The 144,179-nt window shown below is 29.5% G+C and overlaps 13 protein-coding genes and 2 long non-coding RNA genes across 21 annotated transcripts in view; 5 read left to right on the top strand and 10 right to left on the bottom strand.

Annotated features, from left to right (window-relative positions):
- Positions 1–17,581, top strand: part of LOC109363599 (chromo domain-containing protein LHP1-like) — a 35,052-nt gene extending 17,471 nt beyond the window's left edge. Inside the window, exons 1-4 of one of the 2 annotated variants that reach the window (XM_019609856.1) lie at positions 15,504–15,905; positions 16,102–16,127; positions 16,671–16,757; positions 16,933–17,581. In XM_019609856.1, coding sequence (XP_019465401.1) covers positions 15,609–15,905; positions 16,102–16,127; positions 16,671–16,757; positions 16,933–17,521 — 999 coding nt within the window. In that variant the 5' untranslated portion in view covers positions 15,504–15,608 and the 3' untranslated portion in view covers positions 17,522–17,581. Of the gene's footprint in view, positions 1–15,503; positions 15,906–16,101; positions 16,128–16,670; positions 16,758–16,932 lie in introns of those variants that run through there. The other variant, XM_019609854.1, reaches the window with a different exon arrangement.
- Positions 9,827–10,437, top strand: LOC109363607. The gene is made up of 2 exons (XR_002109496.1): positions 9,827–10,013; positions 10,222–10,437. It is a non-coding gene; the product is annotated as an uncharacterized LOC109363607 (long non-coding RNA).
- Positions 40,622–55,559, bottom strand: LOC109363597. Its single transcript, XR_002109495.1, has 3 exons — positions 55,549–55,559; positions 54,485–54,491; positions 40,622–40,738 (listed from the first exon to the last, which is right to left on the bottom strand). It is a non-coding gene; the product is annotated as an uncharacterized LOC109363597 (long non-coding RNA).
- LOC109363590 (feruloyl CoA ortho-hydroxylase 1-like) lies at positions 41,165–43,907 on the bottom strand. The gene is made up of 2 exons (XM_019609848.1): positions 43,349–43,907; positions 41,165–41,832 (listed from the first exon to the last, which is right to left on the bottom strand). Exons 1-2 carry the CDS (start codon positions 43,843–43,845, stop codon positions 41,256–41,258), a joined length of 1,074 nt encoding a protein of 357 aa, XP_019465393.1. The 5' UTR covers positions 43,846–43,907; the 3' UTR covers positions 41,165–41,255.
- On the bottom strand, positions 47,639–52,617 carry LOC109363580 (FRIGIDA-like protein 3). Of its 2 annotated transcripts, none has more exons than XM_019609838.1 (4): positions 52,440–52,617; positions 50,324–51,382; positions 49,589–49,758; positions 47,639–48,270 (listed from the first exon to the last, which is right to left on the bottom strand). In XM_019609838.1, exons 2-4 carry the CDS (start codon positions 51,369–51,371, stop codon positions 47,851–47,853), a joined length of 1,638 nt encoding a protein of 545 aa, XP_019465383.1. In that variant the 5' UTR covers positions 51,372–51,382; positions 52,440–52,617; the 3' UTR covers positions 47,639–47,850. The 2 variants fall into 2 exon arrangements, with proteins under 2 accessions (XP_019465383.1, XP_019465388.1); XM_019609843.1 differs by having other exon boundaries at positions 50,324–51,385; positions 52,442–52,597.
- On the top strand, positions 58,721–67,582 carry LOC109363574. The gene is made up of 20 exons (XM_019609833.1): positions 58,721–58,836; positions 59,602–59,712; positions 60,203–60,284; positions 60,419–60,496; positions 60,576–60,635; positions 60,710–60,814; positions 61,556–61,666; positions 62,126–62,167; positions 62,616–62,702; positions 62,805–62,959; positions 63,440–63,573; positions 63,647–63,753; positions 63,865–63,907; positions 64,007–64,098; positions 64,197–64,245; positions 64,434–64,504; positions 65,746–65,865; positions 66,964–67,049; positions 67,173–67,218; positions 67,477–67,582. Exons 2-20 carry the CDS (start codon positions 59,636–59,638, stop codon positions 67,507–67,509), a joined length of 1,578 nt encoding a protein of 525 aa, XP_019465378.1. The 5' UTR covers positions 58,721–58,836; positions 59,602–59,635; the 3' UTR covers positions 67,510–67,582.
- LOC109363568 (metallothionein-like protein 2) lies at positions 69,810–71,319 on the top strand. Its single transcript, XM_019609830.1, has 2 exons — positions 69,810–69,944; positions 70,882–71,319. The coding sequence occupies exons 1-2, from the start codon at positions 69,880–69,882 to the stop codon at positions 71,042–71,044; spliced, it is 228 nt and encodes a 75-aa protein (XP_019465375.1). The 5' UTR covers positions 69,810–69,879; the 3' UTR covers positions 71,045–71,319.
- On the top strand, positions 72,415–75,163 carry LOC109363561 (heavy metal-associated isoprenylated plant protein 4). Its single transcript, XM_019609823.1, has 6 exons — positions 72,415–72,657; positions 73,348–73,538; positions 74,081–74,168; positions 74,274–74,530; positions 74,636–74,717; positions 75,059–75,163. The coding sequence occupies exons 1-5, from the start codon at positions 72,498–72,500 to the stop codon at positions 74,714–74,716; spliced, it is 777 nt and encodes a 258-aa protein (XP_019465368.1). The 5' UTR covers positions 72,415–72,497; the 3' UTR covers position 74,717; positions 75,059–75,163.
- On the bottom strand, positions 78,084–82,289 carry LOC109363550 (chromo domain-containing protein LHP1-like). Of its 2 annotated transcripts, XM_019609817.1 has the most exons (7): positions 81,969–82,289; positions 81,771–81,796; positions 81,005–81,091; positions 80,505–80,767; positions 80,018–80,468; positions 78,425–78,485; positions 78,084–78,338 (listed from the first exon to the last, which is right to left on the bottom strand). In XM_019609817.1, exons 1-7 carry the CDS (start codon positions 82,230–82,232, stop codon positions 78,297–78,299), a joined length of 1,194 nt encoding a protein of 397 aa, XP_019465362.1. In that variant the 5' UTR covers positions 82,233–82,289; the 3' UTR covers positions 78,084–78,296. The 2 variants fall into 2 exon arrangements, with proteins under 2 accessions (XP_019465362.1, XP_019465358.1); XM_019609813.1 differs by having other exon boundaries at positions 80,018–80,767.
- Positions 101,738–102,040, bottom strand: LOC109340404. The gene has a single exon (XM_019578121.1). The coding sequence runs from the start codon at positions 102,038–102,040 to the stop codon at positions 101,738–101,740; it is 303 nt and encodes a 100-aa protein (XP_019433666.1).
- LOC109363543 (G-type lectin S-receptor-like serine/threonine-protein kinase LECRK3) lies at positions 103,899–107,525 on the bottom strand. 2 transcript variants are annotated; one of them, XM_019609805.1, is made up of 3 exons: positions 106,586–107,525; positions 104,214–105,763; positions 103,899–104,030 (listed from the first exon to the last, which is right to left on the bottom strand). In XM_019609805.1, exons 1-2 carry the CDS (start codon positions 107,490–107,492, stop codon positions 104,235–104,237), a joined length of 2,436 nt encoding a protein of 811 aa, XP_019465350.1. In that variant the 5' UTR covers positions 107,493–107,525; the 3' UTR covers positions 103,899–104,030; positions 104,214–104,234. The 2 variants fall into 2 exon arrangements, with proteins under 2 accessions (XP_019465350.1, XP_019465353.1); XM_019609808.1 differs by having other exon boundaries at positions 103,899–104,033; positions 104,217–105,763.
- On the bottom strand, positions 110,211–114,375 carry LOC109363534 (acid phosphatase 1-like). Of its 2 annotated transcripts, XM_019609802.1 has the most exons (4): positions 114,263–114,375; positions 112,040–112,440; positions 111,141–111,353; positions 110,211–110,449 (listed from the first exon to the last, which is right to left on the bottom strand). In XM_019609802.1, the coding sequence occupies exons 2-4, from the start codon at positions 112,417–112,419 to the stop codon at positions 110,272–110,274; spliced, it is 771 nt and encodes a 256-aa protein (XP_019465347.1). In that variant the 5' UTR covers positions 112,420–112,440; positions 114,263–114,375; the 3' UTR covers positions 110,211–110,271. The 2 variants fall into 2 exon arrangements, with proteins under 2 accessions (XP_019465347.1, XP_019465345.1); XM_019609800.1 differs by lacking the exon at positions 114,263–114,375 and having other exon boundaries at positions 112,040–112,600.
- On the bottom strand, positions 117,417–121,376 carry LOC109363530 (asparagine--tRNA ligase, cytoplasmic 2). Its single transcript, XM_019609796.1, has 8 exons — positions 120,782–121,376; positions 119,689–119,925; positions 118,771–119,355; positions 118,405–118,590; positions 118,201–118,265; positions 117,963–118,092; positions 117,791–117,849; positions 117,417–117,685 (listed from the first exon to the last, which is right to left on the bottom strand). The coding sequence occupies exons 1-8, from the start codon at positions 121,205–121,207 to the stop codon at positions 117,502–117,504; spliced, it is 1,872 nt and encodes a 623-aa protein (XP_019465341.1). The 5' UTR covers positions 121,208–121,376; the 3' UTR covers positions 117,417–117,501.
- Positions 123,154–134,785, bottom strand: LOC109363520. Of its 2 annotated transcripts, XM_019609792.1 has the most exons (15): positions 134,608–134,785; positions 134,344–134,565; positions 133,318–133,427; positions 131,341–131,403; positions 131,047–131,236; positions 130,434–130,538; positions 130,212–130,342; positions 129,524–130,091; positions 127,813–127,878; positions 127,584–127,660; positions 127,016–127,297; positions 125,593–125,917; positions 125,359–125,508; positions 124,296–124,835; positions 123,154–123,655 (listed from the first exon to the last, which is right to left on the bottom strand). In XM_019609792.1, the coding sequence occupies exons 1-15, from the start codon at positions 134,641–134,643 to the stop codon at positions 123,467–123,469; spliced, it is 3,054 nt and encodes a 1,017-aa protein (XP_019465337.1). In that variant the 5' UTR covers positions 134,644–134,785; the 3' UTR covers positions 123,154–123,466. The 2 variants fall into 2 exon arrangements, with proteins under 2 accessions (XP_019465337.1, XP_019465333.1); XM_019609788.1 differs by having other exon boundaries at positions 134,344–134,785.
- On the bottom strand, positions 139,520–140,432 carry LOC109363511 (auxin-induced in root cultures protein 12). The gene has a single exon (XM_019609779.1). The coding sequence runs from the start codon at positions 140,368–140,370 to the stop codon at positions 139,660–139,662; it is 711 nt and encodes a 236-aa protein (XP_019465324.1). The 5' UTR covers positions 140,371–140,432; the 3' UTR covers positions 139,520–139,659.

Raw genomic sequence — 144,179 nt, 5'->3', positions numbered from 1 at the left:
ATTTACAATTTGAGAAAATCCACTTCTTATGTATGTTTAGGATGTTGTTAACTACATAAGAAGTACATTTTCTCAAATTGTAAATAAATATAGGCCGAGTTTATGATAAAGGAAGTGATGATGAAGATAATCAATAATATTTTTAAGCTTCTGAACTTTAGCATCAAAACGTTGGTGTATGAAGTCTCTAAACTTAAGATTGAAAAATCAACTCCACTTGAGACGAATCTGTGTGGGTTGGACATGTTCAGCATGTTTCATATTTTTTGGTTGTGTAACATGATCTTCCTCATGATCTAAACCTTAGACCTATGGAACACGTTTTGGTTGTAACTCACCTTAATAATTTTCTACATAGTGGCCAATGATTCCAGAGTGGTGAGAACAATATAGGACGAAAATATAATAATAGAATTACATGAAATTGGTAAACATATGTTATTGTAAGAATTTCAAAGGAAGTAGAAAAAAATTTAATTTATTTTGCATCATTGTTTCCACTAGGAAAGTGATATTATCATGACAATGAAGTCTTCTTTACTTCTTTTTCCTTACAATTTTACTCTACCCCCTATTTTTATTGTAAGTATACTGAAGTAGTGAGGGCAATTAATAGTTCAATTTTACTCTACAATGGAAAAGTTCATCCTAGCACTCCAATATTCTTGGGGTAAACTCATAATTTTAATCTAACATTTAAAGTCGGTTAGCTTTTGAAGGCTTGGGTTGAAGTTTGGAGTCTAGAGAGAGAAACGCAAAAACCCAAGTTTGAGGTTCCAGGATCCTACCACGCACACACTTCTCATATCATCAATAGATAAGAATGAAAAGTCATAGAAACCTCTACCCAAAGATATCATACTCCATTTCCCGATCATGCTCCAAAGAGTTGTAAGCTTGATTTTTAGAACGACAAACTTGATAGGGTTGTCCCTTTTAGAAATGATGAGCATGTCATGTAGGTTATTCTTACATCTTTGTAGACCAGTTTGATGGTCAACTTCTAGTATTTTTATAGCTATAGCATCACCCTTTATACAAGGTTGTGGTAACTGAGAAACATCAATGTCAAAAGTGTTCTTGAGAGCTTGAGCAAAAGATTTTTCCTAATAGATTCTAGTACCTATTGAGGAGTTGCGTGTTTGTTATTAATTGTAGAAGCTTCCAATCCACTAAGTAAGTTCCAAGGAATAAGGGGTTTATTGGTGCTCATGATGACAAGCCTTTAGATCATATCTTTGGAGTGAGTTTCATTGTTCAAACATGGATCAAAATCTAGTATTTTAATGACCATAAATAATAAAAATAAATTTTTCATGATCAATTGATTTGATTAGATTCGAGAACTTTTTGTATTTAGATTACCTTTTAAAACACAAATTCTAAAATGATATAAAAGATAAACATGAATGAACTTTTATTTGAAAAGAATTTGTTTATTTTTCTTTCTATGTAAAGTTGTATACTAATTATAATCAACAAAGTATTAGTCTAGTAGAATAAGACTTCATTAGATTCCCAGGAATCATATTAAACCAAATATCAAAGATTTGATTCGTGAGAGTAATATTTGTTATGAGAGACAATCATACATTCCAAAAAGAGTTAGTTCCTTGCATATAAGAATGAATACCTTTATATAAAAAAAAAGTTGTACTAATTATAAAAAGATTATTAATTGGATAAAACTTTCAATTATTTGTTGGCCTGTTTCAATAATAGGCAGATTTTTATTTCTATTTTAAAACACATTCACGTTTCCCATAAATTTTAAAAATATATGTTTCAACAAATTCTAAATTTTTTTGTTGAAAGTGAAACTAACATGTATTGAGAAACATAATCCAAGTCAATGATACTCTAGTAGGAAAATTTTCATTTTTCCTAAAATGGCTTAGCCAATTCGTAATTATATATTAATTAAATTTAACAATAGAGAAATAAAGGAAATGATAATTAGGTTTTAATGAACTATATACCCCGTATAATTAAGAATACTAAATAATTTTTATTAGTTACTATATAACTAATTTAAAAGAAAAGAAAAAGTAAAACAGTAACTTGATTTTTCATTGCGATAATGCATGTATATATGGCGAATTTGTTTTATAGTCAAATTAATTAAATTTTGATACGTGTAGATAATTTTACATTTATTTTAAAAGATATATAGAATTTACTGCAAGTTTATATAGTATTAAGATTTTGACTTTCCATAAATGAGGTAGAATTTAACATTGGAAAGTTGTGTCCCATGGATACATATGATTCAAAAAATTATGTTGAATAGAATTATTACTTCATTATTAAAGAAAAAAACATTTATTAATATGAGTAAAAATGTATGTAATGACAAGTTTTTTACGTTGTAATTCCATCACTCACCATTAATATTTAATTATTATTGATTCTTTAAAAAGTAATTAAAAATAAATAGTGTATGATATATGACTAATTTCAAATCTTTATATTGACACTACATAAATATTACACTCTATTATTATATATTTAGTATCATGTATTAATAAGGTGTTGGTCTAATGATACAAGGGTATGCTAGATCATCAGAAAGACCAAAATGTCTATAGTTTAATTCTTGAAAACAACACTTAATGATAAGGGTAACAACATATCACAAAAGAAATTAATTTCTTACTCATATAATAGGGGATTCCGTTGATAGTAAAACATTGGAATATATATATATATATATATATATATATATATTATAAGTTGCAAGATAGCTAAGGCCAAGCATTTAAACAACGAGGTATATGATTGGTTGACCATGAGTTTGCATTGGGTTTGAAAAACCAAACAATAATAATTGTAGACAGCAATAAATAAATATAAATATATATATATATACTTTTTATATATACTAGTGTGTATAGGCACTTCGTGCCTACCGGCGAATATTGTATGATATTACATATTCAATTTTTATATATTTGATGTTTTTGAATTAAAATGTATTTGTTGTGTTCGGTGTACTTTATATTATATTTTTGTGTGTTTATGATAGTATTTAATTTAAGGTGAGATATGTGGTTAATTAATGTATTGGTGGTAGTTGCTTAGGATAATATAGTTTTTTTGTAAAAACTAAATAATGTTAAGGGCAATATAGGAAATGGAAATTAACCATAAGGAATTTTATTTCAAGTTTTATTTATATATATATATACTTTATATATATATTGACTTTTATATCATTAATAGTTTTATAAAATATAAATTATGTCAATACATCTGTTAATTAATCATTATATAGCATCTAGATATTTTTTCTTTAATTTGAAAATATTTAAACATCAATAGTTATATAATCCAATAGCTTACATTTCATACATTTCAAATGTATATAGTATATATATATATATATATAAATAAATTACTAGACAATATTTAATTTTATGAAATTTCATATTCAATGGATTTAACAGGGTGTATACAGATCTCTTGATCAAGAGATATATTGAATAATATGAAGGTGGCATATACCAGATTAAATTGACAATACATGTGCAAGCAAATGTAAATTACCTATAACTTAGCCAAGTAATTTAATTTTTCCCTCACATAAATGCACCATATATACCTGCACAATCATAAATGAAAAAACAAATTGCTAAATTTCTATTTTATTAGTCTTTGATTGTTTTTTTGGAAATTTTCTCTTTCCTTTTTATAGGAAGTTTTCTTTTGATAATTGATAAAAATTAACTAATATGCTTAGTTATAAGGAATGTTGTTCAATACTTAATAATCATTTCCTTTATTTTTACATCTTTTTGACTTTCTTAAGAAAAAATTATATCTTAATATAAATCCTTTTATATTATAAGAAAAATAATGTGTGACAAAATAATATTTTATATATTAATAATTGGTTATGATACGTGTCTATTATATATATTGTAGAAAAATATATCATTACTCAAAGAAAAATTTAATCAATGTCATATTAGTGTTTTTTTCATTTGATAAATTAATTGACGTGAATACTTTTTAATATACTTTTTTAAATTACGAAAATCCTCAATTGAGAGAATTGATTATTATATATGACTAAACTCTTTCTCTCTGGTATTTAAAGCTTATGCATTTTAAGGGAGTGAGTCAATAAAAAATTAAGAAGGTATTATCATGAAAATTAGTGGGTTGTGTATTTTTCAATGTAATTAAATTATAAAAAAAGAAGTTACAATAGCTATATTTTAAGTAAGTGAGATTTAAAATTACTAATTTATTGGTATAAATGCGCAAATATTTATTATTATTAATTCTTTTTTATTATGGGTATCAAATTTTAAATATGGAAGTTTATTAGTATTATAAAATCTGTATAGAAAATAATATCATTACTGAGATTCTATATTCAGTAATTATTAAAATATTATTATTATTTTAAAAAACAATAAGTATCCAATAAGATCAACATGAAGACCAGAGGCTGATCATTAGTGAGTCAGGTGGAGGAAGTTGCCCCCTCATTTTTTTTAAGTTTGTTAAAATACTTTTCACCTTTTTACCTGATTATATTTGTTGTCACACAAAGTGTGTTACATTATGTACCACTTACTGTGGTAGATTAAAAAAATACTTAATTATTAAATTATAAAATGTGTTACATAGAGTGATACACTTTTTGAAATAGCAGGTGTGCTCACTTTGTCTAAACTCAAATAACGTCTTTATGATATTTAGTGGCAAATGTGTGATCCATCTAAAAGTTATACATAATAGATCAAGTTAGCTAGCTTATACGTATAGATGTTGATGTTGCTTATAATAATATAATTTCATTTAAGTTAATAATGATTTTACACTTGATGGACTTCAATGAACAACAAAATATTAGTTTGAGATGTCAATGTGAACATTTTATTCTTGGTGTCGTTAGCCATTCAAGTTTGAAAAATTCTCAATCATAAGTCATTAGTCATATCTTACTTTACTAAGTTATTCATCTTATCTTAGCTATTGTGATTCAGCTACTATATAAATATCATTTTAAAAAATACAGACAACTAAACAAAATTATATAGTAAGATAGAAAATGAATTTCTTATGTACAACATAATGACTTATATTGAAAAAGAAATAACTGAAAAATTTTATCCATGATCTAATCATGTATATTTCTTTATATTTATCTATACTCACTTAATTTTATTTAAAATTGTAATTAAATATGGTTGTTCCCTTGAAATTTATATAAAGATCCATCACTGATAATTGAATTTCTTAAACATGATCTCACGTGTTTTGTTCTTTTCGTATGTACTAATTTTTTTTTATCTCTACATTCTTGCTTCAAGCAGGAAGTCAGCCTATGACTCACGTCGCCTTTAAGCTATTAATTTCATTTAATAATAATAATATGTTCTAACCACCAAATTAATTTACCGGATTTTGATAGTAAGGTCATGAGATCCATCATCTCTACCTTTTTGCTTGAAGCAAGAAGTCTGTCTATGACCCATGCCATTTCAAAACTATTAATTACACTTAATAATAATTAAATATTTTTATCATCTAATTAATTTACGGATTTTTTTGTAGTAAGGTCATGATCGCGTTATCTCTACCTTCTTGCTCAAAGTAGGTAGCAAATCTATGATCCACATCATTTTTACACTATTAATTCCATTCAACTGAAGTGAAATAATTATATTTTAAATATTTTCTATATCAACAAATATAAAATCAATCAATTAATATTATGCGCATGGCTACTTAGTCTTAATATCCTTATTGCACTTATAAATATGTAGGAGCAATATAATCTTTTGTCAAACACAAATAGAAATATTTTATTTTATTATACTAAATATATTTTTAATATATAAATAAATGATATAATAAAATTTAAGCATTAGCGAGGGTATATTTTGGTATAGACAGATAAAGAGCTAATAACTCCTAATTCATAATCGACTATCGAAGTCTGACCCGGTTCTCCATCTTTTCAAATTATTTTCTTTTCTATTTTATACGAGTCTGAAAAAATTAGGGATTCACATTATATTATATTGTTGGATTGTTAGAATATACTTGAACAATCAGAGAATGACTTATTAGAAAGCAGGAAGAAAAGGTTATGATGTATTTCAAGAAAACAAAGAATAAAATTCTCACGTATAGGAGATTTGACAATTCAATGATTATTGGATATTAATACTTTGATTTTGTGGGATGAAATATAGTAGAAAATCCACTTTAAGCTATATCTCTATGTTGGCTGGTGGTGTAATTTTTTGTATAGTTCCAAGAAAACTTTTATTGCTTCGTCCACCATGAACCAAAGTTTAGAGTATGAGGCATAAAACAACATAATTTGGTTGAGCAATTATTTCATTGGTATGCAAATTATGGAGGAAATTGAAAAACCTTGCTTAAACCTGCCATAAGCTACTAGTGGTGGGGGATCAGCCTATTACCACCCAACTCTTATTTACCTTCATTTAATATATAAAAATAAGAACAAAAAGGTATACATTCAGAGTTTTTTACAATATATTCATTGTTGATCTCATATTTAATTATCATCAATTTTTAAATATAAATAGCATATATGAATGATAATTTATGTAACGATTGTGTATTAATTTTTATTAGAGGTGGCAAAACAGGTCGCTTATAGCCGCAAATAACCGCAAAATTTAAGTGGACACCATATCGTCTTAAAATGGGCTAACGAACGTGCAAATCGCCCACAGACATTGATAAATAATAAAAAATTAAAAATTCATACAATAAAATAAAAAGAAATTAAATAAAGTAATTCAAAGAATATTTTTTTATATTTTATATGAAATTGAACAAATCAATACCACATTACAATTTTTTTGAGACATTAAACTACATCATATCATAATTTATTTGATTTGTTTTTTATTTTTCTCTTACATCATGCTCACAGGCCGCCCGCATTGCCCAATAAAAATGTCTGTAAGCATAGCGGGCAAATGGACAGAACTAAACGAGTAAATGAACAAAATTTATATGCTCAACCTTCAAAGTTTTGCGGGCTATATACCCATTTTATCATGTATAGTTTTTATAATTACGATGCATAGATATTATCTTTATAAAAATATATTTATTAAATACGTTTTAAACAAAACATATAATCCTTGCTTAAACATGCCATAAATTAGACCTGTTGGCTGGACCGGCCTATTCTCATCTAACCCTTATTTACCTTATTTGTATTCAATAATCATTCTTGTCCATAATCTTTCTAGTCAATTGTTATTCCTGTCCATTTATATCTAACATTGAATCTTGATCTCCATTTGGTAGAATTTTTATATTTACTGCTTTGAAATTCAGAATGAATGACATAATGGTATTAGACATTAGACATTAGACATTTAAATATGATTCTCATTATTTGCTGGATTAAAGGAAAAGAGAATAAATTTCCTTGTCTAAAACATTCAATTACTATGAAGGTATACAATCTAATCATATTAGATTGCATTGGGACGACATCAAATTTCAGACCATATTTTTAATCACAAAACATTTTTCCTTACCATGATCACAATCTTAATCGCAACAGCTGCAATGACTATAACAAAATAACAGTATGACAACCTAAGATACTGTCTGAGATTTTTTCACAGTAAATTCATATCACTTTGAGACATATCTTCCAGAAAATTATAGCATTCCAAACATTCAGCTTTTTTATTTTGCTAATATGCTTCTCTAAGATAGAATAAGATTACTCAAATTGTTTTTGAAATTCGGCAATTCTAGTTTAGACAAGGTCTTCTGCTATATCAATACTTTGATCATGTATCATTCAGTGTGTTATTTTGCGTTAGCAATCCTATATAAATTACATTAAAACCATTATATTAAAACATGATTAATTGACCAACTTTTATAGATTAATTTGAAGCTAACAATGCAAGAGGAAAACTAACATAATTTTTTTTTAGCAGAGATATAAAGAAAACTGGATATTCATCATTGATCTTGATTCCAAATTCTCAACACAGTTTATTTTTTTCTGCAACTAAGTAATTTATATTGCGGACAGCATTATATGATGAGGATGCAATATTGTTGTTGCGATGATTGCCTCAACTCATCACACCGAATCACAATGACGTAGTCGCATCGACACAACCACATTGGACCATATTTGGACAGTATTAGATTGCATTAGACTGCATCATATTACATTTGACTTCAAAATTATTTTTTTAATCATAAAATAATTTCCACTGCATTTGTCACAATTTGCATTGCACAGCCGCAATTGCTGTAACCACAATTGTTATCATAATCGCGACTATAACCGCATTTAAAACACTCCTTATAGTAAAAGCAGTATTATTATGGCAGGTGAGAAGCCTATATAAATTACATTGCCACACTGTGATTAATATGAGAGAACTAGCACAGACACTTCAAAAAGGGAAGAGTAACAAGACTTGATAAACCTTGCTGATACACACCAATGAAAGTTCTATAAGTTATGTTATTATTTTAGACCCAACACTTTCATATTAAAAGGAAAAAATAAAATGTTTAAGTTACAAAGCGATCATTATAGAAGTTTAAGTTACGTTACAAAGCAATCGATATGATTCAGATTATAAATTGTGCTTAATAGAAGTGATCTTGTGCCAATTTGTTCTTTCAAGTACTTCTGCAATCACCTAGATCACATTATTACTATGGCAGGTGAGAAAACCAAATCAATTATGAAGATGAAGGAATTTAATTTGCCCTATTGACTAAAAAACATATACAAAACCATAGTATTATGCTAACTTGTTGTAATAATTTGTTGATTACCATGTTTTTTTCATGAGAAAAAGATGTATGCACTGTTTTATACACTGTCATTGTATCATCACTATTGATTTTTTATTATTGTTGACTTTTCAAAAAAGTTAATCTAAATGAACGGTGAATGATGAAGTACATGCGTATAAATCTTTACACTGTCAGTGCCCATGTGACTAGGAAATAAGTAGCTAGGTATTTGGCTGTAATTGATGATAGAATTGCTAAGTTCACTATAATAGATTTCCTAATAGATCTAGCCATTTGTATTTGAACCTATGCAGCTAATACTCAAAATTAAGAGACAACCCTTTCTCTTGGTTTTCTTCCTTTTTCTCTCCTCTTCACATAACATGTAACCCATTGTTTTTCTTTCTGTGAGGTGACCTAATGTTTAAGATTGGCTTGGTATTTTGGTTTTTCAATTTGAGGGTTGGGTTTTGAGTTCTCTTCGTTTATTGTCTATGATGTTTAGTGATTATGGTGAAGGTGGATGTATAATAAATATTCTTATGGGGTTTCATCTTGGTAGTACAAATTTTGAAACTCTAGATTACATCTTTTATCTCCACGCGTGACTTCTTGCTTTGATTTTAAATCTTAATTATTATAGTGTAGGGTCAAAGGAGAAATTATAAAAAAATGATTTGAACAGAAGAGAAAAAAATGTTTTTTTTTCGATAAATAAATATATTAAAAAAACATAAGGGATAACAACCCAATTATATTTTACAAAATAGTTCAATATAATTAAATGGATAAGTACACGATTGTGCATTCTAAGTGCTTCCCCAATTTAATTCGTCATACTTTATTAAATATGCAAAATGTAATATCATACTTTATAGACAGATACATTATTTATTATTAATTTGTATTATATTTTTTGAGGAGTTAATAATAATTAAGTATAAATGTAATATCATACAATAATAGTGTATAAAATTCTCACATTATGACTACATATTTTTTTATCAAATGAAAATGGTAAAGGTTCACCAACCCTAACTACTTAGAATTACCAAAATACCCATAGTGTGTGTATATAATAGGATTTTACCTCTCACTATCACATGTATCAATTCTTATTTCTTCTTTCTCCTCTCTAACAAATGTAGGGTTTGTCCCTAACTACCCGAGGGAGCAAGAGACATGATAATCTCTTGTTATTCTTTGTTGTTCTCCTCTTCAAATTGCAGGTAATCATTATCTTTCCTCTCTATATATTATTCTCTAAGTTTTTTTAATGATTTCAATTAATAATAGAGGAGATGAGACTTAGAAATTGTATGAATTGTATTTTTCTCTAATTTTCGGATTTCAGGTAAATATACAAGGTTATGTTAGACTTTTGGATTTCTGATTTGGGTGTTTATGTTCTCTCTATTTACTGTTTATGTTATATAGTGATTGTGGAGGAGGAGCAAATGAAACTTTTCTTGTGGGTGATGCGTTTTTTCCAACAACTTCAGCTAATATATTTTCACCAAGGTGAGTGCTTCTTACTTTGATTCTAATTTTAATCACGTAGAATGTTAAATCAAAAAGAAATTGTTATGCAAAAATGATTCATTAACAAAAAGAAGTTGTTCTCAATCATTAGTCTCAACTCCATTGTTTTTATTTTTATTTTCTCTAATCAACTAAGCTTCAATTCATATCGTAAAATGTGATAGAGCTTAGGTTGTGCTATGTGTTGATTAAAGTGGCATGGTTACTAGTCTTAGATGAGTGCTTATTCACTCATCAAATATGACCTAGACCATGTTTTCTTCATCAATTACATAGGGAGGCCATGGCTTCTCTAATACAATCTTTGATTATAAAAAAAAAAGAGTAGTATTTTCTTATATTATCTCAGGAAAAAAACCATGCAAAGCTTTCCAGGGTTAGCAATCTTTGTGTCAATGTTAAAACTTTCATTGTGAGTAATGATTTTTTAAGTAATAATATAAATTAAAAAATGTAATAAAATGAGAAAGAATCATTGTAGAGGAATGGTAAAATCTTATCAAAATAATAATTAGATGTGTGCTTTATGACAAGACCTTACAATAAAAGAGTGGTTATAACAAAATTAATTAAACAATCTAACTATTTTACTGATAATTAAATTTCAGCACAAGCACTGGATCAAAATCTAGTTTTTTAATGACCATAAATAATAAAAATAAAGTTTTCAAGATTAATTTACTTACCTAGATTTGTGTACTTTCTGTATTTTAGATTAACTTTTATTCCATTGCATATAGGATGACTAGATACCTTTATGTAAAAAGAAGTTGTACTAATTATAAAAATATTGTTATACTGGATAAGACTTTCAATTATTTGTTGGTCTGTTTCAATAATAGGCAGATTTTTATTTCTATTTAAAAACACATTCACATTTCCCATCAAAATAAAAATTTTAAAAATGTTTCAACAAATTCTATTTTTTTTCTTCTTGAAAGTGAAAACATTTAGTGAGAAACATAATCCAAATCAATGATACTCTAGAAGTAAAATGTTCATTTTTTCCTAAAAAGGCTTAGCCAATTCGTAATTAAATATTAATAACATTTAACAGTAGAAAAATAAAGGAAATGATAATTAGGTTTTAATGGACTATTTACCCCTTATAATTTTTATTAGTTACTATATAATTAATTTAAAATATAAAAAAAGAAAACGGTAACTTGATTTTTCATTGCGATAATGCATGTATATGTGGTGGATTTGTTTTATAGTCAAATTAATTAAATATTGATAGGTATAGATAATTTTACATTTATTTTAAAACATATATATAATTTGATGCAAGTTTATATTGTATTAAGAATTAGGACTTTCATTAAAAGAGGTAGAATTTAATATCGGAAAATTCTCTCCCATAGATAGGTATGGTTCAAAAAATTATGTTGAATAGAAATTATTACTTTATTATCAAAGAAAATAAAAAAAACATTTATTAATATAAAAAAAATGTATATAATGATAAGTTTTATGCATTGTCACTTGTCATTTGATGTTCATATTTATCATTATCGACTATTCAAAAAAGTAATTCAAATGATGATGGATGATATAGTGAATGAGTTTGACATACACTCTATTATTATATATTAAGTATCAAGTATTAAGTGATTTACTAACAATACGTTAGTTTAGTAACATAAGACTATATTAAATATCAAGAAGACTAAAAGACGAAAAAATTGATTCTTGGAAACGATATTTGTTGAGAGGGATAACCCTATATTCCAAGGAGATTAATTTCTTATATATAGGATAGGAGATTTATCGGTAGTGCAAAAAATTGATGTCAATTTTTTAAAATGAAAACATTTTAATAATATATATATATATATATATATATATATATATGTGTGTGTGATATTATAAGTTTTAAGATTTTTTATATAATATTATAAGTTGAAAAATAGCTAACATCAAGCAATTAAACAAGCAGGTAAATGACTTGTTGACCATGAGTTTCAGTTGGATTTGAAAAACCAAATAATAATAATTGTAGACAGCATATATATATATTGTTTTTCTAGGTATGATATTTCTTGGGAGGAGAGATTCATTAATACTATATTAAATTATATTGACTTTTCTATTATTAATAATTTTTATAAAATATCAATTATGCCAATATATCTGTTAATTGATAATTATATATAAACATTAATAGATATAATGGTATAGAGAGTATATTATATGGTTTTTATCAATAAAGTAATATTATATTTCTTTTCATTTAAGTCCCATGGAAAAAAATCGTTTCACTTTATATATTATATATATAAACATAAATAAATTAGTTATCCTATTTATATATATATATATATATATATAATATTATATGACATCCATTTTATGTGTGTCCTATGCATATGACATTTAACTAAAATATTATTTTATTCAATATGTAATGTGTATTATATCTTATATTTTTTAAAAGATAAAAAAGTCATTATTGATTAGTTTAGAAATATTTAAATACGACATACTATTAAAATATATTTTTTAACATTTTTCAAATGAGTATAAAATCTATGAATTGTCAGTATAAAGATTTATACACATGCACTTTATCGTCCACCATTCCTTTATATTATTTTATTTTGAAAAGTCAATAACAATTAAATATCAATAATGAATGATACTATAACACTGTATAAAACTAATACACTGATCTGGGTCTGGAAGATTTTGTGAAATCTTAGGTATCATACAAGGCTAAACGCTAATGATTCAATCTCTCCTAACAATGCTTAGGAAAAATGATAGTACACAGTCTATAAAGAATTTTTGTGCCTTACCACTACTAGAGAGTATTGATTATGACCAAAACTCTTTCTATCTAGTATTAAAAGCTTATGCTTTTCAAGGGACTGAGTCAATAAAATATTATGAAGATATTATTATTTAAATTAGTCGGTTGTGTATTTTTTTAATATAATTAAATTACAAAAAAAGAATTTACAATAGCTATATTTTAAGTAAGTGAAATATACAATTATTAATTTATTGGTATAAATGCACAAATATTTATTATTATTAATTATTTTTTATTATGGTGTCAAATTTTAAATATGGAAAATTCCTAATATTACTAAATCTATATAGACACTAATATAATTATTGATATTCTATATTCAGTAATTATTAAAATATTATTATTATTATTTAAAAAAATATATATATCCTAATAAGATGAATATGACCACTAGATAATTGAATTTTGTAAACATGATGTCATAAGTTCTATTCTTTTAGTATGTACTAAAACAACTTTGTTGATAGAGATAAATCCTACTTTCATTATCTCAATGTCCGTCAAGGGGTTAATCTTCCTTTGCGAACTTTAATGAAATCTAAAAGGTTATAAATGATTCCAATTTTGTATTATATTGTGTTTTAAATGGATATCCACCACATAGATATGAGATTTGTATTGTGAGACTATATATTTCTATTAAACATTTTTTTATCAAGGTGTCTACTCAACTTTTTAGTTAAAGAATTAATTTTTTTCGGGGTTCATGATTGTTTTTCTCAACAAGTATCGCTCTCAAGAATTAAATTTTGACCTTTAAAATTTAGTAAGACCTTACACTGCTAAACCAACGTCTTTGTTGGTATATTGCTCTTGAATGATGACTAATTTTGAGATTCTAATTTTTTTCTCTACTTTTGTACAACTAATTTTTTTAAAAACTATTAAAATACGTTTTATTACAATTATTCAAGTCCAACTAATCTATATTATTTTACTGTTATATTTTTATACTAAATTTATGATTTTCTCTATTTAAAACTTTTACACTTAACAAATTTCATATCCCCTCCCATTTAAAATTATAAATTACTATTAAAATTTATGTACACATTTTTATTAATATAAGGATACATAATTATTTGACAATGTTTATTACAATTAAATCCTAATTTTATGACCAATATAAGACTGATATGGTTAGTAAATAGTCAAATTCCGTAAACAATATTAATTGTTCCATGTTTTTAGACAAAACTCACAATGACAATTTCGACCTATATGTCAAAAGTTCCAACATATTCCTACTCATCCTATTGCTAATGTGTTAGAACTAATAAACAAGTTTAATTCTACTGATTTAAGTTTTAAACTAGTGTCTTAGTTGGTTTGATAAGTCGAGTTAATCAATTTATTTATCTTTGCAAAAGACTCTAAATAATATTGTTTGACAAGAAATAATCTCATTCTTTCAACTTATTTGTATTTAATTTATTATTTGTTAGTTGATATTATAATAGAATTTTGTTTGTTTAATTAAGTTTAAATTTATTTGTTCACTTTTGTTGTGAATAAAGCATAAAATATATGTTGTTTCATGATATTTTCAACTTATAGATCTTTTAATATAAGAAAACATTATTTGCTGGTTGTTTAATTAAATATTTGTATGATGATATATCTAAATTTGAAGTTTATTATTAAATAATATTAGTAATTACTATGAATTTAAAAAACGTTAATATTACTCGGTCTAACCAGTAACTCATTGGTTCGACTAGTGATTAGGGATGACAAAAAATCCGATCCCTGGATACCTATGGAAATATCCGTAATGGGTACACATAATAATAGCTTATGAGCAGGAGTGAGTTTTGTGATACCCGCGGGTACCGCAAATTTATATATTTAATTTTTAGTTAAATTTTTATATATTTTTATTATTATTTTAAGATTATATATCATATACTTTATTATTATTTCACAATAAATTACACATATTTGACTATTATCATAAGTTTATCATATAAATACCATATTATTCATATAACAATTATTTTTATATATTAATTATTATAAATTATATAAATTTATAATTAAAATTAAAAATCTATTGGGTAACCGCAAATACACGTTACTCTTACGGTTACCCGCAAATATTGCGGGTTTGGGCACGAGAAAACACTACCCACGCCCGCTCGTACCCGTTGCTATCCCTACTAGTGATTCATTGACTCAACATCCTAACTGAGTCAATAACAGGTCAGCTTTGAATGTTGATCTGAGAAATAATTTGGAAAATGGTGTGATTGGAGTGAAAAATCCTTAACATGAAAATTCTATAAAAGGTGGCAGAAGATAAACATAAATACACACTTCTTTGTTGTGAGGATTATCAGCTCAATTAAGTGGACACGTCAATTTGTAGTTGTTGTTCCTCATACAAAAGTTCTTGTTTTTCATCTCACTTTTTCTTTCATCATCAATCCCAAAAACTAAATTTTTATTTTGTTGTTATAGCATTACAATGAAAGGTGGTAGGAAAATGAAGACAACTCCCCAAGCATCAAATAATGTTGTTTATAATACAATAGTTCATGAAGCAATAAATGATGATATTGTGGAAAACAAGGATACACAATTAGAGAAAAATGAAATGGAGGAACCTCATTTAGAGAATTCAGAGGAAGTAGATTCAGAAGAAGAAAAACAAAAAGATTTGGAGGAGGAAGATGAAGATGTAGTGGTTGGAAATGGGTCTGAATCTACTTCTCCTGATATACTATATCCTGTGGAAGCTATTCGCCATAAGAGGGTTAGGAAGGTAAATCACTAGTTTCTTATTTACTCTTATCAATAAATTTTCTCCATTTTCTTCACTTGTTATACTTTATTTTACTATTTATTTATATTTAATTTGTAAAATGTTTATGTTAACTTTGTCCAATTTCTTCATTTCCCTGACTAAGTTTTCTATTTTTTCTACATAACAATGTCACCTTCAAATGCTGAAAATATAGGGTCAAGTCCAGTACTTGATTAAATGGTAAGTGCTCATTTTGTTCCTTCATTTCTGTAGTTAATATTTAACAATAATATTAACATATTTCTAAATTGTTGTAGTTGCTAATGTGGTATGTTGTATTTTTTTTGTAAATGCGAAAATTGTAAAAAATATAATCTATGCAACTACAATTGTAGTCATGAAATCTTTGTAGAGAATCATAAAATCGTATTATGACCAAAATTGTAGTTGTAAACCCTGACTTGTGATATTTACTCTACAAATTGTGTATCAAATCAAAAGTTATTATTAACCAATCACAACAGTAATATGGATTTTAAAAATTATGATCTGGCTAAGTGAAATATGAATAGAGATTTGAGAGTGATAATAGCTCCATGGAAAAATCAAATGTGGTTTTAGATTTATGGATTTCAATAACATGAAAAGGATGAAAATGTGAATCTTTTTATTGACAAAATTTTAAATTATGTACATAAATACAAAAGTTTAATAAGTACTAAAATCATCATTTTTTTACCATTTTTCTCGTATTGTTACTAATTTATTTACTTATTACTGAAGGCTTGGATGGCCCGAATCAGCCAACACATGGGAGCCTCTAGAAAATCTTGAATATATTTCTACAATCATTGAAGATTTTGAGCATAGGTATTCTCTTTTTCTTCCATGTAACATTGATACTTAGGATGAAAGACATGTTCCAATTATGTTCTACATAGGTATATAACATTGTAAGAGAATAAATTTCACGTACTTAATGACTACATTAGTACATTGTATAACTTTTTAGTTTATAAATCATTTTTTGTTCTTGATTTTGAAGCTTGGGACAAGGAAAACATCGCAAGCGTAAACGCAATAAGAATGTTGCTAGTAGCAGTATACATGTTCCCAATACATCTGATTCTCAAGATGTTCCCCAACCTATGGTTTCTGCTGATAAAGTTGATTCTACCAAGATGTTGAACCAAGATTATTCATATTCTGGTGAAGCCGATGAGCCTCTTAATGCAAAAAAAAGACATGGTTCATGTGAAACAACAAGCATGGAGAGAGCTGAAGTTAGAACACTTGATCAGAATATGCAAATGTTGGTCTTAGCAGCTGGGTTAATAGGAGCAAGAGAAGAATCTGAAGCTGGGACACAACCACAACATGCTCCACAGGTCCATGTTTTAGATCATGAGGAAGATCATGTTACACAACCAGATAATGTGCAACATGCAGTTGATGAACATGTTCAACCCCATACAGATTCATCTCAAATGGAGTTGATTCTTCAATGCTTAACTGAGATGGTTCACAATCATCAACAGTTTAGAGACTATGTGTGTCAACATCTTGATGCTCAAGATCAGAAACTTAAAGATATCATTGAATATCTTCATCATCACTTTCCCCCTACACATTGAATTTATCATATATTATGGTCTATATTTATTTACAATTTAAGAAAATGCATTTCTTATGTAGTTCATGATGTTTCTTATTTGTATAACCTTTTGTTTTTTATAAGTAGATGATTTTACTAAATAAAATAATAAAGGTAGAGACAAAATAAACTAATATACATGATAACGAAAAGAGAGAGGTATACAAAACTAAGTCAAAGCTAAAAGACAACAAACTCAAAGCCCATTAAAAAGAAAATGTTAACAATATCATTGCAAAGATAAGACAGGATTTGAAGTTCATTCAAATTAAACGTAGATATGTTCACTGACTTTTCTCTTCCCTTGATCCATAACCATGAATTGAATTCGATATCATCCAAGACTTCTTCCAAGCATGCTCCCTTCTTACCAAAAACCACAATGTTTCTATAATTCCATAGTGAGCAAAATTCCAGCCATTGAAATAACCGAATAGAATGCTTTCAAGATCCAACCTTTAAATGGAGGAAGTGTTGTAAAAGATGATCCTTAACACTTGTGGGTAAAATCACGACAATACCCAACAACTGATAGAGAAGTTGCCATACACAATAAGAAAAGTGGCTAGAAAAAACAAATGGTCTATAAATTCCTTTTGGACCTTACACCAAACATACATGAGATCGTTACCACTAAAAATGACACTTATGTTAGCTAAATAAACTAACAGGGGATTATATCCAATAAAATCTTCCATGCAAGAAACATAGTCTTCAAAGGTGCCAAAGAATTCCAAACAAAAGCCAACTCTCCCAACCCTCCGATCTAGTGAAATCGGTTTTGATTTACCTGTATAAGCCTTTGACGCATCATAAGTCCAAATCCAATTGTCACCAACCTTTGCTTTAAAATTGATAGGACTAATAAGTTTCAAAAGCTCCTTAATCAATGGTTTTCCCAAATAAAAGATTTTCTCCTCCAAGGGATATTCCAATCTTCCATGACCCATGCACCCATCTCCCCGAATGACCCACCAAAGCATCTCTATCCGTACTCAAGTTTAAAAGTCTCTCAAAAGAATCATTTACAACTCTTTCACCCACCCAAAATTCCAACCAGAATCTAGTGTTGTTTCCATTGACCACCACTCTTTTAAAACCATCATTCAACATCCCATGAATATTGTTAAAACCATTCAAATCTTCTTCATATCTCTCCGGACACCCACTAGAATCCATGACACCAATCTCAGAAATACAATGAGCTCCATACTTAGACTTAGGACTTTCACTCAAAGAGACTCTCCCTCAGTATAGAATCACCATCTTCATTTCCCTAGGAGAGCTAAGATAAAGTATTCTAAGTCCTAAATTCCCAAGCCTCCATTCACATGATCTAGATACATTATATCCCAGTTCACCTAAGGAATCCTTCTTTTGGCATCTATGTAACGCCCCATTCCTTTTTTTTGGAAAATCTTTTAGAAAATTGAGTAAACTTTTTTTTATGTAATATATAAATTACAAATTATTTTCCTTATATCCATTCCTTTTTCAAGACGACGCATTTTTATAAACTGCAGAAAGTAAATAACTGATACCTAATGATAATTAAAAATGGTACAACACTTTTCTGAATACTTCTTCATTAATAATTAGACTTGACCCTACAACACATATAACGAGGTGTTGATTGGTCAAGTAAAATGCTAGTATGGAATACAAGGCAAAATCTACTCATCACACAACTAAAATTATACAAAATAGGCTAGGTTATTCAGCACTACAAAAGTACCCTACACAGATACCCTAACCCCAAAAGGCAAAACAGAAAAGAAAATAACTCATAATGGCTAGCTCGAGCACTAACGAGGGCACTAGAACCCTCACTCGGGTCCTCCTCCATCTCAAGGTCCAAATAGATATCTATCACCTCGATAGAGTCCTCTATGCAGACCAACTCTACACAATCATCATCTTCAAATTTTATCTCCTATATGGTATCATAGGCAGAACCCCGCGACCTAATCCATGTTCTAGCATCCACCTACGGTTATGGCATTGTACGCCGAGAAACTCTCCTTGGGAGTGAAGAATGGGTCACATCATTCCAACTCCTTCACCTCATTGATGGTCCTACAACAACTAGCCCACAAGGAGTCGAAAAATGGATGGATGACATGGTAGGTACCGTCCTCCGGTATGGTAGAGTGAAAGAAGTCTCTATGTCAGCATGGTGAGATGGAAAGCGTATAGAGTTTCCATTGCACGCCATCTCCAGCTCCAAGTCCCAAGGGCATGTGTATGTATAGCGGTCTCCGTCAATCCTCCATGCCCCCCTCCTAGGACATCGAGAATCAGTAGCTCTGAATCCATGCTGATTTTCCATCTGCACAACGATGTGTACCGAAATACAAGCAAAAAAAACGGAGTAAGATATCTAATGAATATTTTTCATCAACATTGTGGAATTATACATAATATCACACCAAGACAGAACAACAGATACATATATAACATGTTATCACATACATAAGTGCAGATGATGAATGATGTTTGTAACTCTTAAATGCTTATATATGATTATATGTGTGCTTCATTATGTCTATTTCATGTCTCCTTAAACTTAAATGTGTTTATTTATGTTTAACATATTTCAATTTTTGGGTAAAAATCATTTTCATAACTTAATTTTGCCTAAAAATAATTTTTTCTGGGATCAGTAATCGATTACACTGGAGAGTAACCGATTACAAGGTTGAATAGCGTGTTTCAGTAACTGAATACTCTAATTACTTACCATGGTATCCCTCAAACCTTGGTTTGCTTACTATCATATAAGCAACCAGTAAAGTGGGGTAGATGTGAACATCTTTTTTTATCCGACCCATTAAAAGCCCAACATCTTTTTTTAAATATAATTACTTTTTCAACATAATTAATTAAACAAATGAGTTTCTGAAAATAAATTAATAAATATTATCTAGAAACTTACATTTTTTTTCTCAAAAGAAATTTAATCAAACTCAAAACAAAAAAATTAAAGTAGAAATGGACTTCTGGAAGCCCATACAATTTTCTCATAAAATGAAATCATTAATAAAAATATTTATTTACTTTTTATTAGAGTTTCTCGAAATTATAACTTTAAATAAATAAATTATAATTAAAACTACTTTTTATTAATTTTTATGACTTATTTTTAATTTAAATAATTAAAATAGGATATTCTAGGTATCTAACTTGAATTTCAAATAAACAATAAAATGATTTTAGTTTAGTTTTTTTGGAATTATAATTTTAAATAATTAAAAATATATTCAAATTTATTTTTATTATTTTTGTGTTTTATTTCGAATTTATAAAAAATAGTAAAAGTCAATGTGAATATTCTTTGGATTGTGCCCTTGGTTTATTAAAAATAAATAATAATAGTAAAAATATCAAATCAAATCTGATTTGGTGGGAGGTTTAAGATCCCACAAAAAAAGGTGGTGGGTTTATCTCATAAAAATTTATTTAGCAACTTTTTAGGTGTTAAGTTAGCTTAATTTTTCTATAAAAAGGCTAGTTTAGGAAGCATTTATGGGTTCAAAAAAAAAAAGAATCTAATATAAATTTTTTCGGATTCGGTTATGCTTCTAATTGAGGACATGAATCTAATATAATTTTCTTGAGTATTTCTCTTAATGAGTATTAGACAATCTTATATATTTCGTACTCTTAAGTCAAATTCTTATTCCAATTATACATCAGCTATATAATAGTATAAAACAATAATCATTGCCATCAACATAATATGAGATGTCAAATTTATGCATAGAGTAATAATAAATGATAACATAAAAAATTTTATAAAGAGTAAAAATAATAACATAATTGTTATATAGAGATAAAATTAGTTGTATAAGTAAAAAAATATTTGGAGCCTCATTAATTATGGATCATGTGTAGCACACTTGTCGTTAGGGGTGGCAATGTGGGCCGACCCGGCCCAGCCCGCCTTTGGTCCGCCAAAATAAGGGCTGGCCCGGCCCGTATTGTTAAAAGGTCTCAAAATGCCAGCCCGACCCATATTTTGTAGGGCTGGTAAGCTGACGGACTGGCTCCTTTCCCCCTCCAAAATGTATATAATTAAAACTTTTAGACAAAAAATAATCAACAAACTTGATAAATGTCTTTTAAAAAAAACACAAACATAAGTCTACAATATTACAATAACAACATAACATCTTAGCTTAAAACTTGTAAATTCTAAAGAAGAAACCAACATAGTCTTAAACTAAGAGAGTCTGCCAGTTGTCATACCCCACGCACAGGACAATGTCACACACTTTAGTTTTTTTATTTTTTAACAATGGCCCGCCGGGCCAGCCCGGCCCGGCCCTCCTTGGCCCGTCTAAAAAACGGGCTACTAAAACGGGCTGAATATGGGTTTTTGGGCTAAAATCCTCAGTCCAGCCTGCTAAAAATAGCTATCTGAACGGACTGGCCCGTCGGGCCAAGCCCATATTGCCACCCCTACTTATCATACACATATAAGAGTGACCTTGTTCACATACATAACAATGTCAATAATATCTCTGAACACACTAGTATTAATAAAATAAAAAAGAATAGCAGAAACTTTAAATGAAATCCAATAAACATAGCATATTATTAATGACTTCAAGCAAATTATCCTACTTCACTATCCGTGCATTTGCTAATAGCACTAATTTTTAAACTCATAATTAATTTGATTTAGTTTTTAATGACAAAAAGTCATCATAAAATAATTTATTGATTCAAAATAGATATTGCTAATAGCACTAATTATTTATATTTTTCTCAATAATTTAAATGCATTTTCAACAAATTTAAACATAAATAGTCTTAAAATTATGTTATTTCATTTATCACCTTTGGTATACGTGCATATATGTATTAACTAATTTAATGTTTAAATACGTGTATATATGAAAAATATATGTATTAACTAATTTATATATAAATTATAAGTTATATTAATAAATTTAATATATTACTATAAATACATTATATAGCAGTTAATATAATGGCCTTATGAGTGATACATTTGTAATTTTTAGGAGGTATTGATATGTTGCATATTTTTCATTTTGTAACATTAAAACCATTTAATTCTTTTGAATGGTACAAATTTAATTACATTATTAATTAAATTTTCCTTCTACTAATATTTTTTGGTATTACTAATGGTATCTCTTTCCCTTTGGGTAAGAAACTAATCCCTTTTGAGGTACATGTTATTCATTCTAACAAGTGTCGTTCTCAGAAATCAACTCTTTGACCTTTTGATCATCCTGAGACCTAGTATAACCTTATACTGCTAAACCAACATTTTGTTGATATTATTTTCAACATTTATTAATACTTTCTATCAATTTATTTCTATTAATTTGGATGGCAGTTACATATTATATTATTTTTTAGTTTATTAGTTAGTCTTAAGTAGGCAGGTTATATGTTAGGTCATTAATTAAATCCTTCAATGTCACCACCGAGTATACAATCAATTCCAAATCTAAATAATAAGAATATGGATTGATAAACACAGTTTACATGTTAACACACTAATATTAGTAAATAAAAAGAATAGCACAAGCTTTAAATAAAATCTCTTATTAATCCATCAAATCAACATAGGATATTATTCTGCATTTAAATTACATTATCTTCACCTATAAAAGTTCATAGTTTGACGAGGACCATAGATATCATTGATATAGCCAAAAAAAATGTATACACATTTGGTCAAGTTAGCTTTCTTTGTTGTCCTCATAATATCTGCTTCAGGTAAATTTTCTTATTTGCAACAAAATATTTTATCATCTATATCACAATAGTTACATTATTCCCGGAATATAATTATATCTATACTTCACCGTATTCCTATGTTATTCTTATTCTATGATTCTTGTATAGATGAGAAATATTTTTCTAACAATTTTCTATTAAATATGAATAGATATGACGCAGTTGTTATCAGCCTCCCTAACAATATTTAGTACATAAATGTTACATTGTTAGGGGATAACAGTCTTATCTTAATGTATATTTATATTAATTATATGAATATATAATACTTAATTTAATAAAAATTTGAATGCATTTTCATTTTTCAGGTATGATGCATGAAGATGTACAATTTGGTCAGCCATGCAAAAACAATGCAGAGTGTGGTGGATGTGTTTGCGATCCTTGTATATGTTGTATTTGCATTCATTTTAAATGTGTATGTAGTGGGCGTTCAAGAGATAAACTTTTTGTATCTGATGCAAATATCCAAAAACAACTTCCTCAACAACATCGTTCCTAATTCGATGTTCAATTTATGTAACAAATAGAGAAAGTTGGATTCGGGAATAAACTCATCATGTATGCTCATTAATAATAAAATATTTAATGGGGTTGATATTTAACATGATATTTTAATGGGAGGATTTCAAACGCTTTTGATTTTTTTTGTATTATTAAAGGTATTTTTTACTCTTATAGGTAAAGAATTAATCTCTTTCTTGGTACATGATTGTCTCTCCCAATAAGTATTGCTCCTAGGAGTTAAATTATTGACATTTTGGACATCTGAAAATTTAGCGGAGTTTTATATCACTAAAACAACAATTGTTGGTAAAATTTGATTATGTTAAATAAATGATTGAGTTGTTGACAAAACATTATAATATTTAGATTAAATATATAAGAATATAATATTCATCTATTATTAATGTAAAAATTTATAAATTTAATATGTATATATTGACAGTGTAAGGATTTTATACACTGTCATCAAGTATCTACAATTGATTTGTTAATCATCTTTGACTCTCAAACAAAAGTAATAGAAATCAATGGTGGATAATATACTGATAGTTTAAAAAACTTTACAATGTCAATGCATAGATTTTAAACTCAAAATTTATATACAATCAGTATATCATATATTATTTATTTATATTACTTTTTTTAAAGAATTAATAATAATTAAATATATATATTAAATAATGCAATAAAAATATATATAACTCATACACTATTTATATATACATTTTTCCACAATATATAAAGGGTTTCTAAGCATTCATGCATATGATAAGACATTAATAAATATTAATTACACTTACAAATTGTGTCTATCTTTTTACACGTTAAAAAACTATCCAAATTTAATACATATATTATACTGAGTACCTTGATAAGGAGGTGAGTGTAGTTTGCTTGCTAAACAAGAGTAATTATGACTATAATTAAACTAAATAATAGGAGAACGATCAATTTTATTTACTTTAGTAAAAACAAAATTTTAAAGAGACATTACTTGTCTTTCATTTTATATCATATTTGTGGAAACTTTGTAGGGAATAAAAGAAAGGTATATCATTTCTTCCATAATTATAAAAACCGTATCATACTGGCTGGTTCAATCGGAAAACTAGTGAACTGGACTCCTAACCGGTACGGTACAAGTGTTGAATCGGCTAAGTATCAAAACCGGTGAACCGGCCGGTATTTTACTAAACCGGTCGGTTTATACACATTTTTTTTTTTAAAAAAACTTAAAAACCCATTACAATGTGACTCATCTTTCCAACCCTTCTTCAAAACTTCAAGACACATGCTTCCAAGACATACTTAGATTACACCTTTTGGTTCCTAACATTCGTGTGTAATCTCAGTGACATTTGTGTAATCTTGGAGTACTGTCTGAAGATAGGATTTGGTAAAAAAGTATAATATTCATATAAGACAACACTCATTTGTGTTAAATGTTAAAACTCCAAATTTATTTGTTTTATATAGTGAGTTGTGAAGTTGTCATTTATTTATATTTTGTGGTTGTTAAGTGATACTTTTGGATTGATATATGTTTTTTAATTTAGACTTTGAATTTGTTAAATACTTAAAGTTGTTTATTTATATGAATTTTGAGTAGATTATAAATATGGATTATAAATTTGAGTATCTACCTCTTTGGAATTTTTTTTGTTATAGGTTTATATATATAAAAATATAAGTAGGTATGTCCGGTTTAAATGGCATGCAGATTAATTATTAAACTACTGGTTGAACCACTATACCACTATACAACCCTGACCGGTTTGATAACCAGTACGGTTTTAACAACACTGATTTCTTCTTAATGTCCATTATAATTAGTAAATATATTTATTCTTAAAATAAATGAGGACCCATCTGTATCTAGAAAATCAAAGCAATTTCAATATACTTTTTTTTAACTTTACTACTTAAAATAGTTATTATTGGTTGTAAAAAACTAGAATCAATAAATGATTTAACAAAAATAATAGTACATGAATCATCATTATTTTAACACTTATTGAGTATTATCAAAAATAGGGCATTCAACTCAAGATCAAACAAACTTGGTATTTTATAAAAAATAATCTTTAATTTTGTAAATAATATAGAATGAAGTATTTTTATATTACCTACATAAAAAAAGAAAAGTGATTTCAAAGTCAAATTCAAACCCCAAAGAATGTACCCAAAAAAAGTCAAATTCCAAATGCAAAATTAAAAATGACAAACTTATCATAGCTAGTATACAAATAAATATTTAATTAAGATTAAATTACACTAATATAATTTGGATTTTAATTTAATTAAATTCAACACTCATAATATTTGAAATATTACACTTATCTCATATAACTCATACTGAGTGTACTAAGTGTGTATAAATAAGGGTAGTTTATGTTAAGGATAAAGAAGATATAAGAAGTTTGTTTAGTTTTGCAATATTAATGAGTGCTAGTGTAGTTAATAAGAAAATAATTACAACTATTCCTTATAGATAATTAACCTTTTTACCACCAAGACATTGGTCTATTGGTGTAAGATCTCACTGGATTCTCAAGATCGAGCGTTCGATTCTTGAGAGCAACACTTCAAGTGTTATTAACTCTCCTCCCATATAGAACAACTGAAGTTCAGTCGGCATGGACATATTTTCATCCGTAGTGTTTTTAATACGGTTAAAAATGGTGATTAAAATGCATTTTGTGTTTGGTTTTTAGTTTCAAGTAAACAAGTCATTATTTTTTTTACCCTAAAATGATGGCAAAACAGAAAAGAAAATAACTCATAATGGCTAGCTCGAGCACTAACGAGGGCACTAGAACCCTCACTCGGGTCCTCCTCCATCTCAAGGTCCAAATAGATATCTATCACCTCGATAGAGTCCTCTATGCAGACCAACTCTACACAATCATCATCTTCAAATTTTATCTCCTATATGGTATCATAGGCAGAACCCCGCGACCTAATCCATGTTCTAGCATCCACCTACGGTTATGGCATTGTACGCCGAGAAACTCTCCTTGGGAGTGAAGAATGGGTCACATCATTCCAACTCCTTCACCTCATTGATGGTCCTACAACAACTAGCCCACAAGGAGTCGAAAAATGGATGGATGACATGGTAGGTACCGTCCTCCGGTATGGTAGAGTGAAAGAAGTCTCTATGTCAGCATGGTGAGATGGAAAGCGTATAGAGTTTCCATTGCACGCCATCTCCAGCTCCAAGTCCCAAGGGCATGTGTATGTATAGCGGTCTCCGTCAATCCTCCATGCCCCCCTCCTAGGACATCGAGAATCAGTAGCTCTGAATCCATGCTGATTTTCCATCTGCACAACGATGTGTACCGAAATACAAGCAAAAAAAACGGAGTAAGATATCTAATGAATATTTTTCATCAACATTGTGGAATTATACATAATATCACACCAAGACAGAACAACAGATACATATATAACATGTTATCACATACATAAGTGCAGATGATGAATGATGTTTGTAACTCTTAAATGCTTATATATGATTATATGTGTGCTTCATTATGTCTATTTCATGTCTCCTTAAACTTAAATGTGTTTATTTATGTTTAACATATTTCAATTTTTGGGTAAAAATCATTTTCATAACTTAATTTTGCCTAAAAATAAGTTTTTCTGGGATCAGTAATCGATTACACTGGAGAGTAACCGATTACAAGGTTGAATAGCGTGTTTCAGTAACTGAATACTCTAATTACTTACCATGGTATCCCTCAAACCTTGGTTTGCTTACTATCATATAAGCAACCAGTAAAGTGGGGTAGATGTGAACATCTTTTTTTATCCGACCCATTAAAAGCCCAACATCTTTTTTTAAATATAATTACTTTTTCAACATAATTAATTAAACAAATGAGTTTCTGAAAATAAATTAATAAATATTATCTAGAAACTTACATTTTTTTTCTCAAAAGAAATTTAATCAAACTCAAAACAAAAAAATTAAAGTAGAAATGGACTTCTGGAAGCCCATACAATTTTCTCATAAAATGAAATCATTAATAAAAATATTTATTTACTTTTTATTAGAGTTTCTCGAAATTATAACTTTAAATAAATAAATTATAATTAAAACTACTTTTTATTAATTTTTATGACTTATTTTTAATTTAAATAATTAAAATAGGATATTCTAGGTATCTAACTTGAATTTCAAATAAACAATAAAATGATTTTAGTTTAGTTTTTTTGGAATTATAATTTTAAATAATTAAAAATATATTCAAATTTATTTTTATTATTTTTGTGTTTTATTTCGAATTTATAAAAAATAGTAAAAGTCAATGTGAATATTCTTTGGATTGTGCCCTTGGTTTATTAAAAATAAATAATAATAGTAAAAATATCAAATCAAATCTGATTTGGTGGGAGGTTTAAGATCCCACAAAAAAAGGTGGTGGGTTTATCTCATAAAAATTTATTTAGCAACTTTTTAGGTGTTAAGTTAGCTTAATTTTTCTATAAAAAGGCTAGTTTAGGAAGCATTTATGGGTTCAAAAAAAAAAAGAATCTAATATAAATTTTTTCGGATTCGGTTATGCTTCTAATTGAGGACATGAATCTAATATAATTTTCTTGAGTATTTCTCTTAATGAGTATTAGACAATCTTATATATTTCGTACTCTTAAGTCAAATTCTTATTCCAATTATACATCAGCTATATAATAGTATAAAACAATAATCATTGCCATCAACATAATATGAGATGTCAAATTTATGCATAGAGTAATAATAAATGATAACATAAAAAATTTTATAAAGAGTAAAAATAATAACATAATTGTTATATAGAGATAAAATTAGTTGTATAAGTAAAAAAATATTTGGAGCCTCATTAATTATGGATCATGTGTAGCACACTTGTCGTTAGGGGTGGCAATGTGGGCCGACCCGGCCCAGCCCGCCTTTGGTCCGCCAAAATAAGGGCTGGCCCGGCCCGTATTGTTAAAAGGTCTCAAAATGCCAGCCCGACCCATATTTTGTAGGGCTGGTAAGCTGACGGACTGGCTCCTTTCCCCCTCCAAAATGTATATAATTAAAACTTTTAGACAAAAAATAATCAACAAACTTGATAAATGTCTTTTAAAAAAAACACAAACATAAGTCTACAATATTACAATAACAACATAACATCTTAGCTTAAAACTTGTAAATTCTAAAGAAGAAACCAACATAGTCTTAAACTAAGAGAGTCTGCCAGTTGTCATACCCCACGCACAGGACAATGTCACACACTTTAGTTTTTTTATTTTTTAACAATGGCCCGCCGGGCCAGCCCGGCCCGGCCCCCCTTGGCCCGTCTAAAAAACGGGCTACTAAAACGGGCTGAATATGGGTTTTTGGGCTAAAATCCTCAGTCCAGCCTGCTAAAAATAGCTATCTGAACGGACTGGCCCGTCGGGCCAAGCCCATATTGCCACCCCTACTTATCATACACATATAAGAGTGACCTTGTTCACATACATAACAATGTCAATAATATCTCTGAACACACTAGTATTAATAAAATAAAAAAGAATAGCAGAAACTTTAAATGAAATCCAATAAACATAGCATATTATTAATGACTTCAAGCAAATTATCCTACTTCACTATCCGTGCATTTGCTAATAGCACTAATTTTTAAACTCATAATTAATTTGATTTAGTTTTTAATGACAAAAAGTCATCATAAAATAATTTATTGATTCAAAATAGATATTGCTAATAGCACTAATTATTTATATTTTTCTCAATAATTTAAATGCATTTTCAACAAATTTAAACATAAATAGTCTTAAAATTATGTTATTTCATTTATCACCTTTGGTATACGTGCATATATGTATTAACTAATTTAATGTTTAAATACGTGTATATATGAAAAATATATGTATTAACTAATTTATATATAAATTATAAGTTATATTAATAAATTTAATATATTACTATAAATACATTATATAGCAGTTAATATAATGGCCTTATGAGTGATACATTTGTAATTTTTAGGAGGTATTGATATGTTGCATATTTTTCATTTTGTAACATTAAAACCATTTAATTCTTTTGAATGGTACAAATTTAATTACATTATTAATTAAATTTTCCTTCTACTAATATTTTTTGGTATTACTAATGGTATCTCTTTCCCTTTGGGTAAGAAACTAATCCCTTTTGAGGTACATGTTATTCATTCTAACAAGTGTCGTTCTCAGAAATCAACTCTTTGACCTTTTGATCATCCTGAGACCTAGTATAACCTTATACTGCTAAACCAACATTTTGTTGATATTATTTTCAACATTTATTAATACTTTCTATCAATTTATTTCTATTAATTTGGATGGCAGTTACATATTATATTATTTTTTAGTTTATTAGTTAGTCTTAAGTAGGCAGGTTATATGTTAGGTCATTAATTAAATCCTTCAATGTCACCACCGAGTATACAATCAATTCCAAATCTAAATAATAAGAATATGGATTGATAAACACAGTTTACATGTTAACACACTAATATTAGTAAATAAAAAGAATAGCACAAGCTTTAAATAAAATCTCTTATTAATCCATCAAATCAACATAGGATATTATTCTGCATTTAAATTACATTATCTTCACCTATAAAAGTTCATAGTTTGACGAGGACCATAGATATCATTGATATAGCCAAAAAAAATGTATACACATTTGGTCAAGTTAGCTTTCTTTGTTGTCCTCATAATATCTGCTTCAGGTAAATTTTCTTATTTGCAACAAAATATTTTATCATCTATATCACAATAGTTACATTATTCCCGGAATATAATTATATCTATACTTCACCGTATTCCTATGTTATTCTTATTCTATGATTCTTGTATAGATGAGAAATATTTTTCTAACAATTTTCTATTAAATATGAATAGATATGACGCAGTTGTTATCAGCCTCCCTAACAATATTTAGTACATAAATGTTACATTGTTAGGGGATAACAGTCTTATCTTAATGTATATTTATATTAATTATATGAATATATAATACTTAATTTAATAAAAATTTGAATGCATTTTCATTTTTCAGGTATGATGCATGAAGATGTACAATTTGGTCAGCCATGCAAAAACAATGCAGAGTGTGGTGGATGTGTTTGCGATCCTTGTATATGTTGTATTTGCATTCATTTTAAATGTGTATGTAGTGGGCGTTCAAGAGATAAACTTTTTGTATCTGATGCAAATATCCAAAAACAACTTCCTCAACAACATCGTTCCTAATTCGATGTTCAATTTATGTAACAAATAGAGAAAGTTGGATTCGGGAATAAACTCATCATGTATGCTCATTAATAATAAAATATTTAATGGGGTTGATATTTAACATGATATTTTAATGGGAGGATTTCAAACGCTTTTGATTTTTTTTGTATTATTAAAGGTATTTTTTACTCTTATAGGTAAAGAATTAATCTCTTTCTTGGTACATGATTGTCTCTCCCAATAAGTATTGCTCCTAGGAGTTAAATTATTGACATTTTGGACATCTGAAAATTTAGCGGAGTTTTATATCACTAAAACAACAATTGTTGGTAAAATTTGATTATGTTAAATAAATGATTGAGTTGTTGACAAAACATTATAATATTTAGATTAAATATATAAGAATATAATATTCATCTATTATTAATGTAAAAATTTATAAATTTAATATGTATATATTGACAGTGTAAGGATTTTATACACTGTCATCAAGTATCTACAATTGATTTGTTAATCATCTTTGACTCTCAAACAAAAGTAATAGAAATCAATGGTGGATAATATACTGATAGTTTAAAAAACTTTACAATGTCAATGCATAGATTTTAAACTCAAAATTTATATACAATCAGTATATCATATATTATTTATTTATATTACTTTTTTTAAAGAATTAATAATAATTAAATATATATATTAAATAATGCAATAAAAATATATATAACTCATACACTATTTATATATACATTTTTCCACAATATATAAAGGGTTTCTAAGCATTCATGCATATGATAAGACATTAATAAATATTAATTACACTTACAAATTGTGTCTATCTTTTTACACGTTAAAAAACTATCCAAATTTAATACATATATTATACTGAGTACCTTGATAAGGAGGTGAGTGTAGTTTGCTTGCTAAACAAGAGTAATTATGACTATAATTAAACTAAATAATAGGAGAACGATCAATTTTATTTACTTTAGTAAAAACAAAATTTTAAAGAGACATTACTTGTCTTTCATTTTATATCATATTTGTGGAAACTTTGTAGGGAATAAAAGAAAGGTATATCATTTCTTCCATAATTATAAAAACCGTATCATACTGGCTGGTTCAATCGGAAAACTAGTGAACTGGACTCCTAACCGGTACGGTACAAGTGTTGAATCGGCTAAGTATCAAAACCGGTGAACCGGCCGGTATTTTACTAAACCGGTCGGTTTATACACATTTTTTTTTTTAAAAAAACTTAAAAACCCATTACAATGTGACTCATCTTTCCAACCCTTCTTCAAAACTTCAAGACACATGCTTCCAAGACATACTTAGATTACACCTTTTGGTTCCTAACATTCGTGTGTAATCTCAGTGACATTTGTGTAATCTTGGAGTACTGTCTGAAGATAGGATTTGGTAAAAAAGTATAATATTCATATAAGACAACACTCATTTGTGTTAAATGTTAAAACTCCAAATTTATTTGTTTTATATAGTGAGTTGTGAAGTTGTCATTTATTTATATTTTGTGGTTGTTAAGTGATACTTTTGGATTGATATATGTTTTTTAATTTAGACTTTGAATTTGTTAAATACTTAAAGTTGTTTATTTATATGAATTTTGAGTAGATTATAAATATGGATTATAAATTTGAGTATCTACCTCTTTGGAATTTTTTTTGTTATAGGTTTATATATATAAAAATATAAGTAGGTATGTCCGGTTTAAATGGCATGCAGATTAATTATTAAACTACTGGTTGAACCACTATACCACTATACAACCCTGACCGGTTTGATAACCAGTACGGTTTTAACAACACTGATTTCTTCTTAATGTCCATTATAATTAGTAAATATATTTATTCTTAAAATAAATGAGGACCCATCTGTATCTAGAAAATCAAAGCAATTTCAATATACTTTTTTTTAACTTTACTACTTAAAATAGTTATTATTGGTTGTAAAAAACTAGAATCAATAAATGATTTAACAAAAATAATAGTACATGAATCATCATTATTTTAACACTTATTGAGTATTATCAAAAATAGGGCATTCAACTCAAGATCAAACAAACTTGGTATTTTATAAAAAATAATCTTTAATTTTGTAAATAATATAGAATGAAGTATTTTTATATTACCTACATAAAAAAAGAAAAGTGATTTCAAAGTCAAATTCAAACCCCAAAGAATGTACCCAAAAAAAGTCAAATTCCAAATGCAAAATTAAAAATGACAAACTTATCATAGCTAGTATACAAATAAATATTTAATTAAGATTAAATTACACTAATATAATTTGGATTTTAATTTAATTAAATTCAACACTCATAATATTTGAAATATTACACTTATCTCATATAACTCATACTGAGTGTACTAAGTGTGTATAAATAAGGGTAGTTTATGTTAAGGATAAAGAAGATATAAGAAGTTTGTTTAGTTTTGCAATATTAATGAGTGCTAGTGTAGTTAATAAGAAAATAATTACAACTATTCCTTATAGATAATTAACCTTTTTACCACCAAGACATTGGTCTATTGGTGTAAGATCTCACTGGATTCTCAAGATCGAGCGTTCGATTCTTGAGAGCAACACTTCAAGTGTTATTAACTCTCCTCCCATATAGAACAACTGAAGTTCAGTCGGCATGGACATATTTTCATCCGTAGTGTTTTTAATACGGTTAAAAATGGTGATTAAAATGCATTTTGTGTTTGGTTTTTAGTTTCAAGTAAACAAGTCATTATTTTTTTTACCCTAAAATGATGAAAAATATATATTTTGTAACTTATTCAAATCCTTTGTAACGTGACGCCTACTGAATTTGGATTTTCATATTTGAAAAAATGGAACTTCGCCATGATTATAAAAGAAGGTCATCTAAAAACCAAAGTAATTTTAGTTTAATAAGAAAGATTACAAACTACAAAGTTAAAAATCAATTAAATTAATGAAAAAGAGAAAGATTTATATTTAGCTTTCCAAAACAAACAGTTTTGACTTAATACCAAAACTATGGCAATTTCAAGCATCAATTGTGTCTGTCAATTGATCAACGAAATACCAATTTTAACCATTAATTAATACATAAATATTTTTTGTACTGGTTTTTGCATATAATAAGAAATATTTTTCATAGATAACTATAGCAATTTTAAGCATCAATGGTCTCTCTACTTTTGTTGTACCTTATTGACATTGTTGACTTTGTGTATACATACACCCAATCTATGAAATTCTAATGTAAATATTTATTCATAGTCAACATATTACTCATCATTCATTTGTATTATATATTTAATTAAGTCAATAATAATTAAATATGAATGACGAATAATATATTATCAATGTAAAAAAAATTACAATGTCAGCATATACATTTTTTTTCATAGTTATATATGTTCTTTATATATTTTTTGTTATTATGAAAGAAATTAATAGTTAGACAACATAATTTTGTATTATCATATTTTACCCATATTAAGAATTATTTTTTTATAAACCGAGAGTGCAAGGCACTGACGGAAATAGATTAATAAGAAGGATTACAAGGAAATAAGGTTACAAGTTTCTAAATCTAAAGTTAGGAAGTATTAACTTATTTCTAGCAAATTCCTCATTAAGAAACGAAAGCAGTACATTCCACCATAAATTAGACCTATAAAATAGACAATGATTAGCCAACTTTTCAGCATATTTGTTTTCCTCTATGAAGATATGAGAAATTTTGAAGTTCAGGTTAGTGATAGAAGTTTTATAGACATTCCACTTATTTAACAGCTTCGAAGGAGATGATTATCTCTAAAATTAAATCTATGACTATCAATACTAATAGTGTATGTATTCTATTTGATAAAAGTTTACTCTATATCTATATAACTTTTACTTATGACGCATATTAATCTAAAGTATTTAATGAATTTAAAGAAATCGAGTATACATGCATGGTAGTGACGTCAATAAAAGCAACTAAGTATCTATTACTTATATAATAAAAAAAAACTCCCTCATGATATGTGTCAATCTCTCAAACCCTCATGACATGTGTCAACCTCTCATTAAAATTAAAGGTCCCTCATGACATGTGTCAATCTCTCAAGCCCTCATGACATGTGTCAATCTCTCAAACCCTCATGACATGTGTCAACCTCTCATTAAAATTAAAGGTCCCTCATGACATGTGTCAATCTCTCAAGCCCTCATGACATGTGTCAATCTCTCAAACCCTCATGACATGTGATTTATTTAAAAATAAAAGGAATATGATTACCTATACAATATTAAAATATAATGTTACTATAGCAATATTAAAATAATAATATGAATCATAACATATTGTTTGTAGCTATTTTAGAGTTAAATAATATTTATTTTTATACTAATCTTATTTTAGAATCTTATAAATTTATTGATGATTTTTTTGATTAATAGGATACTACTAACTATATCATGTTATGTATGTGTAAAAAACAATGTTGAGAAAGTCGAGCAAGATGTTAAACCAGTAGATGACCCATATTAAGTTTATCCAATTTAAACAGTTAAACCGTATGGTTTGACCGTATGGTTTGACCGTATGATTTTATATATAATTAATAATTTTTAACAATATGAATGCACTGGTAACATATATGGTTTTAACCATGCGAATGCACGAGCAACATACATATTCTTAATCATAAATGCACATGTCATATGTGTTCTTAATCATGCGGCAAAAAATATCGTCCCGTGCAAATGCACGGGTAACTTGCTAGTTAATAAGTTAAATTGTTGGGTGACATAAGACTGGTATTAATACTTATATTTATGTTTATATTAAAAATAAATGTCTAATTAATTCAAGGACAAAGTGCAAAAATATCTAAACTTTACCTTTTTAGCAAGTAACTACTATCAACTATTTTTTTCTCCTTTTACCCATTAAAATTTATGAGTCTATGAAATTAGTTCCGGCATAAATACATTTTTAAATTACTAATAGGTCACTAAACAAATCATTATAATTAGACTCACAACAATATTAATACAACAATGTAAGTTAATCTGCATTAATATTCGGAGGAAATTACCATATCAAAATATAAAATTAATTAAGAAAAAGAGAATAAGTAAATTTTATAGCTAAAAATGTTTAACACGATAATATTCATATATATAATAAAAGATGAGGTTAAAACAAAATGTATCTATTAGAATTTTCATCACTAATTTAATAATATTTTTATGTAGGAAACAATTTTGCAAAGAATGTTTGATGGGTAATTAGAAAGAAAATTATTTTTTTGTGATTACTTGCAAAAGATATAAACCTTGGGGTGTTTTTATAGACTTTATAGTTAATTTAAAAATATATTTTATAATAACATTGATAGTTGTAACATATTAATAAAAAATACATTATATAGTAGTTCAATTAACGACCTTTTGAGTGATATATATTTGTTATATATTGATAAAGAAACATAATACTGCTAAAATTTAAATTAAATCTCATTTTTAATCCATTAAATCAAGATATGTGGAGTTAAAAGATGTTCTGATAGTTCGAATAAATGATTTAAGGAATGAAATAAATGAGTTTGTACATTCGAGTCTCATCCATAATAAAATACTAACATTTGTCTATAACAAAATCAACATAAATACTATTAATGACTCAAAGCAAATTGTATCATCTTAACCTATAAATGTTCATAGTTTGAGGCAGGCCACAAGATAGCATCAACAGAGCCAACAAAATGCATACTTCTTTGGTCAAGTTAGCATTCTTTGTTGTCCTCATAATATCTGCTTCAGGTAATTTTTTTATTGTCAACAAAATATTATTTTATCTATATATCAAGAGTTACATTATAATCTGAAATATAATTCTATATATTTTTCACCATTCCCCTATGTTATTTTTATTCTATGATTTTCAGGTATGAAGTTTGAAAATCCACAAAAACTATCTGGTGATCGATGCCTTAGAGATCAAGATTGTGGTGGCTGTTTTTGTGAAAATTGTCCATGTTGTCTTTGCGTTTCTGGTAAATGTCGATGTGAGCTTTCCAGAGAAATTTTTTTTAGAATCTAATACAAATATCAGAAAATAATTTTCTCAAAAGCATCATTCTTAATTTGATGTTTAACTTATGTAACAAAATTACAAAGTTGGCTTCAGAAATATATTCAATAATGTATGTTCATTAATAAATAATAATGGTCTTGTTTTTTATATTATATCAGTCGTGAAGGTCATCATAAATCGCACAATTTTATAAACACTTAGGTACTAATTAAAAATTACATCCTCATATAGATAATAAAATTTGAACTCACGATTCTTTATCAACTAGACTGTTTTTAGGCTAAATTTGTTTTTTTTTTTTTTTGTATAATCAAGAGTATCCCTTCATCCTATGAGTAAAGACCATTTTAACAAGTGTCGCTCTCAAGAATCAAATCATTAACATTTAAATAATTTTTTTAGGGATTTAACGGGGCATTACATCACTAAACTAACGTCTTGTTAGTTATTCGACTAATAAAACTCTTGTTATTAGCATAGTTGAAGATGTTAGTTTGTAGCCAGCGGTGAGTTTGTAGTTTCTAACTATGAAGATAGTTGAAAGCTTGTAGCTATATAAGTATTTATTAAACTAGAATTGTTTGATAAAACTATGTAAAAGATAAAAAGTGACTAATAAGTACATACAATATTTATTTATTATTTATTCATTAAATAATTATTAATTGGAGTAATTAAATACTTCAATAATTTAAAATCAAATTTTTCAACATTTTATTTTAATATTTTATTTATAGTTAGGTGTGTAATATTTTTATTTATTTGAAGATATAGGATAAGACAACACAAATAATAAGGTTTTTTAGATGGAGGTAACTAATATAAGTTTTTAGAATTTGAAGAATAAAATTAAAAAGCGAATTATTGCAAATTATTTTCACTTTCTAAACGATATTTCAACTAGTCATTTGGCTTTGCAGAAACAAATTCAGGTTTGATAACTCTTCTATTAGCTTTGCTAAAGCTGTCCATTTGATCAAGTCTCACACTTCCTTCTCTGGTAACTTCACTAACTGTTGCTCCAATTCCTCCCTGCTGGAATTTTCAATCCTGAAGGCTTTTGATGTTAAAGGTAATTATAGCAAAGCTCCTGCTATTACTGAGGTTGTTTGGGCAATGCCTTCCAGGGGCTGGGTGAAAATTAACACGGATGGGGCTGCCAAAGGTTCCCCGGGGCATGCTGGGGGTGGTGCTATCTTCAGGGATGCTAAGGGTAATTGCTTGGGTTGCTTCGCCTCTTATTTCAACATTCATGACTCCATTTTTGCTGAGGTTCTTGCTGCTATTATGGCCATTCAATTGGCTCATTCCAAAGGTTGGGTTTATGTTTGGCTTGAGTGTGATTCTACTGCCGTGGTGGACATTTTCAAGGGCAATAAACTTGTGCCTTGGAAGTTAAGTAACCTCATGAACAAGTGCAAAAGTGTAATGTTGGATATGAATGTGAGAGTGTCTCATATCTTTCGGGAAGGGAACACTTGTGCGGATAAGCTAGCCAATTTTGGTGTAGTTTATAGGATGAATCATTGGTGGGAGTCCCCCCTTGGTTCTTGATGCATGAATTTCAAAGAAACTTATTACTCCTTCCTAATTATAGGTTTAGGGGCTTGTAATGGTTGCTTTTTTCGTTAATATATTCCCGGGTGTGTTTGCACCTCTAGCTTTTTAAAAAGTTACTTTCAAACATTACAAGTTCCCTTCTTTTTTTTTTGTTTATAGAAGGTTTAAGTAGTTTATTTACTAAGTCAAATAACTATAAGATACTTAAAATGCAATATGCTCATATTGAAGAGTACGTAATAAGCTTTACATTAACATAATATTTTAATTAGAAAACAATTCAAAGGCTTTTGACTGATCATGTTGAATAAATGATTTTGTTGTTGACCCAATTTAATATTTTATTTATTTGCTTGTTTTATTATAATATTTTTTTATTTTCAATATTTTTTTAAAAATATAATTAAGTACACATGTTTATAATATTCTTCCACCATTGACATTAACGGGGAAAACCCGATGTGACTGGGTTCAGGTTCGAGTTTTACTCAGGTTTAATTTTCGGGTTCGGGTTTGGTAGAGCAAAGACTCTAACCCGAACTATCTCCGAAGTAATATAATTCAATTTAAAATTTAATTTTTTATCATGTGCTCATTATTTTTATTTTCTAATTTTACTTTACATGTTATTGGACTTCAAACATGAAAGAAATAAAATAATATAAGAGAAAATAGAAATGCTAGAAAAATTTTAAACGAAAATGATATCATACTTTCTTTAATACATTTATAATTTTTGAGTTTTTCTGGGTTACCCGAAACCCGATGGTTCGGGGATGATATCTTTATTTCCAACCATGTTGAGTTCGGGTTCAAATTTTGAATTTTGGATTTAAGTATGTGAAAATCCGACTCCGACCTGTCCCGTCTTTCCTCCACACTACTCCTATCACACATACCGTAGCTTTCCGTGCAGCGGATTTTCATGCATCCAATTGTGGAGCGTCACGTGGGCAATGTGCAAGTAATTTTCGTTTTTTTTTGCTTGTTTTTAGATATTATTTTTTATTTATATTAGTGTCTAATAATAATATCCAAATAAAATAATAATTAAATCAATTTTCCTTGTATAATAATAAACAAAGCTAATGAATTTTAATTGATCTGTCATGGCTTTGTGTCATATATTTTTCTACTCTTTAAGCAAGAAGTTGGTTTACAAACAATGTCATTTCTTTGTTATTGATTTCATTTAATTAAATTGAATAATTAATTTTAAATGTTTTTAATCACATAATTGATAAAATTAATGCAATTTTAATAGTTCGGTCATGACTCATGACATATCTTTATTTATACTCTTGAAGTAGGAAGTTGATTCATTACCAATGCTATCTATATATGTTATTGATTTTATTTAATTAAACGGAAATAATTACTTTTAAATGTTTGTAATTGCGAAATTTATGAAATTTTAATAGTCCGATTACAATTCGTGTCATATATTTCTTTCTTTTCTCAAAGTGAGAACTCAGATTAGGAGTGTAATTTTTTTGCTATTGATTTCATTTAATACCATTTTTTGAAAAGATTAAAATTTCTTTCTAATTAAGCAAGTTATTTAGCACATCACTTGTTAAGTGCTGCACCCATGCAATTCTCTATTTATCTTCTTTTAAATTTTTTGTAAAACATTTTCACCCTTATTCTCTTATATCATATTTACCATTTATTCTTGTTTCATAATTAGGGATGACAATGAGTACCCGAATCCGTAGATATCCGCAAAAAATGTTCACAACGAGTTGGATTTAGGTCCGTATTTTTGGACCCGTGGGTAATAAGACCCGCTGTTGGATGAGTCTGAGTCCAGGCAATGAGTACCCGCTATTCCTTCCTATATATATACATATATGGGAGGGGATTCACTTACTCCAAGTGTAAATTTAAATAACTTATTTCACAACTTAGTCATCAATTCTAGGGGAAATCCAATGGTTTGAATTAGTGAGTAAATCTATACCATCAGATTTCCCTAAAACTGATGACTAAGATGTGGAATATGTGGATCTCTCTATATATATATATTGTTAATCCATAACGTTATATTGTTAATTCGTAAGTATAATTAATGTGTTGTTAAAAGGTGATGTTACATTGTTAAGTAATGATGTTATGTTATATTGTTAATTGACATGTGTAATATAATATTATGTTTATTGAACAATTCTTATTAACTCAATTTTATATCATAATGTGACATAAGGGTCTTTTAAACAATTTTTAGTACAGAAGAACTTGCTTTAATTCTAACATGGATAAATGTTGACACAAGGGTCTTTTAAATTTCATATATAGTCACACTAATATGAAGCTAACCAACATAGCATCTTTATTATCTATCATAAACATTTATTATCTATCATAAATATGCACGAGCACACAAATATATCTCAATTCTCAACATTATTCAATGAACTATTGGCGAGTGCCACTTGTCGCGTAGCCGACGTCCGCTAAGGATCATATCACAATCCTTAGTGAATCATCGATTACGCGACACCACTTTATTGGGACAATTACAAGCTCAATCTATTTTGACATATTCAATGGTCATTTTCCCATCATGAGCTTTCCTAAAGAAATGCTTCACATAATCCGAATATAGAACATTTTTATAATTTTGTTTCTCCCCATTGGCAAGCACTTCAGGCAAAGGACCTATAACATCCGAAGGGCTAGGGTTCACAAAAATGGGTACTGAAACCCTAACATTCTTTTCATTAGCTGTCACTCGATGCTCGATGCTCTTGTATCGACCATTACTTATTATTTGTAATGCATCACCAATGTTGATCACTAGTGCACCGGACACCGGCGGCACGTGGATCCAACTATGGTGGTCCTCTGCTCGGACGTAGAGGCCGCCGGTTCCATCTTGTAGGAGAACGGTCAGGGTCGAGACATCAGAGTGGCGTCCTATTGCCACAGTTAGTTCTTGGTTAGGGCAAATAGGATAGTAGTTGAGATTGATCCTCTTTGAACCCATTAAGAGTGATTCTTTTGCTTCATCAATTTCACTCACATTTAATCTCTTCATCAATATATTTAGAAGTCGCTTGATTAATGTTTCAGACATCTTCATATATTCTAGTGCTTCATCCCTATATATAAAATTTCATGTAATAGAATATAGTTAATGTGCATGTTTCTATATTCAAATCTCAAAATTTTATAATCATCTTTTAGAATAATTTTACACTATTAGTCCATAATTTATCATTTTTTTAATCATCATTGACTCTTTAGAAAAAGTAATATAAATGAATGATAAATGATATGTTGACCGTATATAAATTTTTACACTGACAGTGTATAGCTATTATATAAATACTCTCAACTCAATTTTATACCTTAAATTATTTGAGACTTGTCTCCTTAAATAAATATTCGCAACTCAATTTGAATCAGTTCAAAATGATTTCTAAGGATCTCAAACAAAAATAAAAAGCATCAATTCTTTTACTTTTTTGAAATTATTAGTTAAGTAGAAGGATGGCAAATCGCTGCAGTTAAAATTATAATAATTCAACTGAAAATATAGCCAAAAGTTTGATATATTTATCTAGAAATAGTGATTTTTCTTTTAAAAGGGGAGAAGTAATTAATATTAACTATTATTGAGTTGCTAATTGTTTTAAGAACTTTTTTAGTAACTAGTGAAAATAAAAATAGTTTTTATTATAATGAGTACATAGAAGTTTAAACTTGAGCTAATATATATTAAGTATTAAAAATATAAAACCCTGTGCTAACTATTGAAAAAGTTCATATTTTTGGGAAACCACACAAATTATAGAGAAAGAGAATAGCAGCAAATTATATTATTGCCACACAAATTACGAAGAAGAAAAATGGATTGTGATGGGAGAGAAATGTGATTATTCACTCTATCAAGATAGTTGAACCAATGAGTCATTGATTGTACCAGTTAATTTACTTTACTCGAAATTTAAAAACATTATCATACTTAATTAAACAATTGGTAAAGAAAGGTTTTATTACAACAAATAGTTTAAGTAAGTTGAAAACATCATTGAACAATATATATGCTTTTTACGAAAAAAATATATATTGTCGTACAAATCTTCCTGCATTATGAGAAAAGTAACATATGTCACAAAGTAATATAATGATTGATTTATAAATAACATGTCACTTTCTTATGGGTGAGAGATTTAGTATGAGAATATATCAGTACTCATGTTTTATACCTTAATAATTGCAACAAAAATTCACAAATAAGTTTAATTAAATAACTAAAGTTTTGTTAGAACATAATCCAACAAATAATAAACATAACTACAATAATAATATGACAAACATAACTACAAGTTAAAAGTATCACACGTTCTCTTCTTAAAGTAATGTCAGTTTGATTTTTTTAGAATGATTGAATTGGCCGAATCAAAACAATCTATCTAGTAGAATTGTTGGTTTTAAGTTTAAATTAGTCAAATTGAATAAGTTTACACTGACTTTGATGCATTATCGATCAAATGAATCATTCAAATCAATCATATGTCCAGTCCTCAATCAGACTAATTGAACTAGTGGGTCATGTTTTACAATATTATGTACTTTGATATTTGTTAATTAATCGAACAAGTATTTAATTACCTGCAAGCATAGGGCCATGTTGCCACAGCCTCATCCTCAGAAACATAGAAAAGACTTAGATAATCTTTCCACTCTAGGGCCTTCTCTGCTTCCGGGGTAAAGCTAGATCCATATCTCACATGGTTAGATGATGACTTCTCTTTAGTGTACTTAACTTTCTCCTTAGCTGGAAGCCCATAGAACCTATATGTTGCATCCTTGACATTTTCTAGGACTTTTATGGGCACCCCATGATTGATGATTTGGAAAAATCCCCATTTTTCAGCTGCATCACAAATTGCATCTCCAACTTTTGGGTCATCCCAATTGGACATGTCAATTATGGGAATAGACTCTTGTGACACTACTTTTATCATACTCATTCTCTCTTCCAAAGGTTGAATATATTGCTTTGGGAGACTCTTTAGGCCCATTTCTGAAAGACCCTTTACTCCATTGCCTTCAAGCATCACAAATTCAATGAGATTTAAGGGATTGTTCAATATGGTAGGTGCCATTTTGCTTGAGTTGATAAGTTAAAAGTTTATGCTTTTTTCTAATAATTTGAGAACTTCTTGGGTTTGTGGATTGGGAAACAATTTCCATGGAGAACTACTTATATAACATTCAACCCAAAAGTTAGAATTTGGATTTGTTACATTGTTGTAATGGAAAATATTAAAATAAGATTAGAATATGTTCCCACTACACTTGATGTTTAACTCACCAACTCAAATGGCAAGTTACATGTTTGGTTGCATATAATTAAAAAAACTAGCGTGAAGCATGTTATTGTGGTAGATGAAGGGTTTAATTAATATATGTGATTGATAATGTTAGAGTTTTTTATACTATTAATAATTATTTATTATTCATGTGCTAAAAATATTAACTCTTAACTAAAAGTAATATAATTGAATGGTGAATGGTGTATTAATTCTATAAAAAAAATTATATTAATGGTGTATAAATATTAAGTTCAAATAAAAAACGAAAGACTAATCAATATTAAATTAAGTATATCTTAGGTTGGTGAGGCATCTTTTCTACAAATAAATGATTATTATCTCTCATGTCATTTTTATCCTATGTCATCACGTAAAAGAAAAATTGAGAAAAATATTAGCAAACTAATTAAGAATAATCGAGAGGTTAACATTTTGTCCATAACTTATAACAATGTGTTATGGCATAATTAATTTATGAAAACCTCACCCAGTAAAAATATGGTTCACTATTATTATTATTATTATTATTATTATTATTATTATTATTATTATTATTATTATTATTATTATTATTATTATTATTATTATTATTATTATTATTATTATTATTATTATTATTATTATTATTATTATTATTATTATTATTATTATTATTATTATTATTATTATTATTATTATTATTATTATTATTATTATTATTATTATTATTATTATTATTATTATTATTATTATTGTATGAACAAGAAAAATACACAAGACATGTATAAAGGTAATTCAGAGATGTTCTCTAAAGAAATCTTTTATGAGTGTAATATATATGTACTAATAGTATAAAGATTTATATACAGACAGTGTATCATTAACTATTTATTTGTATAATTTTTATTTAAGAGTTAATAATAATTAAAAATGAATGATGGATAATGTAATAACAATACAAAAAACTCTTACATTGTCGGTACTACATCTTTTTCTCATCTTTTAGATATAATTAATATATTATTCATCATTTATTTATATATTTTTTTGAAATATATTAATAGTGATAAAGTATTAACAATACACTAACAATATATAAAATTAATAGGGCATATATATTTTCTATTATATTTATCACTAATCACATTAGCTCACTATGAAACACTCTAATATTTATCCTAATCATAATGACAAAAGTCAGTCTAAAAATCCTCTTAATTACACTTTGTACCCACCTACAGCATTAGTCTTGTTTAAAACTATTACAAAAATTAAAATGAGTCATAAACACATCTTAAAAAATATTTGTCAAGTAAAAAAAAATTTGAAAATAATGTTGTCAAGACCGTAAAGTTTGATTGGTCGGATCATGGACCGTACTTAAAAATCACTCTAATTTATAGTTTTAAAAGAATGAGGAGTTGAAGTATTTTGAACCAAAAAAACTTTGATCTAAATGTATTAAACCCGATTAAACTTGAATAAATCAAGAAGAAAATTAACTAATTACTTAAAATTTTAAAAAAAAATGAAATATATTTCTAATATCTTGTTTTATTTCACTCCAAAAAAGTACGAGAAATTAAATACAATATAATTATATAAAATTATGCATTTATTAATTATGTATAAAATTATTTGGTATGATCGAACAATAACTAATTAGGCAGACCAATCAAGTTCATAACATTTGTGCAAACAATTATCAATAGCATTTAATATGTTATTGTTTACTTGAGTACCAATGACATAGTGGCACAATATTATTTTTACACCGTTTATATTGAGTGCAAGACTCCATTCCTAATGAATAAAATATCTATAAATTTGATGAAATTGCTTTTTGGTTTTCAAGAGCTACATGTTAGTAACTTACATTAAAATCTAGCATAATTACATGTATTATTTCGATTATACTCATCAAATGTTTCAGAAAAACCCGATACATGTCATTTAAGTTATTTTTAGATTAGTATCTACTCAAAAAAGACGCATAAATTTCAAACTAAGAACAAATAATTGTTTTCCATCAACATTACTTATTTCTAGCATGTGGCACATATAATTTTACTCGCCTGGCCTCCATGAGTCAGACTCATTTCTATTACTAGAAAGGACAGTTAGACTTTTTAGTATATTTTTAAGAATAAACATATAATTACAATGTAAGTTTGGGGATAAAAGTGTCATTCTCTTTTGATTTTTCTATGTATTTTTTTAACTAATATATCCGGTAACGGAGAGGAGTGTGACTCTCCACCACCATAATTGTCGCCCTCCATCATGGTTAACCTCTCTCCTACCTCTTTTTAGCGTGATAGTCATGGACGAGTAAAACAAATAACACCTCTTCGATAGCAACAACCCTCGTTATAACGGAAGTCTATCTGTTATTCCACAATTTTATGTCACTCCGTATACCAGAAGATATGATTGGTCAAAAAAATATATAATAATTACAATTTTAACTTAAATAATTTTTTTAATCAATTAGAATTGAATACTAACTTGAAAAAGTTAACAGAACAATATTGACATTTTTCATTATGGCCACCAATAGCTTGAAGTACATGCCAATTATGATTATCTCTCTTTCACACCCATGTTTGAAAGAAAACTGGACCTTTTTTACTTGCCTAATCTTGAGTCTAATACATGAAAAATCACACAATACAAGGGAGAGAAAAAGAATGATACAGATGATTGAGGAACCAGTGATGTTCAGGAATTCCTCCCACTAAATCTATACTTTCTAACAGAAAATCCATGTATTATGACTTTATCAGAGGAAGTGTAATTCTTACACATTGACAGCCACAGAACTAGCAATAGCTAAGCCTTAGTCCCACGGGGAGGTATCACTTATATGGATCAAATGATGTTGCAATGTTCTATCACAAATTATGTCTATTGATATAAAACATCGATCTCTAAATCTTTCATAATTGTTTGGCTTTGGCCTATGGTTTTTCTTGTTCTCCCTCTACCTCTAGAAATTGGAATAATCTCAATTTGATCAACTCTCTTGGTGCTTCTCATGGTCTCCTCCACACATGCTCAAACCACCTATGACGTGAGTCTAACACCTTTCTACAATCAGAGCTACCCAAAGTGCATTCATTCTTATTTCTATCTTGTCTAGTGTGTCCACTCATCCAACACGATATTCTAATTTCTGCTACATTGAGATTATTTTCTTGTTGGCATTTTACCACCCAACATCTAGTGTCATATAACATTGAAGGTTTTATAGTCGTGCAGTAAAACTTTCCCTTATGCTTGAATGACACCTTTATATTACATATGACACCTAAAACACTTTGACATTTCATCCACCCTACTTGAATCATGGTATCTCTCAATTTCTCCATCGTATTGTGTGATTGACCCAAAACACTTAAATCTAGTGACTCACAATTTGGTATGATATCCAACTTTAAACTCTATAATAAAGTTTGTCCGCATTTTACTAAAAACTTAAACTCCAATACTCTACCTTACTTTGACTTATATGAAAGTCGTGTGCATCTAAAGTTTGACTTAACATTTCTAGCTTCCTATTTAATTCCTATCTAGAGTCTCCAACTATAATAATATCATCATGCATTAGAGAATCAGCTTGTAAGGAGAACAGAGTTCATACATTAGAGGATCAGAATATCTTCTAGTACAAAAGTTAAAAAGTTTAACATGACATTTTACCTGTTTAGGTGATTCTTAAATACCACATTGAAAAAGTGCAACATACAACAACATAAAGGTTAAGACTAAATATTAAACACAAGGATCATAATCACCTGTTCACATCTCTGTTAACTAGTGCAGATATGTAGCTTGGTAATGATAGCTATTCCCAAAGTAATTGCCATGACTCTGAGAAAAGTTGTAAGTTGCAGAGCCCAGGAGAGGGGGGCAATGATTGTCAGTTGGTCCGGCGTACATGTAAGGCCGGTCATACACATACTGTTGTGGATACCTGTCAGCAGCTCTAGCATAGCAAAGTTTATCAGAAGGAATGTTAGTGACCCGGGGACCGTATCCAGCACCATTAGCACGGGGTCTCTTAGGTTGAGGCTTTGTCGCTTCGGTTTCTCTTTTCTTGTCAGCTTTGGCCTTCTCTAGTTGAATCATTCGTTTCTGGAGAGGATCCAGAGGATACTCCTCATCAAGTTTATGTTCCTCAATGCATTTTATTACAACCTTAAGAGCAATTAGCTCCCTTTCATTAACCTCAATCTGTGACAACAGTAAGTCATAGAGAATATTCAAAAGGTGAAGAACCTTAGTACCACAAAAACCAATTAAGAATCAAACATAAATGTGAGTTTCATTGAGTTATCATGCAAGTAAGGACCCGACAGAAACACATAAATATATGCCTGTGGAATATTGATAGTCCTCACACAAATAGGCTGCAGTATAACAAACACTGAGGTTGCAGTAAGAGAAAGAGGACGGGACGGTGGGGTATCTGGTTGGAGTAGGAATATAAAGGAAAGGAAACAAAAGAGAGAAAGCGTGTAATTATGGATTATGGAATGAGGCATTGGGAGGGAGTCTATAACAAGCTTTTCCTTTCTGGTTTAATGGCTTCCCCAGTACTGGTTTCTCACTGAGACCAGTAACTAAAGGAGTCTCTTGCTGGTTATTCAGTTAAATAAGCATTTCGGTATCAGGTTTCAATCAGAAACCATTCCAGAGAATGACAATCTCAAGGTTTATGCACTTCTAAGGAATTATCAGGCTAAGGCTAATGCCAATGTAATGCTTATGTAGTTCTAAGGTGCCAATGATTTGACAGCATCTGGCCAAAACTTTATCTTTCAAGGGTGACTCGTAACAAGTGTTTCTTACATTATGTAGAAGATGCAAGTTTTGGTGTTCAGTTAACATAGACAACTGTTTTTTGTGGACTAGTTTTTGAAGAATGTTTAGGCTGCTTTATGTGGACTGCATTTGCTTCCACGTTTTTCTTTTTAAATCATCGAAGCTATGCTTCACAAAGTAAAATGTTCAAACATCCAGCAAGAAATTATAAATTACAACAATAATTTTCTATGTAAAACAAAGAAAACCTCTGGAGTCTGGTGTTAATATATGATACTTGTGGACAAACAGCATGTACAACCAAAAGAATAAAATAAAAAATCACTGATTACACTTATGACAAAGAGCTAACTAGATTACAACAACAACAAGCATATACGCAAAGCCTCCAAAATTTACAATCAAATTCTTTTATACTGCTAAAACTTCCATGAAGTTGTAGTACCAAACAAAAATACAGTCAAAGGCTAGAATTTTGGTGACTGTTACAACTTACAAGTGATCTTTAACAGTCTTCCTACACAACTAGTTTCTACAACAGCAAAAAGTCCTATGAAGCTACCAAAGTTAATATTTCATGATGGAGATAAAGACTATTATGGTATCTCTATTTGAACTGAACATAAATATCAAAAGAATAGACAAAGTTTCTGACCAATAGTTCAAATCATTAAAAGAAAGCAACAGATAGAAGAAATATTAATATAGCAGAGACTCAACAAAACACCTGTGCAGTGGGAGAAGAGTTAACACTTTTGACAGGAGAAGCTTTTCTAGCATCATTCAAGTAAGACTTCAGTAAAGGCACAGGAGAAAACTGTCCTGTAAGATCAAATGCAAAAGCCAAGTTAACTGCATCAATTTGACGCCCACTGTTCACCAAAATTTCGATTACACCTGCACATCCAAAAGTAAAGTGAAGCATTAAATTTAAATATGCAATTGATGCAAATGTAGTTTCATGCATCACACTTGCATGTTAAAAGCCATATTGGGATGCTTCTGAGAAACTAATGCACACATTCAATTGACTTCAATAATTTTCAGGAAAGCATCAGAGTCATCAACTCGCCATAATTCATTTTTCATTCAGTTTTTCTTTCAGCTATTTAACAGAAAGCAACACACATAAAGACTGGCAAAACACACAAAAAGTTATACTGAAAGATTATAGGATTTGAAAAAATACAGTTAGGTTTTGTACACACCCAAATACTTAACAACAAATCAAATCATCACAAAAAGAAAACTAAGGAAACAATTTTTTTGTTATAGAAATAAAAATAAGATTAAAGAAAAAACATTAGGTAATCAGATGAAAAATTTGTGAACAGAATAACAAAAAACTTTTTCCTTTAGCTGTATCAGATTTGGCTCAATTTTTGTTCAAAATTTCAGAAGGTTTTTAACTTTTTTATAAGGTTTTGACCCATGGTGACATTATAAGTGAACATATACACACCAGGCATCTTCTCAGACAACCCAAGGGAACGACATAAATCAGCAGTTTGTCGACGCCGAGACACCATTGGAATCAGCCTGGACAATTCCTCCTCATTAAAATCAGAGGCAATACCAAAACTTGCTATAAGTTGCAGAAATGCATGAGCCTCCAAGGAATTCCCATTGCTAGCATCTATGTCAAGCGCGTCTAATCTTGGTTTCCACTCTTCAGCAACTGTCTTTGCCTTTACCTTGGTATCTTCTGAAATCACATCAGAGACACTGTCTAAGTTTGTTAGCAGAACACTTAGGCACTCCATCAGCATGATACAGGTTCGGCGAAGACCTAATAAGTTTGCATCCTTCTTTGCATCTTGATGCGGCACATCCATAGAGTAAAATCCTTCCAAAGAATCTAAAACTAAACAAGCAGCATCAGGAGCATCTCTTAACGCTAGCAGTAATTCCTCCCTTAGAGCAGCAAGGTTCTTACGGTTATCAGAAATAAATTTGTGAAGTCCTCCAGCATCCATCTCTTCACAAAGTTTGACCAACTTTGGATAAGACATCAACTCCACATTTCCACTTCCAGGAGAAGTTTTCACATCTTCTAAGTTGCCTTCAGCAGCAACGGACACACTATCCACTTGCTTCTCCTGCACTTCTGGTGTCCAATGACCCCCATCCGAGACAATACCCGTCCCATTTGATGAAACTTTCCTGTGTTTTTCTCGAGCATTTACAATGGCAAGTACAGCAGCATCCCTTTTCTCTTGAAGCTTCTGCAACGTAGCTTGCTCCTTGGCAAAAACAGCTGCTTCCCGCTTCTTCACAATTTCCTGAGCTTTCATTGTTTTGTTTTCAAACTCTTTCTCTTGGTCTTCCAATTCATGAAAGCGTCTCTTCAAGGATTTCTCAAGTCCATGAAAATGTTCCTCAAGTTCTTTCCACTTCAAGTTCAGTGTAACAGCTCGATAACTTTCAAGTTCAGCAAATGCCTTTTGGAGCTGTTGTATCTTGGAAGATGTAGAATCCATCAGTGTGGCAACTGAGTCTGTGTCTTCCATGGCAAAAGAAGCTGAACAAAACAAAATAATGAAACAAATACCAAAACTCAACTTACATAAGCATGAACCACATGCAGTAGTCTGAACTAAATAGTTATCAGCAATTAGAATTACTTATCATCTTGATTTCGATGAACACAAACACGATAAGCATAGAGTAAATTTATGCTTAAGTTTGCAATAAAAGGATAGTGTTAATGCAATAATAGCAAAACTGAAAACTATACAGTTAAGGTCAATAATATCCCTCACATAGTATAACTCTTCATGGTTAAAAGGAAAACCTTCTCTTGCTAAAATCTTAAGACAATCTCAAGAGCTCAACGGACTTTACTATTTAACAGCATACTTTAATTCTTCAAAATTCCTATTTGCTTAGTGACTTGATTGCTGAATAAAACACCCAAGAGTGCGTTTGCATGTTGGGTTTTGGAGGGAAATGAACAAAAATAGAAGGTTTCGGGTTCATTTCAAAAGTGTATTCCATAGCTCCCAAACTTTCTCTTTTCTTTCCTCTCCAAAACTCAACTCACAAACAAACCCTTAAGGGTCCATTTGTGAGTTGGATTATAGAGGGGAAGGAAAGGGTTCAGAGCCATGAAATACACCTCTGGTATATCTTTAAAGCCTCCCATTTTCCTTCTTTAATCTCGAAAACTCAACTCGCAAACGGACTCTAAGAAAACAAGCAAAAAGTGGATTTATGATTTCATTTATTCAATGACAATAACAAAAACCCTAAAATCTGGAGCACAACATTTCTTCATAACCATTAAGGCAAGAAAATAAACAACAAAGAAAAAAAATACACAGAAAACCTAAAACCTATCCTCTTGTAAATCATAATTTTCTTCCAGCAGAGTAATTAAATTCGAAAAAAAATCGGAAAAAAATAAAAATTATTGATTTGAGTGGAATGTATAGTAAATTTGTTGAACATATAATCATCAAATGATAAAATGGAAAGTGGATTGTTGTTCCATAAAAGTAAACAAAGTAGATCTAACCTAATAACAAGGAAATAAAATTGAAGAAAAAAATAAAAATAAAAAGAGAGAAGAAAAATACCTGATTGAAGTAATAATAGAAAGAAATTAAGCAGAGAAAGAAATAAAAAATTGTAAATTCATATTTTTTTTTTTATGCAATTGGAACTCTTGTTTGAAGAGAGAGAGAGAATGAAGAAAAAGGAAAGAAGAGATGAGTGTCGGTATTGTCTTTGACTCACTCTATCACACTTCTCTATCCTTTTCCTTTTTATTACTATTCATAGCCTACCGCTCATTATTACATCACTCACGATAACCGATAAAGATACCAATATATGTGATGTAATGTTTCATTAGATCTTCATATACTATTTTTTAGAGTTGGAAATGAGTTGAATTAGAGTTCAGCTCGATAAGGATTGGTTTGATTTGAAACTTGGATTGAGTTCGATACAAAAAAAATTTAGTTCGAGTTCGGTTCGGTTAAAGTTCGTGAACTGTTCAATTCGGTTCGATTGGTTCATTTCGACAACTTAAATAGTTAATTAATTTTTAAAAAATACTATAAAAAGTTTTATACATATAAATATAATCATGTTTATATATATATAATAACAATAAATATAAATAATAATGCATGAGTCGTAATAAATATAAAAATTAGTTTATAGTATATTTATATTATACATATATATCGAACTAGCTTATCAACCTAACGAGTCGAACTTATCCAACTCAAGTTTGATTCTTTATTTAATGAGCTCAAGTTTGGTTCATTTGGTTCATGAACTAAGTATATCCGACTAAATAACGAATCGTGTTTTGAAAGAATACTGAATTAGTTTGGTTCATTATCAACCCTACTGTCTTCCAATAAAATGTTCTATTACTAATCTCGGGAGTGACACACCCCAAAATAATATTGAATAATTGATATAATGGTCTATTTCATTAAATTTTATATTATAATAAATTTATAAATATTTGTCATCTTACAACTCAATAATCATGTTGCAAACATGTAAAAAGTTAGTGTGTTTACGTAGTAGTCTAAGATTTTATTAGATTTTGATAATAATTAAATAATCAAATATTTAATTCCTAAAAACGATATTTGTTGGAATAGACAATTATATGTCCCAAAATAATTAGTTCTTTACAAAAAAAGTGATGAGATACCATTGGTTGTATAAAAAAACATCACTAAGTTTAAGGTTTTAAAATAAATTTAGTGAGTCATTCCAAAATATTGAAATCCATTTAATTGTGTATATGATATAATAGGAGATAGGTTCACTAATTTACTTATCCAACAACTTGTAGATATGTAAAATATTTATAACTATGCTTTTAATTTCACATAGACTCTTTTTATTTTTTATGTATGGAGTAAATACATTACCAATTATTTATGCATGTTATTTTTAACTAAAAAAGATAATAAGTATTAATAATTAAGAGTAATGGACTATGAAGTACGGATTCGTCAAACACCCTTCACGTGTCGGTGTCCGACATGTATCCGACATGGATACGCTCAGATTCGCGAAAGATACGTATCCATAGAGTATCCAAAAATTAAAAAAAATAAAATAAAATAAATAAATATTAAGACACATATTCGATCCGTTTTCAATAAAATATAGGATATATGGATTCATCTTCAATAAGGTATAGGATATATAGATTCATTTATAATAAAACAGGATAAGATAGATTCGTTTCCAATAAAACAGGATAAGATAGATTCGTTTCCAATAAAACAGGATAAGATAGATTCGTTTCCAATAAAACAGGATAAGATAGATTCGTTTCCAATAAAACAGGATAAGATAGATTCGTTTCCAATAAAACAGGATAAGATAGATTCGTTTCCAATAAAACAGGATAAGATAGATTCGTTTCCAATAAAACATGATAACACAGATTCATTTTCATTAAAATAAAATAAAATATATTTGTTATGGAGGGAATGATATTAGGATAGATTTGTTTTCATTAAAATAGAATAAGATAGATTAGTTACGGAGGACAGTGATTTTAAATTTTCATATTTTTTACTTTGAATATTTTGATTTACATTTATAATTTTATCATATTTTATGTGTTTTTATTATTTTATACGTGTATCCTTGAACGTATCGTATCTTTTATTTTGGAAAAAATACGTGTCGATGGATCAGATACGTATCGTACCCGACATACATATCAGTATTCGTGCTTCATAGGTAACGGATAACAGGAGCATATTTGTTGTCTCACAGTTTTGTACCATCTTATATGCCGGAATGTGTAATTGACTAGAAAAATATTCAATAATTATAATTTTAACTTAAATAAATTTTTTCTATCCAATCAAAGTTGATGATACATGAAATGGTAGAAAAAGTGATATAACAGATTTGATTCCCAGAGGGTAAGAAAAGTGTTATGAGTGGATAGAATTAAGAGATATAAAATATTGAAATCCCATCTCTTTGAGTTTGGCGTGATTCCTTACTATACAATCATTCTAACGTAAGAGATAAGAGAATATTTTTATAGGATTATTATTACAATGCTAAAATTACATGTTTTTATATGCTTATTAAGGATTAATCTCCTTCTAATGTTGCTTCCACAATTCAAATCTCACTTTCTAGAGGTCTCTAATTTTGTTTAATTAGTTATTTTATTCGTACTAGCATGTTCATAGGCACTTTCATACGTGTCAATTCACTTTCTTATTGTTTGTAATATTGACAGAAAAATAGGAACAAAAGAAATTAAAGTAATTTTTCATGTTCGGCATTCTTCTTAAAAATAACTATACTTACAATGTAGGAAATAAGAAATAGTTAACCAAATAACATATAACATGAGTAAAAATGGACATTAGGTTATTTGGTTTTTTGGTAGAAATTAGAGGATATGGAGAACAAATTAGAGAACCACAAATTGTAACATGGTGAGATAGTTACATTGGGCTTTGACTTTATTAATAGTATAAATATAGATGCTAAATTTCATGTTAGTTATGCCATTACAACTATTTTTAACCTAAATAATAATATTATTAGTTTGTATAAATATTGTACACCATGGTGAGTATGGGTCTGGTTGAGTTGGATAAGGTTTGTCTCTTATCCGATCCTAAATATTGATTGAGTCATTTTTTGAACTCGGCCAGCCCTAAATTCGAAGCTAACCCGACCTTAAATATATTTTGGATCAGCCTTTGAACTCGAACATAGATCTGATTAAATATAATGCATAATATAATATTCTTAATATTACTTATTATTATTATGTATATGTAATTTAACATATAAAATGATATATGTATATATATTGTTAATCATGTATTAGGACAACAAAATTAGAGAATGAGTGTTGTTTTCGACCAAAAATATGTCATTACTCTGTACTGAATTAAATAGAGACACATACAAACATAATGAATAGGTGACTATGGGATGGATCGGCTCAGACTATGTTTGTTCCATACTCAATCCTAAATATTGATTGAGTCTAATTTTTTAACTCGAACACAACCTAGATCTGATGAGACTCAATCTTATTCGGACTCGATCATGATCGAGTCATATAGAGTGAGTAGTAAGATCAGGTCCTGCTCACCCCGACTTTTAAGTTCCACACCCACCTTTTATACTTTTCACCTGTACATCCAAAACACCCTTGTTGTGTTTTCTTTGTTTTGCTTTATTTCTTATGCAACTCAAATCTGCACTTAGTTTAAAGAAAACCAAACATGTATTATATGAATTAACGTAGGAAGGTTGATTGCGTATATCAAAGACAAAGTTGCTCATGGGAAAGGAACAACATTTTAATATTTTTAGCAATTATCTTTTTATTATCTTTTCATTATATATTTTTTAGTATTTAAACATTTTTGGGGATATGGCTGTCATTAATACAATTTGAGAGTTTTCTCTTTCTGGTGGACCCTAGAGCTTTATCTGTCAGATTTGTCGCTTGAAAACTTGTATTTTCATTCTAGGTTTGACGCATCGTAACCCTTTGTGCTTCTGACTATATCAAGGGGCATTAGAGCTGGTTTTATCCTTCCTCTTTTCGTAGCTTGAACAACCATGGGATATCAATCACTGACCAGAGCAGATTTTCATGGTATTACCGTGAGTTTTACCATAGCCCTAACTGTTTTGACTGAACAGATGACAACTTTAACAAATCAGGTGATGAACAACGCCAACAACGAGAAAATGATGAGGAAGAATAAGAACCTGATGAGGAAGAGATGGTTAATTAGGAAACTCGACAGTATAATCATCACTATCGGGTGAAAGCTTATATTCCATTATTCTACGAAACTATGGGAGTTCAGGAGTTTCTGGATTGGCAGATTGACGTTGTCAGATTCTTTAATGTCATGGGCGTCCTTGAGAGCAAACAAGTTAATATGGTAGCAATCAGGTCGAAGAACACTGCTATTGTGTGGTGGGATAAACTTGTTCTTCAGAGGTAGAGGCAAAGAAAATGGCTACTCAGAACTTGGAGAAGAATGAAACAGTTGGTGCTGGAGCGATTTTTACCAGAAGATTATGAGCAAATTTTTTTATAAAATGTATATCGAATGTGTTCAAGGAAAGAGAACTGTGATAGAGTATACAATTGAATTCCTACGTTTTTCTGAGCGAAAAGAACTGGGAGAATTAGAGAACTAGAAGGTGACTCGATACATCCGTAGTTTAAAGGGTTCTTTACAGTAGAATATAGGTTTGCAGACTATATGAACCATGGCTAAGGCATACAGCCTAGCTTAAAGGCTGAATTGATGGAGAAATCCCCTCGAAATTTCTCATGTAAGCTAGTATTTATATGCCCTAACCTTAACGAGTCTCTTGTTATTATTATGTTAATAATAATATTCAATATCGACAAAGTTCTTTGTAAAAGCCCTCATGTAAGCTATAATTGTAGTAGAAAGAGTGAGTGATGTTGTACATTGGGAATTAACAAAAATTTGTTGTTCCTAAACATGTCTCAAACTAATCATAATATGCTATACCACTTAAAAAAATTAAATATTCATAATTTTGTCTATTTTTGTTTCATTATAAATAATTTAGGACATGCTTGGAGACAACAAATCCCTATCCATTGGGAAGATGAAACATGAGAATGTATTCTTCTCTGTAAAGCCCCCTATTTCTCTCTATAGCTCAACGTTTTCCACCAACTCCCACACTTTTCCCACAAACATACTATTACTTTTTAGGAAGTTAGGTATGAGAAAACTTTGTTACTTCATCTTTTCCACTTTGAGTTTTTTTAGAAAAACCATAAAAGTAAGTATGGATCCTATTATCTTTTTCTTTCCTCTATTCAATACTACCAAACTATAGAAATGATTATTTTTTCCCCTTTCATTTTTCTATGTGATTATTGGGTGTCCATAATATAAAAAATTAATCAATATATTCGTTTCGCTCACATAATTTTCTTGGAGGTAAGATAGACTTTCCACGGACATCATATTTCACTCTCTTTTCATAAATGAGCATATTCATGCTAGTCGTTTTAGGTGTCCATTATGTGGGCATGAGCAAGTAGCCCAAATTGTCAATGTTATTGTTGTTTTTATTCAGGTTTGAGTCTAATATTGGATATGCGGAAAAAATGAAAGAGTTTATAAGCAGAAAGGTTTTAGTTCAAGATGTGATGTCACACTTTTGACTTTACACTCTTCCCATATTTCTCCAGTGGTTGAAAGCTCTCTGGTCACAATCCAGTACAACAGATCTTATTACAAATCATCCACAAACACACCTATTTAATATAGAAATGCAAATGTTATTTAGAATAAGGCACAATATGCAAATGAATTGAACCGAGTTGAAGTGTTGAACCAAGTTAAAGTATATGAAAATGTCATATCTTGTATTCAATCGACTTTAATTGTGAAATCCTTCAAATGAACTAGGATCACTTATATTATTCATTCTTCATTGTAATTAGAGTATAAAATCTATATACTAATAATGTAAAGATTTATGCACATACATCATAACATCTACCATTTGTTTTGATTACTTTTTTGATAAGTCAACAATAATTAAGTATCAATGGTGGATGATGCAATGACCGTATATAAGATTCATATACTGTCAGTGTGTACATATTTTTCTTTTGTAATTATGGTGATGGGGCTTCCTTAAAAATAATTAATTTCTACCATGCAATAATTTACGGTGTGGGGGCATCCTTCCTTAAAAAACCTAAAAAAAGTGGAGAATCATATTTCACATCAATAATATTAAAATAAAAAATAGATAAAATAATGAATGTTTAATTTTATTGTCGACATATTTGTGAGAAAATATCCTTGTCAAAAATAGAGAGAGATGAGGAAGACAGTTAGATTGGCGAAGGAGGAAGAAAAATGCAACTCTGTTTGGCATTGACATTTCCAATTATTCAAACATTTCCCTTTTCTTCACATTCTTGCTAAGGTGGTCGTGTTCCTTCTCATAATCTTTCTCTTTCATTCAATTCTTCTAACACCCAATTTATCCATCATTCTCTAACCACGTCAACATAATTCTTGTTTTTATCACGTGCTCATTTCTTTTATATTGTGTATTTAATAAAATCCTGAAAATAGTCTTTTTGCTTACCGATAAGGGCCTCCCCTGTAGTGTTGTGCGCCTGATGCACCAGGGCGCCCTTTTTACGTAAAAAGGTGTGCCTAATGCACCAGGGCGCCCTTTTTGCGTAAAAAGGGTGAGCTAATGCACAAGATCACCCTTTTATGTAAAAAGGTGAGCCTAATGCACCATGGCGCATTTTTTACGTAAAAATAATTCAAATTGCTACGGCTGCAATCCACATCGCAATGACTGCAATGAACACAATCACAGTAACCGCAATCCTGACCGCAATCACGACCGCAACCACAATATAAAACACTGTAGGATACTTTTGCTTGTGCATGATCAGTGTTCAGTAACTAGCTCTGTTGTAGTATATACTGCATTGATGATTGCTGGTATCAGAACATGATATTTTTGAATCTAGTTAAATAGGAAATAGTATATTATGAATTGATAAATTGCTTTTGGTCTTAAATGTGTTTTTAACTCTTAGGTTTATGTTTCTTCTTGGAGCATTTCTGGGTATGAACAAGTTGATTTGGACCTGAATAAGGGAACGAATATGACAAAATGCATGAATTTTATTGGTAACAATGGAAATAATCAACCTTGTTTCAATTACAGGTTATTTTGAAGGGGACCTTGTGGAGGCCATTCAATGTCTTCTGTTAAAAATTCCGTGCTCGGGCTTAAAAACGACGGCGTACAGCGTAAAGGCTCTGAGATTCTACACAGGTAATGCATAGAACATGTAGGGTATTCTGTAGAACTCTTAAATTATTCTTTTGGATGCAGAAAGAATTCTCAGTGAATATGGTTAGAGTTTGAGTTAAGGAGTGAGATTTAAGAATGCCGAGGGGGTGAAGCTCATCGAGCCGAATGTTTCTAGTAACATTGATTCTATAAAATGGTTAACTCACAACTAACTGGCCACCTAGTGGGGGTATGAGGAGGGTAGATGTATATAGCCTTACCCTCGCAAGCGAAGAAGTTGCTTCCGAGGTTTAAACTCGTGAAAACAACCTTACAAGCCTTAATTGCATTAGGTGGGGTTAGCATGCACAAGAGAAGTTAACCCGAAAAAACGAGAACAATGTAAGAAGCCTTCATTCTGTATTGTCTTCCTTCCCTCTCATACCCATTCTTTGGTTACACTTAGTAGTTTGCTGGAGTTATTTATGTTCAAGTTGTTATGTGATATAATTTGCTTCTGTTTGTGTTATAGGCACAATTTTGAAATGCAACTTGCTCAAAGAAATTTCAAAAGCAATGATGCACTGAACCACATCCAGAACCTTGATGCTATGGTAATAAAGGTCAAAACTTGTGACACATGAAAAATTTGCTATAGTGTGTAACAATGCATTCTTGGATGTAATTTTTCTGTTTCGATATTGAAAAAGTTCCATATGATTGCATCATATTATAAGTTTATATGTAGGAACTTTACGCACAAGCCAGGTTGCAAGAAGAGGAGATCGTCTCCCTTCGTGAACAGATTGCTATGGCCTGTATGAAGGTACGGAATATACACCGGATTGAAAATTAACCCGACATCTTTTGCGTTTGATGATATTAATTAAACGTAATGGCGGCAGGAACTGCAGCTGTTGAATGAGAAATGCAAACTAGAGAGGCAATTCTCCGAACTAAGAATGGTTAGTCGATCTTTATGTTAGTTAATCTTACTAAGATTGAATTATAAAATTCACATGTGAAATTTGTTCATTAGGCCGTTGATGATAAGCAAAATGAAGCGATTACATCTGCATCTAATGATTTGGCACAAAGGAAAGGTGATATTGAAGAAAACTTAAAACTTGCTCATGATTTGAAAGTAAGTCTAGTTTCATGATGATACTAGCTTATTTGTTTTTTTTGCCTTTTTTCTTCTCTTCTTGCTACTTTTAATTGGTCGATGCAATGTCACAATCATCAAGTATTGCTTCCTTGGTCGACTTCCTCGACATAAAACCAAATTGATCCTCTATAATGTTAGTCTCTTGTATTAATCTCTGCTCAATTACCCTCTCCCATTGCTTCACAGGATTGCTTATAAGCCTAATCACTCTATAATTTGTGAAGTTTTGTATGTCTGCCTCGACGACATAGGGAATCGGGTTCCAAAGGAATACACCATAGACGGTTACGTACCATAGCAGTGTTTTAAGACACCAAATCGCCAAACCCACACCCCTTTCCATCTTAGGTTGAAAAGACTTCTCCCGACTCACCATGTTATCACAATTCATATTTTTAGATCTCCCTGGGATATGGATTAAATATAGGTGGTAGGGTGGAATGCAGGAGAGACAAGCCTGAACTTGGGTGTTCCGACTCCCGAAGAAAAATTCCCATCTGTCTTGGTGCTTAGAATTCTACTTGACAACCGAGTCCCAAAAATAGACAGCCCTTGTACTTCGACACGAAATTACCCGTTTCAAGTTACATATGATTTGGTATGTCTTTATAAAACATGCTAATTTGTATGCTTGTGTTTTTCAGTTTTTTTCCAGAATCACATTTTATTTTCTCACATACTTCTGGTTTATGTTATTGATAAAAATCATTAATCTAGGCTGTAGAGGATGAGAGATATATCTTCATGTCATCTATGGTCGGGTTGCTGGGAGAATATCGTCTATGGCCTCGTGTTATGAATGCCTCTGCTATATCCAACAGTGTGAAGGTATGAAAAATATTTGGTGCAGTGCATTATTGTTTACATCAGAATTTGATCCACTATTGAAAGTTCAAATTTCTACTAAGTAGAGTGTGAGCCACTATGCATGTGTTAATGTTAGATAGATATCTGTCTGACAAGGAAATTTGACGATTGCTGCATTCATGTTTATATCGGCAAAAAAAAATCACCTCGTCTGAGGTATACAAATATCATAATCTGCTCCTAATCCATTCTATCATATATACACAATATATTGCCATATATACATATATGTTCTAACACGTTCCTTGAATTTTTTACTTTCAGATTAATGTAGAGAAGTTTGGTTCTGGATGATTCATCATGTTTTTGCTATGTTTTCTGTTTATGTTCTTTTACTTTATCGCCAAAGGAAATAATGTGATGGTTTTTTCATATTGTTTTATTCATAAACTAATAGTTCTTGTATTTGTCCTTGTCCAGCATTTACACGATCAATTACAATGGAGGATTCGAAGTTCACATGTAAGCTTCAACACTTACAATGCACATTTAGGATTTACTTGTCCCTTCGGCATTTCGTATCACTATCCTTTGTCAAAAATAAAAATTATATCACTATCTTTGCTAAGTCTTTCGCTCTGAAACCTTTTGTGTTCAAACATGACTGATATACTACAAGTTCATATGTTCATAGTATAACAAATGGATGCTGGAGATTCTAGCTATACTTAAAACATTTCAGAGTGTTTTATGATTACAATGTCCTTTGTTTCTTGAATTTCTGCCTGTCTTATTTATCTCTGGTGGTTTATTTACATGCTTCTGTGTCATTATATGTAGTTTCTTGTGTATCGGCCTTTATTCTCCCTTTAAATTCTTCATTTTTATACTGATGCCCCTTATGTTCATCTGCTCCCTTTATCGGCTGGTTGAATATTTCTAAGGATCAATGATTACTTTTCTTTTTCAGGATAGAATTGGAGAGTTAAATTCTGTCCTAAAAAGTCACGCTGATAACGGAAATCACGTTGCTGAAAGTCAAGGTTCTGGAAATTTGGTGAGTCATTTTGATAATGAATTCATGGTACTGTTCTGGAAATTTCTTTATCATCATAGAGTTTCTTTCTTCCTCATTAGTTACAATTTGACCACATTTCAGATTCCGCATAACTTTTCCCAGCAAAATCGTTTTCGGAATGAACAAAATCCTCAACCAACGAGCAAAACGCCAGGATATATGCACCCTGTTCTCCATGGTGATGTAAACTCGGCTTACAATAGGGCCGATTATCAGGAGATTTCTAAGGCTGATAGGTTGGTGTTGCTTTTCTACTTCTGTTTTGCAATATGAATATCCCTTATCCATCATTAGTTAGGAACATTTATAGCATGATATCTTCAGCTGTGTACTTAGGCAGTTTGAAAACACTGCATGTTTTAATTCCTTGTCTGGTTTGATAAGGGAAATGAAAAGGATGTTGAAGAAATTTCTAGTGGTGATCTAACAGAATGTGATGCAAAATATTTGCTTCTATTCTATATACTGCCAGACTCATTCGCATACACATACCAGAAGGCTAGAAGAGTCATAGTTGACCATTTAATCTCACGTAAATCGTGAACATTGTGTCGATACCTAAAACTGTTATATATGAGTGTCTAATGATCAGACCGTAAGCTGAGTGGGTTTCTATCAAGAGAGTACAGATAATTAACTGTCTCATGTCTTACTATCGCAGATTAGGCATGTTTTGTTTAGGGTGTATGTACTTATCTATAAAACAATTTGTGCAGGGATGTTTCTTTTCGATACGGGTCAATCGATAAAATTGGAGTGCATGACAGAACCAGTGAAAGAAAATTTGCTGATGGCAAGATGTTGCAAACTCAACTTGACACCAATGAGACTGCATCCTCTGCTTCTGAGGGTAATCTATGATTTCCACAATAGAATAGATACTATATCCGATTTTATGTTAACGTTGAGTCATATTTTTCTAGATGGCCCTGGCATTGAGGGTTTTCAAATTATTGGTGATGCTATTCCCGGAGAAAAACTTCTTGGATGTGGCTATCCAGTCCGTGGAACTTCTCTGTGCATGTTTCAGGTAAAAATTCCTTCCATCAATATTTACTTTGCATATTATCCATAGTTCCATATATTTCTATTTCATCTTTTTTTATTGCTGATGTCACCATTATTCTCGGCTTAATGTCAGTGGCTGCGGCATCTTCAGGATGGCACTTGGCAGTACATTGAAGGTGGATTGGATTTTTACTTCCGGGCATTTTCTTTGTTCTAATTTTTGCTTGTTTACTGAGAGGATTGATCTAATAGAAGTTCAACACAATATGGTTCAGGAGCCACTAATCCAGAGTATATAGTTACTGCCGATGACGTTGATAAACTGATAGCTGTCGAGTGTATTCCAATGGACGATAAAGGCCGACAGGTTTGAAAGAAGTTTTTTCTATAGATATATCTCCTGTACATAAGAATGTTATGGCTAATGATTTATATGTTTTGGGCTTAATTTGTTCTCTTTGTTAGGGGGAACTAGTGAGGCTCTTTGCTAATGGTCAGAACAAAATAACATGTGGTAAGTTTATTTGGTGCTGAATCTTGAAGACTCTAATTGGGCACTTTTCTCTTCTATTTGAGACTAAATGTAGGGTAAATTATACTGACCTCTTTCGGTTTCGCTTATTATACTCGACATCTTTCTTGCTTCAAAAGTTATAGTCACCTTGATGTTTTCTAAATCTGCTCTGTTGGGTGACTTTATAGATGAAGAGATGCAGCATGTGATTGATACAAATCTGTCTCAAGGACAAGCAGCATTCAGTGTTCTACTTCTGGTAGGTCTGGTTTTAGTTTGAAAAATCTTTTATTCTCCGATCATGTTCCATATGTTTATACACGATATGTTTATATCTCATGCACCTCCTTAGGTTTCGCGAGTCTATCAAATAATGAAAAATATTCAACTATGTTCTCCAAATGCTTAATATGATTCGCAGTGAACAAGACCACTATGTTCTATAAGCATTCCTCAATTGCCTCCCACGTGCTTTTGTTTGAGCTTGACAATAATCAATGCTTTCAAGCCACATTTGCCTAGAATTTGTGCAACCTAAAACACCAATTTGTAGCTCTTCAGATAGGTAATTAAGAATCCAGGAAAGGACCATTTGATCTGGTTCCCCCAGCTCAGAAAAGCTGGATTAACATGACGCTGAACACGGACAATATCTGACTGGTTTGACTACTGACCGGACTTGAAAACGGCTTTGGTTTGTAGTCTTAACCGAGTGTAGGGTTGAACCGTTTTAAACTGGAGAAACTCCAATCCAACCATGTTAAACCCGGTTAAACCGCAATAACCCGGGAAGTGAACTGGACGGTTCACTTAAAATTTAAAAAAAAAATAGAACACTACTCTCATGTTTTGTTTCACTCTGATAAAAAAAAAAGATGGAAAAATGTTATTTCATATAATTATATAATTATTAATTATATAAAATTTTGTATTTATATATAACTATATATTTATAGATAAAAATGATAAATTATATATGAAATCATCTGGTCCGACTGAACAATTTAACCGTTTAAACTTAATACAATACCTCTTCCAGTTTGATGTCCGGCTCGGGTTTCACAATATTGACTTATCTTACCCTTACAAAAATATGTTAAAATAAGTCTAGCAAAAATATGTATATAAGTTCACACAAAAAGTAAGTATATTAAAAAAATGTAAGTTATCCAAGTCATTTATGCATCATTCTCTTCCTCTAAGATATTTGGTAGATATTCTAACAATTAGTGTGTATACATTCATTGTGTTTGTATTTTGTATCACATCATTACACATAATATCAATCGATATCTTATTTTTCAAAAGCCTTAAACTTAGTATAATTGGTCCATGTTAGATGTTTAAATTATTCTTGGTCCTCACTTTTTGCTTATTGATTTAAATTATACATGATTCTTTAATATTTTTCATGCAAATTAAAAATATTTCTGCACAATATACATTGTTCCCCTTTCATCTTAATATGCTTCATAACATTTTCCTTGTCATTTGGAACAGACGGATTCTTCTGAAAATTGGGAACCGGCAACTTTAATCTTAAGACGATCAGGTTACGAAATTAAGATTAATGCTACTGAAGCTGTGGTTGTTGCTGAGAAGTTTTCGAAGGACTTATCGGTAAGTGATTCAACTAGCGCTTTATAGGTATATCCTCGCAAGCAAATATATTTTTTCTAGGATTTGATCCCATTTTTCTCTAGGTCACAAGGCAAGCAACCTTAACTTTTCGCCGAGTTTCACCATCTTAGAACTATTGAACCAAGCTAGATAATAAAACATTTATCATTTCTTTCTAAATAAGTTCTTGTGATGGTTGGTTTGTGGTGCTTGTAAATTGGAGTGCACGACTTTGTTGCCTAGTAATAAAAAGATCGATCCCTCGAGGATAAAAAACTTCTTAATTTCTTTAATTAATTAACCTAAATGCCTAATAGTAGGTAATTTTTTCTCTAGGTACAAGACTCGTGTCCGATTGAAGCCAATACCTACTCTCATATTATAAGATTCAATGAAACTCCTTACTTGGTCCGTTTGTCAATCGCTCTATTGTAACACAATACAACTCTCGAAAGCCTAAGACTACTCTCGTGAATTAGGACTCAAATTTTATTGTTATAGGTCTGGTATTATAGGACTCAAACGGGTAAAGACACTAACAACCAAACCACAAAGCTCAATAGAATGAGTAAACAATTAACTATTCATCATTATTGTCAAGGGGTAATACCCTATCCTAGAAACTAAGGAAACTATTCACTCATTTTTTAGACAAACCACAAGAGAAGTAGAAGGAATTCATCATAACAAGAATGAGATGAAGGATTCTCTTGTTGCCTCTTTCCATCACAAGAAAAAACCTAATTAAGACTCTAAAAATGTGTTTAACTCTTACTACAAAGGTTAATTTTATAAAAGTTCCAAATTTGGGTTTTAGCCTAGGAAAGATTAGTCGATAAATCATCTAAAAAACTAAAGAAGCTCCAATCCACGATCGTGCCTTGATACACGGTCGTGTTGACTGTGTGTGGCTGGGAATACTGGATGAGACACGACCATGCCTTCATAAATGGCAAGGAGTACGCGACCATACCTTCATACATCTCTGCTTGATGCATTACATCATTCCTATAACTACATTTTATTGGTTCATCTTTTCATATAGTTATTTCTTGTTTAAAGAGTTACTTAACACTTCTTTTTATCAATGTTCCACAGATTAAAGTTCCATGTGGTTTGTCAACACAATTTGTATTAGCATGCTCAAATGGATCTTCTCATCCTCTTAGCGCATATAGCGTCCGGTAATGACATTGTTTCACCTTCATGTTCAATGCATGCTAATCTTTGTTGTATCTTTATTTGTTCGCAAATCGATTTTATGTTTATTATTTGTTCGCAAATTAGTTTCGACCCTTTCTTTGCAGAATGCGAGACGCGCTTGTGTTAACCATGCGAATCTTCCGGAGTAAGGTATTCTTTCTGTTAACAATTTCTTGTACTTTTGTGCATGGCAATTTTGATGATGTTAGAAGGTTGGTACCAAATAGTGAGTTCATATTACTGTTCTATTGAAGAAGGTTTAGTTATAGTTCTTATTTGTATGATGTTTGTTTTCTTACATGTTCTATATAGACACTAACAAAATATTTTAAACATATTCTGTAAAATTGTTTCTTATTGAACTCTAACAAAACATTTCTTCTATTTGAACCTTGTTTTGTTGGGCAGATATTAGATGACAAAAGGAAAGGGAGAGCATGAACTCAGAATTACAGATTAACAAAAACTTACGGTTTCATAATTTTAGTGGTCGGAGGAGATAACTTATCTTCTACTATGAATATGAATAAATAGTTTATTCTCTTTAATTATTGATTTCTTATTGTATACGAAGTTTGGAGCTCCACATGTTTAAGAGCTCCATATTGTAACTTACATGTTGGATTTGTAGTCGGGTTGACTTAAGTGAGAATAGTTTTCATATAAAAACTGTGAGAACAATAAATCTTGATCTTACAATCAATTTTGGATGGTTATAAATAAAAGTTAATTATTGGTCACACGACAAATTAAAAAGTTATGTGCGTGTATTTTTTAATCTTAATTGTTCAAATAAGATATAATGATTCATATTAACTGTTCTTATTTCTCACAATAACATATTGTTCTCACGTGAGTCATTCCTTTTTTTACAAATATCTAATCAATAAATGATTTGTATCATATTTACCTTTTCAACTTTAGTCATAGATTAATTAACCTTAAAAACTTGTCTTTTAGGTAAGGAAGTTTGTTCATAAAATAAAATATGCCCCTTAATAAAACAGTGTAAAAAAATGTTTTGGAAGATCTTTGTATTTGTGCAACACCATAATAACAACAGAAATTTTTTGTGGAGGTGTTATAGGACTAAAAGAATTCCTACATACATCAAAGTATTATTAGTTCATAAAACTAAAATTATGTGATTAATCGTGATTCAAATTGTGGAATTATCATAAGTGTATCACACTGCAATTGTAGTGTTACACTGAAACACAATGATGTGATCACATCGTATCACAACGCAACCGCATAAGCCTATATTTGGACTACATTAAATTCAACAATATTTTTTTAATCACGAAAATATTCCCACCATAATGGTCACAATCCACATCGCAACTATCGCAATAACCACAATCAAGACCGCAACCATAATTTAAAACATTGGTATTTACTTACCGCTGATATTGAATAAGATCATACCAATTCTTCATTCTTTGTATTGTTATTATAAGACTTTCTTTATGACGAACCTGTATACTGAATTCGATATACGGTACGTAAGATAAATGAGCGGACCAGATAACCCTTACATGTCTTGGGCCAAAAGAAGAATTAGATGACAAAGCCTTGTGTGGACAAAATTGAAGATGCCAAATTGGTAGAGATGAAAGCATTGGTTCCTTCACAATCAGATAAACATAAAGCTATGAAAGGAATCTGCTCTATTGTACATAACGATAACATCTAGCCATGTTTTATAAAGTGCCAATACAAAATTACTATACTACCCTCACCTTTTTTATTCTTCTTATCCTTACTTCTCTATTTCAACATTTTTAAGATCTTATGCTATATATGTATATATATTTATTTCTTCTTATATATTTGTTTCCTCAACATTATAATATTACTATCAATATAAAGATTTATATATAGGTAATACATTATTTGTCTTTCATTTATATTATTTGTTTGATAAATTAATGATAATTAAACATGAACGATACATGATATAATAATAAGATATAAAACTCATACAATGTCGATAATATATTTTTTCTTCTTCTCAAAAACATAAAATAAATAAATATTGAACACTATATCTCGTGTGGTGCCCATAAATCATTGTCATAATAATGATGGGTGGATAGGGAAGTAAATTGTGGAGAAGAAACAAAGAGGATCTCTTTTATATTATTAATTATTATCATTAGTCTATTGCTCAAATGTGAGACTCATTGGATTGGAAAGAAATTACATAAAAGTGTATTTTTTTTAAATAAAAATATAATAAATGCGAGTTAAATAAAATATGGTATATATATTGTGGAAACAAATCCAAATAATATACAAATTAATGTATCTTTATTATTTTTTGTTACAAAATGTTTCAACAATTCTAAAGAAATATTATTCAAATCGCTCTTATACTATATAGTAACTAACCAAAAATAATAATAAAATATATTGACTCATATATTATTTAGATTTGTTACCACAATATACCATATTTTGTTTAACTAATTACATCTATCATATTTTTTATTTAAAATATTACACTTATTTTTATGCATGGGTGATCAACGTAATGAAAATAAAAAAATCAGGGGGTTTGTGTATGAGGAAAAAACTTCTATCCTTACCACTAAAATAAAAAGGAAAATTTCTTTCTTTAAGAGGATCTTGTTCCATATATCCACCAAAATGAATGGATGAAAATGATCTGAAAATATTAAAATAAGGAATAAGATAAACTCTCTCTCTCTCCCCCTTCAACCTCATTATAAATAGTAGTTACCACCTTCCATTGAAATTCATATATTCCTTTGAAAGATAAAAAACAACTTTGTTTTGTTCTGAAAAATGTCTGGTTGTGGTACCAATAACTGTGCCTGTGGAAGCAGTTGCAAGTGTGGTAGTGGATGCAAGTAAGAAACACTTTTTCTTTCTCTTTCTTTTTTCTTCACAAAAGGGTTGTTTTTTTTTCTGGAATGTATTGTTCTGAGTGTTTTGATTGGATTTTTGAGTACCCTTTTGGATGAATTTTCAGAATTTTATGGTCCTTTGATTTTCTATATGGGTTTTTAAACTTGGGATTTTTCTAGTGTTTATGTCTTTTTATTTAAGTTTAATGGTAAAAAATTTGTAAGTATCTTGATTGGATTGATGTTTGATGAGTTCAACTACTCTCCGACTTTTCAAGAGATGGATCTATATCTAGAAAGTAGGGTTTTGAATTGTAGTGTGTGATCATAGTTTTGAGAGCTTTTGGAATAGCATTGCATTTTCCAGCAATCATAATTTAGAACACTGTTTTATAGTATAGCTATCCAAACAAATTGAAGTCAATTTTTTTTATATTGGGAAGTAATTGTATATATTGGGAAGTAATTGTATGTCTCTTTCTCTTTCTCTGAGGCATGGTTTAAACAGTTGTTGTTTTATTCTTCTCATTATCAATTGGTTTTGAGATTGAATCATAACATGGTATTAGAGTCAAAGTCCGACTTCTTTCGGTTGTCATAAGCTAAAAGATATCCTCTAGTCATCAGTCAAATGTAACCCTCCGATAAACTTTTATGAATGGGGCATGTTGGGAAGTAAATCACACGTCATTTCCCTCATTCTCATGTGCATAATTTAAATATTCATTATCTTACTCCTTTCATTGCTAATTAGTTTTGAGACGAACTTATTTTTTAAACAATTAGACAAATTCTTTTACTTCACCTCCTAATTTGGAATCTCTCAATGAAAATACTCTACTTTTATCCTTGTTCTCTAGACTATACTTTTTCCTCTACATATTTTCAACCATGTGTTATGTCTATGCTGATCAATGTGTTGATTTTTCTTGTGCTATAGCTGTGGCACCAAGTACTCAGAAATGACAACATCAGAAACTTTGGTTATGGGAATTGCACCTATGAAGACTCAATTTGATGATTCTGAAATGGGTTTTGAAGCTGAGAATGGTGGTTGCAAGTGTGGATCAAACTGCACTTGTGACCCTTGCAACTGCAAATGAAGTGCAACATAAAAAACTTTAATAATATATGAATGTATGTGTTCATATATCATGGTTCACATTTATATGAAGTCTATGTTTGTGTTTGGTTTTTACCCTTTTCTTGTTTTTTGAATAAGAAAGGTTATGAAACACCTTTAGTAAATTCAAATGTTCTAGCTTTCTAGGATTTGGAATTGATGTAGGTGTTTCTTAGCTTTTAAGCTATGGTTCATTTGTTCTGTGTTTGGTTGTTATGGAAGTTTAGTTAATTTGAACCATATCTCTGCTCTTAATGGAATACTACCATATCTTTTCATGTCACATGTCTAATTATGCCATGAATCTCATTCTAGTCTTGCCTTGTTAGCAAAAAAATCACACAAGGACTAACATGGACCAAAATGAGAAAAGAAAAAGATGAAGGGCCAAATTGAGAAAAAGATAACTTAAGAGACTAAAAATTTATTTCTACCTACAAAATAATAAAGAAATAAAAACAAACATATTTATTGAAAATCAATTTTAGGAAGTAGAAATAAAAGAAAACATATCCTAAAACCAAACAACTCTTAATAGTCCCATTAAAATTAGAAAACATTGATTGTCCTACTTCCTATGTCAAAGGCATGTGTTTGGTTAAAGATATTAATGAAAAAACATTATAATATATATTTTAATATATTACAAGCTTTTAGCACACCAACCATCACAGGAAAATATGATGTTTTCTCACTTTTTAGTATGAGATTTGTCTCCCCTCCTTCTTACCTATTATATTCCTAATAAGTTATTTAAAAAAAAACCCAATCATTTCTTTTACAAAGTACTATATATACACTATTAGTGTAAAAATTTATACACAACCAATATATATTCATCATTCATTTATATTACTTTTTTTAAAGAGTCAATATAATAAAAAATGAATGGTGAATAATTGGCTGACAGGATATAAAACCCTTACATAATGTCAATGAATATATTTGTTTCTGATATTATTAATCAAATAGAGAAACCATACATGACAATTAAACAATCTCATGTATCATTTTCTCAAGCATTACATTCTTAAGAATGTGTCGAAAAGAACATTCTTATATAGAAAACCAACTTAGGGGAAATTCTGGTGACTTGTTTTTAAACACCATGAATTCAATAAATATCATTATGTAATATTTTTTTCTTAGTTATTTCCCTAATTTACTACGTATATAAAAGTGTTTATTACCCTTAATTAGGTATCCATTGTCCATTTATGTAAAATATGTACAAGACTTAGTCGTTTGGGTAAGTAAATTTCAAGAAGTTGGTGAACTACTATTAGTTGAACCAACAAAGAAACTTGAGATTCTAAAATTCTAAAGCAACTTCGTTTATATAGTAATGGTGATGCCAATATCTTGATCCATTTTTTGTCATAGTTGTTGCCATTTTAACTAAGCATTCCTTTTTTTTTCACAATAGGGAATTAATGGGAGAAGGTAAAGAAGAAAAGAAAGATGAGAAGGGGAAAGATAAAATTGAAGAAAAGAACAAAGAAGAAGGTGAAGTGATCAATGCTATTTACAAAGTTAACCTACATTGTCAAGAATGTGGGAGCAAGATCAAGAAGCATCTCATGCGTAGCCAAGGTATATATGTGTGAAATTCTTTTAGAGAAAAAACGTATTTATCAGTTTTATACATTATCACTATTACTGTTCATCGACCATTCATGTTTTATCATAATTGACTTTTCAAAAAAGTATATAAATGAATTATAGATAATGCATTGATTGTGTATAAATCTTTACATTAACAATGCATATATGTTACACTCTTTTCTAATTCACCTTTTTACTATGCTTCTTTAAATTCATGGTTTTAATTATATTTATGTACCCAGCCAGACATTGATCTTAAGACGGTTTTATGTTTACTATACATAAAAATATGATTTTAGGTTTAATTACTTTGTTGATCCTCAACATTTTTTGGAAAATTCAAATAGCTAACTAAGTTTAATTAGATCTTTAAACTTATGAAAATTTGTAATTAAATCCCTAGTAGACATCTCCTTATAGTTCACTCAGTTTAGGAACTCACATGTGCATAATAAAATGAGTCATTTATGAACATAATAATAATGGAAATGTGTGTGAGGGATTAAATTACAAATAAATTTCATAAGTTCATATATTCAATTAAAAACTTGTTAATATGGAGACCTATTTGAATTTCAGTTAAAAAAGTTCATGGGCCAATAGAATAATAATTAAATATTAAATCTAAGCATTTATAAATAGAACTAATAGTTTTATGTCATGATGATTTCTAAACAGGAGTTCAGAATGTGGATATAGATATTGAGAAAGGAGAAATTAAAGCAAAAGGGAAATTAGATCCTTTGAAAATATTGAAGCTTATAGAGAAGAAGAGCAATAAGAAAAAAGTTGAATTAATATCACCAAAAGTGAAGCCTAAAGAGACTATTACTACTACTACGAATAATAAAACAAAGGAAATGAAAGATGTAAGTTATCATCTCTCTCATTTTATATACATCATTCTTTCCTTTTAAGATAAATAAATGCAAACTATACTCATATTTTCCATTTCATATGCCACATTATGTGTTAAGTTCAAAAAAATATTTTCATTTTATTTATCAATTAAATTTAATGTATTTTATCCAATAATAAGATAATTGGCCTATGGTGTGACACAAGAAGTGCTACAACATATTTGATCCTAAAATATTCATATATTTATTTAAATCTCTAATTGTTCGAACTTCCTCTAGTCATGCAAAATTACTTGAATAATTAGATGTATCCAATTTGAAGTATGGGTTTATTTCAATTTTTCATTTTGTCACATTAGGTATCTAGTTTATGTAAGAATTAGGGATAGCTATTCAAGCAAGGTAATTTTAAATATTTAAGTAAACGTTAGCTAAATCTTATCAACTAAAAAAAGTTAGTTAAATAAACTTATATGATTATATTTGTAATGAATTTTTAATTATATTTTGGATTATGAATGGCAACTAAACTTTTGATGTGTGATTTGAAGCCAATTATACGCAATATCTCTATGAAGGTTCATATGCATTGTGATAAATGTGAAGCTGACCTAAAACAAAAGTTAATGAAGCACAAAGGTAAGTCAATAACTATATAAGTAGTGTTAGATTTATATTTATGTAATATTTTAATTTTTTTTCATCTAAGATAAGCTTATTTTAAGTTTGATTTACAAAATGTAGGTATTTTCGAGGTAAAAACAAACATGAAAACTCAAAATTTAATGGTTAATGGTACCATTGAAGTGGAGAAATTGTTGTCATTTATGAGGAAAAAAGTGCATAAAAATGCAGAAGTTATCTATATAAAGGAAGAGAAAAAGGAGGAAAAAAAAGAAAAGGGTAAAGAAGAAGGAAAGAAAAAAGATGATAACAAGGGTGGAGAATCAACAAAAGAGAAAGAAGAAAAGTCTAGTGAAACAAGCAAGGAAAAAGAAGAAGGAAAATCTAGTGAAACAAGCAAGGAAAAAGAAGAAGGAAAATCTAGTGAAAAAACAAAGGAAAAAGAAGAAGGAAAATCTAGTGAAAAAACCAAGGAAAAAGAAAATGTTCCTTATATAATTCACTATGTTTATGCTCCACAGATTTTCAGTGATGAGAATCCCAATTCTTGTTCTATTTTATAGTATGGGAAAAGTGCATCTAACCTCCATAAAGTTTATGATTTTTGTAAGAATGTATTATAAACTATTTTTTCTAATTAACTCTTAAAGTTAACTCTTAAAGTCATGTATAAAGATAAAGTTAGATTACTAAAATTACATAATAATGATATCACAGCTGAAAATAAAAAATAAAATGCACGATTAAAAATTTTCCATTGTTAGTAATTTAAAATCATCTTTATGTAATGATCAATTTCACTAATAGATAAAATGTAAAGTTAATTAGGAAAAAATAATAATTCATGATAATTAAATGCAAGATACATAAAATTTAAGGGTTTTTTTGGACTCTTATCTTATAGTTTTAGTGAACTTGAGTAAATTATTGCATGCATGATTTCATATACATTATATTTGAGATTTTAATTTCATATTAATGTTGAATTTATTCTGCTTCATATATCATGTAGTAGATATTTAATAATGTACGGTTAATAGCAAGTACTAACTATTAGCATTACTACGTAGATGGTGGTTTTAGAGTTTAGACTACTAAATTTAAGAGGAAAAAATGATAGATTTTTCTCTTACAAAATCCATGTAATCTATTTATAAGTGCAATGCTTCATTACACTAAAATGGAACTGGATATTCATCAAATTTCATAATAATTATACCTTGGATAATTTACAAATTTATCCCAAGAATTTTCCTTAAAGTCTACTTAAATTATATGATCAAATGATTTTAATCTTTATATCACTATACTATACTTATATATTGTTGATATAATTAGGGAAAGTTACATCTAGACAATAATGATCATTATTATGCTGAAATAGTGAATAAATAATATTCAATATTCACCCTAAGCCACTCAAGCGGAATGTCCCTCATTTTAATTAAACCATCTTAGAATCATTATACAAATAAAGAATTTGTATATTATATCAAACATGCAATAGATATAATAACTTCATGCCAAATAAAGATCATATAACTATACCAATGAAATTAATTGAAGTACACAATATCTATAATTTATAATAAAACATTATGATGTCATTTGATTGATGTAGTCAATCTTATCTAATAGGGTAAAGATTTGATTGTTACTGTTGAAGAAATCGAAAGAAACTATAGTGAATGAGTGGAGAGTATCCATGTGGTGACATCAATTGTTCAGTAAAAACTGAAATATTTTCTAGAAAGGGTAAGCAATGATGCAATGATCCGATCGTCTAACTTATGACTTATATGTCATGAGTTTAAATTTTGGAAATGATTTATTCGCTTGAGGTAGTAAGACTGTTCACATTTACCCTCCTCGGACCTTACTGAGTGAAGCTTCGTCTCTTGGGCCGCACTTTTTAGTCTAAAATATTCATCCAAAAAATACATGCACCTAATACTTTATACAAGTGATAACCTTACTTATTATACACATATTTAATTTCAATATAATCAGTTAAACTCATCAATGAGCAATACTATCTAAATTATTACAATCAAACAGGTTTATAGCAACAAAGTCATTGTTAAAATATTCCATTTTGACCTCATGGTGAGAATTATTGTATTAAGAAGTAAAACTGTATAATATAATGTCAAAGGACTTAGATCTTAATGTGTCATCGATCCAAAGAAACTATCGAAAGGAAAACGAGTTATGATATTTTAATAAAACATTGATAATATAACTTAAAGTGTATACCTTACCTTAGAGGAAATAAAAAACCTCTATTCTATACTACCTTCAACTTTCCAAAAAATCATAATCATGAGCATGGGTTAAAGAGGTAAAAAAAGAACAATACTTTATTTATGGTCCCAACTCCCAAGTTCAAGAATTTATATTTTTTCTCCACAACACTTTACATATTAGAAACTTAACTTTTAAATTACAATCACACCCCTAAATTTTAATGAAATTATGTAAATTATCTCTCTATTTTTTACACTTACACAAACCTCCGAACTTATATACATACATCACATTAATTACATATGTAAAAAAGATAAGTGTAATTTTTTTAAAAAAGTGATAAAATTAAGTTAAACAATATATAATATAGTGTTAAATTCATGCATTGATAGTGTGAAGATGTATACGTAATCAACACATCTTCTACCATTTATTTGGATTATTTTTTAAAAAAGCCAATGATAATCGAAAATGAATGGTGGATGATGTAGTGATGGTGTAAAAAACTCTTACACTATCAATTAATACATTTTTTCTCTATAATATATTGTGAACACAAATCCAAATAGTATATCAAGTAATATGTCTTCATTATTTTTGGTTCGTTACAACATAATAAAAGATTGATTTAAACATTATATCCTTGGAATTATTGATGCATTTTGTAACGAACCAAAAATATTGAAGATACATTGACTCTTATACTATTTTGATTTGTTTCGACATTTTGTTTAACTTAATCGTCACTTTTTTGTTGTTGAAACATCACACTTATTTCTCAGAGATAATCAGTGTAATGTATATATATTCTAATATATAAAGTCAAAATATGATTAATGGACAAATATATAATTGAACATGTGTAATTTCTATATTCCAATTTTGTCATTTACTATATCAAATGTATTTATGTTTGTCTTTGTAACATAAAGTTGCAAATAATTTCTCTTTACTATTTCAATTGTTTTTATGTTTGTCTTTGTAACATAGAAGTCACAAATAATTTTGTAACTTACAAGTTGCTAATAATTTTGCAATAACTGAATTAAACACAGTCGTAAAATATCAAACCACCATGTAATTTTTAATAATCTCACAATCCATTTTCATATTTTTATTAAAAAAATTATAATATTATGTTATATATAAAAATTAAATATTTAATAATAAAAAATAAGAATGTGGGTCATATGTATAATGTGAATGGTATAGTATAAAAAATAGATTGATGATTTGTATATTTTACTAAAACTCTATGGAAATGACGATATAATTTACTCTATAAACTTCAAATTTTTTATGGGTAAAAGATTAAACTTTGAATCAAATTGAAGAATACTTGCAAGATGGTCATATTATAAATTATTAGGTTGAAAGAGGTTTGTAAGCTTTTTTTCCATCCATTTATCATAGTACTCATTGTAAAATCAACTTATTTTTTCTACTAAACATGTGAATAATGCCAAAACATGCAAAACAAGAGTAGAACCTCTAACTAGTACCGCAGAGTCCAATACTAAAATATAAAGAAAAAGAAAAATTTCTTGATTTTTAATTTTTTATTGAAAAAATAACTTAAAATCGTGTCCATTGAAAATTATCTTTTCTCACGTGCCACAATCCTCATCCAGTGCTCGAGAGGATCTAAAATCAAAGCCAAACCAACCATCAATATTCAAAATATGCTAAGAAATTAAAACCTGACATTAATCCAAAACAGTATTTTTGTTCTTGACTAATCTTCACAAATGCATCATCACAGTATGTAGCAAATCTAATAGTTATATAGTAATCATATACCTAAATATCACTAAAAGTTCACTATTTGCTGCATCTATAAAACTACCAACACATTCAGATCTAACTACAAACAACCTTAAATACTCTGTTCAGTCATCAAGGATTGTATCGGATACGCTGCTCGTAGTATTGGATCAGCTGGAACATACGAAAAAAACATTAGCTTCCGGTCGAGTTGATGACAAAATAAACAAACAACATAAAATTAAAATATCGTAGATTACCAGTTGAGGATAGTGTGACTTGAGATATCTGTTGTCGACAATCACTTCGGTTCCGTCTGACCTATAAAGTTAACCAAATAAGCTATAAGCGAAGGAGGATGATGTATGATTCTTAAATAATCCAGTTCAGTCCATAAAAGAGAGTCGGATTCAAATCTAAGAACTAAAATACATTATGAAAATGAAATCTTAGGATTTCATGGAATCAAGTTATATAATCCAAAAACAAACAGTTATGCAGGCACAACATTTGTTCAATGTCATGACCAAACTTCTCAAATATCATAGGCCTATTTATATATGTGCATATAATGAACCATGGGTCTAATGCAAAATGCAAAAAGTACTTAAGTTTAGTTACTTCAATGACAAATTCAGATGTAAGACATTCATTTTAAAATGGAAAACATTTTTCGTAATTCACACATATCCGCTCTAGACTACAAATTGAAAGGCTCGCAATATATACTATGGGTCTGTTTGTGAGTTGAGTTTTGGAGAGAAAAGAAGGAAAATGAAGGCTTTGGAGTCATCTCGCCAGTGTATTTCGTGACTCCCAATCCTTCCATTTCCATTTCTTCCCCTCCGAAACTCAACTCGCAAACAGACCCTAAGAAAATTGCGAGACTAGTTGTCAAAAATAGGTCACCTCCACAACATCTTACATCCATTAAACATATAAAACCTGCATCTTTAGCAAAATAATAGTATAGGTTTAACCAATAATATTGATAAATAACATAAATGAAATTGATCTAAGCAATGAATGTTTTGATAGAGGGATACAATGAATTTCCAATAAACTTCTAAAATGCAAGGTAAAAAAATTAAGATGAAGTTAAAACTATTGTGGGGACCCATAGTTGGATTACACAAGATCCTCTTGCACATAGAAAGCGCGACGCTAGAGAAAGATTGTGAGGACATGTGAGATAACATTTTTCACGACAACGGGGGACAGGATAACATTCCAAAACCAATAGATGTAAAAGTCAAGTTGAAAACATGGTTGTTGAACTTTGAAACCTTGTCCTATTACCTTTAGCATTGGAATTTGGAATAACCGATCATAGATGCAAGAGCCAATGGCTTAATGCATACTTTTTATAAATGATGTAATTAAGTAGGAGAGTTGCGAGAAGGGAAAATGCGAAACCAGAGTTGTGGAGACAAGCTCTGGAATCAGATGATTTTCGGTTGAAAAGTAAAATGTAGCATAAGAAAAGCGAGTTCAAGAAGATGTACAGTAGCACTAGCTCAGAAGGAAACTTTGCGGATTATATCATATCACAAGTTGTACAGGTCAAGTACCATCAACCTATCAAAGTGGTGGAGATTGAAGTAGATATAATTATATAAAATGGAAATGGCAGAGATTGAAGCGGATATAATCATATAAATAGCAGATTGATCGAACTTTGTCTCTCCAAAATGTGAGAATAAAAGGCAAAGCAAAGCACGGGAAAAACCTTAAAGCTAAACATGAGTAAAAATCAATTTATTTTGGCCAGCATATTATGAAACTAATGCAGATGTAAACTTTTAGTCGAAGGTAAAACAACGAAATTCAGAGTTCTAAGATGGGTAACTAACCTCAAGGCCATAAAGGTCACACAAAGGTTTTCGGCAGATGCTGTAGGTGAACAGCCTAGTGGCCTTAAAATCTTAATAATATTGCAAAGAGGTTGAACGGGAACCGTCTTCTTTTTACTGTTGTTACCCTCATGATCAGCAGTCCCTGTTCGTGCTGGTTCGAATGTACTGGCGGATGTGCCAATTGGTTTTTCTGCTGTAACAGGGTCACCAGCATGTGAATCTTCCTTCAACTTCTTTGCGGAACAAGATTTCTTCCTTCTAACTCCTCTGGACTGGTCACTTTGAACTTGTTCCACAGAAACACCCTTTGATTGACCATCAATTTGATCACTGTCTGCAGCAACCTTACCTTCTTGACACTGTACGACGGGCTTGTCTGCACCATGCCCGTTGGTCGTGGCTGCTTTAAGCTCACTGAGCTTAGGATCGTAGTCACTTTCGTCATTGCCTTTAGAAAGTTCTGTAAGATTTGAAGACCCGCTACCATTACAAACTTTCGCTTTCCCAATACTGCTGCCGTCATCTTTGTTTTCCGATACATCAGCAAAAAGCACAGGTTGAGGAAAAGCACAATGATCGGTAAGATTAAGATCATTCAGAGGAGCAGATGGTGTATGGTTGTCAGCTGTAGTATCGGTAACACATCTAAGGCTATAAGGAGTATTAGAACGCTCCTGCCTCTTCTTCAGTTGGGCATTATGAAACACATTCGTTTGTCTACGCTTACGCTGTTTCCCTGATCCCGAGCTTCAAAATCACGGAGAAACAAATATTTGTAAACAGAAAAGTTAGACAAAGTTGTCATTAAGTGAAACCAATTTCTGCTCTTACAATGTTAGACCTATCCTTATTAGCTGCCAATTTTCAATCATAGCAAACACAAACAAACGCAAAACATAATTGGAACATGCCTTTCATCGTTAGTCATAATTTAACAGAATCTAAAGAAAATTGTCAATGTTAAATGGAAGAAAAAACGAATACCTCTGCTCAAAAGCCTCGATGATGTCAGGGACATTAGAGAGATTTTCCGGAGGCTCCCAAGTGTTTGCTGACTCCGGCCATCCCAGCCTTAAGCAACAAGTAAATAAGTAAGAAAAATTATAAAACTAGGATTCTGTTAACACCAACCCTTATGGCTGAGGATAAGGATCAAAAGCGGAAAGCTTTGAAAGTATTCATTGAATTTTGTATATCCAATGTAATAAATGTTTTCTTTCTCAATAAAAAATGTTCAACTTTTAATCCTTACCCTCTTGACAAAATCCATAAAAATAAAACCACAATTGATCCTCAGATGGACCTGTCGGCTATCGGCATTTGACACTCTCAAAGATCTATTCACACTCACCTTTGACGAATAATAATTTTGTAGAAAAATTAAAATCGTGTGGAGTGTGGATACGCAATTTGGAGCGCCACTAGCCTAACCCTTGGCATGCAACCACAGTTACGGCCACAATATTGTAGTTATGATCCTGACCAAAATTACCGCATGCAGTTGCATCAACCACATCTACCCCATATTTTTTCGCAATTATGGTAAATAAAAAAAACCACAACCAATATTTAAAACCATGTTCTCGCCTTCTCCGTATTATCATAATCCAGACTAGTGATTCAAATTGTAGACCACATCATGTAATGTGGCCGCAATCATAGTGACCATAGTCACGACCACGATCGCAATCACAATTTAAAACACTGATCTAGACAAACAATAAAAAAAAAGGAACAAAGGGGCACTTACCATTTCACAAGGTACTGAACCTGACCCTGTATTTGCAACATTTGAAGATCAATCAAAAAAACACAGAAAAAATTAGCCAGGCTAGAAAAAAACCAATCTTCTGAATGATTTGACAAAAACCAATCTTCAAGAGTGAAAATTAACAAAACAAGAAGAAAAAAGAAACAAACTTTAGAGAAAATCAAGTAGTGTTTTTACCTTTCTAACCCTCTTGCGCCGAATTGATTGAACTGGGAACATTAGAGAATCATCAGAAACAGGACCAGGACCCTTTCCATTTCCAACTAAATCATCATCATCATCACCATCTTCTTCTTCTTCTTCAGAATTCTTCACATGTTCTTCATCTTCTTTCTCTTTCTCCATCTGGGTATTCTCTTTTTCAAGAAATTCATCATCTACTGCAACAGGAACATTTTTATTTGCTTCTAACATCATCTTCCTTATCTCAAAATCCTCCATTGCAGACAAAAAATCAAGCTTTTTTGTTGGAAAGAGTGATAGTGTGAGGTTTGTTAATTACAACCCTCTTATATATACACAACCAAAAAAATACACAACCAACAAGAACACAAAAAGGTTGTGTTATTAATAAATAGAGAAAATGTATATCATCCATTTTTCTTTTAATTATTATTGACTCTTTAAAATAAAAATATATATAAATGAAAGATGAATGATATACTAAAATTACTGTTATTTTTATTCATGATATACTAATCATATATACATTCATATTAACATAAGCAATAAGAAGTCAAAAATCAGATTCGTGAAAATGACATTTGTTAAAAAGGTTTGTTGGTCATACACGACTAAAAGATTAGTCTGTACTCATATTTAATGTGATAATATCACTAATAATACCAAAAAAGAGGAGATAAGGAAATAAAAGGGAAAACAAAAATCTTAAGAACTTAGTAAACTTAAAAATGAAAATAAAATATCTATAAGGGAAATAAATAAAATTTAGAGCAATATTTTATGAGAAAATAAATATTCTTTAAGATTATTTTGTTGTCCCTCCCACATTGTCACTTTTCCTCCCCTATTAATATAAAACTTGCTACTATTGATTTAAAGAAAAAAATAAAAAAAATTCTTATTATTCATTATCATTAAATTTCATTCTCTCACTCTCAAAATAATAAAATTGAGTATTTTGTATGCAAAGCTTTTTTAATATAACAATATTATATTGATATAATTATAACTAAGTTAAAAGAACTATAGTTTTCTACTATAAAAAATTGTCTTTTTTATTTTTAAATGATTGAAACAATTGTATTGTATAAGTTCAATCGATTGAGACATCAATTGTATATTCTAATTGACTGAGTGAGAGACATTTATATTGATTTTAGTGCATAACAAATTGAATAAGTCATGTTGGTGAGATATGTCTTCTCAATCAGATCGATTGGACGAGTCATTCTCAGCTAAGTCTAATAAGTATGATTAATATTTTTCTTGGTCCTTATGTCAATATGTATGTATGATTAGTATATCATAAATAAAAATAATAACAATTTTAGTGCAACATTCATCCTTTTTTTATATTTTTTTTAAGAATTAATGATAATTAAAAAATTAATGATAAACAACGGTATATATTTTTTCAATTTATTAATAACAAAACATTTTTGTATTCTTATTGGTTGTGTATATATAAGAGGGTTGTAATTACAAAACAAACATCACACTATCTAGTTTCCAACAAAAAAGCTCGATTTTTTGTTTGCAATGGAGGGTTTTGAGATAAGGAAGATGATATTGGAAGCAAAGAACGATGTTTTTTGTATTGCGAACAAAAAAAACAAGTTTTTTTTTGTTGGGAGCTAAAGTAATAGTGTGCTGAAATGTTTAATGTTTGTTTTGTTTTGTAATTACAATTACAACAAGACCCTCTTATATATACACAACCAACAAGAACACTAAAAAGTTGTGTTATTAATAAAGAGTGAGGATTACTTGCTTCAAGAGAAAGTTTTTAAACTTACTTCACATTCTAATCCACAATTCTAGGGAAATTCAGTGGTTTGAATTAGTGAGTAGATCTAAACTATTAGATATCCATAAAATTGATAGCTGGAATGAAAAGTAAGTGGATCCTCCTTCTTTATTAGTAACACAACCTTTTTGTGTTATTGTTGGTTGCGTATATATAAGAGAGTCTTGTTGTAATTATAATTGCAAAACAAAACAAACATTTCAGCACACTATCACTTTAGCTCCCAACATAAAAACTTGTTTTTCTATTCACAATCTAGAACATTGTTCTTTGCTTCTAAGATCATCTTCCTTATCTCAAAACTCTCCATTGCAAACAAAAAATCAAGCTTTTTTGTTAGAAGCTAGAGTGATAGTGTGATATTTGTTTTGTAATTACAACCCTCTTATATATATATACACAATCAATAAGAATACAAAAATGTTATGGTATTAATAAATTGAAAAAAATATATATACTATCGTGTATCATTCATTTTTTAATTATCATTGACTCTTGGAAAATGTAATATAAAGAAAGGATGAATGTTGCACTAAAATTGTTATTATTTTTATTTATGATATACTAATCATACATATATATCGTGAGAATGACATTTATTGAAAGATATAGTCATGCACAACAAAAGGATTAGTTCTTTACTCATATTAAATGAGATATAACTCTAACATACCAAAAAAATACTTACTAGACATAGCTGAGAATGACTCATCCAAATAGTTCGACTGAGATTAAACATTTCCTCAGCATGAGTTATTCAAGTTGTTATGCACTAAAATCAATATAAATATCTTTCACTCACTCAATTTGAATATAAAATTAGTGTCTGGGTCGATTAAACTTATTTGATATAGATGTTTCAATCATTTAAAAAATATAAAAGATAGTTTTTAGAGTAAAAAATATAATTATGTTAACTTATTTGTAATTATATTAATCAAATATTGTTATATTAAAAAAACTCTCAATATAAAATACTCATTTTTATTATTTTGTTAGTGAGGGAATGAAATTTAATGATAATGAGTAATAAGTATTTTTATTATTTTTTTCTTTAAATTAATAGCAGCGAGTTTTATCTTCATAGGTAGGGAAAAGTAATAATGTGGGAGGGAAAACAAAAATCTTAAGAATATTTATTTTCTCATAAAATATTACTCTAAATTTTATTTATTTCCCTTTATGTATTTTTTTATTTTCATATTTAAATTTACTAAGTTCTTAAGATAATGTATAAAACATACACTATGAATACATACATTTTCCTCTCAAAATAAATATATAACATACAAAATAATATATATTAATTGTAATTAAATAATAATAATAACATAACTAAATAGTCTTTTTTTATTTCCACAAAATCAAAATCATAGGTTTGAACTTGGAAACAACAAAAAATTAATACATTGGAAGAAACTAATTCAACCATCATTGGTGAAGGTAGAGGTGGATTGTGTTTAAAATTTGAAGGTCCACCAATAAGACGGTCTAATAGTGTAAAATCCTGTTAGATTATAACATGACCAAAAAATAAAAGATTTAATTCCTATGAGTGAGACTAGTTGTGATGGATAATCATGCATCATAAAATTAGTTAATTCTTTACCCATAGGAAGAAAAAATATTATTAATATTACCAAAAAACTTCAAAGGTCTAATCCCTCACTAAATTGCAAAATTGATCATTTGTGATCCATCTATTCATCTTCTTCAATTTCTTTTGCCTAATGGAAAACCCGTCATTGATTATTAATATAGTCAGAAATGAAAACTTGCATTTATTATATCTTATGAGTAGGAAAATATATCATTTTCTTATGTTTTATAAGGTATAATAAAAACTTGCAATTAAAGTCAGTAAATTTATACTGGTAGGTGGCAACCTTTCAAAAAGGAAAAGCATTAGAACTATAATATGTACATTATTATAATTAATAAGATTTCTATATTAGCAATTATATATTATTTTTATATTGTTAAAATTATATATTCTTTTTATATTTTTAAAATTATATATTATTTTTATATTGTTAAAACTAATATGAAATTATAAATACTCCCTTGATGTTGAAATTATAGGGTTGATGTATAGAAGGAGAAAAACAATGACCAAAATAATAAATTGTATTTATAATATTATGAATGATGATATTTTCTTTATTTTATTGTGTGATACAAAAGATCTAATAATAGCATTTATTTAATCATATTATCGTTCACAATATTATAATACAATTTATTATTTTGATAATAAGAATAAAAGACAAGTTTTCCCATACCTTTCGTTTGAAATACTTGTTTTTGGTGGAAAGAAGATGACTGTTTATGAAAATAAAATATTAAAAATGAAAAAGAAAATAATAAATATTTAAATAATGGGATATATGTCATTGTCTAATTAATTTATAGAGGAAAGTTGTCTCCTCATACTATAAAGTACTTTATTTCATTTAATCATTATTTTTCTCCTATCCCACAACCCTAAATTCAACACTAATGAAGGAAGTATTTATAATTTCATATTATTAGTTTTTAACCATATAAAAATAATATATTGAGTAATAATTGCTAATATAGAAATCTTATTAATTATAATAATGTACATACTATAATTCTAATGATTTTCCTTTTTTGAAAGGTTGCCATAATATAATACTTTATAATCAATAGTAAATATGTGTATATATTGTACCAACGTATTCCCACTGACTTCAAATGTCAACATTGCAAGCTTTTCTTATATCTTATTTAAATTAAAAATAAAATAAATGAGCCATTAATTACCCAAAAAGTTATAAAACATGGGTATTATTTCCTAACGAAATATTGGTCTAATATGTAAAATTATGCTAGATCTTGTTATTATTAAAAAGTTAAAGGTTCGATTATTGAAAATTACACTTATTAGATGATCAGTCACACATCTTGAATGTGATTAGTTCCTCACTCTTAGTAGTACAAAAAAGACTGACCAAATTTTTTTTATTAACTATTATACATTTAAGTAAAATTAAAAACACACACTGCTTTAAAAATAATAAATACAATAGAATTGTTCTTTCAAAAAAAAACTTGTGTGCAGAATAAAGATGTAACTACGTAGTTACAACTAATAAAATTTTAACGACACATTAAAATTTTAATTATAATAAAAATTTAGTTATAAATAATTATTTTAAATAGCACGAAAAAATATAAATATACGCATTTTAAAATATAATATATATATATATATATATTTATATATATATATATATTTCACACAAGCTTTTCTCTTAACCAATAGTCAATTAAGCATTTATGAAAAAAATAGGAAAGATGACTTTATCATTATCATGTTTCAATTGGATTACCACTACACAATTGCCTCTCATATATATTTGTTAATCTTGATCAATATCGCTGATACTTCATGAATTAATAAAATCACATAAATTACTTATTTCTTTTTTAAACTTACACAAATTACCCATAATTATATATATAGATTTCATTATAAAAATCAAAATGGAAATGTAAAAATAGGTAACGCCAAGCTATTAAACAATTCCATAAATAAATGACCGATTTATTTTGAGTTAATGTTTAATTTATAAAAAGGGAACAAATCCATTTTTATATTGCTTTTCTAGGGTGTAGATATATAGCAAATGATTTTTAAAATTCTAGTCCTTTTGATGAAAGTCAAAATTCTTATATAAACTTGCATTAAATTCCTTATATATCTCCAAATAAATGTATTTTCTTCAGCTTAGAAAATTTAGTTAATTTTTGATGAAAAAATGTACCATACATGCATTTTATCATAAAATTACTTTTTTTTCTCCATATCTTTTGAATTAAATGTGTAATACTAATACAAACTATTTAATATTCTTAATCATAACGAATATATAGTAGTATTTCAAAATAAGCAAATTATCATTTCCTTTATTTTATTTCAAAATAAGCAAATTATTATTTCCTTTATTTTATTTCAAAATAAGAAAATTATTATTTCCTTTATTTTATTATAATAAATATCATTAATTTAAAATTTTCATTTTTTTGTACTATCAAGCATATCACCTCATCGTATGCGTAAAAAATTAATATATTTTGCGGCAGTATGTGTTTTTCTCTCCTAATAAATGTTGCTTTAAAAATCGAATACTTGACCTTTTAGTTATCCTAAGGATCTAACGAGATATTAGTAAATGTTTAGTTTTAGAGCATGAATGATTTGGATTATGTTTTCCAACTAAAAGTTAGTTATGTGCCTCCTTCTAGAAAAAATAAAAAAAGAATTGTTTGAAAAGTTAATTTTGTTAAATTCTTTCAAGGCAAATTATGCTTATTGTTGAAACACACTGAAATTTAGACTAAAAAAAAGCTATCTAATGAAAAAAAATCATTCAAACGTGTTAATCTTTTATTTTTGTAGGTAAAAACAAATTTTTATCCTTCTTTCAAAAACAGAACTTTTTTTGAAAATAAGTAACCCAAATAGAGAGAGTAGAATCCTACAAATCCAAGTCAATTTGTTTTCCAGACTTCATTTTTATTATCTGATGTCATAAAAAATAGATTTTAATATGTATGAAATTTTATTTTCACTAAATCATTTGTTATTATTACATTAATGAAAGAGTTCGATAGTTTATGTAATTTTGTTATAATCACTCTTTTAATAACATGTGTTGTCATAGAAGTATAGAACACATGTCTAAATTTTCACATCTAAAGACAAAATTTGATGCTTAGAACATGAATTGACACTTTGAATCTAACAAGTCAAAGCAAATCTATTATAAATATGATAGATAATAAGAAAATAAATAGGAGAGAATAATGACCTATAACAACTTCTCTTTTTTTTTGGTTGAATTTATCATTTTGAAATTTCTCTTTGATCTCAATATTATTCTACTTGGTTAAAACTTGATTGAAATTTAGAATTAAAGTAAGAAGAACTCACCTTGGGAAAAAGATATAGAAGAGAGCCAATAAGAGATTTTCGACCTCTACCTCTTCCACGATCACTACACAACATAGACAAGAAATGGAGAGAACATAAACCATCAAGATTCATAAATCAAAATTCAAAATCCTAATCTAACCTTGTTCATTGACCCCAAATTCTGAAATTAAAAAAAAAATATTTCGTACAATTTGGAAGTCATACCTTATCTATTTTTATTTAATATCAAACAACATAGAGAGAGAACATGAACCATCAAGATCCACAGATCAAAAACCTTGTTGATTAACCCCAATTCCTGAAATTAAACAAAAAACATATTTCATACAATTTGTAAGCCCTACTTTTTCTATTTTTATTGAATATCACACAAAGGAAAATTGAAGAAAATAAAGAGAGAGTAAGGAAAAGGTTACCTATGATTTAAAGATGACAAAATCGAAAAATAATAAGTGATAATCATGTCTCTTACTCGTCCGAAATGAACGAGAATGAAAGGTGATGGTTTTGTTTGATTGGATTGTGGAGTAAAGAATGAGCGCCGCAATTATGAGAGGGTAAGAAGTGGAGGAGAAGCAAGATCGAGGAATTGAGGTGTGTTTTTTATGAGAAGTGAAACCCTAATATATATATATATATATACACACACTAAGGATATTTGTTAATTTTACCATTTTCTTTTTATTTAATACTAATTTTTGACAATTTCTCTTTGACCCATTACTTTTTCCAAATTAAATTTTCACATGCTTAGAAGGATAAGAGCTAGAATTCCAATATCACATGCTTAGAAGAAAGTCAACAAGAAAATTATACACCTCCATTTCCTCCACAATCATTACACAACAAAGACAATAGATGGAGAGAACATATACCCAAATTAAAATCCCCATATTAGAATTCCAAAACCCAACTCAGTCTTATACATTATATGGACTCATACAAAGGAATATTAAAGAAATTTGGAAGTGATGGATCGTGAAAAGGAGAAAATGAAGAAGAACAAGAAGGCAAACATGACTCTTACACATAGGGAGAGAAGGAAAAGAGAGCAAGGGATGAACATCAAAATTGTGAGAGGGTGAGAGTTGGATAAAAAGTGAGAACTAAATGGTGTTTTCGTAGTGATAGATTAAAGCCTAAACTTCTAAAATATAATATATATATATATATATAAATATATATAAAGGGTTGTTTGATAATTTTTAGTAGTAGTTGAACATGTTTAGGTTAGAGGCTGATATCAATATGTTGATCCAAGATGAACAATCAGAATTGGATGCGCTTCTCCATCATATTTGGTGTGTGAGTATACTCCTCCAAAGTAAGTTATTTTGCTTTGAAACTTTTGAGACATAGAATTTTCACTATTAATAATGCTCTAATGAGGCATGGTTTGTTGATGATTGAGGGCAATACTTCTTGCTTGATGTGTTCAAATCATGTAGAGAATGTTGATCATCGTTTTGTAAATTGTCCAATGGTTGCTAATGTTTGGGTAGGGGTGTACTCTTGGCTTGGAATTAATATAGATTTTGCCAAACAATTGTGTACAACATTTCAACAATCATTTGACCTTGGGTAGTGATAGAAAGAGAAGGAAATTTCGGGTTATGTTTTGGCTTGTGGTGGTTTGTTTAATTTGGCTTATGAGAAATGATCGAAGGTTTAATGGAAATAAAATCAGCTATATATAACTTATGGATTTGAAGCGAATAAGATCTTGGAGATGGTTCTATGGGAAAAAAGATAATTGAATGTTTGAATTTTTACTTTAGTACAATAGTCCTTGGTCCAGTATTAATGGATCTTTGTAAGATCGTTCTAAATCTTTTTCTTAATTTTTCTTTTGTATTGGGTTGAACATCCGTTATACTCTCTTAATTTATATTTTTGCCTATAAAAAAAAGGATGTATAAACATTCCTTACCCTCTCCCCACCAAATATCAATTGGAAAACGATTTAAACTCGAACTTGAACCGAATCAATATAAGTTATCACCGTTTCGATCGAATAGGTAATGCCTGGATGGGTGTTCTTGTCATATGTTTGATTGAAAACAAAGATTTAGAGTAAAAGAGCACATGTGATAGGGGATGATGCATGTATTCCCTTTCTTTAATACAGTTCACATCACAATGATAGATCAATATTCATCATTTGCTTATGCATTAGATCCTATTTGCATGTATTGATAAAGAATAGAGACCTAAAGGTTGCAGTTTGAAGCCCTTGGAATAAAATGTTATGCTCTTGGGTTGCCATAGTGTTAGGAAATAATTAAATATAAGGGTAATTATCAACCCTAATGAGTACATGACATGTTCAAACCATAATTACATAATTCTATCATATACCATATGTTTGAATTTACATATCAGATTCTTCATAAAGGTGTTATAAAATTATGCAAAATACGATGAATTACGTATCCAAGTAAACCATGTATCTGTATATGTATTGTGTATTAGGAGGTGCTGACCATAAATACATTGGAAGGGTAAATAAATCGATTGTCCCCAAGTATATGCATCCAATCCAAGAAGGACCCAAGATCCATTTTACATGTTTATCTTTTGGGTATTGATAAAACTCTACAACAATTATTTTGTATTATTTCATTTGTTACATATGAGAAACAATCACATCATTAAAATTTTGATAACTTATTTTTTAATAATTTTGTTTAATGAGATATCTATTTTTCATTAATACTAAAGACAAGGATAAAGAATAAGTGAGTATAGAAATTTATGTTGGAAAACATATGCAACATTTCTATGACATCCATTTGAATAAATGCATTGTCAACGTGTTGTATGGGTTTTCTTTTCTCTTGGGACAATCCTAAGAAACCTTTCACTCTCTCTTTAACCGTTTTTGTTTCTCACGATTAGGGTTCTTCATAGCTCTAATATAATAGCCCTTATTATTACTATTTAATATTTATAATGGTAATTAACTACTTCATTTGTGAAGGGTGAAACATAGAAACACTAACTGCACTTGAATGATCTATTATTAATTTAATTTATCCCATACTAGAGTCTAAGTACAACTTAATTAGGTTTTTTTGTTTCTCCAATTGAGTCAATTCTAGTTTGTCCCTATAGATCCATGTAATTTTTTTGATAAGCAAAGAAATCCAATAAAAGGCACAAGGGTGCTAACCCAAATACAAACTCACGGTCAATTATAGACGATTACTCGAAGAGATATAAGAAATACAAGACCTAGGATTAATACACCAATGAGAAAAATCATAATAGCAATGGCCACTAGAAGAAGAGAACCATGTCCATGATCGGATTTGAATCAGATCCATAATCTGGATAAAGCTAACCTCCTCGACCGAAAAAATCGTATCATTTCTCATAAGCCAAATCGAACATAACATAACGAACCATAACATTCTCCATCATTTTCTAGCTTTTGGTGAATTATAAAAAGAATCACGCATCACTATATATCCATGTAATGATGGCATAAATTTTAAAATCTTATTAATATTGCAAACAATGAATGCTATGTATCAGCACATATGTAATGAGAATGTATATATGTCATTAACATCACTCTTTTTTTCCATAACCACATGTTACCATGTAGTCTACAATTAAACGAGATATTTCAATTGAACATAAGATATGGATGTGCAACCCTTATATAATTGAACCTATGGTTAGTTGAATTACAAGTAAATTCATCAAAACAAATGAAGTGAATATCTCTTAGTCACTCATTTATTTGAGCTTTATAATACAATTTCGATAGAGAAAGAGGGGTGTCCATCAAATACAAAAGAGAGATCAATTAATGATCTTCTTAGAACTTAGTGTAATACAAACTTTTAGATCAATACACCAATTTGCATAAGATTAAGTTGTTTTTACACAAGTGGTGAACTAAATCCAATATCTAGTTTAAAATTATGGTTTAATTGTAGAGTTCAATATCTATGTAGTGTTAATATAAAGTTTTATGTAAAATTAATAAATCATCCTCCATTTGTATATAACATTTTTATTTAAGATTTAATGATAATTAACACATATATTTGATAGTGCAGTACAGTGTAATGTATAAATTATTTTCTCTTTATTGTATTATAATGTTAATGTAAAAAATACTTTGACAACCTTTATACATGGTGGCATCAATAAAATGTAAAACAAATAAATAAAAAGTAATTATACACTACACTATAATTATAAAACAATAATACTTAAAAATTAATATTTAGTAGTTTTTTTTTTGGGTATTATCTATATGAATGTGGAAGAATATAGGGCTAGCTTTTATGTAAAAAGTTGCAAATCAACAATGCTTTATAAGAAAGTGTTGTTGATTGTGCTACATTCAACAACACTTTTTCAAGCAAGTATTATTGATTGTGTCAAATCTTCACTTTCTATAGTGTCATATAAAGCAAGCGTTGTTGATTGTCATAACAGTACTATTTGATATAGCAAGTATTAAATCATCTGTTGTATATCAAACAGTTCCTGCATATATATCAAATATATCCAACAACACAATATATATATATATATATATATATATATATATATATAAACAAATTCAAACACATTAAACAACACATATATAACCAATACCATTAAATATATATTGTCTATTAATACAACAATATTAAGTATATTATCTATTTCCTATTTATACAATCCAACAATGTATGTCTATCTATACTAACTTGTCTACTAATCTATACAATACCCATGACATAGTTAACCCAATCTTCCCTAAGTTGTGTAATATGATTATCAATGCATGTCAATACATAATTAAATTCACATAAAGTCCCAGCTTGTACTCTATTCTTTTGCATGTACGTCGACCTCAGATCCTATTTTGTTCCTAAGTGGGGTCGCAATTGACTCACTTCTAGGTTTGATTTGTTTGGGCCACACTTTAGATTTTTCGGTACATGAACAATCAATTGCCCTCTTTCTCTTGTTGGGTCCCACATGATTCTGTAACTCACCTAGAGGGGGGGGGGTGAATAAGTGATATGGTACATAATTACCGTTGTTCGATAAACAAACAGATTTTACAATTTCACTCACTGTTTAGTCGATTAACACCAACTATATTCGATTAACTCGTTTTGCACATAATCGATTAACTGAAGAACCTAATCGATTATTCAGTTCTTATTCTATGAAAACAGTTTTCTTTGATCTCCAAGATTACTAAGATTCAACTAAACTTATATGCATTCTTATAGATGATTAAGAACAGAAAATGCACAGAACAAAATATACAAATAACTCAGAATGATATGCATGTCAAGTTAAGTAAATCATGTAATACGGAAATGTAAAGAGTTAAGGGTTGAGAAGAATGAGACATGACTTTTATCCTAGTTCATTTACGGGTTCACTTGCAAACTACATCCAAACCTCCTCTTATGATCTTAGGAGATTTTTCTTCACTATTGGAAAGCAATTGTTTCTTACAAACACAATTCCAATACAATACGCAAGAACTTCTTTCTTAGATCCGTTGAGCCCTAAACCCAGTTTGACCACCCAACTCGCCTACTAGGATACCAAACCATTCGCAATTCTGGCCCTAACCGATTTCTCGCTCTACCCAAGACTTCTTGCCTTGTGAAGACAATCACTAATACCTAATCGCAACTAGGGTTTTCCCAAACCAATTATCTATCAATGGTGATACTAAACACACCAAGAGAATATGTTTTTGCCTTGTCTAAATCTTTCAAGTTATTGATGCACCTATGTGTGTAGAATATTCACTTTTCTAGAATCTAAGAACCCTTTTACAAATATCACAACTTAGAATATAGAAAATATGAGATGCAAGGTTTCTTTTATAAAAGATATGACAATGAAGCTCTTTGGAAATCTTTCTAAAGATTCTCCCTTTTCTCTTTTTCAAAATAACACTTTGAAAATTTCTCTAAAGATATGAAAGTGAAAGAGCAATGATTTTCAGAATAATGTGAAATATGTTTTTCATATGTGTGTTCTAACTATCAATTGATATGTATGTTATGAAGCAATATGAAAAACTTGGGTTAATATATAATTTTGTTTTCTGCGATATATAATCGATTATCACTTAATTTAACCGATTAACAATACTAAAAAATACAAGAAACCAGAAATTGTAACAACCCTTAATCGATTAAACCAATACTTAATTAATTAACAGATTCCCAAGATTTCAATGTTTAATCGAATAAAATAACTCTTAATCAATTAATGATTTTACAAAAAATATTTCAATATAATATGAACCTCCTACATGATTTGTAAAAGTATGATGCATGACTTTGAATAATGAATGATTTAAAATTCTTTTGAAATGTATCAAAGTCATATGATTATGTATATATGCATGTACATGTAAATCATGTATGTATGCATGCAAGTCTCATTTTAGTTATGATTGATTTTAGCTTGTGAGACTTCCATTAGGGTTCATCCTAGCCTAGACTCTTTCTAAGAAAGCATCTTAAGACCTAATAAAAATATAAAAACACTTAGCCTCTAGATCCTTTTGAATGTTTTATCTTGTGTGAACCTTGAGTCTTGACTTTGTTGTTTGTTGATTTGTTCATCCTTTCAAGCTTGTCATTGATATACATTCTTTATTGTCGATCTTTGTCTTTAGAAAACTCTGTCTTTCATCAAATTTTGTCTTCATCAAAATCTATATGATGCGTGCTTGCATACACAATCTGCTCGTTAATGCATGCTGCATTTTTATCTCTAAAAGAGGATGTCATTGATATCTTTGTTTCTTAAGACATATTTTCATTGACTCTAAACTCTTTATGTACCTGAAATTTACAAGTTTATACATCAATTACCGATCAATTAATATAATAACCATAAATAATAAATGTATTATTCAAAATCATTTTGACATATTGTAGCATCTAAACAACAAAGTGTGTTGGTCAAGTCACATAAATACCTATATGCCCATATTGTAATTGTATCCTCAGTATGTATCAATACTAATGCATCACCATATACTATAATGTCAATCCAACCTTTGCATTATTGGAGGGGTGTAGTTCATTATGCAATATAACATCCGGTAAGTTATGGATATTACCAATATCAAATTAGTGCTTCCATGAGATATGCATATATAAATTATATGTGTTGACACTCTAAAATATTAGTTCAAAATTATTAGCTATTAAGCAGTACAAGTTTAATTAAAATAAAGGGGCAAGTAAAAAAAGTTGGTCAATGAATTTACCTTTCTCATACTATAAGTAGCAAGTGCGCAACTATCTTTGATGTTAGGATAGACACATTGTTAATGATGTTGCCCTTTAATTGTCTTCCCTTGATTATTACTTTCTAAAACACTAACCCTATTGAGAAGGACTTTCAAACATCTCTGACATACTTTCCAACATCAATTTTGAATTGTCTATAACACTTTCAACAAATTTTAAGACATATTCCTTGGGATCCTCAACAACATAAAAAATCGGCTGAAAAGGGTAAATACAAAGTTATAGTAAACATATATGTAAAGAAACATGAATAATGTTAACAATGCTTAAAATTTAAAAAAAAACATTATTGAATCTACACTTTCAACAATTTTCACTACAACAAGAATTATTGGATCTTGACATTCAACACCACTCATTACAAAAGAGTATTTTTTGTTGATTCCTTTTTATTTACATACATAAACGTTAATATATTTGTTAATACAAAAAAACTATTATATAAATTTTGTTGAATTAATGTAAAACCCATGTGTCAAATATTAATAGAATATTTTAATTAGAATATTGTTAAAATATTTTAATTAGATAATTGTTATAACATTTTAATTAGATAATTGTTCTAATATTTTAATTAGGACATTGTTAGAATATTTTAATTAAAATATTAATATATTGAATATGTAATATAAACAATTTAGAATCTTTAGTAATTTAAAGATAGAATACACAAAATATTCATATAATTTTTTACTATTATTTTAATATTTATATCTAAATAATTGACAAACAGAATTTAATAATTAATGTATAATAGAATTAATAAATATATTCAAATATATTGTTTCTGTAGCTAGCTACATGGAACGTGAATATATAAAAGATTAATTCAACATTCTTCATTACAATAAACAATGTTTAATATTAATATGTGGTAATCAACAATATTTGCTTTAGTGAGTATTGTTAATATGTATGTCATAAAATAAAAGTTTTCACTATAAAAAGTGTTGTTGAATACACACAAACTTCAGTTGTTGAATGTTATGGAAGATCAGAATATTGAAATTTATTATCGTGGGATCTCAGATTTTGAATGTCATGGAAGGTTAGTGTGTTAAAGTTCAACATCATGGAAGTTCAGAATGGACTAGTTGAGAGTGTAAGAGGGAATATATATGAGGTTTTCTATTTAAATGTTAAATAATATCAACAAAGCTCATGATAAAAAGCATAGTTGAATCCACATTTCAACAATATTCATTACAACAAGCATTATTTGATCTTGACATTTAACAATACTCATTACAAAGACCATTGTTGACTCTTTTTTATTTAAATACACAAACGTTAATATATTTTTTCATACAAAAAAAATCACATACATATTTAATATAATTAATGTAAAACCTATGTGTCAAATATCAATAGAATATTTTAATTAGATATAGTTAAAATATTTCAATTAGATCATTGTTATAATATTTTAATTAGGACATTGTTAGAATATTTAATTAAATATTAATATATAGAATATGTAATATAAACAATTTAGAATCTTTAGTAGATTAAAGATAGAATACAAAAAATATTCATATATAATTTTTTACTTTTATTACAATATTCATATCTAAATAATTGACAAATAGAATGTAAGAATTAATATGTAATAGAATTAATATTATATTTAATTGTATTGTTTCTATAGTTAGGTATATGGAACGTCAATATATAAAAGATTAATTTAACAATACTCATTACAAAAAAACGTTGTTGAATATGAATATGTGATAATTAACAATATTCGTTTTATTGAGTGTTGCTAAATCTGTATGTGATAAAATTAAAAGTGTTCTCTACAAAAATTATTGTTGAATGTACACAAACTTCAGTTGCTAAATGTCGTGAAATGTCAGAGTATTGAAGTTTATTATCGTGAGATCTCAGTTTTTGAATGTCTTGGTATGTTAGTGTGTTGAAGTTTAGTATCGTGGAAGTTCAGTTTTGTGAAAATGTTTTCTTTAGCTTAGATAGAATGGACTAGTTGAGAGTGTGAGGAGGAACATATGTGTAGTTTTCTATTTAAATATTGAATAATGTCAATAACACTCGCGATAAAAAGCATTGTTGAATCTACACTTTCAACAACGTTCACTACAACAAGTATTGTTTGATCTTGTCATTCATCAAAAAGCATTGTTGATTATTTTTTCTTTAAATACACAAACATTAATATATTTATTCATACAAAAAACTCATATATAATTTTTTTTAATTAATGTAAAACCCATGTGTCAAATATTAATAGAATATTTCATTTAGAATATTGTTAAAATATTTTAATTAGATCATTGTTATAATATTTTAATTGGAACATTTTTAGAATATTTTAATTAAAAAATTAATATATGGAATATATAATATAAACAATTTAGAATATTTAGTAGTTTAAGGATAGAATACTAAAAAATATTCATATATAATTTTTTACTATTATTTTAATATTTATATCTAAATAATTAAAAAATAAATATAAGAATTAATATATAATAGAATTAATAATATACTAAAATGTATTATTTATGTAGTTAGCTACATGGAATGTCAATATATAAAAGATTAATTCTATAATGCTTACTACAAAAAATGTTGTTGAATATGAATATATGGTAATCAACAATATTCACTTTAGTGAGTGTTGTTTAATCCATATGTCATAAAATCAGTAGTGCTCACTATAAAAAGTATTGTTGCATGTACACAAACTTAAGTTGTTGAATGTCGTGGATGGTCAAAATATTGAAGTTTATTATTGCGGGATCTCAGTTTTTGAATGTCGTTGATGATCAGAATATTGAAGTTTATGAATGTCGTAAAAGGTTAGTATGTTGAAGTTCAACATCGTGGAAGTTCAATGTTATGGGAATGTTTTCATTAGCTTAGAGAGAATAGACTAGTTGAGAGTATAAGGGGAACATGTGTGAGATTTTCTATTTAAATATTGAATAATGTCAACAACCCTCACAATAAGAAAACATGTTGAATCTACACTTTCAACAATTTTGACTGCAACAAGCATTATTTGATCTTGACATTCAACACTACTCATTAGGAAGAATATTGTTGATTCCTTTTTTCTTTAAATACATAAACGTTGATATATTTGTTTATGCAAAAAAACTCACATATAAATTTGTTGAATTAATGTAAAACACACGTGTCAAATATTAAGAGATGTTTTAATTAGAATATTGTTAAAATATTTTAATTAGGATATTGTTAAAATATTTTAATTAAAATATTAATTTATAGAATATGTAATATAAACAATTTAGAATATATAGTAGTTTAAAGATAGAAAACATTCATATATAATTTTTTACTATTATTTCAATATTTATATCTAAATAATTGACAACTAGAATGTAAGTATTTTGAGTTTGTGGGATTTAATATTGACATACATGTGCTATGTTCTCACCATTATTTGATTATTTTTTGAAAGGTGAGTTTCATTGTAAATATATCTAAATCATTAGATCTTTATAGAATTGATGGTAAAAATGTGGAGTAAGTTTTTTCTATTTACTCTTTCAGTGATGAATCCCTTCCCAATGAAAATAACTAATGGATTGGTAATACATTATTGAAGACAAACTTGATGGAGATTATTTTGGACTTACCGTAATATGATAATATCATTTTTTATACAATTTTAATTTATCAATATTATTCTCATGCAAATATAATTAACGAAAAAAATTAAAATTTTCAAATTTGGGAAAAAAAAAAGTTTAGAAATAGTGATTTATGAAGAGCTCAACCACTATGGTCTAAAATATAAAGAGGAATGATCATGTAATTCTGATAATTCAGCCTCTTCTTATTTCCCTTTTAATTTATCGTCCCTCTATTTATTATAAACATTTGCTTCTGAAATAAATTTTATGATCAAGGGTAACCCAACCAACAACTAGAAACTTATTAATCTGCTTTTGTAAGACACAAAGATTATTGAAATGAAGTTTTGCTTCTATCAAACATGTTTTTCCCATATACATAATAAGAATTATAATCCTGACATCATACTTAAATAACTCAACTATGTTAAAACATAGTGTTTTCAATAAAACTTATTAGTGAAACATAAAAATAACATTGGAAAAATGATTTTTGGAGCAGTATATAGTACAAGAACCAAATCATTTACATCATCATAGTGTAGTAGTATATATCTTCATCAATGTTTTTTGTTCCCCCCAAATACACATGTTAATCCAGCAACTAATTGTGATTTTTAGTAAAAAAATGTGCACCATATTGTATGCTAGCCATAGATATATTCAAAATGAGTACAATTTCTCTACTAATCCAACACTCGAATATGATGAAAAACAAGAATTTGTTAAATTTAAAAATCATTTTAATAAAAAATAATTTAAAAATATAACCCTTAAATATTTATTTGTGTTACATGTAACAATCTCAACCTAGTAATAGACCATCTCCTACAAGAATGAAATGAGACTCATCTTCAGTACTGCCAAAAAATAAAGAAAATGTGATATGTTATTACATTTGTATCCTTATATTTATTATGATAAGACAAGTTTACCCTTAAAACTAGAGGGATACTGATTCATTCAAAATGTACTCTCCAATTTCTTTGGCATGTTTGCTATGCTAGCTGAAAAATGTGATTCTCCATAGATATGTTCCAAGTGTCCTTTCTACTTTCTTTTGCATGAATGTTATCATAACCATTTGTGTGTTCAGGTAAGTATTCACAAACTTAATCAATTCATTTAGTTTGGACATTCAATAATTCATACCTTGAGAGGAAGGAAGTTGGTGTTCAAACCTTAGCAAACCATGTTCATTCTCTTGGTTAGGGTTCTACACTTTATAATGCATAAGCTCCTTCTTTTAATTTTGTGTGACCCTCCTATTTGTCAAGGACTAGTTCCCTATACCATGTTTCATGTACTTTTTGCCTAGTTTGTTTGGGTCTTAGACCTTGTTTATTTTGCAAAATAAAAGAATGAACATATATATGGAAGGAAAAAATAGAAGGATTTAATAAGTATAAAACTCGTAAATGGGTTAGAATCTTCTTCGATAGTGGAGAGAGACGTGTATGAAAAAACAAGGGAAAATAAAATATGGTATGACACTTTTATACTTTAAATACAATTTAATGATACTTCAACCCTTAAATATAAAAACAAAACCAATAAATATAGTAGAATGTAATCATCACACACACAAACATACACATATATATCAATTGACTTTTTCTCTTAGAACATTATATTGTCCACTTTCTATGATAAAATCTTGGGATGCCAAATCATGTTTACTCATTATGGTAAATATCTTCTATTATCTCTAGGTCATTATGTCATGGATGCATGACCATCTAACTCCTACAACATTTCCTCAAACAATTGCTTTCATTTGTATGTAAGAACATTAAACTAGAAATATATCATCAATATCATTCTATAAAACACAATACTTGCAATCCATTAATTAATAGTCATCACTTCCCACCAAAGTTTGAAGACTCTTCACTTTCTCTAGTCTCAACCATTACCAATGATGATGACATTACTTCTCCTTTCTTAATTGCACTTTTCTCATAGTTACATGGTTCTTCCATTTACTTTATCATACTGAATTCGTCATAAAGAATAATAACATTAAAAGTGACGTAGTGCATACCAATACTATCTAAGCTAGTAGATAACTATGATTGTAACTTCTCGGTATCATCTTCGTGATGACGGTGTTCTTGGCGATCATCATCATCACAATCACCATCCTCCATCTCAACGACTACTCCGAAATGAACGTGACGCTCTCTTCCCCCGATAGGGGAATGAAGAGGAGATTTTGTATCACAAGAGTTGAAATTAGAAGTTTTTATTGGTTGAGACTTTGGTGACCTTGAACCTTCATCAACAAATTGGACATCATGGGGTCTAAAGCAAAAGCATCTATATGCATAGATGAGAAACCAAAAGAGCCATGGGATTGTAACCAAGGTCATGCCTAAAATTACATACCATGTTATAGATTCTGAATCATTTGGTTGGATTATGTATAAGCAAAGAAAAACTCCTCCACCAATTATGCATGCAAAGAAAAATCCATAAATGATATATATTATAGTATCTCCTTTTCTATCTCCCATTATAGGAAGACTAGGATGATGGGGGAAAATCAATATGCACCCCTTCTTTCTTTTTGATCTCTATCCTTCAATCTTTCTCTTCTCTTGTTTTGTTGGAGGATTTTTCAGAAATTCAAGAATGATTTGTTGTGAATCAAAGCAAGACAAATTCAAACAAGGAACAAATTGAAGCGATAAATTAGGGAAATAGTTTGTTTGTTTGGAAGGAATAAAAAATTAAGTTTGTTTTTATTTATGTTTTCATTTTATATAGAAAGAAAAAAAGAACAACTCAAATGGCAAAAAAAACCTCTTGGTTCCCTATAGTTGATACATGTTACTAAGTTACTTTGTATGCAAGTTTGTAAAGTTTTTTTATACGAAATTATCTATTACTGCTGTGTTATTTTTATTTAAAAATCATTAATAATTAATGTATGAGTGGAGAATAATGTGGTAAAAATATAAAAAGTTTTTATAATATCCTTGCGTAAACTATTTTTCTCATAAACATATGTATTTTTTCGCCACTTTTCATTATTAATAAATTGTAGTTGTGTATTGTGATGATTTAATAAATTACAATTGTGTTTTCCATTAACTATATCTAATGTTTTCCGTCTAACATAGATTACATAATTTTAGTGAAGCAGAAATATGTTTTTAATCTCTTTTTTTACTTATCAACTGTTTTTTCTCTCTCCTTACGATCCCTATAAACTACTTTGATTATGTAAAATAAGGAGAAAATGATAAAACCTGTAAGTAGTTAATATAAACTATTTTTTCTTTCTTATTATTCTTAAACTTTATCATTTGATGAAATTGGTCTTTATATAAAGATATGATTAAATTATTATTACACTAACAATGAAACTACTAAAATCAGATTAACAATAGTAGCAATACAATAATGCACAGTGTCGATAGTCGGATAAAAACACCATCAAAATACAAATTGATTGAAAAAAAAGATAAGTAAATTTTAGAATTAAAAATGATTAATGTAGTGAAAACTAAAATAATAATGATCTAATAATCGAAATTAATACAAAATGAATGAGTTAAATTTTTTTATATTAAATTTAACATTATTTTTTATATTTGGACTAATTTTACCAACAACTAAAATAATGTATGAAGTGATTAAGAAGAAATAATAGTTTCTAATTATTATTTGCAAAATATATAAAGTTCAGATGTTTTTATACATTTCCCCTAAAATGAATACAAATACGTGACAAGTGATAACATGAATCCATGTGCTATTTTATATAGAAAGAAAATGAATAACCCAAATTCAACAACAATCACAAAGTCTACATTTCAAAATAAAAACATACCATACATATTGCATATATGCTGTTTAAGTAATAACTTGCTGGGCCAGCCCAATAATAAAACCTTCCTGAACATCAACATTTGATGCAAGCTTCTTTGGAAGCCCGCTCGGAAAATATCTAACATAAGTTGGTAGAGAAGTTGAGTGTTCGATGATGGATAATACAATAATAGTGTAAAAATCTCGTATATTATTTTTTTCTCTTATTAATTAAGGAATACAAAACATAAAATGGATTATTAAAGTAAGTCTAACATTAGTAATATTTTAAAATATCATTTTTGAAGACAAAATTTTCACTTTCTCATCCTTAAACAATTTCCTTAGGAAACCATTATATGGTAATTGTTGCACCAAATAGCAATGTTCTTAAAATCTTGTACATAGAAAAAGTAAAGATGTTTTATTAATTTGGTGCATGCATAAAACATCATTACTCTTATTAAATTACTAACTAAAGTACTCTCTACTAGTAAAGCTACATATTTATACAGATTCACATAACATAACTGCAAGGACTAATACTAAGTGTCAAGTTTAGGATGATAAAAAAATGTTCAAACTTAAATATGAGTCGGTCCGAATAATTTATTATATAAACAAAAATTGTTACAAACAGTATGATGATAAACTCCAACAATAACTTACAAGATAAACATAAACTATAGATAAATTTGAATAAAATGAAACTAACTAAATTCTAAATGTCGAACTTTGCTAAAGAACACATTAGTCTAGAGAGTATTGAATACTAATTGGTGAAGGGCATGGTGGAACTTGAACTTCAACAACACCTTCAAGCATTTGTGTGACTTTTTTTATGCTTGGTCTAAGACTTGGATCTTCTTGAACACACCAAATTCCAATTATTACTAACTTCACAAAGTTCTTCTTATCCTCCAATGCTTCTTTATCATTCTCAACTAATGCATCCAAATTACCATCTTTATAACAGTCATAAGCCCAATCAGTCAGAATTTCTTTCTCTTCATTTTCTGTCTCAAGTTCCACATTTCTTCTACAAGAAATAATCTCAAGTAGAAGCACACCAAAACTATATACATCCACTTTTGAAGTGATAGGCATGTTTTTAAACCATTCAGGTGCAACATACCCTTTTGTTCCCCTTATGACAGTATTGGTTTTGCTTTGGTTCATATTCAAAAGCTTCGATAACCCAAAATCGGAAATTCGAGCATTATGATAATCATCAAGGAGTATGTTCTGAGGCTTGATGTCACAGTGGATGATCTGAGTGCTACACTCTTCATGTAAATATAAAAGACCTCTAGCAATGCCAAATGCAATTTGTAGCCTTAGTTTCCAACTTGGTTTCTCTCCATTGAAAAGCAGACTTGCCAAAGTCCCATTGCTCATGTACTCGAAAACCAGCAGCCGTTCCGATTCAGCTTCACAAAATCCGATCACGCGAACCAAGTTCTTGTGATGAGTTAGACCAATGACATTCAGTTCATTCTTGAATTCTTTCTCAACCTCTTGCAAGAGAAAATTGTTCAACTTTTTAACCGCGACACGAGTCGTGGAACCTATGTTTATAACTCCTTCATATACAACACCAAAACCTCCCCTTCCTAACTCTTTATCGAACCCGTTGGTAGCTTCTTTGAGTTCCTCATATGCGAAACAGCGCAAATTGGTTTTAACTGCATAATCCCTTTGGTTAACTCTTCTAAGCTTCTTCTTGTACACAAAAACATAACAAGTGCTCAACCAGATTAGTCCAATCAATACAAGATTGAGAAAAGCAGAACTTCCAAAAAGGACAGAGCCAACCAAAATCAAAGTTTTCCTTTTCTTGATCACAATGGTTGGAGGAGGAAGCAAAAAGGAACTATCTTTCCTCACTTTCATGAACGCCTTCGAGCCGTTAAGTCCCGAATCAACCCGACCATTTGAAAGTGGCATTTTCTTCTTCCAGCAGCTATCACCTAGCCTGAAAATAGCAACAGAACACATGCAATCTTCCATACAAGATTGCTTGCAATTTTCTTCAGTAAAAGGCTTTTGAAGCACATAATCAGAATAAGGCCAATCAGTATCTATCAACACTTCAAAATCATAGAGATCTTTTTTGTTGTTACTAAGTTCATCTTCTGAACATCCTTGTACAAAATCTGGTTTGCAACTACCATATGGATCATTAGGATCAATAAGTGAATACCATTTTGGGCACTCACAACTTGGTCTCTTATCATTTTTCAAGGTGCAGATGCTATTGTATCCACAAACACCACTACCTGAACATGGAAAAATCCATAAAACATCAGAGGGAGCTAAATATACAACAACAACAATCAAGTCTTTATCTCACCAGACAAAGTCGGCTATATATATAAAGATAAATGTTATTTCTCTAACTAAATTGTACATCAACCATTTATGATATCTTTTTATGGAAAAATAAAGAAGAGATAAGAATTATGGGAAATTGCACTGGCATCCTTAATTAAAATAAAGTTGTAGAATTGATGTACAATCGAAATAGAATAAACTACGCTCATACCTCGTTTTAGTGAAAATATACAAATTACAATTTTTTTTATACCTACATAAACCCCTTAATTTATTTACAGAAAAGATAAAGTTAATCTTTTAAATAAAAAATATGATAAATATAATTAAGTTAAACAAAATATGATATATTGTGGAAACAAATATGCGGGTCAGCACATTTTTATTATTTTTGGTTCCTTACAATATAGTATAAGAGTGATTTAAACGATATCTTCTTAAAATTATTAATACATTTTATAACGAACCAAAAATATTGAAAAAGCATTGACTCTTATACTATTTGAATTTATCTCAACAATATATCATATTTTGTTTAACTTAATTACACTCATCATTTTTTATTTAAAAGACCACATTTAAATCTCATACTCTGGTAGGTATAATGTATACATACAAATAAGGGTAGCTTGTGTAAATACAAAAACTGATAAGTGATTTGTGTAATTTTACTAAAACTTCTAGTGATTTATCGACTGTCTAACACGACTTTCACCTATTATATGGGCTTCAGGCATCTTTTAACAAATATAATTCAGAGGGGTTACCTTGATTAAGAACACCATAGGTGCAAATATTATCTGGGATAGACCACACTGTGCTCCAACCATCACTGCTATTGGAATTCTTTGGATGTTGATAAAGTGTGAATACTCCATCAAAATTGAGACTTGCTCTAAGATAATACTGTGTAGTAGAGACTCTACCCTCTTCTGAAAGATTATGCTTTTCATTATTCTCTCTCAAAATATACATGTCTCCATACATATCAAAAACCAATTTAGTTCCAGCACTTGATGCACTAGAATTAACAGTTCCACTTGTATAATAGTTATCATTAACATATCCAGAGGGTAAGTTCACAGAATACATTACAAGATTACCATCATCTTGAAGAAAAAACTCAAACTTTCCCTTCTTGAAATCATTCTCCTTAAGTCTAGAAGAAAGTTTTCCACCCTTTTGCATAACTTGAGTAGGAAGCAAGGTATCTCTAGGATTGTGAAAAGTCTCCCATACATTCGCGAAATTATCGTCCATTAGCACGAAATTGCCCGAATCGTTTAACATGGCGCGCGAAACTCGGGCATTTAGGCCTTCTGTTTTCCATATCTGCTCACCATTTGAAGCAGTGAGGACTAGGCCATTGGAAGTGAGTTCAAGTATTGAACCATTTGATGCAGGAGTGTCTGTGTTTGCATACCAGACTATGGTTTTGTCTGGAATCTTTGCATACCAAATTGAAAGCAAGAAAAGATTAGTGTCTTGTTCAAGTTTGATAAAGCCAAATGCAAAATCACCATTAGGTGAACTCATCCATGAAGAATTGTTGTTGTTGTTGGTTCCTGCTGATAGAGAAGCACCAATTGTTATGTTACTTATGCTTTGGCATAGAATTGAGATTGGTATGAGTTTTAGTGAGAAGATGAGAAAAAGAAGCAGAGGCATAGCCATGTCTAGAATCAACTTGGTTCATATGTTTTAGTTAGATATCGCTTATATAAATCAACCACATGAGTGTTCTATACGTTTAGTTCAGTTATGTATCATATATAAAAGAAGTCTTCGTCGTAGTAATAATAATAATAATAATAATAATAATAATAATATAGAAACCGAGGAACAAAGAATCGGGTATTATGAACCATGTAATAAGTGATGTGGCTGCTATATTATAATCGATATGATTGTCATCCATAGGAACTATGTTATATTATAATTGCGGTGTGACAGCAAATTACAATGATGCAACTAAGTCGGGCCACAATTCAACCATATTATATTATAATTGTGGTGTGAATCTAAAACACTGCATGTAACTATCATATTATTATTCTACAATTTGGTGAAGAAAATAAAGTATCTCCTCATTTGAGCAGTAATTTTCTTCGACTACTAAAATCATGATATGTGTCATATTTAATTATTTTTATAAAAATATTTCTAAAAAGTAAAAAGAATAGATATCATAATTTTAATGACTCGAGGATATATTTTATTATTTTATACTCTTTATGAAAGTCTTTATCTCTAACTGAATTTTTGTGCTAGACTTAGTCAACTATAAAGAATTTTTGTGTAAGTGGACTAGTCATGTTTTTTCAAGAGACTTACTCAATATTAAAATAGTCAAAGTCATCCTTTAGAAAAATATACCCCAAAATTAATTCACATGAAAAATCACAAGAAATTTCAATTTAGTTATTAAAAATCTCAAATAATAGTGAAATTAGTCATGTTTTCAAAAAGGGCTGAAAGATATATTTTACATGCTTGTTGGTGTAGTAAACAAGTCTTTTTGGAGTGAAATATAAGTTTTTTGAAACTCAAGTTAAGTTCTTTATCTTAGCTTTGATAGATCATAGGTGAGATCCTAAAATATATTAAGTTGTGTTTTTATCTTGTTCCCAATCTTCTCTTCCATTTTCTATCTGATATCATATTACATACTAATTAATATCCAAACATATATGTGTGTCTGTTTTGAGCTAATCTTTTACGTTAATGTTTTATGTTTTAATGTAAATCATTCATTTTTTAAACTACCATTTATTATATATCCAAAAACATAAATCATTCGCTTTTTAAGCTACTAATTTTATATTAATATCCTATGTTTTTATTACTGCTAAATAACTCCACCATAAATATTAGTGGTGTACAATTATTTGACAACTATTCATAAATATATGTCACATCAACTCATAAATCTAAAGATCCACATATTTGCTTATATAATAAGCTTAAATAAATCCAACTAAGATGATATGTATCTCAAAATAGTAATTATTAAATGAGTCATATACTTTAATATGTGAACTTGATGCCTTGGTATATATTTTGTGATTTGGTGTTTCCCCATGCCTTAATATAGGGTTCATATATAATACTATCTCCTATGAGCGAAGTTGGATATTTATTCATTAAGCACATATTAGCTTTAGAAGTCTTGAGTTGTCAATATTAGAGTACTTATTTTATAACCCCTTAAATAAATAGTTAATATAATTCTTGATCTTGAAACATTAAATATAAATTATAAATTTCTAACAATCTTACTGAAGCTTCATTTTTTTTTCCAAAAACAATTATATCACATATTTTTATGTGCAAATCTGTATGTTATTTATATTTATATTTCTCCTTAATATAATTTGTTCCATCTTATATATAAACTATGGAATTGTCGCGACCTTCACCATAATCAAGCATAACTCGTTCATAATATCATCATATTAATATATTTAGTATCATGTATCAAATTTGGATGAGTGACATGAAAATTTTATGAATATAATCTCAAAATGTTTATTTTTATATGGTCTTTCTTTAGTCTACAATTCGCATAAATAGTTTAATATTAACATTCGTGTAATTTTAATTAAATAAATTTTCACAATATAGTTTATTTTGGCAATATATTGTATTAACTAACTTAATATAAAATTATTGATTCATTATTTATCAATTTTATTCTCAAATTGTCTTAAATAACACCCTTAAAAAATTCATACGTGCCTATGTGTAAAATTGAATATGCATTACCAAAATACACACAAGTATACAAATCTTAATCCTTAATGAACAATTTGAATATTGAATAAATAAAATGATATATCTCATATACAATAAAAATATTTCAAATATATCACATGGCATATATATTAGACAAATATTTTTTAAAATACTGGAATTTGTGTAAGAATGAGGTTGCAACTAAGAGAAGATGAATTAGTTGACTTAAAAATTATGACCACTTTTTCTGCAAAATCAAGAGTTAACGTACAGCGGAAAATATATGCAAAAAAATAATCAAGATTAAATGAAAGAGATAAGGGAGAAGAGAATACACAATAATTTTTATACTAGTCCACCTTCTAGTCCACCGAAAGCTACGTCCAGTACTCTTGCAGCACAAGAGATTTCTTCACTAAGAATTATGAATTGTAATTACAATATCTCACCCCGAAAGTTTTCTACGTTTTAACCATAAAAAACGTAGTAGAGCAACTCTTAAGTCGCAATTGAGTTTACATCTTCCTAAGTCGTAAAGTCAATCTTCTAATCGAAAATGGGCCGCAACACAATTATAGAAGTCTTATGAAACCATTTATTTTATAACCCCTTAAATAAATAGTTTATATAATTTTATTAAGTATATTATCCTCACACTTAAATCGAAAATATAAATTTGGTGTAATAAACATGAGTTTGTTTGACTCATTAGTACAAGCTAAGGAACAAAATACATAGGATTTGGGAGTTTAAATGTTCTATTTCCTGAAGAAGATCCTTGGAGATCACTCCATTGGTCACCCAAATTTCCCCATATCCTATAACCTTCATCTTCTAATTGCTTCCTTATACTTGATTTATACTTCACAGCACTTTGCCCTTTATATGATGCATTTCTGGGGGAAAATAAATATCAAACACAATTACTATTTTAATTAATATGGATGTGTAATTCAATTAAAAGTAACATATAATTAAAACTAGAGTGGTTGATATAACTTACACATATTTTAAACTAAAATAATAATTTAAAAAACTAAAAGAAATAATTTATAGTGAGGCTGTATGTATGTTAATTAACACCAAGGAAAATGGATAACCATTATGAAATTTTTGTTTGAATAATCTTTAGCTTTGACAACAAGAAGAAAAGGCATGACAAATTCTGTGTATATAAAAAAATAGAGAAAAAAATGGGAGCACATCTGCTGTACCACAAAGTATGTCACTCTATGTGTCACTGCTTGTGATTGGTTGAAAAAATATATTTAAATTAAAATTTTAATAATTAATTATTTTTTTGACCAATCACAAGCAATGACACATGAAGTGACACATTGTTTTGGGATAGCAGATGTCCACCCGAAAAAATACATTGTCACTACATCATTATTTAATTTCTGTCATCATTGACTCTTAAGTAAAAGTAATACAAATGAATGGTAAATGATATACTAACTATGTATAAATCTTTACACTATCTGTACATAAATATTACAAAATTCATGAAATATCTTACTTTTTGTATGTAATATTTTTTTAAAGAGATAAGTTCATAAATGTACAAATATAAATGGATCCACATACCTCATGATGAGTCTCTCATAACCAATGAACCCTTGATTATGCAAATTTTCAATGGTCACTTGATGAAATATCTCTTCATCTCTTCCAGTAAGAAGGATTATTTTAAATCCTTGATCTATTAACTTGTTAAATAAGTCTAATACAGAAGGAATTGCAGTGCACCATCCTTTCAATGCCCATGCTCTAAATGCTGGTGGATCATATGGGTCACACCTATATATTTTTATAATTATACATATTAATACACAAATCAAATCTTTTTTTAATTACAAACTATTATTGTACTACATCTACTTTATATTATATGTATGTTAGATTTTAGCACAAAGATGAAAATTCTATTAAATACCCTTAATTTTAGAGAATATTCCAATAAAAACTTTACGCTTTGTTTCAGAATATTGATTCAGATAGGGAGGGAAAAGATGGTTTTGGAAATAGTCTCTCTTGTTTAGGAGTTGGGGGAAAAATAGGGTTTTGGAGGTTTTCTGAAGTTCTCTAAAACCTTCGACGTGCCTATTTTCATGATGCCCTAATTTGAGATTTTTTACGGGGACAAGCATGTGAAAATAACTGAATGACTTTAGTAAAATTTTATAATTATATATTTTTTTTATTTCTCATTGTTAATTAGATCTTTAAAGGAAGAATGAAAAAATATTTTTGTATTACTATTACTTTAGCCTCATCCGTCTAAATTGTACACTTTCAAACAAGGAAGATACTTTCATTTCCTCTTCCCTTCCTCCCTCATCCTCGCCCCTTGATTTTTCTTTTTCGCTTTCTCTCATAACTATTTAACATAACCTTTCAAAATTATTATCATATTTAAGTAAAATGGATAGTAATTATTATCATATTTAAGTAAAATGGATAGTATAAGTGTAGAGACAACATACCCATATCTCTTGCTTTTGTAATAAAAAACATTGGAGATGCAAGTATCATCAACATCAATAACCCAAGCATCCATGCCATCACCATCTAGAACAATACCATTCATATACCTCAAGGCTTGTTCCATTATCAATTCCAAATCTTGCTCATATTGGCCATGTATCATGTAATCTTCAATATATTGCAAGCAATGAGTTGGAACTCTACTCCATGGAAGAACATTGTTTACCTCTACTCCTAATCTCCAACTAAAGCAAAAGCTTGGATTTATGGAGCTATAGGGATCATTAATGATTTGATGCCTTACTCTTATGGACATTGCCTTGGACAGTAGTGCTAAAATTAAAACTATTATTACCTCTCCTCCTAGTGGTGCGGCCATCAGAAACTCGATCGTATATACCTAATATTGTTTTTGTATACAACAACCGAAACTTAGTATCACTTGGTGGAGTCGGCTAAACTTTTTTGTTTTTTATCAGTAAAGAAAATTTGATTAATAAATTAAATGAGCATAAGGATATTTAAACTAAAATAAAGTACTAAGAAAAATAGCAAATTATGATGAGCTTTTTTAAGATGGGTTGAATGGTATATTTAAAATTACTAAATAAAGGTAGGTTAAATATTAAAAGTTAGTACATTTATAGAACGCATGCATATGTTTATCTAAAAATTGTAATTTTGTGTAGGTTATAATATATCCTTAGAACATGCATTTCTGAAATTCAATTATGAATGAGATTTGAATGAAATATATGTCTGGATAAAGCTACGAAAGAAATATGTATTGCTTACTTGAATGAATTAAAGAGAAAATTAACATCAATATGTGCGTTTTCTTATTTGATTAGTTCATTAACTTTATTATATTGGGGTGAAACAAAGACAGGTATATAAATATTATTTTTCTCAAACTAAAGTACATGAAATATAGGGTAGGATATATAAAATAATTAACCAATCGTACATATTTTATATTTTATTATTTTTAAAATCAAAAGTGTTGGGAGAATCAAATTTTGTAGCTATTTTTGGTTGGTTAGTATATAAGTTTGTATCCTTGGGTTAAACACATCTACATAATTGAGTCTCAATACATGTTTTTGCTTAAAGCCCAATCTTAGTTCATAACTAGAGGCTTGGGGAATTTGTGTTTCCTGATTTTGAATTATTTATCATTCATATATTAATCTTTAATAATTCTTAAATAAAGTAACAAAAACTATCTAATCATGTTTAGGCCTTGACATAGTTGAAGTTCTATCCATATTTTATTTTATACTTCCTAAACTTTGGATAAAAGGAAAGACACTTTAGAGATTATCAGTTTGGGTTTAACTCTCTAAACATCTCAAACAAGAATAATTATATTTAATCCCACTAAAAAAATTATTTCATAGAGAAAGTTGTCAAAATTATTCTAAATTATTCTTTTACTTAATTATTTAATTGATGTGACACATAATTTGTAAAATTGATGACTTGTGGTTAGCTCAATATCAATATAAGTTCTAACATTTGCAATGTTAGAATAATAATTGAATCAAACTCTATCCTAAAAGTTACCACATAGGTTTTGAGATTATCTAATTCTTATAAGTAATGTTTCTCTCTATATTTAACTAATAGGAGACTTAACTTTTAGCAATACAAGTCAAAAGAATTTGCATGAATGTGTATCCTCTGTCTAAAAATATTTTCATCCTCATGTCCCAAGCTAATCAAATCTCACTAAATAAGATAAAAAAATTATTTTTTGTTTTTATTTTCTTCTTTTTGAGTATGCGTCAACTTTCAATTGGATTGAGACATAATAAGACATAGAAAGTGAGACAAATGATCTCAATTAAATTTGCATGAGCCCATGCACATAGCAAATATAAATTAAGGTTTTATTGACCCCTCCAACCAAACTTATATGCTTTGACTCTTGAAATCCTACTTAGTGGTACACCATAGAGAATAATCCACACTTCATCATATTATTATTTTATTGATTTTATGTATTAGCATGCATGATGATTATTTAGAGGATATAAAAGAACTAAAATCCTTATTAGAGATTATAGATGCATATGTAGATTTGCATTTTAACAATATAACATATTTTAAGGTATTTCTTAATTAAAAACATGATGCATTTGCAATATCTATGTTCAATATTAAATGAAATATAATACAGATTTGAACCATGTAAATATTGGAACGAAAAATAAAATTACCTATAGGATTCAAGGAGTGAGCTATTGAAGGTGCAAGAGGGCAAAAGAGGTAGTTTTCCTTGTAGACCCAACAATGCAAATAAAAGTCACTTATTATGGATCCATAAATGAAAATTGTGTGCATACATCATTTATATCAATGAAGTAGTAGCTATTTATAATGAAGTAAAGTAGGTAAGAATCTTAAAAACAATAAAGAAAGACCTTAAGATTATGGAAGGCACTAAGTGTTGTCATACAAGACTTTTTGTGTAAGCATTTTGAATGGGTGGGATGGGAGTCACATAGCAAAATTTCTTTTGTAAGGTGGGGATTCCTCAAATATGAATATTATTAAGAATCGAGTAGAAATCGTCAATATCGAAACCCTTCAGTATTGGAATGTGAGAATAAGAATAAACTTTCAAATTTTGAATTTATGTGATTGAAAAAACCAACAAAATTTAGATTGTTTATTCTTTTGATGTCAGGTGTTAGAATCTGGGTCCAATACCGGAGATAATCCTAGTGTATTAATAACTAATAACATGGCATGTTGGGTAGGCATGTCCCACCACCATGGATGAAAAAGGTTGAATATATAGGAAATGTTGTAGGGATTGATGAATCTAAAGTGGAAATAGCGTCGGATCCTAATGGAGTATGCTAGTGGGTGCAACATCCCACCACCGACCCTCCTATATATTACGTACTCACATCAATTTTTTTGGTTTATTACAAATATTCTCGCACTGGAGGCAATTCTGTCCGAGTTGGAAACATCTACAGTCGTGGGGCTAACTCACATCAATTTGATTACTAAGTAACAGTGATCAAGTGTGATACTTATATACAGTATGAGTAAAGATTTTTATATACAGTTAATATATTATTCATTATTTATTTATATTTTCTTTTTGAGAAATCAATGTTGATAAAATATGAATAATACAATCATACCATATAAGACTCAAAAAGTGTATACATCATGTTCTCATATGAATTCCGGTTACCATATTATCATTTTGGGATCTCTACCAAGCCATTGTAGTTGTGGTTGTATTGAGTGTTTTTAATGCAATTTCAATAAATTCAACCTAAATGCAATTTAATACATTAAAACTTGTTAGAATACAAATTGGTTACTTATTCTATCTTCAAAGTTACATAAAATGTTAGGAAATTGAATATAATAATGATGATATTTCTTCTTACAAAATTAGCTTATAAATCTTTCTACAAAAATGATCCATAAAAAAGGTGCAATCATATAATTATGTTACTTTTATATGTAATAGAATTTGTAAGTTAATTTTATTTAAGATATGTCATTTTTTTCTATGAAAAAAGTTTGACATTTGGTTTAAGGATGTAAGCATAAGGTCAAAAAGTGATTGATTAAACATGACTAGTACATGCACATTATTATATTCAAGTGGGGCATTGGTATCACATTTCATATGGTAGCCCTTGTATTAGAGCTTAAAAATCACACACTTATATCACAAAATTAAAAAGCCACCCCACTATTGCTTTCTTAAGTCAATTAAAATATGCATAAAATTGGACAATATTTGTGAACCCTACTCTTACCCAACCATTAAGGATATAATGCATTTTATCCACAATATATTTTACAATTTGGACATTGGTGATTGAACCTAATATAGATTATGGTGGGTCATATTCATTCAATGTTATTAATAGATAACACCAAAGGAAATAGTCAGTCAATGCATCTTGGAGAGCATATTTATTGTCCACAAACTGTATCATTACATATATAATTAATATATTTAAATTAAAATTTTAATAATTAAATATTTTTTGACCAGACACATTTTTTAAGATAGCATCGTAATATGATAAAATATTAATCAATTACCATTTTATCCAACAAGTTCATAGAAGTTAGAAGGGCAGAATGAACTTATTATTTGGTCGTGTGGAATTTGGTTTTAAGTTTTTCTATTAAGTTGTCGGAAATTGTCAATTTCATCTTTAATAACGTAATATGTGTCAAATTTTATCTCCTCAATATTTTCTAAATGATGGTAACACACGACACAAAAGAAAAAAATATATATAATAAATTATAAAAAAATCATTTTGATTCAATACAAAATGCAATAATAATTCTAAGGAAATATTCCTTAAACACATATAGAAGAATGAATTCATCATCAAATTATATTTGCAAATTTAAGATTGATCAATTATTCTATCTAGTATATAATTAATTAATTATTTAACAAGTTAGCTTAATTATAATCATGTTTTTTTTTTAATTATTACACTCAACTCTCCTTTATGAGTAGTAGTTAGTGCAAGTATATAAACTTCTTTTAATAAATGTGGATAGAAGCTAACTTGTAATTATAAATTTGTATTATCAATCTCTATTTTACTTTCTCTTGTATTTGTCTAAAATGTATATAAATCAATTGTCTATTTTCTTCAATTTTCGGTTTATTACTTGTGTGTGCTAAAAGTTTCTCAGTTAGAAAAAATTGATAAACACAATTTAATTTTACTTGTTATTAACTTCGGTTATTTCAAACCTTTCATATCATCTCCATTTGATGGGTAGTCTTTAAGGCCTGAGTAAATAGGTGTCCAGATCTTATGCAAAGATCATGAATCATTAACTTAGACTCTCATCACAATGTTTGATTAAGGAATAAAAGTAAAAAGAAAGAAAGAGTTTAAGAAAAGAAAAGCAATAGAAAATAATATGATAATTTTATTGTTTCATATGATTGAAAATGGAAGAAAAATAAGAGGAAGAAAATGTACATTTATACATAATGTATTTAAAATGACATAAATGTCTTCAAAATATATATATATATATATATATATATATATTTCCACCGATAGTGCATACATTTTTTTTTCCTCATTTTTATAACTATGTCAATCCTAAGTTATTAAGAAATGACATGAAATGTTCCATTCCCCTTATTTTATTGCAATTTGCAAGCAAATTCAATGTTGAGGAATGTTGTTTTATGACATGTTTGACAACCTATGCAATCTCAATCAATAACAATAACGACAAAACCTTAATCTCACTAAATAAGATCGATTACTTGAATCGAACGACGTTATAATGCTAGCCCATGTATTCTCCGTCGAAAGTTAAAATCAAAATAATTTTTGTACTCGAAAGAACTTCACAAGATTTAGATAGATTTCATATTTCAATCATAAATTTCCTTTATTACATTATGCTTACAAGCAATCAACACATAGTGTTACTAATTATTGGCTTTGCCATAGCTTCTTGGGAAAGGGATAACATCTCTAACATTGCTAAGGCCAGTTGTGAAGAGCACCATAATGTCAAACTTCAGAGTGAAACCAGAATGCTTCACAGTTCCGTTTCGACGAAGATCCAGATACCATTCATACTTCTCTCGCGCCAAGCCGAGTTCCCTGATTCTGTCATACAATAAAGAAACAAGAAGCGTTTACAAGTTAAATAACTTTTAATCTTAACCATCCATTTATATTTGTATCGTTAACATTTTTTATTCTTAGCAATACCTTGATGATATTATGTTAAGACGCTCCTCGTTTTGGCTACCCGAAATTATTGTTCCAACCTGCCAAGTTTTGTAGCAAATGTAAAAGTTGTTATGTAAAAATTTCAATACAGTAGAATAACACAGAAAGATCTAGCTCACACAGGCATATACCAATCCATGTATGGTCATACCTTAGGGACAATAAGATCATATGCAGCAACAGTTCTTCCGTCATCATTCAAGCGAACGTAAAACGGCCTAACTTCTTTCGGATAATTGTATATCATAACCGGCTTCTTGTATACGACATCAGCAAGATAGCTAACATATCATAAACAGAACAATAAGTAGCAAAAAAGTGGTGAAAGTAATACTAATGCTCATGTTAGAAATAAGATAATCCAGAATATGATGATGGTATTTATATACCTAAGGTGTTCTGTAGTGAGATCGATACCCCATTCGATGTTTGTTTCGAATTTCTTGTCTTCGACCTGGTATCATAATTGAATAAAATGTAAGACATAAAATATATATTTTATGTTTTTATGAACATAAGGGAAAAGAATTGAATGGAAGAAATTGAAAGATCAAAATAGCATTTTCTGTGTAACATTTAGTACTAGTACCTACCTTTCTTAGAACATCTATAGCTTCATTGTAGGACAACATTTCAGGAGAAACTGATACAATCTGCTGAAGACGATCGATGCAGGCATTGTCGATTCTTTTGGCAATAAATTTCAAATCTTCGGAACAATTTTCCAAAACCCTTTTACAAAGGTACTTTAGAAAGTCATTAGCACAATTCATGGAGTCCTGCAAGAACCAGAAAATAAAGCATGCTATTAAATGATAGAAAAAACTTGAACTCGGAAAATAAGGAGTTACAAGTGTAAATAAAGAGGAATGAACTATAATTTTGAAGAAATTCATATGCTATGTTTGAAATTTGAGAGTTTTATAAAGTAATGATGCAAAGGGTAATACAAATGATACCTTTAATTGAGCAAAAGCCATTTCAGCCTCAACCATCCACATTTCGGCAGCATGTTTAGCAGAATCTGTTTTATGAGCTTGAAATCTAGGTCCAAATGAGTAGACATTTCCGAGAGCACATGCGTAACTTGCCAGATGTAACCGGCCCGAAACAGTCAAATAAGTTTGGCAGGAGAAAAAATCTTCGGAAGAGTCTACTTTGTCATCCTTCAATGAAGCTTCAATTGTTTTCTTTTCTCTAGCTTCCAAGTGTGATGCTAGTTCGTTTGTTTTTCGCAGATCGTGAATCGCGGCAGCCAGTGCTTCCCTATTGCTTTCACTTCTTTTCAAATTTTCAACTTGGTTGCTTTTCTCTTTCGCCGCTGCCTTCACAACTTCAAGGCTAACACCTTCAGTCTCATAAACGGTACTTAGCTTTTCCTTCTCTGCTTTCCGATCCAGGGTAGTAACTTTGAACAAGTTGCTAAATCCTTCCGAGTCGGTGGAAGTTATAGCAGGTACTTGGACATCGATGAATGCATGATCATTGAAAAACGAGTGGGTCGCGAAAGACAGAACATTGCGAATTCGCATGACAGTCGCCACCTATTATATGTACCACATGTCATTTATTGAAAAATTATAACAGATTGCAAAAAACGTAGTGGCGACTCGCAAGACGTCACCTAGCCGAAAATCGAGTCGCGACAGTTCTCATTATGATAAACTGTCGTAAAATCAATAAGATGACAAATTCATGTTATTGCAACACTATTAAGAATCTATATTGTTGAGAAATATGTATAATAGGGGAATATGAATGACCTATTTCATTAATTCATTTAGTATAAGTCCTACAATCTTATGAACAATTATCATATGCTAAATTGTTCATATAAACAAGATGAATGGAAAGAGTAAATATGAAGCAATACTCACCGTAGTTGTTCGAGGCCGAAAATGGGAGTAATCTCTTAACATATCGAGCGGAATTCGCTTCCTTGATAACCGATAGTTATCGATATCTACTGTCCCAATGTGAAGAACTTTGTCAGCTTTAAGCTCAATAGAATGCTTTCCCTCTGATGATGGCTTTACAAGTTGACCTTCTACTAATATACATGTTCCAGTAGGTAAAAGATTGCTAGGTTGAGCTACTGAAGAATCAACCACAACCTACAAGTTTTTATATAACAATGAAATCAACTTTCCTTTTCAAAATCAATCTGCACGAGGCTCAGTGCACGAGGCTCCCACAATGAGCTTGTTATTACCGGATATTTTTATAGGACGGTTCAGTGCACGAGGCTCCGACAATGAGATATATGTTTAATTTAGTGCTTAAATTAAAATAAAAGCATTGTTTGATATGTCAACTTTTGCCTACAAGGACACATTAATATCATTTTATCTAATCAATATTGCATCTAACTTGAATTGTATACAAGTTCAAAAACTATAAGCAAAGGCAGCAATACATTTATTTAACTTCTTTTTTCCTGAGTAGAGCAGTTTTGGCTATCCCTCCTCCCCGGTGGTAAAATTTGCGAACCACATCACGTGATACAGCTGTACTATTACAGTTATAATGACCGTCGTAACCGCATCATATCGCAATTATGATGTGGTGCTGAATCACAATGATATGGTCGCATCGTAGTGCAATACAACGGCATTTGAGCCGCATCACGCCACATCAGATCCATCAAATTTAAAAATATTTTTTTAATCACAAAATAATTCACACCACAACTATTGCAATCCATATTGCAAAGGCCGCAATGACCACAATCGAAGTAACCGCAGCCGAAATTTGAAACATTGCAACCCTAAGGGTTATCCTATATATCATTCGCCAATATGCTAAGGTTTCTCCCTAAACCGTTATTTAAAACACCTGCATGCATGCATATGTCAACAGTTGTCTGAAACGTTAAGGTTTTCGAAGTTTCCGAAAAACCTTAATATGAACCCTAAAGATATCATTCATAAACATCATAAAAACACAAAATAATATAGAATGAAAATCCACCTGAAGACTTGAAACACATGAACCATCAGTAAGAAGCAGATAAACAGTAGAAGGTTGAGGAATGATAGCCTTAAGAGGATGTTGTGAATGTTCAAGTTTCTTACGAGGAACATAACCCTTCCCACCCAACACATGAAAAATGGACCTAACCAATGGTATACGAGATTGAAGTATTTCCACACATGAAACATCCTTGTTCCTTGTCTCATCAAACCCATCATTATTATTATTATCCATTATCAAAGGAAGTGAAGGTTTCTTAACTTCCTTAGAAGACTTGACCCACCCACCAACCAAAACTCTTTGACCAACCAAACCAACTGCACCATCATCATTTGCATGGTGCAACAGGGTTTTGAGGAGAACACGGTTGGAGTAGTGGTTGAAAGGAGAGAGAGAAAGTTGGTGTTCTTGTTGGGTTGACATGTTTTGTTGTGAGAAAAGGGTTGAGTTTGTGAAGAGTTGTTGTAATGAAGAGTTGCATGGTGATGGTGAAGGATGATATAGTAAAGTTGGTTGATGCTTTTCTTGAGAAGGGTTGTGAAGTGAAGGAAAGAGATAGTTTAGAAGTTGTGCTTTGGTTTTGGTTTGGTTTGTGAAGGAAGAAAGAGAGAATGGGTTTGGTATTCTTTGGTGTTGGGTAATTGGGTGGGAGTTTCTATATGTTTTTGCTGGGAGTATATCTGTTGTCCCACATTTTGTGTCACTCCATGTGTCATACGTGTTTGTGATTGGTTAGAAAAATATTTAATAGTTAAATTACAAATTCATAACACATGGAGACATAAAGTATGAGACAGCAGATGTATACCTGTTTTTGCATAACATTTCATACAAGAAAGGATCAACTTTAAAATATAGTGGAAAAATGCATAAAACATGTCTAAAATTTGAATTTGGTTATTGTATAAATATAATTGTTAAATTATTAGTAAATTAATAAGGAAATAGCTTCAACTATATTCACAATAGTAGCAATACAATAATTTAAGTTGGTCAATATTAATATTTAAAGGAAACTGTCATTAAAATGTAAAATTAATTGAGAATATAAATAAATTTTAGAGTTAAAAATAATTAATTGCATCAATATTGGTATATATAATTAAATTAAATAATAACGATTTAACAGTTGGGTTTAAAATAAAAAATTTCATTATTATTAATTTAACATTATCTTTAAGCAGTAATCAATTTCATCATAATTAAAGTTTAAGGGAAGAAAAAAAAATTTATAATAATTACTTGTAAAAAGTATAAAGTTAAGGGGGTGATAAAGTAATATGGGTTATGCTAATTTTATTCTTTTTGTTTTAAGTATTTACAAAAGATACTATATTATTAAAAGCAAATTTATGTTTTCAATAAGAAAAAATCTCACATTTCTTTTTCTTGAATCCACCCCTACCTTTCTTCTACAATTCTAATCATGATCTCTCCACCACTAATATATTGAATCTAACTTGAAATCATCTAGTGCAACATTGCAAAAACTTTCCTCTTATTCACTATGATGTGGCACTACTATTAAAAACGTATATCAACAATCAACACATTGATCTAGAGAATAATGTATCTCCTTATATAAGGAGATAATTTATCTCCTCTAACCAATAAAAAATGTGACATGTGTGCTATTTTGTTTATTTTTAAAAATATTTTTATAGAAAATGATATGTCATGTTTCACTGGCAGGAGGAGATAACTTATCTCCTTATGTAAGGAAATACTCCATTTCCCAATGATCTATTATATAAAATCTTACTAGATTTTTAGAATTATCAAAAGGTCAAAGGTTCGTTCCTTGGAGTGATATTTGTTCAAAAGGCAATTATGTATCTTAAAAAGGATTAGTTCATTGCCCATAGGATGAGGAAATACGCATAATAATATTAAAAAAAGACTTTAATCAACACAACTCAACATATAGGACTAAACTTAAAAAACAAGAACTATAAATCTTGAACAATAAATGTAAGGATGAAAATTATATTTAAGCCTAAAATTAAATATAGGATTATGTTAATAAATATTCTAAGTGAATTGCTTAAAGAATACAAATTTGAGGAAGCCAACCTTGAGACCTTAAATTCTAAATGCCTCAATTTCCTTTAAATTTTTATTTTTTCTTATTTTTCTTAAACAGCACACGAAAGAGACACTAACTGATTTTTCTAGAGGAGTATATATGTTGTCCTATAAAAGTGCTTCACTCCATGTACAATTATTTCTAATTAGTTGAAAAATATATATTTAAGTTAAAAGTTTAACAATTAAATATTTTTCTAACCAAGATATATAAAACATAAATGTTTTTCCTTCCTATTAATCAATTTCATTTCTATCAAGAAGGACAATGCCTGAGACATAGGAGGATCAATAATAATTGAATGAATAAATAAATGAGTAATTATATGTAGCTAGCCAGTGTCCAAAACAACTTTTCCCCTCAAATAACTTCCTCCAATCTTCTATCTACAAAAATGAATATTCCAGCACAGGGCAGAAAAAATCCAACTCTAAGGATCTTTTCGTGAGTTGGTTTTTGGAGGGTAATAGAACGGAGAGAAAGGCCTGGAAACCATGAAATACATTTGTAAAATGATTCTGAAGTCTTTCATTTCATTTCCTTCCAAAACTCAACTCGTAAACAAACCCAAGAAATATAATAAAGGAATTGGATCCTTAGGGCTTCCTCAGGGCAGATGCTGCTCCCATTACAATGGCCATGACAATGCCAAGACCAGCCCCAACAGATGCACCCACAGCAGCAGAATTCAGCGAAACTGCCTTAGCTTGAGCGTCTTTACTCGCATCGATTGACATTGCTTGTTCTCGCGCTAACTCGATCATTAGTCTATCTTTGGCAAGTTCCTGAGATAAGAGCATTAAAAAATTAGTGGGTATTACTGTAAGAAATACATCTGGAATTGCACTGAGAAAACAAATGAAGGACAAAACATTAAGCAGCAAGACATTATGAATTAATATAAAAACAAAGTATCACATGAAACAAAGAACTTCAAGGAGTATAAATAACTGAGCTACTAATTCATTAGTTTTCCTGGTTTAGCAAAAACAAAAGGCATAATGTTATCAATCATGCCACTATCGTGTGTTATTGTGTCTTAGCATTGCTGAGCAGCACCTAGCCACTCCTTCCCGGTGCGTCACGATGCATTGGATGTCATGGCTGGCGCAACAAGTACATCAAACAGGGAAGCCATTTCCGGCATGCCCGGCCAATTTTTCGGTAGACAAACACCATTTTTGGCATGCCAATCCCATTTCCAGCACGCCCATCCATTCCCTGTCACATTCCAGCCTTCTTGTACCTCCCTGTTCTATACCTTCCTCTGTCGTTTAGGTTTAAGTTTTTCCTATTGGAAAAATACCCCGAAAATAATTCTAATTTGAACTAATGCTTCATTTCCATCCCACTCCCACCACCAGTCAAGTATACACACAAAAATAAAGATACTATTAGAAGTCTGATACCATAAAATTTCCTCACCTGAAATGAAGACTCCTCATGACTGCGAAGTATACGATGAATTTGTTGACGGAGAGAGTTGACACCTTCTACTGGAAGAATAATCTCTTTTTTCTGGAAAGGCCTCATAACAAAGTTAATAGGTGCCAGTAAAAGCCTTTGAGCACCTATCCTTGTATAAGAAGAATCTGGATTGGTTGAATCCCATGACTGAGTAGCCCCAGCAAAACCAGGCATAACATATGGACAGGAATTTATAACCTCGGTTGAGCTGGGAGATGCTTGATAAGCTTTCAAGACAGCTTCGATAGCTGCATTTTGATGGTGTGCACTAACTGAAAATTTGTTCGTTATTGCGAGAACCCAAGGAATTCCAAGAGATTTAGCTTCATCCAAGAAAAGTGAAAGGACTGGCTTTTGTTGAGAACCATTTGAGTCGCCATATCGAGGTATGCTATGAGATAGGTTATGAACAAGTATAATCAAGTCTGTCTTCCTACTAAGATCTCGAATTCCATGCCATAGTTCATCCTTGAAGCGAGAGGTTTCCATGTTCAGTTCCTGTAAAACAATTGAAAGAAAAATATATACATTCAAATACTTTGTTTTTTGCAACAACAAAAAATCAAATGAACATACTGTGCTTTCTGCAACAACAAAAAATCAAATGAACATCCTGCGCTTTCTGCAACCTAGATCACTATTGAAGAGAAAACTGTGCAAGCCCTCATCCAAGCTCTAAGTCTCTCACAACATACCATAAATACACACATCTAATCAAGGTCTGATTTTCTTAACTATCATATTAGGAAACACCTAGTCATAAGAATATTTTTATTCAGATTTTAATTAGTAAGTATTTATTGCATTACAAGCATCAAGCTAGGAACATTAATAACAGTGAGTTTGGACATCATATCCAGTCTTATGGCTGAAATTGGTAATCAACATCCATACGAAAGAATTGAGATTTGAGTGTGGAAGACATTTTGAATTCTTTTCCATGAATAATACAAACATTTTGAAGGAAAAGAACAAAGCGAGTAAATAAGAAAAGACCATGGGTGGGAAAAAGTTAGAAAACCTGCATATTTATTCCTGTCGAGTCACAATAACTCAAACCATCAGCAATACCTTCTTGCACATCAACATCTGACACCACAACCTCATTGTTAGCAATATTTGGTTTACATTTATTCAAGATTGCCTTTAAAAGAGTGGTTTTACCAGCACCCTGCACATTAACCAGCTCACGTAAATCATAAGTGTAATAACAACTATGTAGATGATGCTAGAGAATAATTGGTTTGTGGTATACCTGCAGCCCAACTAACCGTACTCTACGAGTTCTGACATGAACCTCTCTGGAAACAGTTGTAAAATCACTAGTGCAGAATATTAGAAAGTTATTTAAACTTTCAGGACGGGTGAACTTATCCTTGTCAATAAGTGCTGAACTACTAGCAGTCTCGGAATCAACAGAAGTAAAAGTAGGAATCGATGAGTCTAAAACAGTTTGATGCTTTGGCGGGCTTCTTAGTGGAGCACCAACCAATATTCTCATGTTCTGTAACTCAGGCTGAATTCCATAATTTGAAGAATAGTTTGGTGCAGATGGAAAGGACTCAACTGTAGTTGAACACCTAATTAAGATATAAATACACATCACATACATCCGGATTATTTAAGTTGTTTAGTAGTATTAGAATACATGAAAGTATCTTAGAATATCTTAAATTATTTTATAGAAAATATCTAGATGATACTTAGATACAAAGAGAATATCTAAGATAGTTTCATATATTCTAATAAGTAGGAAATATATGCAATGAGAAACAAGTAATGTAAAGGAAAGGCAGCAAGTTATATACTTCAATTACTAAGTAGTGGGGCAGTTATCTTAGCACTGCACATATATCAACTCCACACCATCTTATGTCAATAATCAATGAATCTAGATTATTAGTATCAAATTAGATTCATTTTGCAGATCAAATGGGAAAAAATAAGAACAATGCACAAGTTCATTCAGGAACTTTATTGTTTAACAAAAAACAGTGATCAGCAAATATCTTCTATTACTATAAAAGCTAGTTTGTCGATGACTTCAGAAACCACGTCTACACAAGCATCCATAATCTGATACTTAGATGTAACTAAAGCTTTGCATGATGCAATGAACTGAAGACAGAACGAGGATAGATAATTTTACAGCATAATTAAAGCTTTTTCCCACTATGTTGGGTAAGCTATATAGATCAAACATCAATGTGTTCTATCAAAAACCATATCCACAGATAAGACATTTAAGGGTAAGTCCTTTCTACTAGTTTCACATACAGTTTTTCTCCATCTTCATCTTCTTCTCCCTCTAATTATGGGGCTATACTGAGGAGAGAAAGTTTAGTTTGGTAAAACTTAGTGTTTTTATAGAAAAAGAAATTCATTAAGGAAACAAATTACAAGATGGGAGGATATCCTCCACCAAAAAAACTACAAAGGGCACCAAAACTACACGAATAATAAAACAACAGCCAATTAAGTTTGAAAAAATGCACAGCGTGGCCCAATCTCTGCATATCCTCCGTATGAGGAAAAAAAAGAAAAACTTGCTGAAAACTAATGCCTTAGTCTGCCCCTAATCCCCAAGAATCTAAAAACATTTAGTTAGTCCTGAAAAACATTACCAAGAGAAAAATAAGCTAATAACTATTGATGTTTTACAGGGGATTAGACAATACCAGTTACCATTCACTTGAGCATGAACAAGTGTACAGAGATGCAAGCCAAAACCAGTAATATCAACTTTCAGATGTTCTCCATTTTTTGCTCCAGGCCCATCATTCCATCCCAGAGGAACAATTGATGTTGCAGTACGAATAACAGGAGACTCTACTATATGCCCAAGCTCCACAGTCCCTTCAGCTGCAAGGCCAAGCCATTGCTCTAGATGAGGAAACTGCTGCCATTGCTCAATCCCTAAGAAGGATGATGCATTATCGCTCATAAACAAGTCATAGATTCTGCAACAAAAAATGGGGAATGAAAAGGAATTATTTCTATTTGAAACATCAAATACTTCAATTAATGATAGAAAATCATCAACAGGAGCTTTAACAGCCGATCTTTATCCCACTAGGTACAGACGGATTCAAGGAGCTAGGAGTACATATCCTTAAAAGTCTATACAAGACCAATTATGATGGACATGATTTTTTGGTCTTGACAAAATGTGAGCATATGGCCATTCACGTGTGTAATAAATGGGAAAATACATGAGCTCCATACATGGCATGAAAAGTAAGTCACCTCTGAAATCGAGATCGATATGATTTCATTGAATGTGATTGGAATCTTTCCTTCAATTCAGCAATCACTGATTTGACCTGAAAATGTCTTTGCCAGAAGAAAGCAAACAAAATGAGAGAACCTACTGAATTATTCTTAAGTATGATATATGGTAGGAAAATGAACTCTCAGCCCAAAAGGAGAGTGGAACTATATCAAAGACGATTAAGCAATGAAAGGACACTCATACCGATGTCAACTTTGAGTACTCTGCACCTGATAGTGACTCTACAGAGGAATTTCCCAATAAATAAAGCTGTTTTACAGGAAAGTTGAAACAGGTTCTGGTGAGTTCAAAATTTCATGCTAAAAGGAAAACAAAGAAACAGATAAAGCATGTAGAGCATAAAAAATAAGTTGAAAATGATTGTAAATTTATTGAGGAAAAATAATATGAGTTCAAGTAATTTTACTCCTTTGTCATTGGTCCTACATTATAAATGATTTTGCACTGGAAGATACACAAAAATTAAAGCCTGGTAATATAGATTAATGTCTTAATCATTAGTTTTATGATATGCCACTTTAAATACTAAACCTACAAACCAGTGTCAAAAGGTGTTATCACTGAACATGAAAACGGGCATCCTTCCCTTGGGAATATATACTAGACAGATCACAATTTATTTTCCTTCTTCCCTATTATTAGGTTATTTCTGTTGTATTACTAATATCTTCTCAATCAAATTTTATACGAGGAAAAGCTTGCATGATGATGTTATCTTTGCTGAAATTAGTAAGATATGGACTAACAGTATGATTTTGCATTGATCTTGTCTTCTGCATAATAGGAGCTAGTAGCTGCTATGAAATGGACCAGCAATAGATTAAATAGCCTACTTCAATTCATGCAAACATTAACTGCTATTATAATTATGAACTTATAATTTGCCACATAAAGTTCATCCTACTTAGGTGGATCAACAGCTTAACTTTAGAACAATGCTTTGCAGATTGCTCGAATTAAATAGCGTACTTAGTCAAATTACATATCCCATAACCAGGAAGTGCAGGTGTTACTTGCTTCCAGAAGCAAGATAGCCATATCTAATCTTCAGTGTGAAGATGATAAACAAAATGAAAATGATTGTCATATTTCAACAAGATCACTTGAATTGAAGATGCTAGAAACCAGATAATCATCTCAGAACACAAATTAAAGATAGAAAAACAACTTTTGATCATCTTATCTTGCAATGCTCTTTCCTTCTTACTGAAATTCTTTTTCTATAAGAAAAAGGTACGGAAAAAAAATTCTGAATTAAAAAAGGTGTTCTAGTGTGTAATAACAGAATTTTCTATAGGAATACTTTATTTGAAAGAGAGGGTGTTCTAGGTGGGTGGGTAAGACATCAGACATAAACAGCAAAAGCAGAATGAATATAATGCAAAAGAATGGATGGGAGTCTGTTGTACATGTAGTGGAAATTATTCATAGTTGTCTTTGAAATTAGTATGTTTTAACCAAGAAGCAGTGACCAATGTGATCTTGCTATAAAATATGCCTTAACCTAATTATAATTTGGCTGGTAACTGGGTAATTTTAGAAAATTAATTAATATTTAATAGCCCAGAATTCACAGATAGGAAAGTCTTTGTACAGGTACTCCAAGATTCCAGCAATTAACAAGATTTCTTATTTTCATCATATTAAATCAGACATGGCAGCATCACGTTCACACAAGTCATGAAAATGATAAAACACTAGAGGGCAAAATCACATGAATAACCAAGCCAGACACTAATATCAACCAACACAAGAAGATGATGGAGAATTTATAGGCCAAGTTAATTGGCCTCTCATGTGAAAGTAAGGCATGAAAGTTATAAATTCAAAAAATTTAGCATCATCAGAGAATGCAAAATAAAACCGAAACAAATCATCAGTCCATAATATCTACCTGTCCAAATGGCACATATGAAGGTAAATAAGGCACTCTGCGCCATGTTTTTTCATTTCCGGTCATGGTATTGCTCTTAGTGTCTGTTTTCCCATTTGTTACCACCTCCAATGCATGTTTTCCAGTGTCAGGTAAAGGCTTGAGTGATATGCCATCAGAACCCTCTTGTATTTCAAGTGACTGCGGTTCAACTACTTCCTCCCCAATCAAACTGCTGGCAAGAGAATCATGCACAGAAGTTGTTTCGACAGAACTCGTTTGTCTTTCTCGGTGTTTACTAAATTTTCTTTGTAATCCTTCTAAAGGAACTAGCTTTGAGAGTCTCCAGAAGGATCTCTGCACAGGACCTACCCCCAAAACTAATTGCTCCTCATCATTCTCTTTTGGTTTCCCTACCCCTTGCTCATGCTTTGTCGCTAATAAGATGTTACTTTCATTATCAGAAAGCATTGACTGAGGCTGAGCACTATAATGGTGAAAATAAGCAGGAGATAAAATACGGGGAACCAAATCCTCTGGGATGCAGTAACTCTTGAAATAATGCTGCCAACCTTTTCTATTAACATAGCTGGAGAGAATAACAATAAAAGGAAAAAAAGCTAATTAAAATTTTAGTTTTAATGTTTGACAAAAGAACATGCAATTAACTGATTTAGATTAGAAGAAAACAAATACAGGGAAAACATACTCCTTCAAAGCAGCATTTCCAACAGGAGGTTGAGAAAATGTTATACATTTGATAGAGACTCTCTCATTTTCCCTTGTTGGTGATGAAGCGGCAATTACTCTCAAAATGGCAAGAGTAGCTAACGCAGCTACCTAATTAGAACATGAGAAACTTAGTACAAGAAAACTGTTCAAATAGATTTAATGCAATGTTTTGGAATCTAAATGGTTGAATCAAACTCACTGCTCCACCAAGTGAATGGCCACATAAAACAAGCTTTCGTTTCTTCTTTTGGGCAAGCCTATACAATTCCAAAGCAGGTATTCCTTTAGCACGAGCCATGAAACCCTGGAGAAGTTGTACCAGGGAAATTAGTAGAACCCAAAGATACAATGTTTAAATATGTGATATAGATATATCACAAAATATCCAGAACTAAGGTTGAATCATATTCTTAATTAATAACAAGAATGTAAAGAATCAACAATTGAAAAATTAAGAAACATAAGAGAAAAGATTCCCGTGGTGATTAAATTATGGATCTAAATTTATAAACAAAAAAAAAATCAATTAATCTATATGTACACGTTTAAGAAATTTCAAATAAGCTATAATTTTAATGTTGAAATTGGGTCCTTGTAAACTCAAGAAAATAAAAAATAATCCGGTTCCTATAGGTTCGGTTGTTGTTGTTGTCCCTATAGGCTAAAACAGAGGGCTGGATTCAAGGACCCCATTAAACTTTTTATTTATTTTCAAACTAGAGACCTAATTACAACTTTTGAACTGTGGGTCTATTTGAAAGTTCTCAAAAAGTAAAAGCAAAAAAAATATGATTGAAAACAAACTAATTTACCCTATGAGCAGCAGGTTTGGATTTACTCTTCTGTTGTTTAAATCTTTTTTCAAGAGGGTTCCATCTATATTCTTTTCCATTTTGGTTTTCAACCTGATCGGATTCAGTTGCTGCACATACATCAGATTCCTCAACAGCATCCTCATGAAAGATTGCACCTTGAAGTATATTTGCATCAGCAATTATATCCCTTTCAGGAAAATAAAAAGGTAAAGAAAAATCATATTCTGGTAGTTGTAATTGTAGTACTAATGACTCAAAAGGCTTACACAATGAATCATCTTGAAAACTCACTTGTACTGCTTTGTTCCTATAAAGGATGCAAATAAAGTGTCTCCTGCTTCTGCCAACAAATACCTGAGACAACATAATCAATCAAATAAGTATGAGATGCCATTAAACGCAAACCCTGGGCAAAGAGGACATTGCCACGTGCGATTCACAATATAGAGATGACTAATTGAAGTTCCAGATTTTTGGGAAGCTGACAACGGGACAATGCCAAGACAAGTCACAAAGGATGATACCGCTTTGATACCATGTTGAAGAAATTAAGTTTAGGTTTATTCAATAAGGAGGAAAAAAGAGAGAGACGAATATCAACTAATTATATTATTGAAAGATGTGATGTGATTAATGTGATAATAATGTGATACATGATATAAAAGACAAACCCAAAAGTTCTATTTATACTACTATTAGAATCCTAGTTCTAATTAAATAAGGAAAAAAGTGGACATATAGATAAGAAATAAATCCCATGAAATCTTTATGATATTCTAAAATAGTCTATGATACAAAAATCATATAGTGAGATACTTTTAAACCATTCTAACAAGTGTATTACTTTAGGCTTAGGTTTGTGGCCCATTGTGTAGTATCTCAGTAAAAATGGAAAAAAGAGAGGGAAAGAGCTTAAAAGTGTCATCTTCCATCTGTTCTGTTGAAAAGGTTTGCTTCCAGTTTAGTACAACAATTATCCTGTCAGGTGCACTACCGGTGGCTATTTTGCCATTGCTTTCTCTGCTACTTGATGGTATCATGCCTACTAGTTTTTCATGAATTGTCCATCATGTACCTCTAGTGTGCTCAGTTTTCCTAAACTGAACACGCCAAAAACTATGTCTCCCTTTGATGGTAATTTGTCTGAAAAGATTGGTGCACTGTTGCTTCGGGCTGAACTTTCATGATTGAAGGATGAATTTGAACTTTCCAAACAATTTGAAGTGATTTGATTCCAAGAATCCTCCAACATACCTCATCAAGATTATTATCATGTCCAAGAAGGAACATATATATGCAGTCCTTCTCCACTAATTTCTTTCCATGCTTGTTGTCTTCAGGGCATGTTCATTTCACTTCCTGATAAATTTCAAGCTGATGACAATATCGAGTAAGGGTGTTGCTGTATTGTGCATATGGGGTCTCATTGTCATAGTTCATGGAGGCGGCTCTTGATTTTGAACATTGCACAAGTGTTGTCCACTTGCAGCATCCTCTATTTCCTTTGTGGTGTTGTAATACATGAAATTTTCTCCGGTTGTATTAATCATTGAGTTCAACAACCATGACATCACCAAGCTGTTCTCAAGTTTCCAATTTTGATTGATAGAATCATTTCTTTTTGGTTGTTTGGCATCACCAGTATTGTAATCCTCTTTTTGCTTTTCCTTGGAGGAAAATCCAAACTGACGAAGCCAAATGGATGAAGTTTCAACCTTCTGTTTGTGGCCAATGACGGGAAGGAGGGTACCTTCGGTCAGGGTGGTGATGTTAGAAGTACAGCATTGCATCTATATGCTATCTTTGAGGTGGAAGTTTCCCATTTGTCGGTCATGAGGGAAGGAGATTTAATTCAAAGTTTCAAACATGGTTCCAGTCGAGCTTTGATGTCATGTAAAATATGGAGGAAAGCCATTTTAATTCATCAAAACTAATTTACAGTGTAGAGGTTAAATAGTGGAGAAGTGTTCAGTGTGTAAATGCGGAAAGGAGTTAACTCCTCCACCTAAAAGGAAACATCCTAACAAACCTAAACAAAAGAGATATGATATGCTCAGAACCCCTCAAAGAATAAAAAGTAGATAATAAACGCAAATAAAATACAGCTATTAATACATATAAGCACATAAATGACAAGGAAAAAATCTTCACGATAACAAAATATTTAATGGCACTTATGCTACTAATAAAAGATTAAATGAGAGTTCTGCTCAGAGGCAACAAAACCAAATAAATTGAAATGATTAAATTATATAAAGAATGACAAACCTATGAGGAACATGATCTGATGATGGTTGTACCCGCTCCAAGGCCACAATTTGTCCACCAAAATCAGCCTTAAATTTATTGACAGTTCGAATCATCTCGGTGGCAGGTCTCTAAGACATAAAGGAATCACAAATAAATGTTCAAGCAAGCTTTGTACAATTGAAAACATAATGAAGTTCCAAAGTAAACTGTTTGCCTTATACTTAATATAGTATTCTTGTAATAATTCCTAGATAATACATTACCATTGTATTCTCTAATGGTCATAGTATTTAACTAATCACTACGGTATACTAAACCACTGCTGAGGAAATCATGATCTCTGAGAAATTACTAAAGAGAAATCATATCATTATCTATGGCAACCAAAATAGCATGCTAATTGACCACCACATTTAGAAGAATCTCATTGTTTATGGTGTTTGAAAATGATAATGTGATGTTGTTAGTGAATGAAATGAATCCCACATGGTGAATGGATGATTGAATCTAATACCCTCATTGAATACTCCACCCACACCTACTACATGGAGAGTGTGTATAATTACACCGACCGAGTGTAATGTTTTAAACAATATTACTGAAATTACAACAGCAGAGTGTAACATTTCAAACAATATGACTGAAGTGTAATTAAGCTAAACTTGATAGCCGAGTGTAACAACACCAACCGAGTGAAATTAAGCTAAACCTCGTAGTCTGATTTAATTACACCGAGTGTAATGTTTTAAACAGGATAGTGTCGGGTGTAATTAAGCTAAACTTCTACATATAATTACATGGACCGAGTGTAATGTTTTAAACATGATAAGTGTCGGGTGTAATTAAGCCAAACCTCGTAGAACAACGATGTAATTACACAAACCAAGTGTAATATTTTAAACAGAAAAGGTGTCAAGTGTAATTAAGCTAAACCTCGTAAAACGATGTAATTACGCGGACCTACCAAGTGTAATATTTTAAACAGAAAAGAAAAGGTGTCGAGTGTAATTAAGCTAAACCTCGAGTGTATAAAAATAAAAATACCTTGTAAACGCACTCAGAGAGAACCATGCAACAGAGAAGATCTTGCAAATCAGAAACGGAATCGATGCTAAGGGCGCGACATAGATCCTGAAGCTGCTTCCTTCGACGTTGGAACTCTTCTTGGATCCTCTTCTTCTGTTCACGATGACTAGACCATGGCCACTTCATTCTCCATTGGAGTGGGGCCCACGAGACATTGAAGAACTTCGATCGTTGGTCCCTCACCCATGGCTCAACGCCTCGCACCCATGGCTCCACGCCACGAACCCATGGCTCCACGCGCCTGTGGATGAACTCCATTGTTTGAAAATCAGAGAGAGAGAGAATTGAATTGGAATATTCCAAATCCCAATGGTTAAGGAATGGAATGGAATGGAACTAATTCAACTATACTTACACATCCTAGGGTCACTTTCTTACTTTGTTTTTCTCGAATCCCTAGTATTTCTGGAAAAACAAAACAAACACTACTCTCTCCTCCAACTCTAAGGTTGTTACTCGGATAGAGATCGAGTAAGGTTTGTTCCTTGTCGCTGTAAATATTTGTTGAATTGTTTTTTAAATCAAACTCGATTGTATATTTGAAAGTCTAATTTTATCCTAAATATTGATTAGATTAGTTTTTGAATTTGACCCCGATTATAAACTCGATTAAATATAATACATATTTATTTTATATAAGGGCTCATTAATATTAGTTATTATTATCACTATGTAATTTGAAATATAAAATGATATATATCATCTTCATTATCTTTATCACAAGGTTTCCTTTTAAAATAGAAATCAATTTTTTATGCTTAGACATTGTATGTTTTTATGTAATTTCATTAACCTGAAATTAATCATATAATGAATTATTAGAGAATATATGTGTGGCTATAAAAAAAATTATTGGTGAAAATATAAAGAAAGTATTGGTGAAATATGAGAAACGTATCACCAATGTCAATATAACCTAATATGAAGTAATAATACTGCAATATTAATCATCAATTGAGGAAATAGGAATATAACATAAAGAAAGTATTGGTGAAAAACGCACCTGGAGATTATTGTTGTTGTTATGGAATGTTCATGTACAACTTGTGATATAGCATGAATAATGATGAATATTAAGTAGAATAGTGAGATGTTGGCTCTATATTATGTTGTTGTGTGATTACTGAATAGAATAATGATAAAAGTGATAATGTCTGGCTCTTGTGTGTTGTCTAAAATTAGAAATTAGAATTTAATTTAAACACTCAAGTTTATGTCAAACATATTTTAATAATATTATTTTTATTTTTATTTTTTTTAAATTCCAGGGGGCAGTTTCCCCTACCTATCCCTGGCATCTGCCGCCTCTAATTACCTTGAAGATGATTGATCATGTGAAGCCTATAATTACATATACGTCCTTCAAAGGTATAAACGCTCAATTTTGTGTGGCCCAAAAGACATTTAAAAAAAATAACAAATATAAATAAGATAAATATTTTTGGGTATTTTCTATCTAAAAATGGTATTTTTTAAGTGTCCTAAACCAAAAAATAAATTAAATTCGGACTTTAATTAATAATTTTTAATATCGTAGGTCATGGGAATAAAATCATATTCTGAAACCTGTCTTAATTTGCAAGATTCTTATCTTGGTTAATATTTATCCTCATTATTAGAGCTTAGCCACTATTGCATCTAATTGCACATTTGAAAAATGAACTATATGAAAACTTGATTGTTTTGTTACAATATAGTGTTGATTGATTGTGTAGCAATTTAGGATGTGTAACAATTTGCATTAAAGGGTGATGATATCAGATTTTTTAATTTGAATTAAACAAATATCAAATTTTACCCCTTAACTTTATTAAGTGAATTAATTGAGAGACTCACACCCTATTAGTACATTTGTAACACCTTATTTTTGCAACTTAGAAATTAGGACTTTATTATAAAATGTGATCAAAATATATAGAAAATTAAAGGATAGGAGTATGTATGAACATAACTTTAAATAGTTTTAATTAGTCACGGTTGCAGTGTGGCAAAATCAACAACTTAGTCATGATAGTAGTGTGGCAAAATCGACAACTTAGCCACAGTTATTACCATAGTGGAATAAATAAGACATTTGCTAACTAAATGTTACCACATTTCTAAGAAGTGTAGCAATATCGCATATTGACTATAGCTAATATTTAGCAACGCCAACCATTTCCATGACAACAATAAGCATGGCCACTCAACCTAGTTACGGTTTTTGTTGTTGTTGCACATTAGCCATATAGTTACAATTATGGCTACCAAATTTACTATAATGGAATCACATTATGGGGAATGTTATTACGATAAATATCATTCCTAATGATATTAAAATATATGATTAGTTGACATTTATATTTCTTTGGAATCTTTATCGACATTCATAAAAATATATTAAAATTATATTTGTTTATGATGTATATTCCTAGAAATATATGATATAATTATCAAAATATCTCTATTCTATAAATATTATTCTAATTATCAATTTGAATTAAACATTTGAGAAAGAAATATTTATATTTTTATGTGATATAACTAAGACAACAAATCTACATGACTTTTTTTTAACAAAAGTGCTATTGCACAAATATATTAAAATAGAGAGCCAAGATACATGAACCAACCATTATAAGTTTTTGAACCTATAGTTAGGAAGGGCATCCCTATTCCTTTGGTAGTCATTCTTGATGAAATCGGGCACGCATGACATTCCACCAATGATTCGACCTAGTCCTAATCCCAAAGAAAGCTAACTTATCTGCACAAGAGTTGCCCTCTCTAAAAATATGCAATATGACTAGGTTCATTGAGGCCATCTTAATTTTACAAAGATCACATATGTTTTGAAGCTTCCAAGGAACAGTTTCATTCCCCTTGAAGATATCCACTACCATTGTGGAGTCACACTCTAACCATAGAAAGGTCCAACCTCTACAATAAGCTAATTTCACTGCTGCAATGACAGAGTGAAGTTCAGCATACAGAGAGTTTTTTATCAACAAGTAGGAGGAGAAGCAAACTATGAAATCACCCCGATTATCTCTAAAAATTCCACCACCCCATGCTAGCCCCAGAAAGCCATGAGCCGCACCATTTGTGTTGGCCTTCAACCAACCCATAGAAGGAGTTTTCCACAAGACTTCCACTATATTAGGAGCCTTGCTCATATTCAGAGTCCCTAATTGAAGAAGAGAAAACAGCTTTTAAATCCTTGCCTGATAGAGTAGTTTGCCATTTGATCCTGCTTATATTCGGAGTAACATTAAATGATACTTGAATACAACTATATATCCCAAAATTTGATATTTGATTACTTATCTAGTAAGTATTTAGTATAGAAAATATCTTTTAATTACTTATATTAACCTCAAGTGAAGGAGGAATCAAGGTATTAAATGAGTGAATGCAACATATCTACAAATTTAAGAATAGAATTGACAAAACAAATATATATCATTATTATCATCAATAAGAATAAATATTATCTCTTCGGTATAATATTGCTTGATACACTAAATGTATAATATATGAATATATAAATCCAAATATAAAAGAAAACATGTGAATGAAACATAAGTAAAATTATAAAATTATATTTTTATATGTGGAAATGAAATATTCTTGTTATTCCATAGAAATAAGAAAACATTGAATTACGAGAATATATTTTCGCCAAGGAAAGTTTTATACCAAAAGATATTAATTTATAACTTAAAACAAACACGTGTTTATATTAGACCCAACTAAAAGTTTTCCTAATAAGTTTCCCATTAAAAATAGTAATATTTGAAAATATTATTAAATAGATTTGAACATTTGAAATGAAAAGTTATCTTGACACGTACGATAATCTCACAAATTAAAAATAATAAAAGAGCCTTTTATTGGAGATTTTGTTACCAAAAGTTAAAAAAAATTGTATTAATTAAATAATATTAAAATATAATATTTATAAACAGTCATCAATAATATTTAAAAAAATTCGTAATAAGTTTCCCAACAAAAAAGGAAAATTTTGAAAATAGTATTAGATAAATTTGAAAATTTGTCATAAGAAGTTATCTCGCCACGATCTCACAAATTAAAAATAATAAAAGAGCCATTTCTTCAGATTTTGTCACCAAATTTTAGAAATTTTGTATAGTGATGGTCAAATAATATTACAATATAATATTGATAAACAATCATCAATTTATTCATGTATGTAATAATGATGATTAAGTTTAAGTGATGGATGGTATAATAAGGGAGTGTTTGCTCCAGTTTATAAAAATATTACTCAGAATAGTGGTTAGGAATTATATATTTCGGTAATAATTGCATTTAATATTAGAAATTTTTTAGTCAAAACTCTAAAATATTTTTGGTGCCTTTTCTCTTTAATTTTACCTATTTAATACCATTCCATTAAATTACACAGAAAATTCAATAAATTTGTCAAATTAGTTGCATTATTTAATACTTTTTGAAACTTCTATAGAGTAATAATTTGATTAAAAAATTATTTTAGTAGAACTATATCTTATGTGCATAAAAAAATCATACAACTTGTGGAAAAAAATAATGTTTATTTATACACACAAAAAAATGTTTATTTATTTTAATTCATTTGTTCAAAAATTGTGCATACTAACCATATAGAAATGCAAGTTTTTTTCTTTTCAAGTTAACATTGCAAGTATCCTAATAGATGGCATGTCTCTCCTTTTTTTTTCTCTGTCCTTCTTCAGTTACTTCTTTTTAATCAATTATCACTCAAAAAAATAAATACAGTTAACAAAATTCAGCCTAGAATAAAGTGCCAATTTATTTTTATTTATTGTTTTAACAATATCAACCATCATAGTTATACACAATTCATTTTTAGTATAAATTATTGTGATGAACAAGTCAAACCCATTTTATTATTCTAACATAATGCACAAGTATCCTCGTACTGAAGGTAATCATATCCGAGTCGGGTATATCCACAGGTACATGTGGCTAACTCTCCAAACGACCATTTTTTCCATCTACAAGACTTAAACTCATATTCTTGCTTAAGGGGAATCAAACATGTACCACTTGAATCAACACCCGTTAATCCCAAGTATTGTACTAGATCATTTTATTAATTCTTTATTCATATTGTAAGAGTATTATCTCAAATTGAAATTACAATTCATTATTTAAAAGAAAATAATACACTCCAATATAACTAACTATACTTGAGTGAAACAAAGAAGAAATAAAAAAAAATCCAAATACCACTTATTAATAACCTTATAGACTAATTATAAAAACAAATTACATACTCATCAAACCCAACAACACCAAAGCTAACCCAAAGTAAAATCTAAAGCCGGATTTTCTCATCATCACTACCACACCACCACTCGTCTTCTTGTCATCATGAGTGTTCGGGGAGTCTGCCTTATCGGCATCCTTCTCGAACGTCAAAGGTGACTTGGAATCATCATTAACCTTCTCAGCTGCATGACCCTTTATCACTCCTCCAACCACTGGTCCCACTTGCCATATCTGGCTCAAATTCTCAGCTTTCTCTGGCACAACCAAAACTGCAAAGATTGTTATAACCCCATTAACTTCTTCAACAGAAAGTGCCTTAACATCATAGGGTAGCTTCTCTTTTTTGTAGGGTACTTGAGCACTGATAAGGCTATATTCATCAACCTTAAGAGTTCCATTTTCCTTCACAGCAATGAAAGCTCCACTTCCAAACATTTTTGGACCTGATGGGTTGATACCCCATGCGACCCACCCATCGGATTTTGGTGCGTCAATGGCGAAGGCTATGGAGAGAGAGTGTTGGTTGAGGATGTAAGTGTAGTGGAGGGTGGCGTTGAAGGTTGGAAGGTTGGTGCAATGGTGGAATGATCTTTGAGGTGGAAGCTTTTGGTTTTCACAGGTTATGGAGGAAACTGGTGATGAGAGTAAAGAGATGAAGATGGTGATGGAAATTGTAATGAGAAGAGGTGAAAAGTGAAGAGAAGCCATTGATGAAAAAGGTTAAGATATGAAAAGGAGAGTGTGGTTTTGGTTTACTGCATAGAAAGAGGGTTATATAGCAACAAAACAAAAAAAGTAATGACGTATGAGTGACACAACTTATGAAACAGAAAGATGTGCTTCAAAAAAATAAGTAAAAAACTCGTAGATACGAATACAGATTTGATGTTGTCACTCTTAAATTATATTTCGGACCAATAAATATGAATAAACATTTTTGTCTTTGATATTGTCTAAAATTATATTTTATACCAATACTAATAAATAAAAAACAACAATAATAATTAATTTTTAATTTGTGATAAATTTTCATTAGATCGAAATATAGTTTGAGAAATATTTTTTTGGTGCATATTGAGATATGATTTGGAACATTATATATTTTCTCACATATATTTGAATACTAAATATGAGATATTTTAAGATTTGATAATTGATATCTTGTAATTTTTAAAATTATTTAATTTAAATATCTAAACCCATAAAATTTTACTTACATGTTAAGTCAAGATAATGATCCTAGGATATTATGGAAATAACTTTATTTGTATTGATTTTTTTTTTAAATTAATTTGGGTTCGGAAACCTCTCTATAACTAGAGAGAATAATATATAAAAACAAATGAAAGAATTGTATGATATGACATTTTTATTTTTAGAGAAAAGATATATGCAGACAGTGTAATAATATTTTTATATTGTTATTAAATTATCTATCATTTATTTTCAATTATTATTAACTCTTATATAAAAGTAATACAAATAAATTTAACCTACAATTCATTTTCAATTATCACTCAAAAAATTAAATAAAGTTAATAAAATTCAGCTTATAATGAAGTGCCAATTTATTTTTATTCATTGTTTTAACAATACCAACCACCAGAGTTATACACCCTTAATTTTTAGTATAAAATTATTGTGATGAACATTAAATATCATACCCATTTTATTCATCCTATCATAATGTTGATCTCAAGTATTGTACTACAAAAATTTCATTAAGATGATACATTGTTTATATTAAAAAATTCCAACCATGGTATTTATCTCAATTTGTAATTGTATTGTATTAGATCATTTCATTAATTATTTATTCATGGGTAAAATGATATATTGATTATATTGAAAAAAAGTCAAAAGAGACTTTTATCACAATTTGAAATTACAATTCTTTATTTTAAAAAATACACTCCAATACAACTAACTATACCTTAGTGAAACAAAGAAGAAGAAGATAAATCCAAATAACACATATTAATAACCTTATTAACCAAATAATAAAAACAAATTACATACTCATAAAACCCAACAAGACCAAAGCTAACCCAAAGTAAAATCCAAAACCGGATTTTCTCATCATCATCGCCACACCACCACTCTTCTTCTTACCATGAGCACTTGGGGACTCTGCCTTCATTTTCACCCCGAACTTCAACGGTGTCTTATTCTCTTCCTTCCCGAACTTCAAAGGTGCCTTGGAATCATCATTAACCTTATCAGCTTCATGACCCATTATCAGCCTTTGGTTTTCACAGGTTATGGAGGAAACTGGTGATGAGAATAAAGAGATGAAGATGGTGATGGAAATTGCAATGAGAAGAGTTGAAAAGTGAAGAGAAGCCATTGATAAAAAAGGTTAAGATAAGGAAAGGAGTTAGAGAATGTGGGTTTGGTTTAGGGCATAGAAAGAGAGTTATATAGCAACAAAAAGAAAAGAGTGGTGAAGAGAGATTATATGTTCCAATGTTGTAAAAAACGTATCGTACCGGCCGGTTGAACCGGAAAACTGATGAACCGGATTCCTAACCGGTACGGTACAAATGTTGAACCAGTCAACTATCAAAACCGATCAAAAAATATTATGTTCCTAACAAAACCCTATCTCTATAATCAAATTATTACACCGACTAATAAAATTCTACTTTTATAATTTTTTATATTTAATTGAATGATACATTATAATTGGTACGAGACACAAACATAGACATATGATCTATATTCAAGAGTGGTAGATATGGGTAGAGATTTTGTTGTTGTCAAATATAATGTTCCAAATCATATTTAGTACCAATGATAATGAATAAAAAACAAAAATAATTATGAATGTTCTAAATTTTTAATTGAAATGATGTATTTTCAATTGCTCGTGATATAATTTGTCAATTTGAGATAATATATCTTTATTTTACACATATTTGACATTTTAGTACTCAATATGAGTTAGATTTTTCCTTTAACCAATGGTGTTTAGATCCTCCGTTTGTATTCATAATCATTGTATTGGAAATAATTTCTAACTTTTGTATTGGGTAGCATCCCTTGTGCCTATCTAATACAATTTCTTTTGTTGTTTAAAAAAATGAGGTAGATTACGATTTGACGAATGATATCTTGTAATTTTAGAGTGTCAGATGTGAATAGACATTTGTTGTCCTAGATATTGTATAAAATCATATTTCGTACCAATGATAATGAATAAAAAATAGCAACAATAACAAATGTTTAATTTTTTTAATTGAGATATGATATATTTTAATTATGATTTGAAACATGATTTTTTTATAACATGAAGACATGATTTAGAACACAGGATGTTTATTCACATATATTTGAGATTCGAGTCTAAATATAATGTAGATTAAGATTTGATAATAGATATCTTGTAATTTTTAATATTATTTAATTTAAAAATTAATTAAAAATTAATTAAAAATCTAGACCCTTAAATTTTTTAATTATAACACATGTTAATATTTTATTAACTACTTGACACTCACCAATATGAGAGACTATGAAAACTCAAGATGAAGATATAAATAAGTGAAGATAATGGTTATAAGATATCATGGTAAAATTTTATTTGTATTGATTTATTTTTCATATTAATTCGGGCCTCTAGTACTATATAAAAATAAATAGGAAAACACTTTTATTTCTAGAGAAAAAAAATGTATATCAATAGTATACAAATATTTTTACATTGACATTGCATCATCTACTATTTATTTTCAATCATCATTGACTTTTAAATAAAATTAATACAAATAAAAAGTTGATGATACACTAACTGTGTATAGAGAAAAACTTGTATGAAGACGCATGTAACACGTCACATTTGAAGACAAGTACAATTTATGGTTTTTGATGCTATTATTTAAGATTAAATTTAATTAGAATTAAAATATTAATATGTTGTCAAGATCTTATTAATTGTATCTATATAGTTTTGTCTTCACACAAGTCTTTCTCTAGTATAAAAATCTTTATATTGGAATAGGGATGACAACAGGCACGGGTAGTAGCTATGCGCTACCTGTTTTAAAATATGAGAACATTACCTATATCTGCCCGTACCCGTACGGGTACCCGTGTGCGGGTATTCGCGGGTATTTCTGGATACCTGCGGGTGCAACGGGTACACGAGTTTCCTATATTATAAATGAATTTTATTTTTTTTACTTCTATTATGTTTCAAATGAAATGAAACTTAATTATTTTTGTACCTTTTGATTGAATATTTGACAAAAATGCTAAATTTATTGGTGTTTTCTATTTATGTGATTTTTTGTTCTCATTTCCTTAACAAAAAATATATATTTTCTTTGTAAAACATGTGTATTTCTACACATGTAATAATATTTGTAGGGTGCTTCACCACCAAACTCAATAAAATATGTAAATAAAGTAAAAGGAAAAAATGTACATAGTATAATGAATATTAGAATAATGTAGTTTTTATTTTAATTAAATATAATATATTAATCAATCGTATAAATAACGGATACCCGCGAGCA

This window comes from Lupinus angustifolius, chromosome LG01 (genome assembly GCF_001865875.1).
Source record: "Lupinus angustifolius cultivar Tanjil chromosome LG01, LupAngTanjil_v1.0, whole genome shotgun sequence".
Lineage (NCBI taxonomy): Eukaryota > Viridiplantae > Streptophyta > Magnoliopsida > Fabales > Fabaceae > Lupinus > Lupinus angustifolius.
This window is presented reverse-complemented; position numbering and strand designations above follow the sequence as displayed.

What these genes read in the sequence shown, in the direction of transcription:
- LOC109363590 (XM_019609848.1), bottom strand. Translation starts at nt 43,845, where the DNA reads ATGGCACCTACCATATTGAACAATCCCTTAAATCTCATTGAATTTGTG. An exon ending in ACATGGCCCTATGCTTGCAG is followed by an intron (nt 41,833 to 43,348) that starts GTAATTAAATAC and finishes TTTTATATATAG; the next exon opens with GGATGAAGCACTAGAATATA.
- LOC109363580 (XM_019609838.1), bottom strand. Translation starts at nt 51,371, where the DNA reads ATGGAAGACACAGACTCAGTTGCCACACTGATGGATTCTACATCTTCC. An exon ending in GTTGTCTGAGAAGATGCCTG is followed by an intron (nt 49,759 to 50,323) that starts GTGTGTATATGT and finishes TTGGATGTGCAG; the next exon opens with GTGTAATCGAAATTTTGGTG. An exon ending in ACTCTTCTCCCACTGCACAG is followed by an intron (nt 48,271 to 49,588) that starts GTGTTTTGTTGA and finishes CTGTTGTCACAG; the next exon opens with ATTGAGGTTAATGAAAGGGA.
- LOC109363574 (XM_019609833.1), top strand. Translation starts at nt 59,636, where the DNA reads ATGTCTTCTGTTAAAAATTCCGTGCTCGGGCTTAAAAACGACGGCGTA. An exon ending in GGCTCTGAGATTCTACACAG is followed by an intron (nt 59,713 to 60,202) that starts GTAATGCATAGA and finishes TTTGTGTTATAG; the next exon opens with GCACAATTTTGAAATGCAAC. An exon ending in CTATATCCAACAGTGTGAAG is followed by an intron (nt 61,667 to 62,125) that starts GTATGAAAAATA and finishes GTCCTTGTCCAG; the next exon opens with CATTTACACGATCAATTACA.
- LOC109363568 (XM_019609830.1), top strand. Translation starts at nt 69,880, where the DNA reads ATGTCTGGTTGTGGTACCAATAACTGTGCCTGTGGAAGCAGTTGCAAG. An exon ending in AAGTGTGGTAGTGGATGCAA is followed by an intron (nt 69,945 to 70,881) that starts GTAAGAAACACT and finishes CTTGTGCTATAG; the next exon opens with CTGTGGCACCAAGTACTCAG.
- LOC109363561 (XM_019609823.1), top strand. Translation starts at nt 72,498, where the DNA reads ATGGGAGAAGGTAAAGAAGAAAAGAAAGATGAGAAGGGGAAAGATAAA. An exon ending in GCATCTCATGCGTAGCCAAG is followed by an intron (nt 72,658 to 73,347) that starts GTATATATGTGT and finishes ATTTCTAAACAG; the next exon opens with GAGTTCAGAATGTGGATATA. An exon ending in CAAGCAAGGAAAAAGAAGAA is followed by an intron (nt 74,531 to 74,635) that starts GGAAAATCTAGT and finishes AAGGAAAAAGAA; the next exon opens with AATGTTCCTTATATAATTCA.
- LOC109363550 (XM_019609813.1), bottom strand. Translation starts at nt 82,232, where the DNA reads ATGGAGGATTTTGAGATAAGGAAGATGATGTTAGAAGCAAATAAAAAT. An exon ending in GTTCAGTACCTTGTGAAATG is followed by an intron (nt 81,092 to 81,770) that starts GTAAGTGCCCCT and finishes TTGTTGCTTAAG; the next exon opens with GCTGGGATGGCCGGAGTCAG. An exon ending in AGTCACACTATCCTCAACTG is followed by an intron (nt 78,339 to 78,424) that starts GTAATCTACGAT and finishes CGTATGTTCCAG; the next exon opens with CTGATCCAATACTACGAGCA.
- LOC109340404 (XM_019578121.1), bottom strand. Translation starts at nt 102,040, where the DNA reads ATGACCTTGGTTACAATCCCATGGCTCTTTTGGTTTCTCATCTATGCA.
- LOC109363543 (XM_019609805.1), bottom strand. Translation starts at nt 107,492, where the DNA reads ATGGCTATGCCTCTGCTTCTTTTTCTCATCTTCTCACTAAAACTCATA. An exon ending in CTATGGTGTTCTTAATCAAG is followed by an intron (nt 105,764 to 106,585) that starts GTAACCCCTCTG and finishes TTCCATGTTCAG; the next exon opens with GTAGTGGTGTTTGTGGATAC.
- LOC109363534 (XM_019609802.1), bottom strand. Translation starts at nt 112,419, where the DNA reads ATGGCCGCACCACTAGGAGGAGAGGTAATAATAGTTTTAATTTTAGCA. An exon ending in TACAAAAGCAAGAGATATGG is followed by an intron (nt 111,354 to 112,039) that starts GTATGTTGTCTC and finishes AAAAATATATAG; the next exon opens with GTGTGACCCATATGATCCAC. An exon ending in TATGAGAGACTCATCATGAG is followed by an intron (nt 110,450 to 111,140) that starts GTATGTGGATCC and finishes ATTTTCCCCCAG; the next exon opens with AAATGCATCATATAAAGGGC.
- LOC109363530 (XM_019609796.1), bottom strand. Translation starts at nt 121,207, where the DNA reads ATGTCAACCCAACAAGAACACCAACTTTCTCTCTCTCCTTTCAACCAC. An exon ending in TTCGGCCTCGAACAACTACG is followed by an intron (nt 119,356 to 119,688) that starts GTGAGTATTGCT and finishes TACATATAATAG; the next exon opens with GTGGCGACTGTCATGCGAAT. An exon ending in TGGCTTTTGCTCAATTAAAG is followed by an intron (nt 118,591 to 118,770) that starts GTATCATTTGTA and finishes TGGTTCTTGCAG; the next exon opens with GACTCCATGAATTGTGCTAA.
- LOC109363520 (XM_019609788.1), bottom strand. Translation starts at nt 134,643, where the DNA reads ATGGAGTTCATCCACAGGCGCGTGGAGCCATGGGTTCGTGGCGTGGAG. An exon ending in TCAGATCATGTTCCTCATAG is followed by an intron (nt 131,404 to 133,317) that starts GTTTGTCATTCT and finishes ATGTTGTCTCAG; the next exon opens with GTATTTGTTGGCAGAAGCAG. An exon ending in GGAAATGCTGCTTTGAAGGA is followed by an intron (nt 130,092 to 130,211) that starts GTATGTTTTCCC and finishes TATTCTCTCCAG; the next exon opens with CTATGTTAATAGAAAAGGTT.
- LOC109363511 (XM_019609779.1), bottom strand. Translation starts at nt 140,370, where the DNA reads ATGGCTTCTCTTCACTTTTCACCTCTTCTCATTACAATTTCCATCACC.